The following is a 144,179-nucleotide window of genomic DNA, read 5'->3' on the forward strand; positions in this document are numbered from 1 at the left end:
TCGCATTTAGGAAGCCCCTATGGGGCCATAACAGCAAAAGAAAACACATGGCATAGTATTTTGGAAACTACATCCCTCATGGCACGTAACAAGGGGTATAGTGAGCCTTACCACATCACAACTTTTCAGTAAAGTAGGATATGTACGGTACAGACCAAAAGTTTGGACGCACCTTCTCATTCAAAGAGTTTACTTTATTTTCATGACTATGAATATTGTAGATTCCCACTGAAGGCATCAAAACTATGAATTAACACATGTGGATTTATATACATAACAAAAAAGTGTGAAACAACTGAAAATATGTCATATTCTAGGTGAAAAGTGTCCCCAAGTGCAGTCACAAAAACCATCAAGAGCTACAAAGAAACTGGCTCACATGTGGACCGCCCGAGGAAAGGAAGACCAAGAGTCACCTCTGCTGCGGAGGATAAGTTCATACGAGTCACCAGCCTCAGAAATCGCAGGTTAACAGCAGCTCAGATTAGAGACCAGGTCAATGCCACATAGAGTTCTAGCAGCAGACACATCTCTAGAACAACTGTTAAGAGGAGACTGTGTGAACCAGGCCTTAATGGTAGAATATCTGCTAGGAAACCACTGCTAAGGACAGGCAACAAGCAGAAGAGACTTGTTTGGGCTAAAGAACACAAGGAATGGACATTAGACCAGTGGAAATCTGTGCCTTGGTCTGATGAGTCCAAATTTGAGATCTTTGGTTCCAACCACCGTGTCTTTATGCGATGCAGAAAAGGTGAACGTATGGACTCTACATGCTTGGTTCCCACAGTGAAGCATATGGAAGAGGAGGTGTGATGGTGTGGGGGTGCTTTGCTGGTGACACTTTTGGGGATTTATTCAAAATTGAAGGCAGACTGAACCAGCATGGCTACCACAGCATCTTGCAGTGACATTCTATTTTTCCGGTTTGCGTTTAGTTGGATTATTTTTCAAAAGGACAATGACCCCAAACATACCTCCAGGCTGTGTAAGGGCTATTTGACCAAGAAGGAGAGTGATGGGGTGCTGTGACAGATGACCTGGCCTCCACAGTCACAAGACCTGAACCCAATGAAGGCAAACTTTTTTGAATTTTTTTTTCACAAAAATGCATTTTTTTCACCAAATTAACCATTTTTACAAGATTTTATAGGAGAAAATGTCCCCCGAAAGTTGTAAGTATGAAAATACCCCATGTGTGGACGTAAAGTGCTTTGTGAGCGCACTAGAATGCTCAGAAGAGAAGAAGCCACATTTGGCTTTTTGAAAGGAAATGTAGCTAAAAAAAGTTTTGCTAAAAAAAAAACACATGACATACAATTTTGGGAACTACACCCCTCAAGGCATACAAGTGATACAAGGGGTACAGTGAGCCTTAACACCCCACAGGTGTTTGACAACTTTTCATTAATGTCGGATGTGTACATGCAGATTTTTTTCCCAAATTTGCAATTTTTACAAGAGGTAATAGAAGAAAATGCCCCCCAAAATTTGTAACCCCATTTCTTCTGAGTATGGAAATACCCCATGTGTGGGTGTAAAGTGCTCTGCGGGTGCATTACAATGCTCAGAAGAGAAGGAGCCACATTTTGCTTTTGGAAAGCAAATTTAGCGGAAAAAGTTTTTGGGGGGCATGTCACATTTAGGAAGCCCCTATGGTGCCAAATCAGCGGAAAAAAACACATGGCACACTATTTGGGAAACAACAACCCTCAAGAAATGTAACAAGGGGTAAAGTGAGCCTTTACACTCCACAGTTGTCTTACAAATTTCCGCAAAATTTGGACGTGAAAATGAAAAATGTGATTTTCACAAAAATTCTGGTGTTACCCCAAATTATTCATTTTCACAAGGGGTAATAGGAGAAAAAGCCTCCTAAAATGTGTAACCCCATTTCTTCTGAGTATGGAAATACCCCATATGTGGATGTAAAGTCCTCTGCTGGAAAACTACAATGCTCAGAAGAGAAGGAGCGCCATTGGGCTTTTGGAGAAAGAATTTGGTTGGAATGGAAGTCGGGGGCCATGTGCGTTTATAACACCCCCCCCTCCCTGTGGTGCCAGAACAGTGGACCCCCCCCCCCCCCACATGTGACCCTATTTCGGAAACTACACCATTCACAGAATGTAATAAGGGGTGCAATGATTTCAGCAGGCATCTCGGTCTGGTCCCCACCCAGCGAGCAGTGGGGACCGGAATTATAGAAGTTACAAGAAGTTACACATCTGTGAGAGCCAGAAACCTTGCTTGTTTGTAGATGACCAAATACTTATTTTCCACCATAATTTGCAAATAAATTCTTTAACCCCTTAAGGACCTGGGGTTCCGTTTTTGCATTTTCATTTTTTCCTCTTTACCTTTAAAAAATCATAACTTTTTAAATTTTTCACCTAAAAATCCATATGATGGCTTATTTTTTGTGCCACCAATTCTAATTCAAATTTTTATTTACACAATTTTTTTTATGGGAAAGGGAGGTGATTCAAACTTTTAATAGGGGAGGGGGTTAAATGATCTTTAGTCACTTTTTTTCCACTTTTTTTGCAGTGTTATAGCTCCCATAGGGACCTATAACACTGCACACACTGATCTTTTACATTGATCACTGGTTTCTCATTAGAAACCAGTGATCGATGATTCTGCCGCTTCACTGCTCATGCCTGGATTTCAGGTACTGAGCAGTATTCGGCGATCAGACAGCGAGGAGGCAGGTAGGGATCCTCCAGCTGTCATGTAAGCTGTTCGGGATGCCGCGATTTCGCCGGACAGTTCCTAAAATGGACAGCAGAGGTCAGCAGAAAGCACTGTGGTCATGACATCAGAGGAAATGTATTTCTTTTTTGGATTTCTCTTTAGTATACAGCCCCTAAAAAGTACTGGAAGGATTAAGATTTTTTAATAGAAGTCATTTACAAATCTGCTTAACTTTCTGGCAAAAGTTGATTTAAAAAAAAAAAAAAGTTTTCCACAGGAGTACCTCTTCAAAGGCACTAAGTCATAATAGACCACAGGCCAAATACATTATAGTCTCCAAACAAAGAGGCCAAATGTGGTAAAAAAGTAACAAATCTTTATTGGTCAAATGCTAAAAACATACACAATATTTAATAGTGCATAAAATCAGAATACACATACAAAAGAATTGGGGTGAATATATCATGGATTAAGTAAAGCGCACAAATACAACAAGGTTAGTGCAAATGTGGAAATAGGTCACTAGTAGGTGAAGCAAACCATATGGCAGCATAATGCAAAATATTGGGGCAGACATATAAAGGCTGAAATGAAAGAACAAAGTAAAAATGAACAAGTCAGGCCTTGCCCCCTCACATCTGATACCTCACCTCACCCCAAATGCATTTTCGCTATCTGCTTTCTCAGGGGGCGTCAATGTACTTACATGTCACAATGGGATGAATTGTATATCAGGTGACTGCTCAGAGACTGTCTGTAAAAACTGACAGTAAATATCCCCCCGATGATCTGGTCTCCATTCTGCACATATCTGGCATTGTATAAAGTCTGTTTCTTCTGCATAAAACATTGTGGACTGGAGCTTACATGCCGGCACTGAGCTGGTGAAATAATATAGAGACATAATATTGTAATAAATAGAGATTCACCGATCATTCCTGAATTATAAAGTGTTGGGTTCAATTATCTTCAATGGAAAGATGCAGCACAGATCATAACTCAGCCCAAGTGTAGCTGATGTTATGTGAAGTGTTCAGCCTTGAGCAGTCTTATATAGTCTGAGCAGTGAAAGGGAGACAGGTTTATCTATAAATTCTCTTAGTTCATTTACTTTTTTATTTCCAAATTTAACAAAAATAAATAGAAAATAATAATAGTAGTTGCTAACATTTCCTTATACAACATGCAAGTTTATTATAATTTTTATCTGTTCAGATACTTATTTATATTTTATCATTTTTTTGCCAATAAGGGTGGTTCATGCCCTGAGAGGTACACAGATTAACCCCTTAAGGACACAGCCCATTTTCACCTCTAGGACGCAGCCCTTTTTTGCACATCTGACCACTGTCACTTTAAACATTAATAACTCTGGAATGCTTTTACTTATCAATCTGATTCCGAGAATGTTTTTTCGTGACATATTCTACTTTAACATAGTGGTAAATTTTTGTGGTAACTTGCATCCTTTCTTGGTGAAAAATCCACAAATTTGATGAAAAAATTGAAAATTTTGCATTTTTCTAACTTTGAAGCTCTCTGCTTGTAAGGAAAATGGATATTCCAAATATATATTTTTTGGATTCACATATACAATATGTCCACTATATGTTTGCATCATAAAATTTACATGTTTTTACTATTGGAAGACATCAGAGGGCTTCAAAGTTCAGCAGCAATTTTACAATTTTTCACAACATTTTCAAACTCGCTATTTTTCATGGACCAGTTCAGGTTTGAAGTGGATTTGAAGGGTCTTCATATTAGAAATACCCCATAAATGACCCCATTATAAAAACTACACCCCTCAAAGTATTCAAAATGTCATTCAGTAAGTGTTTTAACCCTTTAGATGTTTCACAGGAAAAGCAGCAAAGTGAAGGAGAAAATTCAAAATCTTCATTTTTTACACTTGCATGTTCTTGTAGACCCAATTTTTGAATTTTTACAAGGGGCAAAAGGATAAAATTTATACTTGAATTTGTAGCCCAATTTCTCTCGAGTAAGCACATACCTCATATGTCTATGTTAATTGTTCGGCGGGCGCAGTAGAGGGCTCAGAAGCGAAGGAGCGACAAGGGGATTTTGGAGAGTACGTTTTTCTGAAATGGTTTTTGGAGGGCATGTTGCATTTAGGAAGCCTCTATCGTGCCAAAACAGCAACAAAAAAAACACATGGCATACCATTTTGGAAACTAGACCCCTTGAGGAACGTAACATGGAATTAAGTGAGCCTTAATACCCCACAGGTGTTTCATGACTTTTGCATATGTAAAAAAAATAATAATAATTTTCACTAAAATGTGTGTTTCCCCCCAAATTTCACATTTTTGCAAGGGTAAATAGCAGAATATACCCCCCAAAATTTGTAACCCCATCTCTTCTGAGTATAAGGGGTACCCCATAAGTTGACCTGAAGTGCACTACGGACGAACTACAATGCTCAGAAGAGAAGGAGTCATATTTGGCTTTTTGAGAGCAAAAATGGTGCCAGGACAGCAAAAAAAAAATACATGGCATACCATTTTGGAAACTAGACCCCTTGAGGAACGTAACAAGGGATAAAGTGAACCTTAATACCCCACAGGTGTTTCACGACTTTTGCATATGTAAAAAAAAAATATTTTTTTTTACCAAAAATGCTTGGTTTAGCAAAAATTTTACATTTTTAAAAAAGGTAATAGCAGAAAATACCCCCCAAAATTTGAAGCCCAAATTCTCCCGATTCAGAAAACACCCAATATGGGGATGAAAAGTGCTCTGCTGGCGCACTACAGGTCTCAGAAGAGAAGGAGTCACATTTGGCTTTTTGGAAGCAAATTTTGCTCTGGGGGCATGCCGCATTTAGGAAGTCCCTATGGTGCCAGGACAGAAAAAAAAAGCACATGGCATACCATTTTGGAAACTAGACCCCTTGGGGAACGTAACAAGGGGTAAAGTGAACCTTAATACCCCACAGGTGTTTCACGACTTTTGCATTTGTAAAAAAAAAATTTTTTTTTTTACACTAAAATGCTTGTTTTCCCCCAAATTTTACATTTTTACAAGGGATAATAGCAGAAAATACCCCCAAAAATTTGTAACCCCATCTCTTTTGAGTATGGAAATACCCCATAAGTGGACGTGAAGTGCACTGGGGGCGAACTACAATGCTCAGAAGAGAAGGAGCATCATTGAGCTTTTGGAGAGAGAATTTGGCCATGTGTATTTCCAAAGCCCCCCGTGGTGCCAGAACAGTGGACCCCCCCACATGTGACCCCATTTTTAAAACTACACCCCTCACGGAAGGTAATAAGGGGTGCAGGGAGAATTTACACCCCACTGGCATTTGACGGTTCTTTGGAACAATGGGCTGTGCAAATTAAAAATTTTATTTTTCATTTTCACAGACCCCTGTTTCAAAAATCTGTCAGACACCTGTGGGGCGTAAATGCTCACTGTACCCCTTATTACATTCCGTGAGGGGTGTAGTTTCTAAAATGGGGTCACATGTGGGTATTTATTGTTTGGCACTTATGTCAGAACCGCTGTAAAATCAGCCACCCCTGTGCAAATCACCAATTTAGACCTCAAATTTACATGGTGCGCTCTCACTCCTGAGCCTTGTTGTGCGTCCCCAGAACACTTTGCGCCCATATATGGGGTATCTCCGTACTCAGGAGAAATTGCGTTACAAAATTTGGAGGCTTTTTTTCTTTTACCGCTTGTGAAATTTTAAAGTATGGGGAAACACCAGTATGTTAGTGTACAAAAATGTTTTTTTTTACACTAACATGCTGGTGTAGACCCCAACTTCACCTTTTCATAAGGAGTAAAAGGAGAAAAAGCCCCCCAAAATTTGTTAGGCAATTTCTCCCGAGTACGGCGATACCCCATATGTGGCCCTAAACTGTTGCCTTGAAATATGACAGGGCTCCAAAGTGAGAGCGCCATGCGCATTTGAGGCCTGAATTAGGGATTTGCATAGGGGTGGACATAGGGGTATTCTACACCAGTGATTCCCAAACAGGGTGCCTCCAGCTGTTGCTAAACTCCCAGCATGCTTGGACAGTCAATGGCTGTCCGGAAATGCTGAGAGTTTTTGTTTTGCAACAGCTGGAGGCTCCGTTTTGGAAACACAGCTGTAGGATACGTTTTTCATTTTTATTGGGGGGGAAGGGGGGTGGTAGGGGGGGGCAGTGTACGTGTGTATATGTAGTGTTTTACTCTTTATTTTATGCTAGTGTAGTGTAGTGTTTTTAGGTTACATTCACACTGACGGCAGATTACACTGAGTCTCCCGCTAGGAGTTTGAGCTGCGGCTGCAGCTCAAACTTGAAGCAGGGAACTCACTGTAATCCGCCGCCAGTGTGAATGTAACCTGTACATTGACATGGGAGGGGGGGGGGGGCAAAACTACAACTCCCAGCATGCACTGACAGAACGTGCATGCTGGGAGTTGTAGTTTTGCAACAGCTGGAGGCACACTGGTTGGAAAATACTGAGTTAGGTAATAGAACCTATTACCTAACTCGGTATTTCCCAACCAGTGTGCCTCCAGCTGTTGCAGAACTACAACTCTCAGCATGTACTGATTCCCAAAGGGAATGCTGGGAGATGTAGTTATGCAACAGCTGGAGGCACGCAAGTACAACTCCCTGCATGCCGAGACAGCCATTTGCTGTTCCTGAATGCTGGGAGTTGTAGTTTTGCAAGATTTAGAGGGGTTCAGTATGGAGATCACTGACAGTGGTCTCTAAACTGTGGCCCTCCAGATGTTGCTAAACTACAAATCTCAGCATGCTAAGACAGCAAACTGCTGTCTGGGCATGCTGGGAGTTGTAGTTTTGTAACATCTGGAGGGCTACAGTTTAGAGACCACTGTCAGTGATCTCTAGCCTGAACCCCTCTAAATCTTGCAAAACTACAACTCCCAGCATGCCAACACAGCAAACAGCTGTCAAGGCATGGTGGGAGTTGTAGTTTTGCAACATCTAGAGGGCCACAAATTAGAGACCACTCTCCAAACTGTCGCCCTGCAGATGTTGCTAGGCAACAGACTCCCGGACACGCGGCGCCATACTCACCTCCACCGCCGCCATGATCACAGCCTCCACCGGGTAAGTGACCGCCGCTGCCGCCGCCGCTACTACACGGTTCCCCCCGCTGTGCCCGGACACCGATGGGTGGGCATAGCGGGGGGGAACCGAACTTTAACCCCCCGCCCCCAGTCTGCCATTGGTCGGTCGCTCGGCCGATCAATAGCAGGGATAGGAGGGGTGGCAACCCTGCCACCTCACTCCAATCTCTTCAAGGGGGATCGAGGGTGTCTTGGACACCCTCGATCCCCCTTATTTTATCACGGAGCCGCCGTTGGTGGGCAGGGGGATAGCGCTCCCCCTGCAAACACCATAGATGCCGTGATCAGAACTGACCACGGCATCTATGGGGTTAATGCTGCCGAGACCGGCGCGATCGCGGCCCCGGCAGCTGCGGTGGGACTCCGGCTGTGATTGACAGCTGAGTCCCACCCGCGATCTCCTGTGCTGCCCGCGGCAGAGCAGGAGATCGCTTGGACGTATGCATACGTCCATTTGCGCGAACGTGTAGTTCGCCTGGACGTATGCATACGTCCAATAAATCAACTGGTGCCAGAAAGTTAAACTGATTTGTAAATTATTTCTATTAAAAAATCTCAATCTTTCCAGTACTTTTTAGGGTCTGTATACTACAGAGGAAATGCTTTTCATTTTGGAACACAGAGCTCTCTGCTGACATCACAAGCACAGTGCTCTCTGCTGACATCATGACTAGAGATGAGTGAACTTTTCACAAATCTGATTCGGCCGATTCGCCGAAATTTCCGGAAAAGTTTGTTTCAATCCGAATTTTTCCGCGGCAAATCTATATTAAAAAAGGCTATTTCTAGCCTACATACAGCCTCTATAGGGGTATAGAACACTTTGCTGTGTTCTAAAACGCATATGGAGTGTGCTTGGGTAGTGAAATAATACTGTTATTCAGAATAACATGCAGATTACCGGCATCACTTTTAGAATCATTGCCGCACAGCAGCACAATGACAGAGCCTGGTGGTGGCATCAGTGTCAGGAGACCATATAGTTACTGAATGACATAGCATGGAGGTGTTGGCAGCATAAGGAGACTATATAGTGACTGAATGACACAGTGTGGAGGGGTTGGCAGCATGAGGAGACCATATAGTGGCTGAATGGCACAGTGTGGAGGTGTTGGCAGCATGAGGACACCATATAGTGGCTGAATGACACAGCGTGGAGGTGTTGGCAGCATGAGGACACCATATAGTGGCTAAATGACACAGTGTGGAGGTGTTGGCAGCATGAGGACACCATATAGTGGCTGAATGACACAGCATGGAGGGGTTGGCAGCATGAGGACACCATATAGTGGCTAAATGACACAGCGTGTAGGAGTTGGCAGCATGAGGACACCATATAGTGGCTGAATGGCACACCGTGGAAGTGTTGGCAGCATGAGGAGACCATATAGTGGCTGAATGATACAGCGTGGAGGTGTTGGCAGCATGAGGAGACAGTATAGTGGCTGAATGACACAGCATGGACATGTTGTCAGCATGATGAGACCATATAGTGGCTGAATGATACAGTGTGGAGGTGTTGGCAGCATGAGGACACCATATAGTGGCTGAATGACACAGTGTGGACATGTTGGCAGCATGAAGAGACCTTATAGTAGCTGAATGACACAGCGTGGATGTGTTGGCAGCATTAGGAGACCATATAGTGGCTGAATGGCACAGCGTGGAGGTGTTGGCAGCATGAGGGCATCATATAGCGGCTGAATTGCACAGCGTGGAGGTGTTGGCAGCATGAGGACACCATATAGTGGCTGAATGACACAGTGTGGACATGTTGGCAGCATGAGGAGACCATATAGTGGCTGAATGACACAGCGTGGAGGTGTTGGCAGCATGAGGAGACCATATAGTGGCTGAATGGCACAGCATGGAGGTGTTGGCAGCATGAGGATACATATAGTGGCTGAATGACACAGTGTGGATATGTTGGCAGCATGAGGAGACCATATAGTGGCTGAATGACAATGCGTGGAAATGTTGGCAGCATGAGGAGACCATATAGTGGCTGAATGGCACACCGTGGAGGTGTTGGCAGCATGATGAGACCATATAGTGTCTGAATGGAACAGCGCGGAGGTGTTGGCAGCATGAGGACACAACATAGTGGCTGAATGACACAGTGTGGACATGTTGGCAGCATGAGGAGACCATATACTGGCTAAATTATAGAGCTTGGATGAGGCTGAAGCATGAGGAGACCATATAGTGGCTGAATGACACAGCTTGGAGGTGTTGGCAGCATGAGGAGAACATACATTGGCTTAATGACACAGCGTGGAGGTGTTGGCAGCATGAGGAGACCATATAGTGGATGAATGGCACAGCCCGGAGTTGCAAGCAGCTTGAGTAGGCAGTAGGCCTTCACAATCCCTAAGATTAAAAGACGAATTAAGCAATTTAAACCGAAGATTTTGGATAGCGGGTGCTACCTATGAGAAAATTAAAAAATTCCCAGACCCAGGACCCACAGCGGCATCAGTAAACCATATATTGCCTAAATGACACAGCCTGAAGTTGGCTAATGCACGAGTACACAGCAGGGCTTCCCAATCCCTCCCAAAAACACCACAATTTTAGAAATTTTTGAAAAAGATTTTGGATAGCGGGTGCTACCTATGAGAAAATTTTAAATTCCCAGACCCAGACCCCACAGCGGCATCATTAAACCATATACTGCCTGAATTACACAGCCTGGAGTTGGCTGATGCACAAGTATACAGCAGGGCTTCACAATCCCACCAAAAAAGCACAAAAAAAATTTGAATTTTTTAAAAAAGATTTTGGATAGCGGGAGCTACCTAGGAGAAAATTTGAAATTCCCAGACCCAGGCCCCACAGCGGCATCAATAAACCATATATTGCCTGAATGACACAGCCTGGAGTTGGCTGATGCACGAGTACATAGCAGGGCTTCATGATCCCCCCCCAAAAAAAAACACAACAATTTTAGAAATGTTTGAAAAAGATTTTGGATAGCGGGTGCTACCTAGGAGAAAATTAGAAATTTCCAAACCCAGGCCCCACAGCGGCATTAGTAAACCATATGTTGCCTGAATGAGACAGCCTGGAGTTGGCTGATGCACGAGTCCACAGCAGGGCTTCACAATCCCACCAAAAAAAAAACAACAATTGTAGAAATTTATGAAGAAGACTTTTGGATAGCGGGAGCTACCTAGGAGAAAATTTGAAATTCCCAGACCAAGGCCCCACAGCGGCATCAGTAAACCATATATTGCCTGAATGACACAGCCTGGAGTTGGCTGATGCATGAGTACACAACAGGGCTTCACAATCCCTAAGAAAAAACACCACAATTTTTGTAGAAGATTTTGGAAAGCGGGTGCAGTAAACCATATTTTGCCTGGATGACACAGCCTGGAGTTGGCTGATGCATGAGTACGCACGAAGCTTCACAATCTATGTATATAAAACTCAAAGTGTGTGTGTGTGTGTATGTATGTATGTATGTTCCACAAAAACGTCCAAACGGCTAAATATATTAACATGAAACTTGGCACACATGTTACTTATATGTCAACAACAAACATAGATTAGGATAGGTGATTTACCCTTACTCACCCCCATTTGCCAGGGGCGGGGTTTATGTTTAATGTCCCATACAAGTCAATGGGAAATATATGTTACTTCATAACTTCCAAACGGCTGGAGATATTTTTAGAATACTTGGTCACATGTTACTTATATGTCCACTTAAATTGTAGGATAGTTAATTTAACCCTTAACTACCCCCATTTGTGAGGGTCGGGGTTTTTGTTTAAAGTCCCATGCAAATCAATGGGAAATGTATGTTCCCAAATAACTTCCGTACGGCTGGAGATATTTCAATACCTGGTACATTTATTACAGGTCAGGATATGAGGACGGGATGGGAGGTCGGGATTGGAGGTCGAGATAAGGGGTCGGGATAGGAGGACGGGATATGAGGACGAGATATGAGGTCTGGATAGGAGGTCGGGATAGAAGGTCGGGATAGGAGGTCGAGATATGAGGACAGGAAAGGAGGTCGGGATAGGAAGTCGAGATAGGAAGTCGAGATAGGAGGACGGGAAAGGAGGACGGAAAAGAAGGTCGAGATAGGAGGTCGAGATAGAAGGTCGAGATTGGAGGTCGGGATAGGAGGTTGGGATAGGAGGTCGGATAGGAGGACGGGATAGGAGGACATTATATGAGGATGGGATAGGAGGTCGAGATAGGAGGACGGGATAGCAGTTCGGGATATGGGGTTGGGATATGACAATATATGAGGACTGGATGTGAAATTAAAAGCTTCCTCCTTTGTTTATTTTCCTCCCCAACAAGGATTAGGAAGGAAAAACCGGGCAACGCCGGGAACTCAGCTAGTCCCTAATAAAAAAGACAAACATTTTTGACCAAAAATTTTGACGAAAATTAAGAACAGCGGGTGCTAGCTATATATTACCTGAATGACACAGCTTGGAGTTGGCTGCAGCATGAGGAGACTATTGAAATGTCACATTTTTTTTATTTGAAATTTAAATCAAAATTTGTGTACAAAGCACCCACAGGTCTCATGTGGCCGTGAGATGTAGGCGCAACGTCTCCATAGTTCTGATGGGCCATTTTTTGTTTTTGTAGATTTGTTTAAGAACAAGCGCATATCCAAGAGTGCAGAAGACTCTATAATGCAAGACAGTGGACCACCAAAAGACATTCTTGTCCAAAATAATTTTTTTCTGAAATAAAGAAGCAGAGTTCATCCCTCTCCATATCATTTTTTAAATTTTTTTTTTTAAATCCCACACAACAAGCGTTCAATGGTGTAATGGTTATTATTCTTGAAAATTAAAGTTTATTACTGTGAAAATTATCAGAAAATTTTAAAAACAAACACTACCCAAGAGTGTTTAATAACCCCATACATTGCACCATAAATGTTGAAATTTAAATTAAGCATGTATGTATGTATTTCAAAAATCCTAAAATTAAAGGCCCAATCCCAGAAGCATCATGAAGTCAAGTAGTTCCTGAAAGACACAGGAGCAGTCAGGAGTAGGCATCAGCAGTACCCAAGAGGCTTTCATAACCCTACATTGCACGATCAATCACGAGATCGAGCAATAACAGGTGTGTTATGCCGCCAGATGTCCGAGGCTGCACGCGCGCTGCACTGAACGTACCAGCGTGTGTCTTTCCTTCACCGACAGGTGCAAGTAACCCGCTGAACCCCGTTCGTGATAGGGATCAGGGATTGCAATTATTTGCCAGGAAAGAAGAATCCCAACTAAGTCCGGGTCATAAGCTCGGGTTCATTAAGTCCCTGCCCTTTGTACACACCGCATGTCTCTACTACCGATTGGATGGTTTAGTGAGGTCCTCGGATCGGCCCCGGCGGGGTAGGAGAAGGCCCTGGCAAAGCACCAAGAATTTAAAGATCATTGTTGATATTTGCATCAAGCATGTATTAGCTACTGCTAAACTTCCAAAAATTAAAGCCCCAAGGCCAGAAGTATCAGTGAGGCAAGAAGTTCCTGAAAGACACAGGATGAGTCAGGAGCAAGCATTCGCTGTACCCAAGAGGGTTTCATAACCCCTTACATTTAAAGATCAATGTTGAAATTTGCATTAAGCATGTATTTAGCTACTGCTAAACATCCAAAAATTAAAGGCCCAAGGCCCGAGGCATCAGGGAGGCAAGTAGTTCCTGAAAGACACATAATGAGTCAGGAGCAGTCATTCTCAGTACCCAAGAGGGTTTCATAACCCCTTACATTTAAAGATTAATGTTGAAATTTGCATTAAGCATATATTTAGCTACTGCTAAACAACCAAAAATTAAAGGCCCAAGGCCAGAAGCGTCATTGAGGCAAGTAGTTCCTGAAAGACACAGGATGAGCCAGGAGCAGGCAATCGCAGTACCCAAGAGAGTTTCATAACCCCTTACAATTAAAGATTAATGTTGAAATTTGCATTAAGCATGTATTTAGCTACTGCTAAACATGCAAAAGTTAAAGGCCCAAGGCCTGAGGCATCAGGGAGGCAAGTAGTTCCTGAAAGACACAGAATGAGTCAGGAACAGTCATTTGCAGTATGCAAGAGGGTTTCATTACACCTTACATTTAAAGATCAATGTTGACATTTGCATTAAGCATATATTTAGCTACTGCTAAACAACCCAAAATTTAAGGCCCAAGGCCAGAAGCGTCAGTGAGGCAAGTAGTTCCTGAAAGACACAGGATGAGTCAGGAGCAGGCATGTGCAGTACCCAAGAGGGTTTCATAACCCCTTAAAATTAAAGATCAATGTTGAAATTTGCATTAAGCATGTATTTAGCTACTGCTAAACATGCAAAAGTTAAAGGCCCAAGGCCTGAGTCATCAGGGAGGCAAGTAGTTCCTGAAAGACACAGAATGAGTCAGGAGCAGTCATTTGCAGTATGCAAGAGGGTTTCATTACACCTTACATTTAAAGATCAATGTTGACATTTGCATTGAGCATATATTTAGCGGGTGCTAAACAACCAAAAATTAAAGGCCCAAGGCCAGAAGCGTCAGTGAGTCAAGTAGTTCCTGAAAGACACAGGATGAGTCAGGAGCAGGCATTTGCAGTACCCAAGAGGGTTTCATAACCCATTTACAATTAAAGATCAATGTTGAAATTTGCATTAAGCATATATTTAGCTACTGCTAAACTTCCACAAATTAAAGGCCCAAGGCCAGAAGAGTCAGTGAGGCAAGTAGTTCCTGAAAGAAACAGGATGAGCCAGGAGCAGGCAATCGCAGTACCAAAGAGGGTTTCATAACCCTAATTGATAACGCAAGAGGGTTTCATAACCAACCATAATTGGGAAGTGTTGGGTTAGCAGCATGATCAATCTACTCTGAGGCATCTGGCATTGGTGGCTGGAAATCCTGGCTGATCCATCCCTGATTCATCTTGACAAACTCTCCACATTTTAAGTGGACAGACGAGTTCGCCTGGCAGGACAGCTTCTCCAGGGAAACTCTGCTAGTTGGGGCCATAAATCAAGTTTGGCTGCCCAGAAGTCCAGCAGATCTGCAATGGTTGTTGGCATAGTCATGTCAAGGTATGCCACCACCTGCTTGTTCAGGTCCTGCTCCATGTCTACCTGCTGCTGATGAGTTGCTTCACTATAGAATTACGTCGATCATGGTGTAATCCAGGTGACTTACAAAAAATGTGGCTTCCTCAAAGGGCCTCAGCAAATGGCAGGTGTCACGTATGAGCTGCCACTTTTTCACATTGAAGTTACACAGGGGAGTACTCCAATCTGCTTGGATCATCAAGAAATCGGTGATGGCTTTTCTTTGTTCGTATAGTCTGTCCAACATATGGAGGGTGGAATTCCAACATGTGGCAACGTCACAAATAAGACTATGTTGTGGGATACCGTTCTGACGTTGAAGCTCAAGTAAGGTGTGCTTGGCGGTGTATGAGTGGCTGAAGTGCATGCACAGTTTCCCTGCCATTTTCAGGTTGTTTTGCAAATGGGGTGAAGACTTGAAGAAGTGCTTGACAACCAGATTCAACATGTGTGCCATGCAGGGCACATGTTTCACATTTCCTTGTCGCAGCGCGGACACAATGTTCTTCCCATTGTCGGTCACCATGGTTCCCATTTCCAGATTTCGTGGAGTAAGCCATACTCGGATTTCTTTACGAATGAATTTTAGCAGTTTCTCCCCTGTGTGACTCCGTTCACCAAGGCAAACCATGTGAAGAACAGCTTGACACCACCGTGCCCTACTCACATGGTACGATGAAGGGCCACCGAGATTGGGACATGTAGTGGAGGCCGAGGACAGTGTGGAGGATGAGGAGGCGGCGTCGCACACTGTAACAGGACCAACTGCCTGAGAGCGAAAGCGTGGAGGAGGAAGCGGTGTGACCTGTCCAAGTTGCTGTTGTGGCTGTGCAGGAACCACATTTACCTAGTGGTCCGTAAAAAACAAGTATTGTCCCTGCCTGTAGTTACAGCTCCACACGTTGGCGCTGCCGTGCACTTTTGAACAGGCTCAAGGACTGGCCCACTTTCTCTTGTACAAACTTATGCAGGGCTGGTACTGACTGCTTCGCAAAGAAATGACGGCTTGGGACTCTCCACCTCGGCTGGGCACAAGCCATCAATTCTCTGAAAGGTGCAGAGTCCCCCTCTTGAAAAGGGAGGGACTGCAACACCAGCAACTTGGACAGGAGCACATTCAACTTCTGTGTCGTTGGATGAGTGGGCGCATATCGCTCCGGGTCCCACTGCCTCCCCGGAGCGCTCACGGCGTGCCTCTGTCTGCAGCGCTCCGGTCGGCATTGCTGACCACGAGCGCTGCTCTCGGGTCCCCGGAGGGGACACGATCCGAGGCACGGCTCGTGCCCGCCCTCGGATCGCACCCCGTCTCACTCACCTCTCGCCCCCGTCTGCTTCCTCCCAGCACACGCGGCCCCGCTCCCTAGGGCGCGCACCCAACGACTTGCTTAAATTTAAAGGGCCAGTGCACCACTAATTGGTGCCTGGCCCAATCACTTCCTATCACTCCCTAACCTATAAAAACCCACTTCCCCTTCCTCTCCTTGCCGGATCTTGTTGCCTTGTGCCCTGAGAAAGCGTTATAGTGTGTCCCAAGCTTGTGTACCTTGACCTTCTGCTGTTGCCCCTGACTACGAACCTCGCTGCCTGCCCTGACCTTCTGCTACATCTGACCTCGCCTCTGTCTAGTCCTTGTGTACCACGCCAGTCTCAGCTGCCAGAGAGGTCGAGTCGCTACTGTGGAGCACGACCTGGTAGTTACTGCCGCAGCAAGTCCATCCTGCTTTGCGGCGGGCTCTGGTGAACACCAGTAACTGCTTAGAACCGATTCCCCAGTACGGCCCGCGTCATCGCCTCTCTGGTACAAAGGATCCACCTCCAGTGTTTTCACCAGCCGCTAGTCCGGACCCTGACAGTTATCTCTTGGACATGGCTTCGCCGATGGATTGATGGCGGAATGGCTGACTAAAAGCAGGAGAAGCAGGAGCGACAGAAGGAGGGTTTGACACACAGCTTCATTCGGCTGAGGTGGTGGAGCCTTGGCTGGATGAAGGAGGGAGCGGATGGCCACTGGGTGATGCAGCAGGCTGGACCACTACATCGGAACCACGGTTCTCCCAGGCCGCTTTATGGTAGGGAAGCATGTGTTGACGCAGGGCCGAGGTGCCAACCTTGGGACCCTGGCCACACTTCACCATTTGCCGACAGATCTTGCATGTGGCTACGTGAACCTCCTCTGGATGCCTGATGAAAAACTTCCACACCGCCGAGTAGCTGATTTTCCTACCTGCAGTCCGCACTAATTAATTGCTACTGATGCCATCTCCAGGAACCCCTTTTCTACTACCTCCCGGAAAAGTAGGCTGCCGCAAAGCAGGTGGTCTCCCCGGGCACGTTTGGCTCCAGAATTTCCACTCCTGCCACCACGCTGACTGCCAACCGTGCTACCGCCTTGCTGCCTCAAGGGCATCCTGCAACTCTCTTCTCCTGATGATGATTAAGCCCCTTCTGCACCCGGCTCCAAATTGCGATCAGCTTCATCATCATCAAACTGATGACCTCCTCAGGTTCCCCTACAGTGTCTGCTTCAGGACCCTGAACCCTTGCAACACCGCCTCCCACGTCACTCTCCGCATCACTACTTGGCCGCCTAGCGGAGCGAGCGGCGCATGTCTCCTCCCCTTCTTGGCTGGCCAGTAGCTGCTGACTGTCCTCTGTTAGATCGTTCTCAGTAAATAGTGGCGCTGAACCCAGAGCATAAGATACTTCTCTAGGAGAGGGAACAGCAGAGGACAAAGGCAATGGGAGGAGAGGGACTGCTCCCGGGCCATGCCAACTGAGGGTTGTGTCTGAGGAACCCACCAACTGTTGACTGGGGTGTCAGATGTGATGATGAGGATGAGCGTGTTAACCAATCGACAGGTAGATGAAGCAGGCAGAGGACCTCGTGGTGGCAGAGCACTAACACCGTGCGGCCATCTTCTTCGGCATCACGCCACGCCCCCCCTTGCAAAAATATGTTTTTAAAGCATACTGTAGCCCATTTTTCTGCCCTCATAAGTGCATACCACATACCTACATCTAAGTATTGTACTATTTTGTACCTGTTAATCTGTCAAGGGCCTAGATACTGTGAAATTCCAAGCAAAAGTAATCACCGGCTGGTGTTTTACTCCAATAGGTTTTTTAAGCGAACTGTAGCGCATTTTTCTGCCCTCTTTGTTCCACATCAAATGGTCTGCTGGTTACACTAGTTTGTGGATGGTATAATACATACCCAGCAGTCCATTCCAAATAGACTGTGAGAGGGTAAAATTTTGGGTTTAGTACACAGTGACTATGTGCTACAGCACTGTTGTGTACTGCTGGTGTTGTGCAAAATTACGTTTTTAAGCACACTGTAGCACATGTTTCTGCCATCATAAGCGCATACCACATAGCTACATCTAAGTGGTGTACTATTTTTTTTACCTGTTAGTCTGTTAAGGACCTAGATACTGTGAAAGTCCAGGCAAAAGAAATCGCCGGCTGGTGTTTTACTCCAATACGTTTTTTTAAGCATACTGTAGCACATTTTTCTGCCTTTTTTGTTCTACAACAAATGGTCTGCTGGTTATACTAGTCTGTAGAGGGTAAAATACATACCCAGCAGTCCATTCCTAATAATCTGTGAGTGCGTGCTATTTTGGGTTTAGTACATAGTGATTGTGCGCTGCAGCACTTGTGTACTGCTGGTGTTGTGCATAAATACTTTTTTTAAGCGTACTGTGAAAGTCCAGGCAAAAATAATCACTGACTGATGTTGTACTCAAATATTTTTTTTAAGCGAACTGTAGCGCATTTTTCTGCCCTCATAAGTGCATGCCACATGCCGACATCTAAGTAGTGTACTATTTTGTACCTGTTAATCCATCAAGGGCTTAGATACTGTGAATGAACAGCCAAAAGTACACACCCGCTGCTGCTCTAGACAAACACTGTTTTAAGCGTGGTGAAGCGTATTGTACTCCCCTCATATACGCACTAAGTATGTCAAGCAGAGAAGTGCAAGGACATGCACAGAGGAGTGGCAGAGGCCTAAATTCATTAAACACAGGCAGAGGTCGCAGCAGACTAGGGGAAAATGATCGCAGGAGTCGTAGCAAGAGGCCTGAGCTCCCAGTATCAGTTAGGGGTCGTGTCTCAACCAGCAACCCATCTGCCGACATCGATTGGTTAACACAGTAAACCACTTCCTCACAAGTGACATCTGATTCCCCAGTCAACAGTCGGTGGGTTCCTCAGAAACAACAATCAGTTGGCATGGCCCGGGACCAGTCCCTGTCCTCCCATTGCCTCTGTCCTATGCTGTTCCCTCCCCTAAAGAAGTATCTTATGCTGTGGGTTCAGCTCCACTATTCAGTGAGAACGATCTAATAGAGGACAAGCAGCAGCTACTGCCCAGCCAAGAAGGGGAGGAGACATCAGCCACTTCTTATGCTAGGTGGGCAAGTAGTGATGAGGAGGCGGTGTTGCCAGCGTTAAGGGTCTTGAAGTAGACACTGTTGAGGAACCTGAGAATGATATCAGTGACGTGCAGACACTTGTTGATGATGATGCCGATCGCAATTGGGAGCCGGGTGCAGAAGGGGCATCATCATCAGCAGGAGAAGAGGGTTGCAGGTTGCCCGTGAGGCAGCAGCTGAGCCAGCAAGGTGGTAGCATGTTTGGCCCTCAGCATAGTGTCAGAAGTGGAAATTCTTGAGCCAAATGTGCCAAAGGTAGACCACCAGCTTTGCGGCAGCATACCTTACCAGGTGGTAGTGGAACAGGGGTTCCTTGAGACGGCAGCAGTAGCAATCAATTAGTGCGGACTGTTGATGGGAAAATCAGCTACTTTGCGGTGTGGCAGTTTTTCATCAAGCATCCGGAGGAGGTTAACATAACCACATGCAATATGTGCCGGCAGAAGGGGAAGCGAGGCCAGGGTCCCAATGTTGGCAGCACGGCCCTGGGTCAACATATGCTGTGCCACCATGGGAGAAATGGTGGAAATGGAGAACTGTGGCTCCGATGTAGTGAACCAGCCTGCTGCATCAAACAGTGGTATGCCGCTCCCTGTTTCAGCCTGCCAAGGCTCCACCCCCTCAGCCTAAGGGAGCTGTGTGTCATACCCTCCTTCTGTCGCTCCAGATGCTCCTGCTCCTACTGCTTTTAGTGAGTCATTCCGCCAACAATCCATCTGTGAAGCCATGTCCAAGACACAACAGTATGTGCCCACTCATCCAACGGGGCAGAAGCTGAATGTGCTCCTGTCCAAGTTGCTGAAGTTGCAGTCCCTCCCTTTTCAAGTGGTAGACTCTGCACCTTTCGGAGATCTGATATCTTGTGCCTAGCTGAGGTGGAGAGTTCCAAGCCGTCATTTCTTTGCAAAGAATGCAGTACCAGCCCTGCAAAATTTTGTGTAAGAGAAGGTGGGCCAGTCCTTGAGCCTGTCGGTGTGTAATAAAAGTGCACGGCAGCGCCGAGGAGCTGTAACTATGGTCAGGGACGATACAAGTCTTTTATGACTCACGGGGTGAATGTGGCTTCTGCACAGCCACAACACCAACTTGGACAGGTCACGCCGCTTCCTCCTCCACGCTCTCAGCCCGTTGGTCCTGTGACAGTGTTGACTCCGCCTCCTCTTCCTCCACCATGTCCTCATCCTCCACTGCCCAGTAAAGTCTCAGTACCCCTTCAGCATAGCATGTGAGCAGGACACGGCGGTGTCACGCTGCTCTTCACATGGTCAGCCTTGACAGGGGAGGAACTCCTAAAAGTCATTAGTAAAGAAATCGGAGTATGTCTTTATCCACGAAAACTGTAAATGGGAACCATGGTGACCGACAACGGGAAGAACATCTTGTATGCGCTGCGACTGGGAAGGCTGAGCCATGCACCCTGCATGGCCCACGTGTTCAGTCTTGTTGTAAAGCAGTTCTTGAAGTGTTCCCCCCATTTGCAAGACATCCTTACAATGGGAAGGAAACTTTGCATGCACTTCAGCCACTCGTACTCCGCAAAGCACACCCTCCTTGAGCTGCAACGTCAGAACTGTATCATCCAACATAGTCTGATTTGTGACGTTGCCACATGTTGGAATTCTACCCTCCATATGTTTGTCCGGAAAGCTATCACCGATTTCTTGATATCAGATAGGTGTACTCCCCTGAGTAACTGCAATGTCAACCAGTGGCAGCTCATACGTGACACCTGCCGTTTGCTCAGGCTGTTTGAGGAAGCCACATTATTAGTAAGTCACCAGGATTACGGGATGAGTGATGTCATTCCACTGCTTCATTTCTTACAACACGTGTTGGAAACGATGGCTGGTCAGGGTACTGGAGATGTGACGCCTACATCTCACGGCCGCATGAGTCCTGTGGGGACTGAACTGGAAGAAGAGGAGGGGCACAGTGGAGCACAGTTCAGGTTTTGCCAAATGGGCCATTTTTCTAGTCATCTGACAGGAGAGGAGGATCAGGAGCAGCCAGAGGAGCTAGAGGGTTATGAGGAAGGTGAGACAGGACCCAGACACACCGTGGCAGTATGCAGTGGAGATGGAGGCAGGTAGTCCCTCTGAGTTACTTGCACAAATGGGATGATGCATGCTCACTTGCTTGCGTAGAGACAGCCAAATTGTCACCATTCAGCAGAGGGATGAGTACTGGATCTCCACCTTATTAGACCCTCACTACCGCCACAAAATAGATGCCTTTTTTACAACCACCGAGAGGGAGGACAAACTGACCTACTACAGAGGCATCCTATGTAGTCAGTTGGCCAATGTCTATCAGCGCCATCTTCCATCCTCTCGAGGATCTGAATCAGGGGGCCCCCTGTGCTCACCTTCCACTGCCATGGCTGCTGGGGAGGGGTGGGGTGGCAGGAGCAGTACCAATTCCATCATTAGTGGCCTGAGTCTACAGTCTCTGAGGAGTACCTTTCTTAACCCTCATAGTGAAGCAACTCATCAGCAGCAGGTAGACCTGGAGCAGGATCTGAACCAGCAGGTGTTGGCATACCTTGACAAGCCCATGCCAGCACACCTTGAAGATCCGCTGGACTTCTGGGCAGTCAAACTTGTGGATTTGTGGCCGCAACTAGCAGAGTTTGCCCTGGAAAAGCTTTCTTGCCCGGCCAGAAGTGTGCCATCAAAGCGGGTGTTTAGTGCGGTGGGGGCCATAGTTACGCCAAGGAGAACTCGTCTGTCCACGAAAAACGTGGAGATGAAAAATTGTGGAGATGAATCAGGCATGGATCAGGCAGGATTTCCACCAACCAATGCCTGATGCATCAGAGTAGATTGACCATGGCCACATCAATACTTCACAAATATGGGTAGTGCCAAAAAGATTTAAAGAGCTGCTCCCCAGTTACAAACATTCCTCCGCATCAGACCTTTTATCACCAACTTTTGTCACCTGGTACTGGCAGGGGCCATTTTTGAATTTGCAATATTTTGCGAATATATTGACGATTATTCGTCCTATGTTCACGAAATTCGCATATTCGCTATGTTCATTAACTTTTTTTTCCATGCAAAATTAGCATGAAAAATTTGCATAAAAATTAGCATGTAAAAAAACAAAAACAAATATTTGCCTTTACAAATATAAAGCACTATATTCTAAATATTAACAAAACCTCGAAGTGCCGATATTCACAATAAAAATTTGCATTACGAATATTCATGCTCAACACTATTGCCACCCACCACATCACTCTATCACCAGGTGACTTTCACGACTCCTGATGCTGCTGCCACCTCAGCCACTATATGGTCTCCTCATGCTTCAGCCACCTCCACGCTGTGCCATTCAGACACTATATGGTCTTTTCATGCTTCAGCCACCTCCAGGCTGTGCCATTCAGCCACTGTGGGATCTCCTCATGCTTCAGTCAACTCCAGGCTGTGCCATTCAACCACTATATGGTATCCTCATGCTTCAGCCAACTCTAGGCTGTGCCATTCAGCCACTATATGGTCTCCTCATGCTGCCAAAAACTCCAGGCTGTGCCATTCAGCCTCCACATGGTCTCTTCATGCTTCAGCCAACTCCAGGCTGTGCCATTCAGTCACTATATCATCTCCTCATTCTTTGGCCAACTCCAGGCAGTGCCATTCAGCCACTTTATGGTATTGTCATGCTCCAGCCAACTCAAGGCTGGTCTTATCATGCATCAGCCAAGTCCGGGCTGTGCTATTAAGCTACTCTATGGTAACCTCTTGCTTCAGCCAACTCCATGCTGTGCTGTTCAGCCACTCTATGGTCTCCTCATGCTGCCACAAACTCCAGGCTGTGCCATTCAGCCTCTACATCGTCTCCTCATGCTTCAGCCAACTCCAGGCTATGCCATTCAGCCACTATATGGTATAGTCATGCTCCAGCCAACTCAAGGCTGTGCCATTCAGCCACAAAATGGTATCCTCGTGCTTCAGCTAACTCCAGGCTGTGCCATTCAGCCACTATATGGTCTCCTCATGCTGCAACAAACTCCAGGCTGTGCCATTCAGCCACTATATGGTCTCTCCTCATTATTCAGCCACCTCCAGGCTGTGCCATTTAGACACTATATGGTCTCCTCATGCTTCCACAAACTCTTGGCTGTTCCTTTCAGCCACTATATGGTCTCCTCATGCTGCCACAAACTCCAGGCTGTGCCATTCAGCCACTATATGGTCTCTCCTCATGCTTCAGCCACCTCCAGGCTGTGCCATTCAACCACTATATGGTCTCCTCATGCTTCAGCCACCTCCAGGCTGTGCCATTCAGACACTATATGGTCTCCTTGTGCGGCCACAAACTCCAGACTGTGCCATTTAGCCACTATATTATCTCCACATGCTTCAGCCACCTCTAGGCTGTGCCATTCAGACATTTTATGGTGTCCTCGTGGTTCAGCCAACTCCAGGCTGTGCCATTCAGCCACTACATCATCTCCTCATGCTTCAGCCAACTCCAGGTTGTGCAATTCAGCCACTATATGGTATCTTCATGCTGCAGCCAACTCAAGGCTGTGTCATTCCGCCACAATATGGTATCCTCGTGCTTCAGCTAACTCCAGGCTGTGCCATTCAGCCACTATATCATCTCCTCATGCTTCAGCCAACTCCAGGCTGTGCCATTCAGCCACTTTATGGTATTGTCATGCTCCAGCCAACTCAAGGCTGTGCAATTCAACCACAATATGGTCTCCTCATGCTTCAGCCAAGTCCGGCTGTGCCATTGAGCCACTGTATGGTCTCCTCATGCTGCCACAAACTCCAGGCTGTGCCATTCAGCCTCTACATCATTGTCATATGCTTCAGCCAACTCAAGGCTGTGCCATTCAGCCACTATATCATCTCCTCATGCTTCAGCCAACTCCAGGCTGTGCCATTCAGCCACTATATCATCTCCTCATGTTTCAGCCAACTCCAGGCTGTGCCATTCAGCCACTATATGATATCGCCATGCTCCACACAATTCAAGGCTGTGCCATTCAGCCACAATATGGTATCCTCGTGCTTCAGCTAACTCCAGGCTGTGCCATTAGGCCACTATATGGTCTCCTCATGCTGTCACAAACTCCAGACTGTGCCATTCACCCACTATATGGTCTCTCCTCATGCTTCAGCCACCTCGAGGCTGTGCCATTTAGACACTATATGGTCTCCTCATGCTGCCACAAACTCTTGGCTGTTCCATTCAGCCACTATATGGTCTCCTCATGCTGCCACAAACTCAAGGCTGTTCCATTCAGCCACTACATGGTCTCTCCTCATGATTCAGCCACCTCCAGGCTGTGCCATTCAACCACTATATGGTCTCTTCATGCTTCAGCCACCTCCAGGCTGTGCCATTCAAACACTATATGGTCTCCTCATGCTGCCACAAACTCCAGACTGTGCCATTTAGCCACTATATGATCTCCTCATGCTTCAGGCACCTCTAGGCTGTGCCATTCAGACACTATATGGTCTCCTCATGCTGCCACAAACTCCAGGCTGTGCCATTCAGACACTACATGGTCTCTCCTCATGCTTCAGCCACCTCCTGGCTGTGCCATTCATCCACCATATGGTCTACTCATGCTTCAGCCATCTCCATGATGTGCCATTCAGCCACTACATTGTCTCCTCATATTGATGCCACCTCCAGACTCTGTCATTGTGCCGCCATGTGACATGTGACTCCTTATTACACTTGGGCCTTTGTAACCACATGTCGGGGCCTGGGACACTAAAACTTGGGAGTGTTAGGTAACATTTCAATTTCAAAATCTTAAATTGCAATTTCAAAATCTTAAATTCCAATTTTAACATCTTAAATTTCAAAATCTTAAATTTTTATTTAAAAAAATCGATGTAATCTTTTCCAGTTTGAGGCACTATGGTCGTCGACATCATATAGTAGCTGTGGAATTACCACAGGAATCCAATTAAACAGGTTGGAGCGATCACATTGAACCATTACTGATTAAATGAATGATTTGCAGTTCCACAAAAGAGTAAGATAGTGGGAGGGGGGGGGGGCGGTGAGAGCCACGGGCTGGAACAGGTGGTAGCTCGCCTTGCAGTGAACCGCCAGATTGATGCTCACCAGAATGGGTACTCAAAAAATGTAAATAAATTCAAATAAAATAAAATAAAAATTACATAAAAAATCTATATACTCTCTTTAATTTTGACGTCATATGGTATTCCTGCTGCCACTTTCAGATGCTCTGTGCCAGTGATTCTAATAGTGATGCCTGTAATCTGCATTTCATACTGAATAGCAGTATTATTTAACTAACACAGCACACTCCCTATGTGTGTTAGAACAAAGCAAACTGTTCTACACCCCTATAGAGGCTCTCTGTAGGCCAGAAATTGCCTTTTTTCAATACAGATTTGCCACAAATAAATGTGACCCAAAACTTTTTTGGGGGGTAAATTCGGCGAATCTGATTAATCGCATTTTTCAAAAGTTCGCTCATCTCTAGTTGACACCAATTCACACCATGCAGATTTGATGCAGTTTATTCGTGCATCTCTCTCTATATTCCCGCTATACGTCTAGGGTATTAAACATTTATATATTTACATTTGTGTTCTTATATATTGCCCTGTGACTTTTGAAATGACACCTTATTTATGTTTATAAAATATGAATGATTTTAACTTACTGTGTATTAAGAGTATGTAAAGAGTTAAACTGACCGGGTTCCACAGATGTTTGGAATCAAGCCAGCTTCCTCTCCCCATATAGGGTTCTGATTTTTAGTTCATTGTTGTATGACTAAGGTCTGGTGAACAGACCAAAACGAGTCACCTTTCTCCTGTCCTGTGTGTTGGATTAATTATATTTCAGTAAATCTGGAAATTCATAAGAGAAGCTGATGTGCTGGAAATTCTTGTTTACAGTTTGTTGGATGCATCCACACCTTTCTTTGCATTGGCCGGACGTGGAGGTGAGCTGGCTGACCGCACCTGCTGCACATTCAATTGATATTAATATAGCCATAACAAATGCACTGAGAGGACCAAATGTTAGCAATGTCTTTGCCATCAAGGCCTTCTCTGTATCAGTGCCAAGTGTAACACTCACGTTTCTGAAGACAGGAACCCCGGTGGATGTGGATCCGCTGGACTTGTGTGGCAGATGACTCGGACCATACCAGGGAGCGGAGTCTAAGGTGCCACTGGTTTACACCAGAGCCCACCGCAAAGCGTGATGGACTTGATGCTGCAGGCGGCACCCTGATCACTACCCCTGGCACAGCTCGACCACACAGGAGGCTGAGGAGATGCGAGGCACAGGAGGGATAAGGCAACTCATAGTCTGGATAGCAGAAGGTCAGGGCAGGCGGCACAGTAACGTAGTCAAAGCGAAGCAGGAGTTCAGTAGGCAGGCGGCAGAGGAGCAAGGTTAAGTCACAAGAGCAAGAGATCTGATATACGGCAAGGGAATACAGAGGAACACTTTCTCAAAGGCAAAAGGCAACAAAGATCCAGCAGGGAACTGAGGACGGTGGAGGAATTTGTAAATGAGCCACACTTATGAGCGTACTGAGTACACTTATGAGCGTACTGGACCTTTAAATCTTAAAGCTCTGGCACGTGCGTGCCCTAGGGATTGGAACACAAGCGCAGGAGCAGAGAGGCAGAGGCAAGAGAAACACCCGGAGAGTGACGGACTGGGGCTCGCATGCGGGAGCATCCCGTGATGCGAGTCCCAGCCCCGTCGGCAGTAGAATGTAAGGGGACCATGTGCTCATGGCCAGCGTGTGTGGCCGGAGCGCATAATGAAAAACAAAGGACTAATGTGACTATTGCATTAAGAAATCTTGAGGTGTTGTTTTTCCCCTATCTAGTGAATATGACTCCTGTTTATTGTAAGCAATCAAAGTGAAAAGGCCATTTATCCTACAAGCAAGAAAAATATCTAGGATTTTTTTTTCTTTTTTAATAAACCTGCAGTAGACGACATGCATAAATTGACAGAGTGTTTTTTTAACTTTCTAAATTTTCAGTTCTTTGGTATTAATTTGAGAAGCCATACATTATAGAGATGTCTACAAAAACATATTTCCATGCACAGTGAATTATAGTGCTGCATTTATTTTCCTAGAAAAACATATTTTTGTATTTAACTCTGGTCTCACCAGTATTATAAAACATTTAGGGAAGAATATGCAGCCCAAAATACCAACACTTGAAGATATTATAGCAAATATTTCTACAAGAACTGTATTCTTCCCAGTAACACTCATATAGGAGGGGATAAAAGCCACCCAGACACTGCAGACAACCAGCATGCTGAACGTGATGTTTTTAGCTTCATTAAAACGATCTGGTAAATTTCTGGCCAAGAAAGCAACAATGAAGCTAATAGCTGCAAGTAGTCCCATATATCCCAGGAGTATGGAGAAGGCCAGCATGGACCCTTCATTACACTGGAATATTATCTTTTCTTTATATAAGTGAATGTTCTTTTCTGGGAATGGAGGAGATGTAGATAACCAAATGATACTTATTAGGACTTGAAGAAATGAACAGAAGAAGACAACACAGTTTGTAATTTTCACACCTATAAATTTCCTCCAGGAACTTCCAGGTTTGGTGGCTTTGAAGGCCATGTAGACCATGATGGTTTTAGCCAGAATAGAAGAGATAGCTACTGAGAAGATGATCCCGAATGAAGTCTGACGGAGCATACAGGTGACATGTGTAGGGCGACCCAGGAACAAAAATACACAGAGGAAACTCAACATGATGGAAACCAAGAGAATGAAGCTCAGGGTTTGGTTATTTGCTCTGACCACCGGAGTGTCTCTAAATAGAATGAAGATGCCCAAGATTGTAGATGTTTTCAAAAAACAAAATAATGAAATAATGGAGACTAGCAATACTATGGTGTCATTTTTGTAAGAGAGAAATTCAATAGGTTTCAGTACACACTCAGTCACGTTGTTTGGCCATTGATCTTCAGGACATTTTAGACATGATACACTGTCTACAAAAAAAACAAACAGAGAGCCAGACATGACAAATTTGTTTCCAAAAGTTGTATAAATCACTTTTTTTTAACATACCTAAAAGATGTCCAATATTCACACTATTTCCATAAGGCTAGGTTTCTACACAGGTTTTTTTCTTGTGTTTTTTGGAATACTGCCACTGCAGTTTTTGAGTCAAAGTCAGAAGTGGATTCAAACAGAATGGATAAAGCAAGGGCTTACACTTCTCCTTCCTCATGAGTCCACATCTAACTTTGTTATTTTTTTTTAGTAAACCTAGCTTAAAGGGGTTCTCTGGTGGAAAACACATTCTTTTTTTTGTCAACTGGTGCCAGAAAGATAAACAGATTTGTAAATGACTTCTATTAAAAAAACTTTTCCCTTCCTGTACCTTTTAGCAGCTGTATGCTACTGAGGAAATTCTGTTCTTTTGAATTTCCTTTTTGTCTTGTCCACAGTGCTCTCTATTGACACCTGTTGTCTGTATCAGGAACTGTCCAGAGCAGCATTGGTTTGCTATGGGGATTTTCTCCTGCTCTGGGCAGTTCCTGATATGGACATCAGGTGTCAGCAGAGAGCACTATGGACATTCCTCTGTAGCATACAACTGCTAAAAAAGTACAGGAAAGGTAGAGGTTTTGTTATAGAAATAATTTACAAATCTGTTTAGCTTTCTGGCACCAGTTAATGAAAAAAAAATGTTTTTTTCACCGGAGTACCCCTTTAAGTGCAATTTTTTTTTACTGATGAACCAGGAGAAGGTATTGCTGACAACAATAATGAAGTTTTGACAAATTTCCTCAAAATGACAGTAGAAAAAAAAACATATTAGATTTTTTGTTACCTGTTTCATTAGATATTTCTCCCTCTGAGCATGGTAAACATTTAAAGCAGCATTTATGTATTCCCGGCTTTAATATTCTTTTGTAACCTGGAGGACATGATTCAGAGCACGTAGACACTGGGATCTGTAACAAGTATTCAGAAATAGAAAATTTGGAAGCATAATTATACAATGCTCAAAAAAATAAAGGGAACACTTAAACAACACAATGTAACTCCAAGTCAATCACACTTATGTGAAATCACACTGTCCACTGTTGGCAAATAGAACAGACAACAGGTGGAAATTATAGGCAATTAGCATGATACCCACAATAAAGGAGTGGTTCTGTGGGTGGTGATCACAGACCACTTCTCAGTTCCCATGCTTCCTGGCCGATGTTTTGGGCACTTTTGAATGCTGGCAGTTTTTTCACTCTAGTGATAGCATGAGACAGAGTCTACAACCCACACAAGTGGCTCGGATAGTGCAGCTCATCCAGGATGGCACATCAATGCAAGTTGTGGCAAGAAGGCTTGCTGTGTCTGTCAGATTAGTGTCCAGAGCATGGAGGTACCAGGCCAGTACATCAGTAGACGTGGGCGAGGCCATAGTAGAGCAACAACCCAGCAGCAAGACTGCTACCTCCGCCTTTTGGCAAGGATAAGCACGAGGAGCACTGCCAGAGCCCTGCAAAATGACCTCCAGCAGGCCACAAATGTGCATGTGTCCTCTCAAACAGTCAGAAACAGAATCAATGAGAGTGGCATGAGGGCCCGACGTCCACAGGTGGGGGTTGTGCTAACAGCCCAATACAAGTCAATGCTAGACCTCATGTGGCTGGAGTGTGTCAGCAGTTCCTGCAAGAGGAAAGCATTGATGCTATGGACTGGCCCGCCCAATTCCGAGACCTCAATCTGATGGAGCACATATGGGACATCATGTCTCGCTCTATCCACTAACGCCATGTTTCACTACAGACTGTCCAGGAGTTGGCGGATGCTTTAGTCCAGGTCTGGAAGGACATCCCTCAGGAGACCATCTGCCACCTCATCAGGAGCATGCCCAGGCATTGTAGGGAGGTCATACGGGCACGTGGAGGCCACACACACTACTGAGCCTCATTTTGACTTGTTTTAAGGATATTACATCAAAGTTGGATCAGCCTGTAGTGTGGTTTTCCACTGTGATTTTGAGTGTGACTCCATATCCAGACCTCCATGGGTTGATAAATTTGATTTCCATTGAAAATGTTTGTGTGATTTTGTTGTCAGCACATTCATCTATGTAAAGACAAAAGGATTTCATACGATTAGCTAATTCATTCAGATCTAGGATGTGTTATCTTAGTGTTCCCTTTATTTTTTGAGCAGTGTATGTTTGAAAGATTTTAATAAAAATCCTTCAACTGATAGACCTTTTTTTAGGCAAAGATGTCAGCACTGTTTAATAATGCATGCCCCAGTGGCTGGGAGACATAAAACTAATGCACAGAGGTGTACTTCAGCATGGTTGGATCCTCCGATTAGAAGAATGGTGTATAGTGGTCCATTCTGTACTGTGAGTGAAAATGGACATTACATACCAAACTTGGGGCGTCGGACAGTGTCTACAATAATCGTAACAGGCATTTAAATGACATTGGGCTGTACTCACACCTCTCCTCCTCCACAGTCTGATCAGTGAAAATGCCACATTTCTAAGTAGTTGTGCACCAATGTCAATGCCATTTGAACATAGTAAAGAAAGACAGACAGGTGGCACTCAACAGGCAGGTGTATTTATTGCAGTCTCTTAGACAGGGCACAGGTCAAAGACGGGGGAGTTGTGTTGGAGGACGGGGATTATGCCGGATAAGCCCTGTCCTCCACCGCAACTCCCCCGACTGTGACCTGTACCCTGTCTAAGAGACCTCAATAAATACACCTGCCTGGTGAGTGCCTCCTGTCTGTCTTTCTTTACTACATTAGAATTGCATGCTTGTGCTGGGCTGAGCGCCTCTGTTGCAGGCTTCTGTGAGTAAGTATCTGTGCTTCCTTGTGCTGCGCTTCACACTTAATCTCGTATGTGCCGGCTTTCTTCTCCTCTACTGTGTCAATGCCATTTGATTCTTCAAACATTTGTATGCATGCCAGCATAGTGCAGCTCAGTTCCTATATTCAGTTGCCCATCCACACCCTGCTTTTGAAGCAAAAAAGTGTGTAAAAAAGTGTTCTTGATCTGGTATAGTTTTTTATGTTACATTATGCTTCTATGGGGATATTTAGTGTATATCAAATCCATCGTCTGTATGGAGCCCCGGCACTCCGACAGAATGGCGCGTCACGACCCCTGCCCGAAATGTGGACCGCCTCGCCCTTTCCATATGTCCCTATGGGAGAGCCATTTGGCAATCTTTGGCTCTCCCATAGAGATATATGGAGGGGGTGTGGTGGCCCCCGCTTTGGGTCGAGGTTGTGACCCACCATTCTGACTCCATACAGATAATCGCGGGAGGCCACATCGGTCGGACCCCCCGTGATCTAAAACGTATCCCCTTTCCTGCAAATAGGGGATAGGTGTTTCTGTAATGTCGGGAATGTAGGGAATGAGACTTCTCCTTTAAACAACCTGGTTTCTGGTTTGTGTTTATTGGACACTTTCTCCATTGGTCGGGGTTACTTTTCTTTGCTTGTTAGATACTCCATCTGGTACTTATAATATTACTCCTGTTCGTGATTCCTGGCTATTACTGACTGTTTCTGCCTTGTCCTTTAAAAACCAGTCCTGGAAGTAGCATTTTTATGCTTTGTCTTAATTTGTGAATATCCCTTACTAGAGATGAGTGAACTTTTGAAAAGTTTGGATTAGTAGGTTTTTCCAAACTTGGGCAAAGGGTTGGTTCAATCTGAACCTGAACTTCCCCAAAAAGTCATATATAAAGTCTAGGGGGGAGATTTATCATTGCTTTTAGAACATTTTTTTTTTTTGTCAATGTTTAGGTGCAGTTCAGGCACAAGCAGCAAATTTTACAATTTTTATGCGTCTTTTAACCTTTTAAGGACGCCAGGCGTATGCATAAGCCCTGCATCCCAAGTCCTTAAGGACATGGGGCGTATGCATACGCCCGTGGGATTTCTGGTCCCCGCCGCTAGCCTGTTGGGGACCGGACCGGGATGTCTTCTGAAATCATTCAGCAGGCATCCCGGCACATAGCCGAGGGGGGTCCTGAGACCCCCCCCATGTTGGTAATAGCAGAAAATCGCATGTCAATTCAGACATACGACTTTCTGCTATTCCGGGCTGATCGGGTCTCTGGTGACCCGATCACCCGGAAAATAAGAATGATCGGAGCTGTCAGTGACAGCCCTGATCATCATGAGGGTAGGGACTGATTCTGACCAATGGCAGGGCAGGACAGTGGGTTGCCATGGTAACCCCCCATTCTGCCCAACCCTGGATGTCGAGGGGAACGTAGGGACAAGATGGAGGCCAGTACCTGGAGGAGAAGATGCGTGGGGACCCCCATTCGTCGCTGGAGACTGCAGAGATCCTGGCTCAGGTAGGGAAACGACAGTGGGGGAGGGGGGGAATGAAAGTGAAAGTAAAGTGATCTTTACTGTGGCAACCACTAGGAAGGCCAAACTGCAACTCCCAGCATGCCAAGACAGCCAAAGGCTTTATGGGCATGCTGGGAGTTGTAGTTTTGCAACATCTGGAGGGTCACAGTTTGGAGACCACTGTTACAGTGGTGCCCACACGGTAGCCCTCCAGATGTTGCCAAACTACAACTCTCAGCATGCCTAGACTGCTCATGCATGCTGGGAGTTGTAGTTCTGTAACATCTGTCCCTTCAGATTTTGCAATTTTCATGACATTTTTGAAAATTGCTGCTCTACTTTGAAGCCCTCAAATTTTTTCAAAAAGCAAAAATATGTCCATTTTATGATGCCAACATAAAGTGGACATATTGTATTTGTGAATGAAAATAAAATTTATTTGGAATATCCATTTTCCTTACAAGTAGAGAGCTTCAAAGTTAGAAAAATGCAACATTTCCAAAATTTTCATGACATTTGGGGACTTTTCATCAAAAAAGGATGCAAGTAACGCTGAAAATTTACCACCAAAATAAAGTAGAATATGTCACGAAAAAACTATCTCAGAATCAGAATATTCGGTAAAAGCGTTTTCGAGTTATTAATTCGTAAAGCGACGGTGGTCAGAATTGCGAATAAGGGCTCAGTCCTTAAGGTGAAAAAGGGCTGTGTCCTTAAGGGGTTAATAGAGACAGTTTCACTCTTTTGGCCTACCTGTAGAACTTTTTGACCATGCAGTGGTCACGTATTTATCATTTGCGACTTTCGTCAAAAGTCACTATTTTGTGCGCAAAGCTACTTTTTTTAGGCACAAACTACATCCCCTACCAGTAGGCGTGAGAATCACTTCTACCTACTGCAACTCAACCTTTAACCTCTTGTGGATGACAGCATCCCACTCCCCTTCTATGACACGTGCTCAGGAGCTGAACATGGGTCATAGCTGGGTGGTCCTGGCGGCTATCTGTCACCAGGACCCATCTCTTATGCCAGACATCACCGATTGCGGTTATGCCTGTCTTTAACCACTTAGACACCGCAATCAAATTTGATTGTAACGTCTAAGATGCAGGTAAAAATGTCCCGGCAGTTCTGTGAAAGTAAGTAAAAACACCTAACCTGCTAAATTCAGGACCCGGAAAAGTGTCTTCTTCCCTCCCTCACAAGTGTCTAGAAAAAGTAAATGTGGTCAAGCTTTTCCACCACAGCAGAGCTGCGCAAAATTCATCATCCTGCTGCACCTTCTTGATAAATAAGATGCATGCTAGTCTAACCCACCACCCAAATAAACATGGGAAAATAGCTCTACCGTAGACATTCTTTGATCAATCTGGGCCTAAGAGTGTATTTACAAACCTTAACCCCTTAAGGACCGGAGGTTTTTCCGTTTTTGCATTTTCGTTTTTTGCTCCTTGCCTTTAAAAAATCATAACTCTTTCAAATTTACACCTAAAAATCCATATGATGGCTTATTTTTTGCGCCACCAATTCTACTTTGTAATGACGTCAGTCATTTTGCCCAAAAATCTATGGTGAAGCGGGAAAAAAAATCATTGTGCGACAAAATTGAAAAAAAAACGCTGTTTTGTAACTTTTGGGGGCTTCCGTTTCTACGTAGTACATTTTTCGGTAAAAATGACACCTGATATGTATTCTGTAGGTCCATACGATTAAAATGATACCCTACTTATATAGGTTTGATTTTGTCGGACTTCTGTAAAAAATCATAACTACATGCAGGAAAATTAATACGTTTAAAATTGTCATCTTCTGACCCCTATAACTTTTTTATTTTTCCGTGTATGGGGCGGTATGAGGGCTCATTTTTTGCGCCGTGATCTGAAGTTTTTAACGGTACCATTTTTGCATTGATAGGACTTATTGATCACTTTTTATTCATTTTTAAATGATATAAAAAGTGACCAAAAATTCACTATTTTGGACTTTGGAATTTTTTTGCGCGCACGCCATTGACCGAGCGGTTTAATTAATGATATATTTTTATAATTCGGACATTTCCGCACGCGGTGATACCACATATGTTTATTTTAATTTTTATTTACACTGTTTTTTTTTTTTATTGGAAAAGGGGGGTGATTCAAACTTTTAATAGGGGAGGAGTTAAATGATCTTTATTCACTTTTTTTTTTCACTTTTTTTGTGCAGTGTTATAGGTCCCATAGGGACCTATAACACTGCACACACTGATCTTCTATGTTGATCACTGGTTTCTCATAAGAAACCAGTGATCAGCGATTCTGCCGCATGACTGCTCATGCCTGGATCTCAGGCACTGAGCAGTCATTCGGCGATCGGACAGTGAGGAGGCAGGAAGGGGCCCTCCCGCTGTCCTGTCAGCTGTTCGGGATGCCGCGATTAGCCGCGGCTATCCCGAACAGCCCGACTGAGCTAGCCGGGAACTTTCACTTTCACTTTTAGCCGCGCGGCTCAGCTTTGAGCGCGCGGCTAAAGGGTTAATAGCGCGCGGCGCCGCGATCGGCGCTGCGCGCTATTAGAGGCGGGTCCCGGCTTCACTATGACGCCGGGCCCGCCATGATATGACGCGGGGTTACTGTGTAACCCCGCGTTATATCAGAAGAGCAGGACCAAGGACGTACCGGTACGTCCTTGGTCCTTAAGGGGTTAAAAGGAGTCAAAAAATAAGGGAATCATTTTTTTGTTAGTATTTTTCTGTGAAGAGTTCTTCTAATATCTTACCTGCTGTGGGGTAGGGACTATACCACAGTCCCTATCCAGTTCAAGCCTTATAAGGAGGGAAGGCTTTGTCTTCTGCACAGAGGTCTCCCTAGCTTTGGAGCCAGGTCACTTGTGATATTGCTGAGAGCCCTATGGCTACACCACTGCTTTAAAGGGGTACTCCGCTGCTAAGACATCTTATTCCCTATCCAAAGGATAGTGGATAAGATGCCTGATTGCTGTGGTCCCGCTGCTGGGGACCCCCGTGATCTTGCATGCAGCACCTCGTTACCATCAGTCCCCGGAGCATGTTCGCTCCGGGTCTGATGACTGACGATCACGTGGCCGGAGCATTGTGACATCACGGCTCTGCGCCCGGCGGGACCCCCACGATCAGACATCTTATCCCCTATTCTTTGGATAGGGGATAAGATGTCTTATTGCCAGAGTACCCCTTTAAACCTTTCACTTTTAACCCGGGCTTTTTCCGTTTTTTCATTTTCAATTTTTCCTCCTTAATTTTAAAAAATCATAACTCTTTCAAATTTTCACCTAAAATTATATATGATGGCTTATTTTTTGCGTCACTAATTCTACATTGTAATGACATTAGTCATTTTACCCAAAAATTTATGGTGAAACGGGAAAAAAAATCTATGTGGGACAAAATTTATGAAAAAACACTATTTTGTAAGTTTTGGGGGGCTTCCGTTTTTACGCAGTACATTTTTCGGCAAAAATGATACCTTATCTTTATTCTGTAGGTCCATATGGTTAAAATGATACCCTACTTGTATAGGTTTGATTTTGTATCACTTCAGAAAAAAATCCTGAACAGGAAAATTTATACGTTTAAAATGGTCATCTTCTGACCCCTATAACTTTTTTATTTTTCTGTGTTCAGGGCACTATGAGGGCTCATCTTTTGCACCATGATCAGAAGTTTTTAGCGGTACCCTTTTTGTTTTGATCACTTTTTATTCACTTTTTTGTGGTATAAAAAGTGATCAAAAATGCGCTATTTTGGAATTTGGAATTTTTTGGGGCGTACGCCATTGAACGTGCGGTTTAAAAAGTGGTATATTTTTATAATTCGGACATTTCCGCACGCGGCGATACCACATATGTTTATTTTTATTTACACTGTGTTTTTTTTATTCTTGGAAATGCCGTGTGACCCCGCGTTATATATCGCAGGAACGGGACCCAGGATGTACTCATACGTCCTGGGTCCTTAAGAGGTTAAAGGGGTACTCCGGTGGAAAACATTTTTTTTTTAAGTCACCTCATGCCAGAAAGTTAAACAGATTTGTAAATTACTTCAGCCTGACATTGAGAACATGCTGGGAGTTGTAGTTTTACAACAGCTGGAGAGTCATAGCTGTGCGCTGCTTTGCACATCCAATTCTTCAGAAGAGATGTTGCGAATTGTTTGCCTGCGAACAGTTCCCGGCGAATTTCGCATGTTCGTGTTCGCATCGCCGGGCGAACATATGTGAAGTTCGATCTGCCCCTATACTTTAACATTGCAGTAAACTTTGACCCTGTGAGTCAGAGTCAGCAGACACATTACAGCAAATCAGCATCAGTCCCTCCCTTCCAGACTCTCCTACCTCTTGCACGGACGCCATTTTAGCCTCATTCAGAATGCTACAGGCTTAGGAAGTGGAGGGTTAGAGAAGCTGCTCATGCTGTATAGGGAAAGTGATAGCTAGGTTGCTGCTAGGTGGTGTATTCAGGGCCCAATTTACTTCTAAAGCACTAGTGTAACATCTGCTTTAAGGACAGCACCCAAAAAAGCCCTTTTTAATGCAGAAAGATATCAGTCCTGGTTGGGAGGGAACCACTGGTTAAAAGGGGTATTCCAGAATCAAACTTAAGTTCCTTCAAGCGACTAACTACTACAGTATTCAAAGGGCTGAAAGATATCAGTCTGTTAGTCTTGCAACAGCTGGAGGCACCCTGGTTGGGAGGGAACTGCTGGTTAAAAGGGGTACTCCATAATCAAACGTAAGTTCCTTCAAGCAATTAACTACTACAGTATTCAAAGGGCTGAAAGATATCAGTCTGTGTGTTTTGCAACAGCTGTAGGCACCCTGGTTGGGGACCACTGCTTAAAAGGGGAACTCCGCTGGCAAGCTTTTTTTCTTTAAAGCAACTAATTACTACAGTATTCAAAGGGCTGAAACATATCAGTCCGTTAGTCTTGCAACAGCTGGAGGCACCCTGGTTGGGGACCACTGCATAAAAGGGGAACTCCGCTGGCAAGTTTTTTTGCTCATTGTCACACTAGTGCAAATCACATTAGGTGTGACAGTTGTGCAAATTTTAAAAAATTACCTTTTTTAGCTGTTAAATAAAATCAGCCATCACTGTTAGTTCCCGTCACAGTTGCCATTTTTCTTGCCTGCAGGGCAAATTGTGCCACCCTAGTGCAAATCACATTAGGTGTGACAGTTGTGCAAATTTAAAAAAAAAACAACCTTTTTTTGCTGTTAAATAAAATCAGTCGTCACTGTTAGTTCACGTCGCAGTTCCCATTTTTCCTGCCTGCAGGGCAAATTGTGTCACCCTAGTGCAAATCACATTAGGTGTGACAGTTGTGCAAATAAAAAAAAAAATCCTTTTTTGGCTGTTAAATAAAATCAGTCGTCACTGTTAGTTAACGTCACAGTTGCAATTTTTCTTGCCTGCAGGACAAATTGTGTCACCCTAGTGCAAATCACATTAGGTGTGACAGTTGTACAAATTTAAAAAAAAATCCTTTTTTGGCTGTTAAATAAAATCAGCCGTCACTGTTAGTTCAGGTCACAGTTGCCATTTTTCCTGCCTGCAGGGCAAATTGTGTAACCCTAGTGCAAATCACATTAGGTGTGACATTTGTGCAAATTAAAAAAAAAAATTTTTTGGCTGTTAACCCCTTGGGGACGGAGCCCATTATGACCCTAAGGACGGGAGCATTTTTTGCAAATCTGACCACTGTCAATTTAAGCATTAATAACTCTGGGATGCTTTTACTTATAAATTTGATTCCGAGATTGTTTTTTCATGACATATTCTACTTTATGTTAGTGGTAAATTTTCGGCGATACTTGCATCCTTTCTTGGTGAAAAATTTGAAAATTTCATGAAAAATTAGAAAATTTAGCATTTTTCGAACTTTGAAGCTCTCTGCTTATAAGGCATATGGATATTCCAAATAAATTATATATTGATTCACATATACAATATGTCTACTTTATGTTTGCATCATAAAATTGATGAGTTTTTACTTTTGGAAGACACCAGAGGGCTTCAAAGTTCAGCAACAATTTTCCAATTTTTCGCAAAATTTTCAAAATCGGAATTTTTCAGGGACCAGTTCAGGTTTGATGTGGATTTGAAGGGTCTTCTGGTTAGAAATACCCGATAAATGACCCCATTATAAAAACTGCACCCCTCAAAGTGTTCAAAATTACATTCAGTAAGGGTGTTAACCCTTTAGGTGTTTCACAGGAACAGCAGCAAAGTGAAGGAGAAAATTCAAAATCTTCATTTTTTACACTGGCATGTTCTTGTAGACCCAGTTTTTGAATTTTTACAAGGGGTAAAAGGAAAAAAATCCTCTGAAAATTTGTAACCCAATTTCTCTCGAGTAAGAAAATACCTCATATGTGTATGTCAAGTGTTCGGCGGGCGCAGTAGAGGGCTCAAAAGCGAAGGAGCAACAATGGGATTTAGGAGAGTGAGTTTTTCTGAAATGGTTTTTGCGGGGCATGTCGCATTTAGGAAGCCCTTATGGTGCCAGGACAGCAAAAAAAACCACATCGCACACTATTATGGAAACGACACCCCTCAAGGAACGTAACAAGGGGTACAGTGAGCATTTACACCCCACTGGTGTTTGACAGATCTTTGGAACAGTGGGCTGTGCAAACAAAAAAATTTAATTTTTCATTTTCACGTACCACTGTCCCAAAAATCTGTCAGACCCCTGTGGGGCGTAAATGCTCACTGTACCCCTTATTATATTCCGTGAGGGGTGTAGTTTCCAAATGGGGTGTTTACCCAACATGTGGGTATTTATTTTTTTGCATTTATGTCAGAACCGCTGTAAAATCAGCCACCCCTGTGCAAATCACCAATTTCGGCCTCAAATGTACATGGTGCACTCTCACTCCTGAGCCTTGTTGTGCGCCCGCAGAGCATTTTACATCCACATATGGGGTATTTCCGTACTCAGGAAAAATTGCGTTACAAATTTTGGGGGTCTTTTTTTCCTTTTACCTCTTGTGAAAATAAAAAGTAAAGGGCAACACCAGCATGTTAGTGTAAAAAAATTTTTTTTTTACACTAACAGGCTGGTGTAGACCCCAACTTTTCCTTTTCATAAGGGGTAAAAGGAGAAAAAGCCCCCCAAAATTTGTAACGCAATTTCTCCTGAGTACGGAAATACCCCATATGTGGCCCTAAACTGTTTCCTTGAAATACGACAGGGCTCCAAAGTGAGAGCGCCATGCGCATTTGAGGACTAAATTAGGGATTGCATAGGGGTGGACATAGGGGTATTCTATGCCAGTGATTCCCAAACAGGGTGTCTCCAGCTGTTGCTAAACTCCCAGCATGCCTGGACAATCAGTGGCTGTCCGGAAATGCTGGGAGTTGTAGTTTTGCAACAGCTGGAGGCTCCATTTTGGAAACACTGCTGTACAATACGTTTTTAATTTTTATTGGGGGGGACAGTGTAAGGGGGTGTATATGTAGTGTTTTACCCTTTATTATGTGGTAGTGTAGTGTAGTGTTTTTAGGGTACATTCACACTGGCGGGTTACGGTGAGTTTCCCTCTAGGAATTTGCGCCGTGGCGAAAAATTTGCCGCAGCTCATACTTGAAGCAGGAAACTTGCTGTAAACCTCCAGCTGTTTCAAAACTACAACTCCCAGCATGCACGGTCTGTCAGTACATGCTGGGAGTTGTAGTTTTGCAACAGCTGGAGGCACACTGGTTGGAAAACCTTCAGTTAGGTTCTGTTACCTAACTCAGTATTTTCCAACCAGTGAGCCTCCAGCTGTTGCAAAACTACAATTCCCAGCATGTCTGATCACAGAAGGGCATGCTGGGAGATGTAGTTATGCAACAGCTGGAGGTACGCAACTACAACTCCCAGCATGCCCAGACAGCTGTTTTCTGTCTGGGCATGCTAGAATTTGTAGTTTTGCAACATCTGGAGTGCTACAATTTAGAGACCACTGAACAGTGATCTCCAAACTGTGGACCTCCAGATGTTGCAAAACTACAACTCCCAGCATGCCCAGACAGCAAACAGCTGTGTGGGCATGCTAGGAGTAGTAGTTTTGCAAGATCTAGAGGGCAGTATAGAGATCACTGTGCAGTGGTCTCTAAACTGCAGACCTCCAGCTGTTGCAAAACTACAAATTCCAGCATGCCCACACAGCAAACAGCTGTCTGGGCATGCTGGGAGTTGTAGTTTTGCAACATCTGGAGGGCTACAGTCTAGAGACCACTATAGTGGTCTCAGACTGTAGCCCTCTAGATGTTGCTAGGCAACTACTCACCGGCTTCCGTCGCATCCGGGAGCCGTCCTCTTCTGCCGCACGCCGCCGCAGATCTCCGTCGCCGACCGCCGATCCCCGTCGCTCCGCTGCCTCCGGAGGGGTAAGTGGACTCCGGCGCCGCTCCTCTTCGGTTTCCCCGTTCTGCCCCGCCTATTGTGGGAGGGCAGGACGGGGAAAACGAAAGTAAACCCCTCCGCCCCAGATCTGCTATTGGTGGTCGCGTCTAGACCACCAATAGCAGAGATAGAAGGGGTGGCAACTCTGCCACCTTACTCCTATTGCTTTAGGAGGATCGTGGGTGTCTTAGACACCCGCGATCCCCCTTCTATTCCGGGTCACCGGGTCACCATAGACCCGTAATGACCCGGAATCGGCGCAAATCGCAAGTGTGAATTCACTTGCGATTTGCGCCGATCCCCGACATGGGGGGTCTAATGACCCCCCTGGGCATTTGCACGGGGTGCCTGCTGATAGATATCAGCAGTCACCCCGGCCCGGTCCCCGCCCGGCGCGCGGCGGGGGCCGAAATTCCCATGGGCGTATGGATACGCCCTTCGTCCTTAAGTACCAGGACGCAAGAGTGTATGCATACGCCCTTCGTCCCCAACAGGTTAAATAAAATCAGTCGTCACTGTTAGTTCAGGTCACAGTTGCCATTTTTCCTGCCTGCAGGGCAAATTGTGTCACCCTAGTGCAAATCACATTAGGCGTGAGAGTTGTGCAAATTAAAAAAAATTACCTTTTTTGGCTGTTAAATAAAATCAGTTGTCACTGTTAGTTCAGGTCACAGTTGCCATATTTCCTGCCTGCAGGGCAAATTGTGTCACCCTAGTGCAAATCACATTAGGCGTGAGAGTTGTGCAAATTTAAAGAAAAATACTTTTTTTGGCTGTTAAATAAAATCAGCCGTCACTGTTAGTTCACATCACAGTTGCCATTTTTATTGCCTGCAGGGCAAATTGTGTCACCCTAGTGCAAATCACATTAGGTGTGACAGTTATGCAAATTAAAAAAAAAATACCTTTTTTGGCTGTTAAATAAAATTAGTCGTCACTGTTAGGTCACATCACAGTTGCCATTTTCCTGCCTGCAGGGCAAATTGTGTCACCCTAGTGCAAATCACATTAGGTGTGACAGTTATGCAAATTAAAAAAAAACTTTAGGTGTGAGAGTTGTGCAAATTTAAAAAAAGACCTTTTTGGCTGTTAAATAAAATCAGTCGTCACTGTTAGTTCATGTCACAGTTGCCATTTTTCTTGCCTGCAGGGCAAATTGTGTCACCCTTGTGCAAATCACATTAGGTGTGTCACGATGCCGGCTGGCAGGAGGTGGATCCTCTGTGCCAGAGAGGGATTGGCGTGGACCGTGCTAGTGGACCGGTTCTAAGTCACTACTGGTTTTCACCAGAGCCCGCCGCAAAGCGGGATGGTCTTGCTGCGGCGGTAGTGACCAGGTCGTATCCACTAGCAACGGCTCAACCTCTCTGGCTGCTGAAGATAGGCGCGGTACAAGGGAGTAGACAGAAGCAAGGTCGGACGTAGCAGAAGGTCGTGGGCAGGCGGCAAGGTTCGTAGTCAGGGTGGATAGCAGAAGTTCTGGTACACAGGCTTAGGACACACAAAACGCTTTCACTGGCACAAGGCAACAAGATCCGGCAAGGAAGTGCATGGGAGGAGATTAGATATAGCCAGGGAGCAGGTGGAAGCCAATTAAGCTAATTGGGCCAGGCACCAATCATTGGTGCACTGGCCCTTTAAGTCTCAGGGAGCTGGCGCGCACGCGCCCTAGAGAGCGGAGCCGCGCGCGCCAGCACATGACAGCAGGGGACGGGAACGGGTTAATTGACCTGGGATGCGATTCGCGAGCGGGCGCGTCCCGCTGTGCGAATCGCATCCCCGACGGCCATGACAGTGCAGCGCTCCCGGTCAGCGGGACCGACCGGGGCGCTGCGGAGAGAGAGACGCCGTACGCGCTCCGGGGAGGAGCGGGGACCCGCAGCGCTAGGCGTAACAGTACCCCCCCCCTTAGGTCTCCCCTTCTCTTTGTCCGGTAACTGCCTCCCCTGGGATGAGGACACCGGGAAAGGATGGAGGGATTCCTCAACGGCAGGCAGTACAGCAGGAGTGGGAATGGGGAGGGAGGGCAGAGGGCGAGACCTGGCACGGGGCAGTGTGACACCAGGACGAGGGCCATGAGGAGGCACCGAGGCTTGCCTGACTGGACTGGGAGGGGGGGAGAGGCACTTCTTAAGGCGAGCAGAGTCCATAACGACCTTAGGGAGACCGGATACAGGAGGAACCACAGGGTCACGGCAGGGAGTACTGGGAACCGGTTTAAGGCAGTCCTTGAAGCAAGAGGTACCCCAGCTCTTGATCTCCCCTGTGGACCAATCCAGGGTTGGGGAATGGTGTTGAAGCCAGGGTAGTCCAAGGAGAATTTCAGAAGTGCAATTGGAGAGGACCAAAAACTCAATTTTCTCATGATGAGGTCCGATGCACATTAGGAGGGGCTTCGTGCGGAAACGCACGGTGCAATCCAACCTGGCTCCGTTGACCGCGGAAATGTGGAGTGGCTTGACAAGACGGGTCACCGGGATGCGGAATTTATTCACCAAGGACTCCCAAATAAAATTCCCAGAGGCACCAGAGTCCAGGCAGGCCACGGCTGAGAGGGAAGAGCTGGCTGAAGAAGAAATCCGTACAGGCACCGTGAGACGTGGAGAAGCCGACTTAGCATCAAGAGACGCCACACCCACGAGAGCTGGGTGCGAGCGTGCGTTTCCCAGACGTGGAGGACGGATGGGGCAATCCACCAAAAAATGTTCGGTACTGGCACAGTACAGACAAAGATTCTCTTCCTTACGGCGATTCCTCTCTTCCAGGGTCAGGCGAGACCGATCCACTTGCATGGCCTCCTCGGCGGGAGGCCTAGGCGCAGATTGCAATGGAGACTGTGGGAGAGGTGTCCAGAGATCTAAGTCTTTTTCCTGGCGGAGCTCTTGATGCCTCTCAGAAAAACGCATGTCAATGCGAGTGGCTAGATGAATGAGTTCATGCAGGTTAGCAGGAGTATCTCGTGCGGCCAGAACATCTTTAATGTTGCTGGATAGGCCTTTTTTAAAGGTCGCGCAGAGGGCCTCATTATTCCAGGAAAGTTCAGAAGCAAGAGTACGGAATTGTATGGCGTACTCGCCAACGGAAGAATTACCCTGGACCAGGTTCAGCAGGGCAGTCTCAGCAGAAGAGGCTCGGGCAGGTTCCTCAAAGACACTTCGAATTTCCGAGAAGAAGGAGTGTACAGAGGCAGTGACGGGATCATTGCGGTCCCAGAGCGGTGTGGCCCATGACAGGGCTTTTCCAGACAGAAGGCTGACTACGAAAGCCACCTTAGACCTTTCAGTAGGAAACTGATCCGACATCATCTCCAAGTGCAGGGAACATTGCGAAAGAAAGCCACGGCAAAACTTAGAGTCCCCATTAAATTTGTCCGGCAAGGACAGGCGGAGGCTAGGAGTGGCCACTCGCTGCGGAAGAGGTGCAGGAGCTGGCGGAGGAGATGGTTGCTGCTGCTGTAGCTGAGACTGAATCTGCTGTAGCTGCGACTGGAGTTGCTGTGTCATGGTGGTCAAGTACGACAGCTGGTGATCTTGTTGGGCAATCTGTCGGGCTTGCTGGGCGACCAGTGTGGGGAGGTCGGCGACAACTGGCAGAGGAACTTCAGCGGGATCCATGGCCGGATCTACTGTCACGATGCCGGCTGGCAGGAGGTGGATCCTCTGTGCCAGAGAGGGATTGGCGTGGACCGTGCTAGTGGACCGGTTCTAAGTCACTACTGGTTTTTACCAGAGCCCGCCGCAAAGCGGGATGGTCTTGCTGCGGCGGTAGTGACCAGGTTTTATCCACTAGCAACGGCTCATCCTCTCTGGCTGCTGAAGATAGGCGCGGTACAAGGGAGTAGACATAAGCAAGGTCGGACGTAGCAGAAGGTCGTGGGCAGGCGGCAAGGTTCGTAGTCAGGGTGGATAGCAGAAGTTCTGGTACACAGGCTTAGGACACACAAAACGCTTTCACTGGCACAAGGCAACAAGATCCGGCAAGGAAGTGCATGGGAGGAGATCAGATATAGCCAGGGAGCAGGTGGAAGCCAATTAAGCTAATTGGGCCAGGCACCAATCATTGGTGCACTGGCCCTTTAAGTCTCAGGGAGCTGGCGCGCGCGCGCCCTAGAGAGCGGAGCCGCGCGCGCCAGCACATGACAGCAGGGGACGGGAACGGGTAAGTGACCTGGGATGCGATTCGCGAGCGGGCGCGTCCCGCTGTGCGAATCGCATCCCCGACGGCCATGACAGTGCAGCGCTCCCGGTCAGCGGGACCGACCGGGGCGCTGCGGAGAGAGAGACGCCGTACGCGCTCCGGGGAGGAGCGGGGACCCGGAGCGCTAGGCGTAACAAGGTGTGACACTTGTGCAAATTTAACCAAAAAAATGACAGGCAGAGGAAGGCCCCCCCGCAGGGGCCGTCGTGGTGCTGGGATTCTCTTTAGCCCTAGAATGGCCAGTGTTCAGAGGCCACGTACCCTGAACCCCAGAAGTTCTGAGGACTTAGTTGACTGGCTATCACAAGACACCCAATCTACTACTAAAGCTTCCGCTCGGAACATTGACGCACCGTCCTTCTCCTCCTCTAGCTTAGCTTCGGGCACCTCTCATTCTACCACTTGCCTGCCTTCCGCCACCACCAACACTAGCACCACAGCAGCTTTACTTGATCCGTCAGAGGAGTTATTGATGCACAACCATTACTGGCAGAGGATGTAGTTAACAGGGATATGTCTCAGTCAGGCAGCATTACACACATGGACGTACGGTGTGATGATGATGTTGTACCCGCTGCTGCTTCCTTTCTTGAGGTGGCAAATAGCGGTGAAGGTGTTGATGATGACGATGTGTATGTGGATGCCTAGTGAGTGCCCGCTAGAAGAGAAGAAGAGGGGGAAAGTTCAGATGGGGAGACAGAGAGGAGGGGGAGACGAGTTGGAAGCAGGGGGAGGTCGTCGCAAGGAGCTAGTGGCACAGTCAGACAGCAAGCATTGGCACCCGGGGTCAGCCAGACGGGACGCCAATCAACACATGTTGTTGCCACCACCAGAATGCCGTCATCGCAGAGCTCAGCAGTGTGGCATTTTTTTTGGGTGTCTGCCTCTGACAACAGCGAGGCCATTTGCAACCTGTGCCAGAAGAAACTGAGTCGTGGGAAGTCCAACACCCACCTAGGCACAACTGCTTTACGAAGGCACATGATGTCACATCACAAATGCTTATGGGATCAAAACGTCAGAACAAGCAGCACACAAAGTCAAAGCCGCCATCCTCCTCCTGGTCCAGCATCTTCAGCCAAGTCAACCACTACTGCCCTCCTTGCCTCCTCTCAACCATCGGCCTCTCCGTCTCTCGCCTTGAGCAGTTCCTGCTCATCTGCCCACAGTCAGGTGTCTGTCAAGGAGATGTTTGAGTGCAAGAAGACAATGTCTCAAAGTCACCCCCTAGCCCTGTGTCTGACAGTTGGCTTGTCGGAACTGTTGCCCGCCAGCTTTTACCATACAAGTTGGTGGAGTCTGAGGCCTTTAAAAAATGTATAGCTATTGGGACACGCAGTGGAAGGTACCCGGCCGAAATTTTTTTGCACAAAAGGCAATCGCCAACCTTTACTCCATTGTGCAAAAGGAAATTATGGCATGTCTGGCACACAGTGTAGGGGCAAGGGTGACCATCTGACCACTGATACCTGGTCTGCAAAGCATGGTCATCAGTTATATCACCTGTTGAAGGACCCTCGTCTTAAAAGGATGAAGGAGAACGATCTGTACTGGGTGTCCAAGCTACTAGACCCCCGGTATTAACATAAAGTGCCTGACATGTTACTGCATAACAGCAAGGGGAAAGGATTCAGCAGGTCTAAAATAAATTAAGAAGTATGCTGTACACATGTGTATAAGGGTCATGTCACAGCACAACAGGGATCTAACAGGGGAAAAGGTGAAAGTAATCCTCCTCCTCCCACGAACACGCCGGCAAGGATAGGAAGCTGTATAGACATGCTGTTGTTGGAGGACATGCAGAGCTTTTTAAGTCCTACGCATCGCCACAGCCCTTCGGGTCCACCCTCAGAGAACGACTTGACCGACAGGTAGCAGACTACCTGGCCTTAACCGCAGATATCGACACTCTGAGGAGCGATGAACCCCTTGACTACTGGGTGTGCCAGCTTGACCTGTGGCCTGAGCTATCCCAATTTGCGCTCGAACTTCTGGCCTGTCCCGCTTCAAGTGTCCTGTCAGAAAGGACCTTCAGTGCAGCAGGAGGTATTGTCACTGAGAAGAGGAGTCGCCTTGGTCAAAAAAGTCTGGATTACCTCATCTTTCTTAAGATGAATGAGGGATGGATCCCGAAGGGACTCACACTGGGCGATACATTTGACTGAACAAGGCCTGATCAGATGAGCTGCCTTGGTGTAAAAATGGTCCACACACTGCTGTATTTGAAGTCTGAATGCCGGATGACTTGCGTGACTTATTTGCCACCAACTAAGGTTCAAGCCGCAATGTTTTAGGGCACTTTTTGCCTGGCAAAACAAACAGAAATTTTTCATGCCGCTGCTACAATACCAAATTTTCCAGCCAGGTGTACATGCCTAATTTTTCTGGCCTCTGCTGCTGCACTTGTTATAGTGCAGCAATTTTTATGGCCGCTGCTACAGCTGCGACAATACCAAATTTTCCTGCCAGGTGTACATGCCTAATTTTTCTGGCCTCTGCTGCTGCACTTGTTATGGTGCTGCAAATTTTCTGGCTGCTGCTGCTACAGCTGCGGCTGAGACAATACCCAATTTTTCATCCATGTGTACATGGCTAATTTTTCTGGCCTCTGCTGCTGCACTTGTTATGGTGCTGCAATTTTTATGGCCGCTGCTACAGCTGCGACAATACCAAATTTTCCAGCCAGGTGTACATGCCTAATTTTTCTGACCTCTGCTACTGCACTTTTTCTGGTGCTGCAATTTTTCTGGCTGCTGCTACAGATGCAGCTGCGACAATACCCAATTTTCCTGCCAGGTGTACATGCCTAATTTTTCTGGCCTCTGCTGCTGCAATTGTTATGGTGCTGCGATTTTTATGGCCGCTGCTACAGAAGCGGCTGCAACAATACCAAGTTTTTCAGGCATGTGTACATGCCTAATTTTTCAGGTACTCTCTGCTGACATCTCTGTCCATTTTTGCAACTGTGGATATTAGATGTATGCTAAGGGTAGCATGGTGGCTCAGAGGTTAGTACTGCTGCCTTGCAGTGCTGGGGCCTTGTTCAAATCCCGCTATGTGCTGCCTAAAGGGGGGCTCTAACTATGTGCTGCCTAATATGGGGAATCTTATGTGCTGCCTAAAGGGGAGCTCTAACTAAGTGCTGCCTAACATGGGGGAATCTATGAGCTGCCTAAAGGGGGAATCTAACTATGTGATGCCTAAAGGAGGGATCTAACTATGTTCTGCCTAAAGGGAGGCTCTAACTATGTGCTGCCTAACATGGGGGAATCTATGTGCTGCCTAAAGGGGGAATCTAACTATGTGATGCCTAAAGGAGGGATCTAACTATGTTCTGCCTAAAGGGAGGCTCTAACTATGTGCTGCCTAATATGGGGGAATCTATGTGCTGTCTAAAGGGGGGAATCTAACTATGTGATGCCTAAAGGGGGCTCTAAGTGGTGCCTAAAGGGAGCTAAAGCACGTTATTCCAAACCGTTTAGGAATAATAGGGGATTTATGCCCTTTATGGATTAAAACCAGACTCTGCATCAACTATGTAATTTTCCATATGAGTTTTGCCATGGATCCCCCTCCGGCACGCCACAGTCCAGGTGTTAGACCCCTTTAAAACAACTTTTAAACTACTATTGTGGCCAGAAAGAGTCCCTGTGGGTTGTAAAATTTGCCTGCCCATTGAAGTCAATGGCAACATCACTATTCTTCAGTGATCTCTTGAGATCTTCTCCTTTGGCTTCTACTACTATACAACTCCTCTTATGGACCCTCTTATGGACCAACACATGTAGGTTGTTCTGTATGTGTTAGTCTATACGTGCCCAGTGTGCAGCAAAACCAAGTAAGTACATTACCTTTTCTAGTCTTACCATTCATGATAAGAGGATGACCGTACTAGTGCCTAGTGACTTTAATGACGAGGCTTGGCCTAAAATACAGATAGGTCGTAGAATGCCCAAAATGCCATTCTGATGCATCTCTTCACTGTTTGTAGTCTCTAGCTCTCTAAAATACATGGTTTGGACTCTCTCAGCTACAGGAATGAGGTGGTTTTAGCTCTATCAGCTACTGTCATTCCTATAAGAATTCTCATTGGTAGTAGCTAATATCCTGTGGGTTCTGGGTCTCCGTTTCCATGAATTACCAGGGGGATTCTTGAGCCAAGCTGCTCCTCATCTTCTCACACTTGCCACCCACTTCTACTAACCAAAGACTGGTCTAAACCAGATTTTCTCCCTCAGGCCTTGAGGAAGCTGGGTTGAGCAAAGGTCTGACCACTTTTTAGGGGTTTCTACCATACATATATAAGTTTTAGTATTTAGTTACATTTCTATCTGATTGCTGTACTATCACAGAAATGCATTGAAGGTAAATAGAGTGTAAATATCATCTAGTGCTAACCTAAGGAAAGCATGTAATCAGAGGGCATCATTTAGGGGTAACTTATCTGACAACCATAAGGCACCACAATAAGGTGAACTGTCAGTATTGGCATTCTAACTAGTCTATATGCACATTCCACAAGACCTGCCAAAGTTAAAGGGGTACTCCAGTGGGAAACTTTTTTATTTTTATTTTTTTATGAACTGGTGCCAGAAAGCTAAACAGATTTGTAAATTACTTCTATTAAAAAATATTTACCCTTTCAGTACTTATTAGCAGCTGTAAATTCTATTCTTTTTGAAAAAAAAAAATTCTTGTCCACAGTGCTCTCTGCTGACACCTCTGTCCGTGTCAGGAGCTGTCCAGTGTAGCATAAGTTTGCTATTGGGATTTTCTCCTGTTCTGGAAAGTTCCAGATATGGGCATCAGGTGCCAGCAGAGAGTACTGTGTACAAGACAAAAAAGACATTCAAAAAGAATAGAATTCCCTCTGTAGCATACAGCTGCTAAAAAGTACTGGAAGGGTAAAGATTTTTTTAATAGAAATAATTTACAAATCTATTTAACTTTTTGGCACCAGTTGATTAAAAAAAAAATGTTTTCCACCGGAGTACCCCTTTAACCCCTTAGGGACCCAGCCATTTTACACCTTAGGACCCGGCCATTTTTTGCACATCTGACCACTGCCATTTTAAACATTAATAACTCTGTAATGCTTTTAGTTATCATTCTGATTCCGAGATTGTTTTTTCGTGACATATTCTACTTTAACATAGTCGTAAAATTTTGTGTTAACTTGCATCCTTTCTAGGTGAAAAATCCCAAAATTTGATGAAAAATTTGAAAATTTTGCATTTTTCTAACTTTGAAGCTCTCTGCTTGTAAGGAAAATGGATATTCCAAATAAATTTTATTTTTATTCACAAATACAATATGTCCACTTTATGTTTGCATCATAAAATTTACGTATTTTTACTTTTGGAAGACACCAGAGGGCTTCAAAGTTCAGCAGCAATTTTCCAATTTTTCACAAAATTTCCAAACTCACAATTTTTCAGGGACCAGTTCAGGTTTGAAGTGGATTTGAAGGGTCTTCATCTTAGAAACACCCCACAAATGACCCCATTATAAAAACTGCACCCCCAAAGTATTCAAAATGGCCCTTTAGGTGTTTCACAGGAATAGCAGCAAAGTGAAGGAGAAAATTCACAATCTTTATTTTTTACACTCGCATGTTCTTGTAGACCCAATTTTTTAATTTTTACAATGGGTAAGAGGATAAAATTTATAAGTATATTTGTAGCCCAATTTCCCTCGAGTAAGCACATACCTCATAAGTCTATGTAAATTGTTCGGCGGGCGCAGTAGAGGGCTCAGGAGCGAAGGAGCGACAAGGGGATTTTGGAGAGTATGTTTTTCTGAAATGGTTTTTGGGGGGCATGTTGCATTTAGGAAGCCCCTATGGTGCCAGAACAGCAAAAAAAAAAAAAAAAAAAAACACATGACATACCATTTTGGAAACTAGACCCCTTGAGGAACGTAACAAGGAATAAAGTGAGCCTTAAAACCCCACAGATGTTTCACGACTTTTGCATATGTAAAAAATAAAATAAAATTAATAAAATGTGTGTTTCTCCACAAATTTCACATTTTTTCAAGGGTTAATAGCAGAATATACCCCCAAAATTTGAAACCCCATCTCTTCTGAGTATGGAGGTACCCCATAAGATGACCTGAAGTGCACTATGGGTGAAATACAATGCTCAGAAGAGAAGGAGTCATATTTGTCTTTTTAGAGCAAATTTTGCTCGGGGGGCATGTCACATTTAGGAAGCCCCTATGGTGCCAGGACAGCAAAATAACCCCCTAATGGCATACCATTTTGGAAACTAGACCCCTTGAGGAACGTAACAAGGGGTACAGTGAGCATTTACCCCCCACTGGTGTCTGTCAGATCTTTGGAACAGTGGGCTGTATAAAATTTTTAATTTGCACAGCCCACTGTTCCAAAGATATGTCAGACACCAGTGGGGGTTAAATTCTCACTGCACCTCTCATTACATTCCATGAGGGGTGTAGTTTCCGAAATGGGGTCACATGTGGGGTTTTGTTTTTTTTGCGTTTGTCAAAACTGCTGTAACAATCAGCCACCCCTGTGCAAATCACCTCAAATGTACATGGTGCACTCTCTCTTCTGGGCCTTGTTGTGCGCCCCCAGAGCACTTTGCGCCCACATATGGGGTATCTCCGTAGTCGGGAGAAATTGCATTGCAAATTTTGGGGGGCTTTTTTCACTTTTACCTCTTGTCAAAATGAAAGTATAGGGCAACACAAGCAAATTAGTGTAAAAAAATTATTTTTTTACACTAACGTGCTGGTGTAGACCTCAACTTCACCTTTTCATAAGGGGTGAAAGGAGAAAAAGCCCCCCAAAATTTGTTAAGCAATTTCTCCCGAGTACGGCGATATCCCATATGTTTCCTAAACTGTTGTCTTGAAATGCGACAGGGCTCTGAAGTGAGAGAGCGCCATGCGCATTTGAGGCCTGAATTAGGGATTTGCATAGGGGTGGACATAGGGGTATTCTACGCCAGTGATTCCCAAACAGGGTGCCTCCAGCTGTTGCAAAACTCCCAGCATGCTTGGACAGTCAACGGCTGTCCGGCAATACTGGGAGTTGTTGTTTTGCAACAGCTGGAGGCTACATTTTGGAAACAGTGGCGTACCAGACGTTTTTCATTTTTATTGGGGAGGGGGGCTGTGTAGCGGTATGTGTATATGTAGTGTTTTTTACTTTTTACTTTATTTTGTGGTAGTGTAGTGTAGTGTAGTGTTTTTAGGGTACAGTCACACGGGTGGGGGATTACAGCGAGTTTCCCGCTGCGAGTTTGAGCTGCCGCGCAAAATTTGCTGCATCGCAAACTTGCAGCCTGATACTCACTGTAAGCCCCCTGCCCATGTTAATGTACCCTATACATTCACAAGGGGGGGGGACCTCCAGCTGTTGCAAAAATACAACTCCCAGCATGCACAGTCTATCAGTGCATGCTGGTAGTTATAGTTTTGCAACAGCTGGAGGCACACGGTTTGGGAAACACTGAGTTAGGAAAAAGACAATGTTTCCCAACCAATGTGCCTCCAGTTGTTGCAAAACCACAACTCCCAAACATTCTCAGGCATGCTGGAAGTAGTAGTTCGGAAACATCTTTAGAGCCAGATGTTGCCGAACTACAACTCCCAGCATGCTTGGAGTTGTAGTTTTGCAAGATCTGGAGGACTACAGTTTGCATACCACTAATACACTGGTTCCCAATCTGTGCCCTTCCAGATGTTGCAAAACTACAACTCCCAGTATGCCAAAACTGTCCAGGCATTCTGGGAGTTGTTGTTCTACAACATCTGAAGGGCCAGATGTTACAGAACTACAACTCCCAGCATGCCTGGACAGTAAGGGCATGCTGAGGATGTGCAGTTTTGCAACATCTGGAAGGGCACAGTGGTCTCCAAACTGTGGACCTCCAGATGTTGCAAAACTGCAACTCCAATCATGCCCAGAAGCCAAGGGCTGTCTGGGCATGCTGGGAGTTGTAGTGTAAGGGGACCAGATGGAGCAGTCCAGATCACTTCACGGCGGTCTGGACTTCTGCAAAGGTCCCGCGACGCCGCCGAAGATCAACTCACCTGTCGCCACCGCCGCCGGGATCCGGGTCTTCAGGGATGAAGTAAGTACTGGGGCCGAGCCCCAGCACTCCCCCATCCTCCGGTCCTCCTCTCGTTCTCTCTGGATTTCCAGGGGCTGGGCAGGGCGGGAGGAAGTAACCGCCCCCCCCCCCCCCCCCCCTGCGATTGGTCGGTTAGCTAACCGAGGAATCGCAGGGAATAGGAGGAGGTGGCAGGCTTGACACCTCGCTCCTATACTTCAGCATGGTCCTGGCTGTCTGTGACAACTGGGATCATGCAAAATTACCAGGCAGTCGGGTCCCAGAAACCCGATCAGCCCATTATCGCCGCAGATCGCAGGGGCAATTTCCCTCGTGATTTTCGATGATCGCCGATATAGGGGGCCTACATGGCCCCCCTCGGTGTTTGCCCTGGATGCCCGCTGAAGCATTTCAGCAGGCATCCGCTTCCGATCTCTGCCCGGTACGCGGCAAGGACCGGAAACCGCCAGGACGTCCGGGGACATCTTGGGTCCTTACCCCCTTAAGGACCAGGCCATTTTACACCTTAAGGACCAGAGCGTTTTTTGCAAATCTGACCACTGTCACTTTAAACATTAATAACTCTGGAATGCTTTTAGTTATCATTCTGATTCCGAGATTTTTTTTTCATGACATATTCTACTTTAACTTAGTGGTAAAATTTTATGGTAACTTGCATCCTTTCTTGGTGAAAAGTCCCCACATATGATGAAAAAAATGAAAATTTAACATTTTTCGAACTTTGAAGCTCTCTGCTTGTAACGAAAATGGATATTCAAAATAAAAAAAAAATTTGGTTCACATATACAATATGTCTACTTTATGTTTGCATCATAAAATTTATGAGTTTTTACACCAGAGGGCTTCAAAGTTCAGCAGCAATTTTGAGATTTTTCACAAAATTTTCAAACTCACTATTTTTCAGGGACCAGTTCAGTTTTGAAGTGGATTTGAAGGGTCTTCATATTAGAAATACCCCATAAAAGACCCCATTATAAAAACTACACCCCCAAAGTATTCAAAATGACATTCAGTAAGTGTATTAACCCTTTAGGTGTTTCACAGGAATAGCAGCAAAGTGAAGGAGAGAATTCAAAATCTTCATTTTTTACACTCGCATGTTCTTGTAGACTCAATTTTTGAATTATTGCAAGGGGTATAAAGGAGAAAATTTTTACTTGTATTTGAAACCCAATTTCTCTTGAGTAAGCACATACCTCATATGTCTATGTTAATTGTTTAGCGGGCGCAGTAGAGGGCTCAGAAGGGAAGGAGAGACAAATGGTTTTTGGGGGGCATGTCACCTTTAGGAAGCCCCTATTGCGTCAGGACAGCAAAAAAAAAACACATGGTATACCATTTTGGAAACTAGACCCCATGGGGAACGTAACAAGGGGTAAAGTGAACCTTAATACCTCACAGGTGATTCACGACTTTTGCATATGTAAAAAAAAAAAAAAAACATTTTTTGACCTAAAATGCTTGGTTTCCCAAAAATTTTACATTTTTAAAAAGGGTAATAGCAGAAAATACCCCCCAAAATTTGAAGCCCAATTTCTCCTGATTCAGAAAACACCCCATATGGGGGTGAAAATTGCTCTGCTGGCGCATTATAGGTCTCATAAGAGAAGGAGTCACATCTGGCTTTTTGAAAGCAAATTTTGCTCTGGGGGCATGCCACATTTAGGAAGCCCCTATGGTGCCAGAACAGCAAAAAAAAACACATGGCACAACATTTTGGAAACTAGACCCCTTGGGGAACGTAGCAAGGGGTGAAGTGAACCTTAATACCTCACAGGTGATTCACGACTTTTGCATATGTAAAAAAAAAAAAAAAAAAACTTTTTTTGACCTAAAATGCTTGGTTTCCCAAAAATTTTACATTTTTAAAAAGGGTAATAGCAGAAAATACCCCCCAAAATTTGAAGCCCAATTTCTCCTGATTCAGAAAACACCCGATATGGGGGTGAAAATTGCTCTGCTGGCGCACTATAGGTCTCAGAAGAGAAGGAGTCACATCTGGCTTTTTGAAAGCAAATTTTGCTCTGGGGGCTTGCCTCATTTAGGAAGCCCCTATGGCGCCAGGACAGCAAAAAAAAAACACATGGCATACCATTTTGGAAACTAGACCCCTCGGGGAACGTAACAAGGGGTAATGTGAACCTTTATACCCCACAGGTGTTTCACGACTTTTGCAAATTTTTTTTGTTTTTTTTACCTAAAATGCTTGTTTTCCCAAAAATGTTACATTTTTAAAAAGGGTAATAGCAGAAAATACCCCCCAAAATTTGTAACACAATTTCTCCCGAGTACGGCGATACACCATATGTGACCCTAAACTGTTGCCTTGAAATACGACAGGGCTCCAAAGTGAGAGCGCCATGCGCATTTGAGGCCTAAATTAGGGACTTGCATAGGGGTGGACATAGGGGTATTCTACACCAGTGATTCCCAAACAGGGTGCTTCCAGCTGTTGTAAAACTCCCAGCATGCCTGGACAGTCAGTGGCTATCTGGCAATACTGGGAGTAGTTGTTTTACAACATCTGGAGGCTCCGTTTTGGAAACAGTGGCGTACCAGACGTTTTTCATTTTTATTGGGGAGGGGAGGGGGGCTGTGTAGGGGGGCTGTGTATATGTAGTGTTTTTTACTTTTTATTTTATTGTGTGTTAGTGTAGTGTTTTTAGGGTACAATCACACGGGCGGGGGTTCACAGTAGTTTCTCGCTGGCAGTTTGAGCTGCGGCAGAAAATTTGCTGCAGCTCAAACTTGCAGCAGGATACTTACTGTAAACCTCCTCCCATGTGAGTGTACCCTATACGTTCACATTGGGGGGGGGGGGGGGAGAAACATCCAGCTGTTGCAAAACTACAACTCCCAGCATGTACAGTCTATCAGTGCATGCTGGGAGTTGTAGTTTTGCAACAGCTGGAGGCACACTGGTTGTTTTGCAGTGTTTTGCAACCAGTGTGCCTTCAGCTGTTGAAAAAGCTACAACCCCCAGCATGTACGGACAGTGTAAGGGCATGCTGGGTATTGTAGTTATGCAACAGCTGGAGGCATACTACTTTGGCTGGGGATGCTGGGGATTGTAGTTATGCAACAGCTGGAGGCACACTGGTTTGCTACTTAACTCAGTGTGCCTTCAGCTGTTGCAAAACTACAACTCTCAGCAGTCACCGACAGCCAACGGGCATGCTGGGAGTTGTAGTTATGCAACCAGCACATGCACCACTACAACTCCCAGCATGCACTTTAGCTGATTGTGCAAGCTGGGAGTTGTAGTTATACAACCGCTGAAGGTACACTTTTCCATAGAAAAAATGTGCCTCCAGCTGTTGCAAAACTATAAGTTCCAGCATGCCCAAAAGGGAATGCTGGGAGTTGTGGTGGTCTGCCTCCTGCTGTTGCATAACTACAGCTCCCAGCATGCCCTTTTTGCATGCTGGGAGCTGTTGCTAAGCAACAGCAGGAGGCTGTCACTCACCTCCTGCTGCTGCTCCGCTGCAGGTCAGTCCCTCTCTGCCGCCGTCGCTGCTCCTGGGGCCCTGATCCCAACATTGACGCCGTGGATCAGGGTCCCCAGCTCCCAGGGTGCACGTCCTGCACCCGCTCACGTCCTCCGGAAGAGGGGTGGAGCATGTTGCGGTAGTGACACCCGCAGCAGGTGACTTGATTGGTCAGCCGGTAAACCGGCCAACGAATCAGGGCAGTCGTGAAGTGGCACCAGTGCCACCTCACCCCTGCTGGCTATGGCTGTTCGGGGCCGTCTCTGACGGCCCCGATCAGCCAGTAATTCCGGGTCACCGGGTCACTGGAGACCCGATTGACCCGGAATCGACGAAGATCGCTGGACTGAATTGTCCAGCGATCTGCCACCATTGCCGACATGGGGGGGCATAATGACCCCCCTGTGCGATATGCCGCGATGCCTGCTGAATGATTTCAGCAGCCATCGGGCACCGGCTCCCCTCCGGCTAGCGGCGGGGGGCCGGGAATGGACAGGACGTACTCCTACGTCCTCGGTCCTTAAGGACTCGGAATCGGGGGCGTAGGAGTATGTCCATAGTCCTTAAGTGGTTAAAGCCCAGGGTGCCAGGACGTCCCCTGATGTCCTGGGTCCTTAAGGGGTTAAAGCGTACCTGTCATAGTGCAAAAAAAAAAAGAAAAAAAGTAATATATTACTCAGGACCCAATCCTGATCATGTGCATATCATTTTTATGTGTCTCGGACGTATATATCCAGAGACGTAAGCATTTATCTGCTGGTGAGTTACTTTTTCATTGTGCAGGCTGGAGGGGGCGTGTCTGTCTGTCTCCCTCACAGGAGCAAGCCTGTGCAGTCAGCCAATCAGTACTCTCTACTCGGTAACCCTTTCCTCTCTGGTTTTATGCTGTGTCATGTGTCAGAGGAAGATACTTGGAGCTTGCCTGCAGTAATCAGAAGACATTATGGTGAATTCATCACAGGATAAAATTTATAAATATAAGAATAGATCTTTATAAAATTAGTGCAAGGATTTTTTAGATAAAAGTACAGTTTTTTTATGAATACATGTTCTATCTGTTTTATCTTCTCCTAGTAAAGCTGGATGCTAATCAGCATAGCTGTCACTATGTGTGTCATTCATCTTTCACAGACTCCTGAATGTCTGATCAACTTCTTTGTCATTCAGGAGTCTGAGAAAGCTTTGACTATTTCAGCATGCTGGGAGTTGTAGTTTAGTAACAACTGAAGCTGCAATGTTTGTAAATAACTGTGTTAGAGCAGTGTTGCCTCCAGCTGTTTTAAAACTACAGCTCTCAGCATGTCCACACATCCTTTATCTGTAGTTTTGCATACACAATCTCCTATACTGGATACCGGTATGCTTTACGGCCGGTATCCAGTATGCTGTAAAATTTAGACTAGTCTGTCTGGCTAAAAGACAGGCGGCCCCTAGTGGTGGCTATTTTGAACTTGAATTTCAGGTGAAAATTGAAAAAAAATTAACAGGTGTATATTGTGAAATGTCATATTATAATGAGTCCTGCAATATATGAAAAGTTTTTAGCAATTACAGTGCCTCTTTAAGGTCTTTCCAATTCTTACACTTGACTATTTTTTTTAATTCACCTAACACATCAACTTCAATAAGTGACTGTGCCCATACTGTGAAATATCTCATGACAATGACACAATCCATGTGTTGAGATTTTTGCCACTATCAGTGGTGTTAATGCTATGATGCATCAATCTACAACATATCTCAGGTCATCTTTGAAATACAAATCATAATGAATATCCATTACTCATTTATAAAAGACTAGCTGAGTACCTGGCGTTGCCCGGTTTTTCCTTACTAATCCTAATTGGGGAGGAAAATCAACAAAGGAGGAAGCTTTTAACGTCATATCCTGTCCTCATATATTGTTCTCATATCCCATCCCCATATCCCATCCTCATATCCCGTCATCATATCTCAACCTCATATCCTGACCTCCTATCCCGACCACCTATCCTGTCTTTCTATCTCAACCTCATATCCTGTCCTCATTTCCCTTCCTCGTATCCTGACCTCCTATCCCGACCTCATATCCCGACCTCCTATTCCGTCATTTTTCCCAAAAATCTACGGTGAAACGGAAAAAAAAATCATTGTGCGACAAAATTGGAAAAAAAAAACGCTGTTTTGTAACTTTTGGGGGCTTCCATTTCTATGTAGTACATTTGTCGGTAAAAATGACATCTTATCTTTATTCTGTAGGTCCATATGATTAAAATGATACCCTACTTCTATAGGTTTGATTTGTCGTACTTCTGGGAAAAATCATAACTACATGCAGGAAAATTAATACATTTCAAATTGTCATCTTCTGACCCCTATAACTTTTTTATTTTTCCGTGTATGGGGCGGTGTGAGGGCTAATTTTTTGCGCCATGATCTGAAGTTTTTAACGGTAGCATATTTGCATTGATAGGACTTATTGATACAAAAAGTGATCAAAAATGCACTATTTTGGAATTTGGAATTTTTTTGCGCACACGCCATTGACCGAGCGGTTTAATTAATGATATATTTTTATAATTCGGACTTTTCCGCACGTGGTGATACTATATATGTTTATTTTTATTTTTATTTACACTGTGTTTTTTTTTATGGGAAAAGGGGGTGATTCAAACTTTTAATAGGGGAGGGGTTAAATGATATTCATTCACTTTTTTTTTTCCACTTTTTTTTTGCAGTGTTATAGCTCCCATAGGGACCTATAACACTGCACACACTGATCTTTATCATTGATCACTGCTTTCTCATAGGAAACCAGTGATTGATGATTCTGCCGCATGACTGCTCATGCCTGGATCTCAGGCACTGAGCAGTCATTCGGCGATCGGACAGCGTGGAGGCAGGTAGGGGCCCTCCCGCTGTCCTGTAAGCTGTTCGGGATGCCGCGATTTCGCCGTGGCTATCCCGAACAGCCCACTGAGTTAACCGGCAGCTTTCACTTTCGCTTTTAGCCGTGCTGGCTCAGCTCTGAGTGCGCGGCGCCGCGATCGGCACTGCGCGCTATTAGCGGCGGGTTCTGGCTTCACTATGACGCCGGGCCCGCCGTGATATGATGCAGGGTTACCGTGTAACCCTGCGTTACATCACCTGAGCAGGACCAAGGACGTACCTGTACGTCCTTGGTGGTTAAGGGGTTAAAGGGGTACTCCACCCCTAGACATCTTATCCCCTATCCAAAGGATAGGGGATAAGATGTCTGATCGCAGGGGTCCCGCCGCTGGGAACCCCCGCAATATAGCATGCAGCACCCACCTGTATCCACTTCCGGCAGCGCTGGAGGTTCTGGCTCCCGACCACGTGAACAGAAGATCGTGACGTCACGACTCCACCCCTGTGCGCCTCGCCCTGCCCCCTCAATGCAAGTCTATGGCAGGGGGCATGACAGCTGTCAAGCCCCCTCCCATAGGCTTGCATTGAGGGGGCGGGGCCGTAATCTCACAATGCTCCGGCCCCTTCATCGACAGTAATCAGGCCCGGAGCGAATACGCTCGGGGACTGATTTTAACGGGGTGCGGCGTGCAAGATCACATGGGTCCCCAGCGGTGGGAGCCCCGTGATCAGGCATCTTATCCCCTATCCTTTGGATAGGGGATAAGATCTCTAAGCACTGGAGTACCCCTTTAATTCCCTACAATTTATTTTCCACGGTATTTGCTAAAGTTTCCCTACATTTTCCACTTTCTCTACATTTAGCTTTTTTTACACATGCTCTGATCTGTGGGGTTTTCCTCAGCTGAAATCCACCACATTTTCTGTGGAAGCCTTAGTAAATATGTTGTGTTTTTGTGAAAATGTCAGGAACACGCCCCTTTTTGGAGATAACGGCCCTTTTCTGGTGGTCACACCCCTTTTTCGGGTTTTCTTAGCAAAATGGAGAGTTAGTCGGGGTTTTTTCAATTCTGGCGCAAATTCTGGTGCAAAATCTGGTGCAAAACTGAATTTCTCACGCAATGCAACAGAATCTGGCGCACAACCCGACAAAACATGTTGGGTTTGCAATAGTAAATGAGCGCCAGTGAGTTTTATATATATAAATGAAAAAATAATTACATCAGAAATTTTCCAAACTATTTTGTTATTATTTAACACCAGCTGATTCCCTTCCTGAGCTGATGCATTGAAATGTCCAACAACTCTTGCGATGATTACTCCATTTTTGATGCTTTCATAATTAAGGAGGGCATAGAATGAGGACAATTCTCTTTTCTCATTAAAATGAACGTCTTCTCCAAGAGGATCTCTGAAATGAATTCTTCTTAGGTGCTAGAAGATGAACAACACATTACTTGGCATTAACGAACAGTAACTGAAAATAATTTTCTGAATATGATATTAAAAAAGAAACCAATATAAATATATATATATATATATATATATATATATATATATATATAATTTATGTATATATGTATGTCTATATATATATATATATATATATATATATATATATATATATACCTATTTATCGGCGTATAACACACACACTTTTTAGGCTAAAATTTTTAGCCTAAAGTCTACCTGCGTGTTATACGCCGATAAGCCTCTGCAGTTCAATGATTTAAAGCGGGCGCTTTAAATCAATGAACTGCAGCGGCTTTGCAGGTGCAGAGACCTGCCGTCACTGCCGACTTCTCTGCCCCTGCCTGTCCTGGGGTCTAGAGCCCTGCTGCCGGCCCTTCTCTCCCCCTGGCTATCGGTGCCGCTGCCCGTTCTCTCCCCCTGGCTATCGGTGCCGCTGCCCCATTGCCGGTGCCAATAGCCTGGGGAAGAGAAGCAGTGCCGGCAATGGGGCAGCGGCTCCAACAGACACGGGGAGAGAAGGGGCAGCGGCACCCATTGCTGGCACCGCTGCCCCGTTGCCTCCCCCATCCCCAGTTGTATATAATGACCTGTTGCCGGGGTCGGGTCCGCGCTGCTTCAGGCCTCCGGTGTGCGTCCCCTGCATCGTTGCTATGCGCTGCGAGACAAAATGACGTCACTCGTCATTGCGCCGTGCAGTGCATAGCAACGACGCAGGGGACGCACACTGGAGGCCTGAAGCAGCGCGGACCCGATGCCGGCAACAGGTAATTATACAATCCGGGGATGTAGGAGGCAACGGGGCACCGGCGCCGACATTGGGTGCCGCTGCCCCTTCTCTTCCCCTGTCTATCGGCGCCGCTGCCCCATTGCCGGCGCCGCTTCTCTCCCCCTGGCTATCGGCGCCGGCAATGGGGCACCAATAGTCAGGGGGAGAGAACGGGCAGCGGCGCAGATAGCCAGCGGGAGAGAAGCGGCGGCAGCAGGGCTCTAGACCCCAGGAAAGGCAGGGGGAGAGAAGTGGGCAGCGATGGCCTCTCTACCCCTGCCTTTCCTGGGGGCTTCTGCGGGTTCAGAAACAGTGTATCGGGGTATACGCATGCACACACACGCACCCTCATTTTACCAAGGATGTTTGCGTAAAAAACTTTTTTTACCCAAATATCCTTGGTAAAATGAGGGTGCATGTTATAGGCTGGTGCGTGGTATACCCCGATAAATAAGGAATATGCTGAATTGAGGGGAGACTTGCATTGAGGGGGTGGGCCTTGACGTCATGAGGGGGCGAAGCTATGACATCATGAGCTCCCGGCGTTGGCTCCTTCTGAACAGTTTGTTCCAAACGCTGAGCAGCTGAGCCTTTAACTCTGGGTCTGTCCTCCACCACAGCCAAAAAGACATTCTTTCAGTTCACTAAACTTCTTCATGCAAACTGGCTTCTTATCAGGTTTATTTACACAGGTTGCAGAATACAAAATAAAAACACAGTAAACAAAATAAAAACCTTGGCTGTCTAGACACTGACTATACAATACAGTACCTATCTGCCAACTGGTGGGTCAATCTCTGCCAGTTTAAAACACATACTGTATGTTCCTGCAACCTTACTCACTATTCACACTTTGCAGTATGTACTCACATGGCCCATCCAACTGTCCCTTGCACTGGAAAAAGAGTATTTCACTTCTGTTGCCACACTTGTCACCCTCCATACTGTAAACTGCATACTGCAAGGAGTGTGTGCTTCTCCCTCACAGCTAGCCCAGCTAAAAAAAAGCACCCTTTCCCTGTCTCAGTGTCACATATTCCTCCTAAGACCACCTTCCACTCATCTTCAAAAGGCAGTGTTCAACTGCCTTTCCTTTTCCTTGAAGAAGACTTTCCAGGAGGCTTTGGGAAACTTGGGTCACTTCTTTAGCCACAACATACTTCACCCTTTCATTGGCACATTCTCCTCTCATTCTTACCTTAAAGGGGTACTCCGGTGGAAAACGTTTTTTTTTTTTTTTTTTTTTTTTTTTTTAAACCGGTGCCAGAAAGTTAAACAGATTTGTAAATTACTGATAAGAAGAGGAAAGATGCACTCACTACATCGAATTGCAGATAAAGCGTCTTGAATCGTAGCGGTATGGTTACACGCGAGACCCTAGCAGCCAGTGCGGGAGATAGTGTGCACGACACTGTAGTCGTCTCAGGTGTGACAGTTGTTTCCCCCGCGCATGCGGGCTTCGTCAGACCCCACCTGTCAGTGACGTCGGCCCTGGTAAATACCCTAGAGCGAGGATGTCACGGGTCAGGTGTTACAGGTAATCAAGTGATCTAAAATATATAGATTAAAACCAGTTACAGGCAATGCAAAATTGTTCATTCATAGGAAAATACCTAGATATATCTTATAATTGAGCCCTGGATTCCCCTGTGCCTCAGTTTTGAGTATCCGTAGAGCATCTTTGCTGAGTAGGGCTTTTTTTCTATTTATCCCCTCTTGTGCGGGAATTCTCTCAATACCAAGAAATTTGAATGCACTTGGATTATTGTTGTGGGCATCTTTCATGTATTGCCCGTGGAGAACCTTTCCCAGATTTTAGGGAGTATATATGTTCACGAAAACGGGTATGCATTGGGCGTGTAGTACTGCCTACGTAAAAAGGCCTGCAGTCACAGACCAAGGCATACACTACAAAGTTGGTTCTGCAACACATGAAATCTTTAGCCTTTATTTTGGTGCCTCCTGATTTAAAGTATGTTCCACTACTAAGTTATGGGCACCAATTGCAATTGCCGCATTTATGGTTGCCCTTAAGGATTGCATCTTGTAGCCAATCCCATCTCTTTTCACTAGAATATTTGCTTCTCGTGAGTGAATCTCCCAGGTTAGGCACCCGTTTAAAGGCTATGATAGGTTTGTCCATGCTATACTTTGCTAGTATGGGATCTTTTGGGGAAATGTACACTAAAAACTAGCGACAAACAATTGGAATTTCTAGATGTAATGGTAGTCCAGGAGTCCAGGATGGAAATTTACAGACAGAGGGTTATAGAAAACCGAAAGCCAGGAATTCCATTTTACACCACGCAAGTTATCACCCTGCACACACTAAGATAGCAGTCCCATACGGACAGTATCTTAGACTGCGCAGAATTAACAGTACCATTCAATCATTTGACGAGCAGGCTAAAGATCTCACCCGACGCCTAATCGTCAGAGGATATCCACGTAAAATTGTAGACACTGCTTACAACAAAGCTGGAAAACAAGACAGAAACACACTACTAAATAAACATAAAACTGTGAAAAACACAAATAATCATATAATATGGTATTCTGCTTTACCTTTAAAGAGGTACTCCGGTGAAAACCTTTTTTCTTTTAAATCAACTGGTGGCAGAAAGTTGAACATATTTGTAAATTACTTCTATTAAAAAATCTTAATCCTTCCAGTACTTATTAGCTGCTAAATGCTACAGAGGAAATTCCTTTCTTTTTGGAACACTGATGACAACACGTGGACAATGCTCTCTGCTGACATCTCTGTCCATTTTAGCAACCATGCATAGCGGATGTATGTTAAGGGCAGCATGGTGGCTCAGTGGTTAGCACTGCTGCCTTGCAGTGCTGGGGCCTTGGGTTCAAATCCCACTAAGGACAACAATAAATACAGTGTTATTATTATTATAATAACGTCAGCAGAGATAACTGTGCTTGTGATGTCATCAGAGAGCATTCCAAAAAGAAAAGAATTTCCTTTGTAGTATTCAGCAGCTAATAAGTACAGAAAGGATTAAACATTTTTAATAGAAGTAATTTACAAACATGTTTAACTTTCTGCCACCAGTTGATTTAAAAGAAAAAAGGTTTTCACTGGCGTACCCCTTTAAGTACAGCCATATAGCCAATACAATAAGACAAGTCATCTATAAAAATTGGTGCCTAATACAAAAAGATCCCATACTAGCCAAGTATAGCATGGACAAACCTATCATAGCCTTTAAACGGGTGCCTAACCTGGGAGATTCACTCAAGAGAAGCAAATATTCTAGTAAAAAGAGATGGGATTGGCTACAAGATGCAATCCCTAAGGGCAACCATAAATGCGGCAATTTCAATTGGTGCCCATAGCTTAGTAGTGGAACATACTTTAAATTAGGAGGCACCAAAATAAAGGCTAAAGATTTCATGTGTTGCAGAATCAACTTTGTAGTGTATGCCTTGGTCTGTGACTGCAGGCGTTTTTACGTAGGCAGTACTACACGCCCGATGCATACCTGTTTTCGTGAACATATATACTCCCTAAAATCTGGGAAAGGTTCTCCACGGGTAACACATGAAAGATGCACACAGCAATAATCTGAGCACATTAAAATTTCTTGGTATTGAGAGAATACCCGCACAAGAGGGGATAAATAGAAAAAAAGCCCTACTCAGCAAAGATGCTCTACGGATACTCAAAACTGAGGCACAGGGGAACCCAGGGCTCAATGATAAGATAGATCTAGGTATTTTCCTATGAATGAACAATTTTGCATAGCCTGTAACTGGTTTTAATCTATATTTTAGATCACTTGATTACCTGTAACACCTGACCCGTGACATCCTCGCTCTAGGGTATTTACCAGGGCCAACGTCACTGACAGGTGGGGTCTGAAGAAGCCCACATCCGCGGGTGAAACAACTGTCACACCACTACGAATAAAGAAGTTTTCTCTGCAATTGGATGTGGTGGGTGCATCTTTCCTCTTCTTATCAGTTATTTGCACTGCGTTATGAGCACTATAAGATAGCACCATCACCAACTAAAGTTCAGCAATCACTGTGATTTAGTGATCCACCCACGGCCTCTGAAAATATTCAGCATATATATCACTGGCAGTGCTCTGCATTGCTGTGCCTGTCCTACATCTTCTGAAGATTTGTAAATTACGTCTATTAAAAAATCTTTACTCTTCCTGCTCTTCAGCAGCTGTATGCTACAGAGGGAATTATGTTCTTTTTTAATTTCATTTTTGGTCTTGTCCACAATGCTCTCTACTGACACCTGATGTCCATATCAGGAACTGTCCAGAGAAGGAGAAAATTCCCATAGCAAACCTATGCTGCTCTGGACAGTTCCTGAAACTGACAGAGGTGTCAGCAGAGAGCAATTCCTGTGAACACAGCAGTCCAGAACCGTTCAGTGTGAGCAGCGAGCGGGTGTGTCCCTTTGTGTGCTCCTCAAGACTTCCAGAAGCAGAAAGCAGCAGGTGTTACATCAGTCTTTCCCAGGAGCATGGCAGGCTCCTTGGGAGAGCCTCCCTGCATGGAGTCTCGGGCCTCCACTCCTCGTTCTTCAAGAGATCTGGTGGAAAGAAGGCGAGGAGGAAAAGTATTGAGTTGTGGGCTGAGAGTGGGCCCAAAGAGTCCAGCGCGACCTACTGCTCTCGCATGGCCGTGAGGTTTGCAGAGTACGACAAGGAGCTGAGGATGGCCAGAGAGGATCTATGGGTATCTTAGAATCTGTCAAATACAGGGTCCAAAAAGAACCATCCAGAATTAAAGAAAAGGATATCGGCGCTGAAAAGCGAAATTGTGAAGTTAAAGGTGAGGAGGGCAGAAATTATTGAAGGGAGCAGTCTCTTCCTGGAGAAGCTGATCAACGAGGATCGGTTTGCCGCCACGAAATGCCCAGGTAAGGTGGAGGTGGATGATGGGGAGAGAAGAGGCGGTGAAGAAAGTGAGGATGGTGGTGATGAGGAAAAGGAGGAAGAGAGGGTGGAGGAAGACACTGTACCTGTGGCTGCTCCCTGTGACACCCAGACCACCCAGGACAGCTATATTGAACTGGCCCAGGTGGCTCTTCCTTCAAGTGAGAGCGAGGAGGATGATGATGTGGAGAGCGAGGCTGGGGGATTGCTGAGGGCGATAGTCATGCAGGAGTCCCCAGCCCATCTCCAGAATTTCACCTTTGGTGATGATCTCTGTGAAAATGTGGCAGTTAAGAGGAAAAAGCAAAAGACACAAGAATCAGTGAAGTACATGTTTGTTCCTTTCCAGCAGTCGGGGCCAGCTGCAAAGCTGGTTCAGGCTGCTGGGCCCCCCAGACTGCCAGACCCTGTTTCTGTGGTGGAACGGAGCCAGCATGGGGGGTACAGCATGGCATCAGTAAAGGCTGTGGGTGCAATAGATGTGAAGCCCACCCATCCTTCTGGTAGGGAGGGGCAGGATGGGCTCATGGTGGGCAGTGGTGAGGTTAGTTATTCTGCCTGTTACGCCTAGCGCTCCGGGTCCCCGCTCCTCCCCGGAGCGCTCACGGCGTCCTTCTCCCTGCAGCTCCCCGGTCAGCGCTGACCGGGAGCGCTGCTCTGCCATGGCCGTTGGGGATGCGATTCGCACAGCGGGACGCGCCCGCTCGCGAATCGCATCCCAGGTCACTTACCCGTTCCCGTCTCCTGCAGTCATGTGCTGGCGCGCGCGGCTCCGCTCTCTAGGGCGCGCGCGCGCCAGCTCCCTGAGACTTAAAGGGCCAGTGCACCAATGATTGGTGCCTGGCCCAATTAGCTTAATTGGTTCCCACCTGTTCCCTGGCTATATCTAGTCTCCTCCCTTGCACTCCCTCGCCGGATCTTGTTGCCTTAGTGCCAGTGAAAGCGTTCCTTGTGTGTTCCTTGCCTGTGTTTCCAGACCTTCTGCCGTTGCCCCTGACTACGATCCTTGCTGCCTGCCCCGACCTTCTGCTACGTCCGACCTTGCTTCTGCCTACTCCCTTGTACCGCGCCTATCTTCAGCAGCCAGAGAGGTGAGCCGTTGCTAGTGGATACGACCTGGTCACTACCGCCGCAGCAAGACCATCCCGCTTTGCGGCGGGCTCTGGTGAAAACCAGTAGTGGCTTAGAACCGGTCCACTAGCACGGTCCACGCCAATCCCTCTCTGGCACAGAGGATCCACTACCTGCCAGCCGGCATCGTGACACTGCCATGTGCTCGGGGGGTAGTTCCCCGAGTGCTGTGAGCATTACCGAAACTGCTGGGCACTCCCCTGTGAGGGGGGTGGAGTGTCCGGGTGCCGATGGCAGAGAGCATCGGATGTGTGCGCTCGGGGGGCGGTCCTCCAAGTTTAGTGTGTTCTGCGGGCACTGCGGGACACTCCTCGGTGAGGAAGGGGGGGGGGGTGAGGGCTCCAGAATCGTCTGCAGAGCTCGTACAGTCATGGAAAGCAGGTGCTGGCATTGTGGAAGCTGGGGTGCACCTTTTGGGGCAGCCCCTGACTCAGGGAGTAACCACAGCCATGGAGGTGAAGCCATCGGCGTCAACCCCAGAAGCAGCTAAGACTGCAAAAAAGACTGTATTGAAGCCAGCTGTACTACAAGTCCCAGCCAGCCCAGAAACTATTAGTATGGACAAGAGTGCAGGATGTGAGATTGATGGGTGTGGTAGTGTTGTGGATGAGAGGAGTGTAGGTGGGAGTGTCAGTGGAGTGAATGTTGGTTGGAGTGGCAGTGGTATGAATGGGAAGTCTAGTATGGATGGAAATAAAGATGATGAGAGTAGTGATGTGAATGGTGTTTTTGGTGGTTCTGAGCATGGTTCTGGGTCTGGGTCTGGTCCGGCTGCCCCCCCCCCGGGCGGTGACTGCTCCCAAGAGCTATGCCAATGTCACTGCTGGGGGTTCAGGGGGTCCCTGTCTCTGTCCGGCTCTGGGGGCCACTTGCAACAGCGCCTCCTGGAGGATCTATGCAGGGGCGACAGGTCGATCCAGGTAGAGGGAAGGGGTGAGGTCGACCTGTCTTTCTGGATAGAGAGGCATGGTTTGGAGGCTTTCCGAGAGGGAGGTGGTCTGGTCCCTCACGACAATCGGGCAGGACAATAACCGCAGAAATGTGGTCCGTCTGATTTGGAGGGGCGAAGATACGTGCCCACCTCACGCTAAAGTGGTTGAGCTCCTCCTTCAGATGGAATTCAGGGCGAAATTACGAATCATCCCTCTCTGCTTCCAGCTTGTGTGGTCTAAAGAAGGCTCTAATACTACTGTGTGAGACCGCCGGGCGAATATTTGCATATGCGAATATTAGTGAATATTGATCCCTCCCTTCTGCTGCTTCTATCAAGTTACACTGGTATACTTGCTATAAAGTTCATAAATTTTCACATATGCGAATTTACGCATATGCAAATTTACACATATGTGAAAAAAACGAGAATATTACGAATATGCTAATTTAGTGAATATATGACGAATATTTGTCCATATATTTGCAAAATATCGCAAATTTGAATATGGCCTATTCCGCTCAACACTATTCTCAATACGGACAGGAAGCTTCTGGCTAAGATACTGTTTAATCGGATGGTGAAGTTTGCACCCCGGCTCATTTCGGAGGCCCAGGACTGCACTGTTCCAGGCCGAAGCACCTTAAGTGCTGTCCTTAGTGTCAGGGAGGCAGTTGAGCGGAGTAGTGCGGGTTTCTGGAAGGGGTACTTGCTGTCCTTGGATCAGGCCAAAGCATTTGATCGGGTGAACCATGAGTACCTCTGGTCCGTCCTCCTGAGATATGACTTACCGAGTACTTTTGTTAATTGGCTTAAGATCTTTCATGCAGGGGCAGAGAGTTTCCACTGTTGAACAGGTGGTCTGGCCACTCTTTTGGAGTGGGGTCCGTAGTCCGTCAGGGTTGTCCTTTGAGCCCGCTGTTATATGTGTTCGCGATCGATCCCTTCCTTAGGCGGGTGAGTCGCGGACCATTGGCGGGAGTTGGGATGAGTCTGGCGGAGCCGGAGGCCATCCAGAGGGTAGTAGCGTACGCTGACCTTCCTGAAAGCTAACATCGCGCAAACTTCTGGAAAGAGAGGGCTCCTCCGTGGATACTCTCCTGCAGGGAATGGTTTTGGCATTTCTTCCAGGAATGGGAGAGAGGAGGGCGAGTGAAGGACCTCCTTACGCCCCATGGAGATATTCAGCTTACGCTACCCCGACTCTGAAGGCGATACGTCGATGGGGTCTGAGATTGTGGGAGATCAGAACCCAGTCAAGGCAGTTCCTTGACAAACGGGTTCTGTTGACTCCCTTCCAGAAGCCTCTGGCGCTCAGGGACTGCCAGGTCGGGATCTGAGGGTGGGGTTGTACCTTTTAAACATGAAAAGGATCCCACAGAAGTTTTGGGACTTGGCCTGGTGTTGCTTTCAGGGGAAGCTATATGTAAGGCACAACCTGAAGTACAGGAACTCTGATGACCGGGGATGTCCCCGTGAAGAGTGCGGGGACACACTGGAAAGCATGGGCCACTTCCTGCTTCATTGGCCCTTTTAATATAGGGTTCTACAACCGGGTGGGCGCTTCCATCGGCTGGAGTCAACTTGCCAGCCTTACCTACACGGAGTGGGCTTATGAGGCATTTAGGAACTTGGGTGGCCGAGACCGGGGCACTTTATTCTTAGTTAGCTTAGTGGTTAGGTACTACACGTGGAACGCACGGTGGAGGTCTGTAGGAATATCACCGGTGACCTCGGTAAGATCAGGTCTTTGGAGTATGGCAGTGTTGGTACCAGTAGGGCTTCTCTCCTTTGGAGAGGGTTTTCTTTTGATGTGTACTAGATCTTTTGGGTAGAGTACCTTTATTTTGGATAGGGGAAGTGTTATAGGGATAGAGATAGGGTGAGAGTAGGGTTAGTTTTAATGGAGAGATAGAATTAGGGAGAATTGTAGGGGGAGTTAGGAAAAGAGTTTAAAATGTTTTTGATGTATCATGTCTGCCATCCTTCTTCCTGGTGGTGGGCTAATGCATGCACACGCTAGCTTTTTATTTTGTTTTAAGCTGATATGGCATGAAGGGCTTACAGGCAACCAAACTTGGGCCTAAAGTGGGTTGTGGTTCAGTGTGTGTAAGTTAGTATGTATAAGTGTGTGTATAAGTTGGTTGGGTAGAGTGCTAGGTGGGAGGGTGTATTTATGGGTGATGGTGTGTTTTTGTGTTTTTGGGGGACCTGACATGGGTTAGTTAAGGACAGGACTCTGTAAACTGTAGCGGAACGGTATGGACTCTGACCCATGTGCAGGAGGGGTGGTGGAGGTGAGGGCACATTTCTAGTGTAGAGATTTTCCTAGGGTTTTTTGTTGATTTTGTAGGTTTCTGTAAATAGGGTGCACATATTCATGTTTATATACTATATTTTATTTATTTCTATTGATGTGATTTTGTATCTATATGGTTTTGTATCTATATTGTTTTATATTATCTCATATTATAGTCATGGCAGTCGGACCAGTTGTTGTGTTGATATGTGTTTTTGTTTATTTATTTTTATTTGTTATTACTATTATTTTATATAATTTTTTTATTATTATTATTTTTTCCTTTGTTTTGTTTCCTGAGTATGGATGGTTTTGAGTTACAGCCGGGTAGTGCTAATTTTATATCAAAATAAAGGGATTATAAACGTACTAATTTGGTTAAAAAGTTTGTGATTTTTTTTAAGCGCAACAATAATAGAAAAGTACGTAATAATGGGCATCATTTTAATTGTATTGACCCTCAGAATTAGGAACACACGTCATTTTTACCATAAATTGTACGGCGTGAAAACGAAACCTTCCAAAATGAGCAAAATTGCGTTTTTCGTTTTAATTTCCCCACAAAAATAGTGTTTTTTGGTTGCGCCATACATTTTATGATATAATGAGTTATGTCATTACAAAGGACAAGGTCGCGTAAAAAACAAGCCCTCATACTAGTCTGTGGATGAAAATATAAAAGAGTTATGATTTTTAGAAGGCGAGGAGGAAAAAATTAAAACGTAAAAATTAGATTGTCTGAGTCCTTAAGGCCAAAATGGGCTGAGTCCTTAAGGGGTTAATCAACCACCAATTACAAGGCTTTTGGCCATCTTTGCTGCATCCTATGAAGAAGGTTCAAACACCATCACTCACTTCCATCACCAAGTCCTTCATCTTCTTGAGACAGACTCTACTCCAAGTCTTGTGCCTACGGACTTTCTTCTGGCATTTTCTGGGATAAACCCAGACCTCTCAGGGACATTAACCCTCACAGGCTCATCTGTAGGCTAAGAGTTCTTGACTTCTTCAGACCTTTTTTCACCCACACTTTCAGTTGTGCCATGGTCTTTACCTGCTGTGTAAAGAGTTTCTGGTTTATCCTCTGCTTTAGAGAAATTCTCTGTCTCAGCATCTTTGCTTTTAAACTTTATGTTCTCTTCAGCTTCAGAGGACTTCTTGCATGGTTTCTCCTCTGTCTGAGCTTCAGAGAACATCTCCTACTTTCTGTCATCAAGACTGACTGAGTCGATGTTACAGATGACTCATATCTATAGCAATTCTTTCTTCTTGCTGCTGGACCCTGGGACACTCTTTTGTCCTTTGACAGATACTTTTGTTTTCCCTTTTTTTAAGGGGTTTGGCCCCTTGGGCCCAAGGGAAGCTCCCAGATAGTCTCTCGCTGTCTTTCTGCTCACTCCCAATCTACTCTTTCACTCCGCCACTGGCTTTCTGCTGTTTGACAGAAATGACTAGGATTCTGGGACCTTCAACAACGTCTGGCTTTGGCTGTACACAAAGAGTTAAATTACTCTAGTTGGGCTGGAGCGGCTTTGGAGCTTACCTGTGTCGTCTGGGTGTGGTTCTCAGCTCTGCTACCTATATCCCTGATCACCTTCCTATTTAACCCCTTAAGGATCAAGGATATACCGATACGTCCTTGGTCCTGCTCCCGTGATATAACGCAGGGTTACACGGTAACCCCGCATCATATCACGGCGGGCCCAGCGTCATAGTGAAGCCGGGACCCGCCGCTAATAGCGCGCAGCGACGATCGCGGCGCCGCGCGCTATTAACCCTTTAGGCGCGCGCTCAGAGCTGAGCCCCGCGACTAAAAGTGAAAGTAAAATCTGCCGGCTAGCTCAGTGGGCTGTTCGGGATAGCCGCGGCAAAATAGCGGCATCCCGAACAGAACAGCGGGAGGGTCCCTACCTGCCTCCTCGCTGTCCGATCGCCGAATGACTGCTCAGTGCCTGAGATCCAGGCATGAGCAGTTAAGCGGCAGAATCATCGATCACTGGTTTCCTATGAGAAACCAGTGATCAATGATAAAGATCAGTGTGTGCAGTGTTATAGGTCCCTATGGGAGCTATAACACTGAAAAAAAAAGTGAAAAAAAAAGTGAATAAAGATCATTTAACACCTCCCCTATTAAAAGCTTGAATCACCCCCCTTTTCCCATAAAAAAAAAAGAGTGTAAATAAAAATAAAAATAAACATATATGGTATCACCGCGTGCATAAATTTCCGAAATATATAAATACATCGTAAATTAAACCGCTCAGTCAATGGCGTACGCGCAAAAAAAATCCAAAGTCCAAAATAGTGCTTTTTTGGTCACATTTTATATAATTTAAAAATGAATATCAATTCATCAATAAGTCCTATCAATGCAAAAATAGTACCGTTAAAAACTTCAGATCACGGCGCAATAAATTAGCCCCCCTACCGCCCTGTACACAGAAAAATAAAAAAGTTATAGGGGTCAGAAGATGACAATTTTAAACATATTAATTTTCCTGCATGTAGTTTTTTTTCCAGATGTACAACAAAATCAAACCTATATAAGTAGGGTATTATTTTAATCGTATGGACCTACAGAATAAGGATAAGGTGTCATTTTTACTGAAAAATGTACTATGTAGAAACGGAAGCCCCCATAATTTACAAAACGGCGTTTTTTTTTCAATTTTGTCGCACAATTATTATTTTTTCCATTTCACCGTAGATTTTTGGGCAAAATGACTGAAGTCATTAGAAAGTAGAATTGGTGGCGCAAAAAATAAGCAATCATATGGATTTTTAGGTGCAAAATTGAAAGAGATATGATTTTTTAAAGGCAACGAGCAAAAAACGAAAATGCAAAAAAGGAAAAAACCCCGGTCCTTAAGGGGTTAAGCTAGGAGCAGTGATCAGTTCAATTTCTACAAAAGGTTATACCTAAGCTGAGACCTTCTGCTTACTGTACGCCTGCTTGTTTATTGATCTTTGGCTTTCCCTTGACTCTTCTTTTTCTCTTCGTTCCTGTACTCCACTATCTCCTGGTACTGACCCCGACTAGATTGACATTGATTTGACTATGTGTGTGTCTTAGTGTATCTTTGTTAGTTTGTGTGGCTCCAGCTGTTTCCTGACTCCTACTGTTTTTCCATTTTATTATTTTGACAACGCTGCTCAGCACTTAGCAGGGAGGGTTTGTCACAGTGGTTGTCGATCCATCACTTAGGGCTGATAGGCAATAGGTAGGGACAGTGGCTGTGGGTGAGTTAGGGCTTCACTGTTCCTTGCTCATATGTGACATTGACCTTCCTCATTGCGATCTATCTCTGGTCCAGATGTCACACCTCTGCCATACAGGACTTTATCCATGAAGGTAGTCATAGCATCCGGCTCCACATGTACTCCATTTAGTACTTCTGCACTTTCTTTAGCTTTTGCCACTCTTCTTTTTCTGCTCTGAGGAGGCAAACTAGATCTGCCCCACTTTGGGCTCTGCATCCTCCGCAGCTTTCGGTCACTGACAATTCCTCCACGTAACAGTGAAATTCTAACCCCACCTTGGGCTCATGATCAGCTGGTGGATGGAACCTCCGCTCTGGCTCCTGCTCCATTTCTGGCTTTGCAGAAGACCCTCTTTCAGACACAGGCTCACTTGTTTCTCAAGTTCCTATATCTTCCTATACTTTACTCACAATCTGTTCTTCAGCTCTCTCTTCACTTTCCATTTTCCCACTGTCAAATTTCTCATATGACTGGCAGATCCGTATCTGACCTATGTCCTCTGATTACAGACACTATGCGTCCAAAGTCTCTGTTTCCCTTTCTGCAGGTACCCCAACAATACCCTCTGCTGGAGAACTCTCAAACAATGTAGTGTAAGTTGGGTGTTGTGGGCCTATCAGGTATACCCTCTCTACTCACACGACTGCCTCTCCACAATTGCTGAAAATATGGAAAACCAATACCAAGCACTACATCATACTCCAAAGTGGGATCTATCGCAACCTTGTGACTCAAAGTACCATAGGGAGTTGAAAACCAAGCATTAACAGTTTTGTACCCCCAAATTTCTTTTGGCATATATTCTGTAACAGGGTCTGGCCATCTGCAAATTACCCTCACCCTGCACACTATATGCCATGAATCTAACAAGACAACCACCTTTTTACCATCCACTATCAGCTGTGAGAAGGTGAAAGGGATTATAGTGAACGGTCGAAATGTGTCACCGAGGTTCCTGGCCTCGGTGAAGTGAGAGTCGGTAATTTTTCCAGTGTCCATGCTGCATGTTGCAGACTGACAATGTAGCTGTAGTATAGCTGCAAAGCTAATCCGGGACAGGTCTTACTGGGAATGGTCAAGTGTTGGTTGGGGGCCATTCCCCACAATCCAGGCCGCCTTTTGTTAGCCTTAACCTCTTAAAGGGTACCTCTCATCAAAAAAACTTTTGATATATTATAGATTAATGTATGCAGAATAACTTTACAATTGCATGTTATTAAAAAATATGCTTCTTTCTTTTTAATTTTCCAATTTGAAGAAATGACCACTAGGGGTCTCCCTACCAATCCTGGCAGCAAGCATTTCAGACTCATGCTGGAGTCCTAAACACTACGAGCTGCCAGTCTGCTTTGTTCACAAAGGAGAACACTCAGAGCTGCCAGCCTGCTTTGTTCACAGCCTGTTTGGCTGTGAACAAAGCAGGCTGGCAGCTCTGAGTGTTTATGACTCCAGCATGAGTCAGAAATGCTTGCTGACAGGACTGATCGGGAAAAATACAATAGAAAGAAGCATATTTTTCATTAACATGCTATTGGAAAGTTATTCAACATTCATTAATCTAAAATATATCAAAAGTTTATTTGATGAGAGGTACCCTTTAAGGACCCAGCCATTTTACACCATAGGACCCGGCCATTTTTTTTAACATCTGACCACTGTCACTTCAAACATTAATAACTCTGGAATGCTTTTAGTTATCATTCTGATTCTGAGATTGTTTTTTCGTGACATATTCTTCTTTAACATAGTGGTAACATTTTGTGGTAACTTGCATCCTTTCTTGGTGATAAATCCTCAAATTTGATGAAATATTTAAAAATTTAGCATTTTTCTAACTTTGAAGCTCTCTGCTTGTAAGGAAAATGGATATTCCAAATAATTTTTTTTATTCACATATACAATATGTCCACTTTATGTTTACATCATAAAATTGATGTGTTTTTACTTTTGGAAGACACCAGAGGGCTTCAAAATTTAGCTGCAATTTTCCAATTTTTCACAAAATTTCCAAACTTACTATTTTTCAGGGACCAGTTCAGGTTTGAAGTGGATTTGAAGGGTCTTCATCTTAGAAATACCCCACAAATGACCCCATTATAAAAACTGCACCCCCCAAAGTATTCAAAATGACATTCAGTCAGCGTTTTAACCCTTTAGGTGTTTCACAGGAATAGCAGCAAAGTGAAGGAGAAAATTCACAATCTTCATTTTTTACACTAGCATGTTCTTGTAGATTCATTTTTTGAATTTTTACAAGGGGTAAAAGGAGAAAATGCATACTTATATTTGTAGTTCAATTTCTCTCGAGTAAGCACATACCACATATGTCTATGTAAATTGTTCGGCGGGCGCAGTAGAGGGCTCAGAAGCGAAGGAGCGACAAGGGGATTTTGGAGAGTACGTTTTTCTGAAATAGTTTTTTGGGGGCATGTTGCATTTAGGAAGCCCCTATGGTGCCAGAACAGCAAAAAAAAAATGGCATACCACTTTGGAAACTAGACCCCTTGAGGAACGTAACAAGGAATAAAATGAGCCTTAATACCCCACAGGTGTTTGTCGACTTTTGCATATGTAAAAAAAAAAAAAATCACTAAAATGTGTGTTTCCCCCCCAAATTTCACATTTTTGCAAGGGTTATTAGCAGAAAATACCCCCCAAAATTTGTAACTGCATCTCTTCTGAGTATGGAGGTACCCCATAAGTTGATCTGAAGTGCACTACGGGCGAAATACAATGCTCAGAAGAGGAGGAGTCAGATTTGGCTTTTTGAGAGCAAATTTTGCTCAGGGCATGTCGTATTTAGGAAGCCCCTATGGTGTCAGGACAGCAAAAAAAAAAAAACACATGGCATACCATTTTGGAAACTAGACCCCTTGAGGAACGTAATAAGGAATAAAGTGAGCCTTAATACCCCTCAGTGGTTTCACGACTTTTGCATATGTTAAAAAAAAAATCACTAAAATGTGTGATTCCCCCCCAAATTTCACACTTTTGCAAGGGTTAATAGCAGAAAATACCCCCGAAATTTGTAACCCCATCTCTTCTGGGTATGGAGGTACCCCATAAGTTGACCTGAAGTGCACTACAGGCAAACTACAATGCTCAGAAGAGAAGGAGTCATATTTGGCTTTTTGAGGGCAAATTTTGCTCGGGGGGCATGTCGCATTTAGGAAGCCCCTATGGTGCCAGGACAGCAAAATAACCCCCTAATGGTATACCATTTTGGAAACTAGATCCCTTGAGAAACGTAACAAGGGGTACAGTGAGCATTTACCCCCCCACTGGTGTCTGTCAGATCTTTGGAACAGTGGGCTGTACAAAATTTTTACTTTGCACAACCCACTGTTACAAAGATCTGTCAGACACCAGCGGGGTGTAAATTCTCACTGCACCCCTCATTACATTCTGTGAGGGGTGTAGTTTCCGAAATGGGGTCACATGTGGGGTTTTGTTTTTTGCGTTTGTCAAAACCGCTGTAACAATCAGCCACCCTTGTGCAAATCACCTCAAATGTACATGGTGCACTCTCCCTTCTGGGCCTTGTTGTGCGCCCCCAGAGCACTTTGCGCACACATATGGGGTATCTCAGTAGTCAGGAGAAATTGCATTACATATTTGGGGGGGCTTTTTTCCCCTTTTACCTCTTGTCAAAATGAAAAGTATAGGGCAACACCAGTATGTTAGTGTAAATTTTTTTTTTTTTTACACTAACATGCTGGTGTAGACCCCAACTTCACATTTCATAAGGGGTGAAAGGAGAAAAAGACCAACAAAATTTGTTAGGCAATTTCTCCCGAGTACGGCGCTACCCCATATGTGGCCCTAAACTGTTGCCTTGAAATACGACAGGGCTCCGAAGTGAGAGAGTGCCATGTGCATTTGAGGCCTGAATTAGGGATTTTCATAGGGGTGGACATAGGGGTATTCTACGCCAGTGATTCCCAAACAGGGTGTCTCCAGTTGTTGCAAAACTCCCAGCATGCTTGGACAGTCAACGGCTGTCTGGCAATACTGGGAGTTGTTGTTTTGCAACAGCTGGAGGCTCCATTTTGGAAACAGTGGCACACCAGACGTTTTTCATTTTTATTGGGATGGGGAGGGGGGCTGTGTAGGGGTATGTGTATATGTAGTGTTTTTTACTTTTTATTTTATTTTGTGTTAGTGTAGTGTAGTGTAGTGTTTTTAGGGTACATTCACATGGGCGGGGGATTACAGCGAGTTTCCCGCCGCGAGTTTGAGCTGCCGCGCAAAATTTGCTGCATCGCAAACTTGCAGCCTGATACTCACTGTAAGCCCCCTGCCCATGTGAATGTACCCTGTACATTCTCAGGGGGGGGCCTCCAGCTGTTGCAAAACTACAACTCCCAGCGTGCACAGTCTATCAGTGCATACTGGTAGTTATAGTTTTGCTACAGCTGGAGGCACACAGGTTGGGAAACACTGAGTTAGGAAACAGGCAATGTTTCCCAACCAGTGTGCCTCCAGTTGTTGCAAAACCACTACTCCCAAATATTCTCAGGCATGCTGGAAGTAGTAGTTCGGCAACATCTTTAGAGCCAGATGTTGCCGAACTACAACTCCCAGCATGCTTGGAGTTGTAGTTTTGCAACATCTGGAGGACTACAGTTTGCAGACCACTAATACAGTGGTTCCCAATCTGTGCCCTTCCAGATGTTGCAAAACTACAACTCCCAGTATGCCAGAACTGTCCAGGCATGCTGGGAGTTGTAGTTCTGCAACATCTGAAGGGCCAGATGTTACAGAATTAAAACTTCCAGCATGCCTGGACAGTAAGGGCATGCTGAAGATGTGTAGTTTTGCCACATCTGGAAGGGCACAGTGGTCCCAAAACTGTGGACCTCCAGATGTTGCAAAACTGCAACTCCCAGCATGCCTGGACACCAAGGGCTGTTTGGGCATGCTTGGAGTTGTAGTGTAAGGGGACTGGATGGAACAGTCCAGATTGCTTTACAACGGTCTGGACTGTTGCAAAGGTCCCGCGCCGCCGCCAAAGATCCACTCACCTGTCGCCACCGCCGCCGTCTCCGCCGCCGGGATTAGGGTCTTCAGGGATGAGGTAAGTACCGGGGCCAGGCCCCAGCACTCCCCCGTCCCCCGCCGCGTTCTCCCGTCTTCCTCCCGTTCTCTCCGGACTTCCAGGGGCCGGGCAGGGCAGGAGGAAGTAACCGCCCCCCCTGCGATTGGTCGGTTAGCTAACCAAGGAATCGCAGGGGATAGGAGGAGGTGGCAGGCTTGACACCTCGCTCCTGTACTTCAGCATGGTCCTGGCTGTTTGTGACAACCGGGATCATGCAAAATTACCGGGCGGTCGGGTCCCAGAGACCCGATCAAACTGGTAACGCCGCAGATCACAGGGGCGATTTCCCTTGTGATTTGCGATGATCGCCGACATGGGGGGCAGACATGGCCCACCTCGGCGGTTGCCCTGGATGCCTGCTGAAGCATTTCAGCAGGCATCCGCTTCCGATCTCTGCCCGACGTACCAGTACGTCCTGGGTCCTTAAAGCCCAGGGTGCCAGGACGTTCTAGTACATCCTGGGTCCTTAAGGGGTTAAAGGCAGCTTGCTTCACCAGCTGGGAGAGCATTTTCTAGTTGCAGCTCACACTGCCAGAGAGAGCTGAGTGTAAAGATCTTCCCTGTGATTTTGGAAGCTGGTGAGCAGACTACCTGGAGGCTTGGAAAAGACTTGCTTGATGCCGCATGGCATGGACTCAGGTGTGAACAAACACTGAAGGAATACAGGTGGACTGTTGTTACTTTTTCCTTTGTTCTGCATTTAAAGACTGTTTGCTGTTTGCCAAGTATGAATAAAACACTTTGATGTGAAAAGTCTGGTTTCCGTGCCTCTATAATGCAACCGCACCTGTCTGCGAGAGCGAGTCATCACAATTGGTGGAGGATGCGGGCAACGCATTGAGGTTAGCGATTGAGTTGCAGCACGCTGTTGTTAAGAGCCAAGCCTGGGATAACCCCTCGGAGTTGTTGCTAGGGGCAACAATCCTGCCGACCAGTGAATGAACGGCGGGAGTGTTTTCTCCAGTGATTCAATGCGAAGCTATGTTCCAGTGACCGCAGTGTTGCCAAAATGGAGGCTGTTATAAAAGCACTCATGGAGGCCAACTTGCAACAGCGGGAGACCAATAGGCTCCAGCAGGAGTCCACCAAGCAGCAACAGGAGTTCAACAGGCAACAGTAGGAGTCCACCAAGCAACAGCAGGAGACTAACCAGCTACTGTTGCAGCATATAATGGCGCTACAAGCCGCAGTGATGACCCGAACCCCCCCTGACGCCCGGAAAGCGGTTCGGATGTCGATGCCCAAGATGACCCCCTTAAATGATGTCGAAACCTACCTGGCGGTCTTTGAAAAGATGTCCGTGAGGGAGAAGTTACCCCGGGACCAGTGGGCTGAGGTCATCGCTCTGTTCCTATCGTCTTGATCCCAGCAAGCGTACTTCCACTTGTCCGACAACCAGGCTGCCGACTATGACGTTGTCAAGGGTGAGATCCTGGCTACCCCAGTTTGGGGGTAAATGTGTGGGTCCGGGCCCAGCGGGTCCGCCAGTGAGAGTATAAGCCGGCCTGAGCCTGCTAGACCGCAATACTATGACCTGTTGCAACGCCTACAAAAAAGGCTGCAGCAGGAGGTGTTGAGTCCCACTGTCATGCTGGACCGTCTCCTCGCCGACATGTTCTGGAGGGCTCTGCCTTATTCCCTGGGTTGGCCAGGCATCCCCTAGGAATGCACTGGGGATAGTAGACCTGGTGGAATGGTACGAGGCCACCAGAAAACTACGGAAGGGGGCTTTTAAACTCAGGGGTCCCCCCCTTGCCCAGGCAATTGGGAAGCCCTAAAGTTCCCTGGGAGGTGTTCCATAAAGACCCCGCCCCGTTGCTGTGTTGGGGGTGTCAGGAGCCAGGACATGTTAGGGCCAATTGTCCCCACTAGGGAGATCCCATGGACATTAACTTTTCCCAAGGCCCCTCCATGTATGCCCAAAGACTGTGTGCCACGGGTATCCCCAAAATGATGGACTATGGTCACCTCTGTCAGGTGAGGTGGGAGATCCTGTGGTGTAGTACTGTTGGATTCTGGCAGCATGGTTACTTTAGTGAGGTCTGACCTGGTGCCGCCCACTGAGTGTACGGACCGTAAAGCTGGGGTCCTGTGTATTCACAGAGACTTAAAGGAATATCACACCCCTTTAGTGACTTTGTCCACAGTGATCGGCAGGTGGACTCATGAGGTGGCCGTTGCCACAAAACTACCGTATGAGCTCATAATTGGGAGAGACTTTCCAGGGTTCGTATCTATGTGGCCCCAGGCAAGAATTCCCTAGACCTGCGAGGCAGGGTTATACCCAATAGACTGCCCCTATTGATGGGGTGACCCCAGAACCTTGGGAACCCAAGTCAGAAGCACCAGCAGTGGGGGTGACCACCACTATGGTGGAAGATGAGGTGTCGTCTCCACTGAGCATTATGGTAAGAGATGTGGAGGAACTGCCATCAGGGTCAGAGTTGGCAGACCACAATATTTTTGGAGAAAATGTTGGTACCTCACAGCACCAGGGCACCACAACAATAGGGAGCCAAGACTGTATACCCCGTTTTGTGGTCCACCAGGGGATGCTGTATCAGGTAAACCCGGTTCGGGGTGAGAATGTGGAACAATTGGTGGTGCTAAAGCATATCGGAGGCTGGTGTTAGAGTTAGCCCATCAACATGTTCTAGGGGGGCACCTGGGCCAGCAGAAGACGCAGGACCGAATTTTGCAGCGCTTTTACTGGCCCAGTGTGTATAAAGAGGGCAAAAGTTATTGTGAGTCTTGCCCAACATTCCAAATAACTAGCCCCCAGCCACATTACCATAGTCCCCTGGTCCCCCTCCAGATTATCAAGGTCCCTTTTGAACGGATCGCTATGGATCTGGTAGGCCCATTGCTGAAATCCGCTGGGGGCACCAACACATCCTAGTAGTCCTGGACTATGTTACTCGGTATCCCGAGGCGCTATCTCTGCGACTTACCTTGGCCAAACTCATAGCTAATGAGCTAATGGAGAAGTTTTCCCGAGTGGGCTTACCTAAAGGTGTTGAATGACCAGGGCACCCCGTTTATGTCAAAAGTATTGAAAGAGCTCAGTAGATTACTGCAGGTAAAACAGCTACGGACCTCTATGTACCACTCGCAGACTGACGGCCTGCTAGAAAGGTTTAACCAAAAATGGAAGGTGGTGGCTAGAGATGGAAAGAATTGGGATCTTTTGCTGCCCTATCTTATGTTCGCAGTACAAGAAGTGCCCCAAGCCTCTACTGGGTTCTCGCCCTTTGAACTGCTGTATGGCACACAGCTCACATGAGCATTCATCTACAGCTTCTGAGCTGGCAGTAGCACACATTACTTGATCAGAATTATACAGTTTTTCACAAAAATATTATCACATTGCATAGATTAAAAAGTCCCAGAACAGTTATTGGCATCATGACACAGTTAATATGGAAAAAAAAATAATTCTATGAAATCTAGTCCACCATTACGTTTTTCAGACTCCCTTGCTTCTACCATCTAATTATTCCTCGGCGCAGTCACACTCTTCTTATGCACAGTCTTATCATTTTTTGGCTCCCATAACCCCTGGAATGTCTTACCACAATCTTTCCCAATCCGGTCAGTTAACCCCTTAAGGACGTGGGGTTTTACCGTTTTTGCATTTTTGTTTCTTCCTCCTTACCTTTAAAAAATTATAACTCTTTCAATTTTGCACCTAAAAATCATATGATGGCTTGTTGTTTTGTGCCACCAATTCTACTTTGTAATTACATCAGTCATTTTACCCAAACATCTACTGCAAAACAGAAAAAATAATCATTGTGAGACACAATTGAAAAAAAAAAAACATCATTTTGTAATTTTGGGGGCTTCCTTTTCTACATAGTAAATTTTTTGGTAAAAATTACACCTTTTCTTTATTCTGTAGGTCCATATGATTAAAATGATATCCTACTTATGTAGGTTTGATTTTGTTGTACTTCTGGAAAAAATCAAAACTACATGCAGGAAAATTTATATGTTTAAAATTGTCATCTTCTGACCCCCTTTTTTTTTTTTTCGCATATGGGGCGGTATGAGGGCTCATTTCTTGCTCTGTGATCTGAAGTTTTTAGCGGTATCATTTTTGCATTGCTAGGACTTATTGACTTTTTATTCATTTTTTCATGATATAAAAAGTGACCAAAAATGCACTATTTTGGACTTTGGAATTTTTTGCGCTTACGCTTAACTGTGCGGTTTAATTAACAATATTTTTTTAGAATTCAGACATTTCCGCATGCGGCGATACCACATATGTTTATTTTTATTTACACAGTTTTTTTTTTTTTTTTAATGGGAAAAGGGGGGTGATTCACACTTTTATCAGGGGAGGGGTTAAATGATCTTTATTCACTTTTTTTCACTTTTCTTTTGCAGTGTTATAGCTCCCATAGCTCCCATAAGAAACCACTAATCGATGATTCTGCCGCTTGACTGCTCATGCCTCGATCTCAGGCACTGAGCAGTCATTCGGCGATCGGACACCAGGAGGCAAGGTAGGAGACCCTCCTCGTGTCTTACAGCTGTTCGGGATGCCGCTGTGGCGATTCCAAACAGCTCCCTGAGCTAACAGGCATGGTTTTACTTTCACTTTAGATGCGGCGTTCAACTTTGAATGCTGCTTCTAAAGGGTCAATAGCTAACAGCACCGCGATCAGTGCTGCACGCTTTTAGCCACGGGTACCGGCCGTTGTTGTTGGCCCCGCGTTATAGAACTGGAGCGGACTCATCACATACCGGTACGTCATGGGTCCTTAAAGGGTTAAGGGCTAGCTCTGGGTGTCTCTCACCAGCTTTTCTGCTGCAAAATACCTTTCCACTTGACCCCCAAGCAAGTCTGCAACTACTCTCCATAGCTTTCCCACTACTGTATTCTCAGGGCTCTGGCAGCTTGGGTAACAGCTTAACGATCCAGGATCACCACTTTAACTTTATCTTAGTCCCTTGTAATCTTTGGCTCCAGTTTACAGTGAACTTTTTCCGCTTTTCAAGAAATACAAACACCAAGTTTCCCCCATGTGGCTTGGGCCCTGCCTGCCGCACAGCAGTTTGTTCAAACTTTTCAAAGGTTGTTTCCACAACGTCCTCTGATGCCATCCTATGCAAATTGCTCCATTCTGTAAAACTTCCTCTGCAATGTCTGGTGGTAAGCATTCACAGTCTCTACCAATGCCATCAAATTGGTTCCATCAGGCAGTCTGTTTCTCTGACAGCCTCTACCTGGTTGGCACTTGCACTTGCACTCAGTAGCTCTTTGGTAGAGCTCTTGGGTAGCTTTCTCCTGAGCTGCAACGGTTTGCTGGAAAGCATTCACCACATTATCCATCTTGAAACACTTCAAACATGGTGCATTCTTATGCCCTGAAACACTGCACAGATTTTTCTGCTATAGCGACAGCCACTAATTGTCCACTCTGTTGCTTCCAGCAACAACTTCACTGCTTCATCAGGGTTAGTTGCTCCAAGCAACAATGCCACCTTAACTTGATGCCCGCATCCTCCCCCAATTGTGAGATTAACTGAAATTAGCTCTGGGATCACCAGAGTTTTCACTTTACTAAAGGATGTCCACACCAACTTCTTCATGCAAACTGACTCCTTGCCAAGTTTAGTTACACAGGTTACAGGATACAAAAATAAATAAATAAAGGAAACAAAATAAAAGCCTAGGCCGTTTAGCAACTGAATACACAATACAGTCCCTATCTGTCAAATGGGGGGCCAATCCCTGCCAGTTAAAAACACATATGTTCCTGAAACCTTACTCACTGTTCACACTATGAGGTATGTACTCCTCAGCTGTCCCTTTCACTGGGGAAATAGTCCTTCACTCGTATTGCCACACTCGTCACCCTCCACACTGTATGGGTCCCTTTCAGCCCCCCCCCCCCCCCCCCCCCCGCTGTGTGTCTCTTGCAAGGACCCTGTGTCTCTCCCTCACAGCCACCCTGCTGTCTTCTGAGGAGAGTACAGTCTACGCTTCATGGTCTTGCTAAATCAGCTACCTCCCTGCTAATCAGTAACCAGGTGAGTGATTTTGCTAACTCCATAAATATTTACTTTTTTATTTGTTTATATAATATAATGAGTAGGATCTAGTTTTGACCTAAGGGTTAATATTCCTGTCTTTGGCATGAACATTTTGCATTGCTGTGATGACAGACTGGCCTATCATCGGGCTTGAAGGAAGAGCCAATCACATCTGATCTTAGCATCCACGCCCTCCACAGATACACATAAATACCCAGTCAGGTCATATGTCAAGTTGCTTGTGTTTAGTTTTTCAGCACTAGTTCTTGTATACTCCTTGCTTGTTTATTCTGGTGTATTTTGACCTCAGCTTGTGACAATAACATTCTCTGCTTATTATTTGCTGCTATCTCTGTTTGGACGCAGCTTGTTTGACTACTCTCTATCTTTTGGTTTGTTAATCCAGTTTTTTTTTTTTTTTTTTGCACTCTTCCCATTAACCCTTAATGGGAAGGGTACAATGTCCGGCTTCCTTGATGTCTGTAATGTGTTGCTTATTATTTTGAAACTTTTTATGCCCTTCACTTACTAATAACAGGAACCACAGTTCAGTTGAGGATATCTCGTTTAGGGTGGAGGAATATAGCAGGAAGCAAGCAGGAATATAGGCTATGGATGAGCTGCAATTTTCCTTGCCTAACCTGCAGCACTATTCTTTTCAGTAAAGTTCCAAAGACATAGAAGACACCAGTTGGACTCTACTAAAGTCAATAGGGTGCTTCAGGCGCAGTTTGAGTCCATCAAGAAAGTGAACTGTTTTAAAGAGTGCTCTGTTAACAATTATTATTTTTTATAATTTAGCACTGGACTGTATGTATACCTTCCATATCTCCTTTACCTTTTTAATGAGTACTTGAATTTCTTTGTATTTGTCTTTTGTATTTCTAAGCATATGTAATTGCATCTCATGTAGAGAATGGGCCATGGCATAGACAGATTTATACACTAGATAAGTGACTCCAAAACTCTCAGTATAATAAAGATTTGTTTTAAGGTCACCTAATTTTATAGTTCTGTTGCATTTGTGAAGTTCATGGAATTGCAGAAGGTTATTCATATTTGCATCTGAGGTTAAGCAATGAAAAGAATATGCTAAGATATATTCCACTAATATGTCATGTGGACGATTTATTGTGCTGATATCTTCCAGGAATCTTTTCAAATCTGGAATCTTTTTAAAAGCGGGTGCAAATATCAAACTTCCGTGAAATGATGGTTTTCTGTTTTTGGGCATTAATATGTGAGAATTCCATCCTGCTGGTACAATGAATGTCTTCTCTTGAGCCTTGTTGAATTTGAATTCAATAAAATATCCAATCCAAACTGAAAATTTTCCACATATTACAATGACTTGAGAAGTTGATTTGTTAAGGAGCCATAAGTTTTTATTAAAATCTTCACTTTCTTCCCATATATCATATATTTTAATAATATACTCAATGCAGATATCATAACTAGCCGCCATTGTCTTCAGCTCCTGGCTCTGCTTCTCACCGACATCATCATCAGATGTGATAACACCGACCCACGTCCAGTTATAATGTCTGATTAATTGAACCATTGCCAAGAGTTGGGTTGAGTAACCGGGAAGTGCTTGGAAGAAGGACGGGAAGAGTTTGAAATTGCTTAAAATAGGATCCACTGTACCATAACTGATCTGAATAATACAATAATCATTTAGAGCTATAATTAATAAAACTAGGCATGTTCTACTGCATCATAAACATTGTAGTGTATAATACAAATACTATTTGCCTATTGAAATAAGCAAACTTTTCAAAATTCAGTTCAGAAGGTAAAGCCATGCTAGATAACCAGGAGTTTAATTTTGAACAGTTTTTAAAAGGGTACTCCGCCCCCAAAGGATCATGGATAAGATGTCTGATCGTGGGGGTCTGGCCACTGCGACCCCCCACGATCTTCGTGCTGACACCCCATAGTTCTGAACATTCATGTTCAGAATGCTGGGTTTGGGTGGCTGTGGTCGTGAGGTCATGCCAAAGATGTCTAGGGGTGCAGTATCCCTTTAAGGTCAGTTAATGTCAAAAGTATGGCAACATATGGTAAGCCATGTTAAATAACAGCTTGTTTTAAAACACTTCAGATTTTGTATGCAAAGTATGAAATAGGGTCCACACGTGTGCATGACACAGCAGACATGATGGGGAGTTGGACGTTACTTGTATTTGCTTTTGGGTCTCTTATTGGACACCTTTCTGTGTCTCCCACTCAATCGCCACGGTCTATATTTATGGAGGAAGATAATGTCCACAAGCACCTGCCTCAAACTGGTGACCGATGAAAGTCAGACACGCACTGAACATATGCAGCTTTTATTCAATGCTACAGACACAGCTACGGAATTTGGTCCGGACATAAAGATTCAAATGGAGGAATTGGAACTTGATTTGACTTGTGAGTAAAAAATTTGGTGGGATGTTTAAACCCCCAAAAAATATGTGGAATACAACATGGTTCCACGTGGACTAAGAATTAAAAAAGTTCACCACCACGATCTTCTCCAATCAATTCAAAGCAGATTGGGAAAATCTTCTAACGGAGTCCTCTATCAAGTTTATGAATTTAATCATTGCTTATGAGGAACATGCACTACTTGAGGCAAGCGGCAACATCACGAAACTACAGTTGTCTCTTGCACAATAGAAGACTCATCCTTCATTTATTTAATATGATGTAAAAATTTAAGAAAACCATGCCAAGTTGGAAGCCACAATTAGAGATGAGGGAATCGAAGCTGACAAATCCGACTTCCCTACGATTTTCATGAAATATTTGATTTGCAATGAATGTGAATATCACTGCCATTCTATAGCATGAATCACTTAATTAAACTCCATTTAGTGCGGTCCAGGCTCCAGGGCACCTAAAATGGCAGATCCACATATGAGGTCATGGGGGCAAGGAACTCTGGGAAGGCTAGTAGGCGGGATGACTCTGAATCACATGCAGGATGCATCCTATCAGCAGCCAGTCAGCCCTGTGATGTCACAGCCTTACTTAATTGGCAGCCATATTCAAGCCAGTCACTTCATTCATTACTCTGAAGAGAGATAGGACGGACAGCCCATGTGTGTGTGTGTTACACAGAAAAGCTTTTTCCAGCAGCGTTTCACCTCCTAGTCACATCAGCATTCTGGTGGACAGAGAGCAGTGCTTTCTCCACTGAAAAGGATTTTAAACTGCAGCCATTAACCTCACAGCCACATTCTACAGCATTGTATTACAGAGAGGGGCAGAGAGCTGTATGTTGCCTCACACATTTCAACAAGCTGTCTCAACTTCATAAACCTTAGCAGAGGAGTCAGGAATAAATTTTCGGCGCAATTATGTGTTTTTGTGACACAACAAATCATCTGCTGGTTATACTAGTCTGTAGATGGTATAAAACCCAGCAGTCCATTCCTAATAGTTTTTGACAGAGTGCAATTTTGGGTTTAGTACACAGCTTTTGTGTGCTCCAGCACTGTTGTGTACTGCTGGTGTTGTGCAAAAATATGTTTTTTTTAAGCGTACTGCCTTCATAAGTGCATATCACATTCCTACATCTAAGTAGTGTACTATTTTCTAGCTGTTAATCTGTCAAGGGCCTAGATACTGAGAAAGGCCAAGCAAAAGTAATCACCGGCTAGTGTTGTACACAAATACTTTTTAAGCATACTGTAGCACATTTTTATGCCCTCATAAGTGCATACCCCATGCCTACAGCTAAGTGGTGTACTATTTTGTACCTGTTAATCTGTCAAGGGCCTAGATAATGTGAAAGTCCAGGCAAAAGTAATAACTGGCTGGTGTTTTACTCCAATACATTTTTTAAGCGTAATGTAGCACATTTTATGCCCTTATAAGTGCATACCACATAACTACATCTAAGTGGGGTACTATTTTGTCCTTGTTAATCTGTCAAGAGCCTAGATACTGTAAAAGTTCAGGCAAAAGTAGTTACCGGCTGGTGTTTTACTCCAATACGTTTTTTTTAAGTGTACTGCAGCACATTTTTCTGCCCTCATAAGTGCATACCACATACCTACATCTAAGTGGTGTATTATTTTGTACATGTTAATCTGTCAGGGGCCTAGTTACTGAGAAAGGTGAGGCAAAGTAATCACCAGCTAGTGTTGTACTCAAATACTTTTTAAGCATACTGTAGCACATTTTTATGCCCTCATAAGTGCATACCCCATGCATACATCTAAGTAGTGTACTATTTTGTACTTGTTAATCTGTCAAGGGCCTAGATACTGTGAAAGTCCATCCAAAAGAAATAACTGGCTGGAGTTTTACTCCAACACATTTTTTAAGCGTAATGTAGCACATTTTATGCCCTTATAAGTGCATAACACATAACTATATCTAAGTGGGTACTATTTTGTACCTGTTAATCTGTCAAGGGCCTAGATACTGTAAAAGTTCAGGCAAAAGTAATCATCGGCTGGTGTTTTACTCCAAGACATTTTTTTAAGCGTACCGTAGCGCATTTTTCTTCCCTTATAAGTGCATACCACATACATACATCTAAGTAGTGTACTATTTTGTACCTGTTTATCTGTCAGGGCCTAGATACTGTCAAAGGACAGTCAAAAGTACACACCTGCTGCTGTTCTAGACAAATAAAGATTTCAGCATAGTGAAGCGTATTGTACTCCCCTCATATACGCACTAAGTATGTCAGGCAGAGAAGTGACAGGACGTGTACAGAGGAGTGGCAGAGGCCTAAATTCATTAGGCAGAGGTCACAGCAGACTAGGGGCAAGTGGCAGAAGGAGTCACAGCGAGAGGCCTGAGCTCCCGGTATCAGTTAGCGGTTGTGTCTTGACCAGCAACCCATCTGCAGTCATCAATTGTTTAACACGGTCATCCACATCATCAAAAGGGACATCTGATAATCCCAGTCAACAGTTGGTGGGTTCCTTAGACACAACCCTCAGTTAGCATGACCCTTGAGCAGTCCCTGTCCTCCCATTGCCTCTGTCCTATGCTGTTCCCTTCCCAAAAAAGTATCTTATGCTGTGGGTTCAGCTCCACTATTCAGTGAGGACAATCTAATAGAGGACAGTCAGCAGCTATTGCCCAGCCAAGAAGTGGAGAAGACATTAGCCGTTTCCTCCGCTAGGTGGGCAAGTAGTGATGAGGAGCGTGACGAGGGAGGTGGTGTTGCCAGCGGTCAGGGTCCTGAAGCAGACACTGTTGAGGAACCTGAGGAGGAAATCATTGACGTGCAGACAAAACTAGATCATAATGAAGCTGATCGCAATTGGGAGAAGGGTGCAGAAGGGGCATCATCATCGTCAGCAGAAGAGGGTTGAAGGTGGCCCATGAGGCAGCAACTGAGCCAGCAAGGTGGTAGCATGGTTGGCAGTCATCAGAGTGGCATAAGTTGAAATTCTGGAGACAAACATGCCCGGGGGAGACCACCTGCTTTGTGGCAGCCTACCTTCCCGGGAGGTAGTGGAACAGTGGTTCCTTGAGACGGCGGCAGTAGCAGTCAATTAGTGCGGAGTGTTGGTGGAAAAATCAGCTACTCGGTGGTGTGGCAGTTTTTCATCAAGAATCCGGAGGAGGTTAACATACCCACATGCAAGATATGACGGGAGAAGGTGAAGCGTGGCCAGGGTCCCAATGTTGGCACCACGGCCCTACATCAACATATGCTTTGCCACCATAAAGCAGCCTGGGAGAACCGTGGCTCCAATGTAGTGGTCCAGCCTGCTGCATCACCCAGTGGCACACTGCTCCCTCTTTCAGCAAGCAAAGGCTCCACCACCTCAGCCGAAGAGATCTGTGTGTCATACCCTCCTTCTGGTGCTCCAGATGCTCCTGCTCCTCTTACTTTTAGTCAGTCATTCCACCAACAATCCATCGACAAAGCCATGTCCAAGAGACAACAGTATGCGCCCACTCATCCAACAGCGCAGAAGCTAAATGTGCTCATGTCTAAGTTGCTGGTGCTGCAATCCCCCCCTTGAACTCCCTGGGTGGACTCTGCACCTTTCAGAGAACTGATGGCTCGTGTCGAGCCGAGGTGGAGAGTTCCAAGCCGTCATTTCTTTGTGAAGAAGGCAGTACCAGCCCTGTACAGTTTTGTGGAAGAGAGGGTGGGCAGTCCTTGACCCTGTCAGTGTGTACCAAAGTGCATGGCAGCACTGACGTCTGAAGCTTTAACTATGGTCAAGGACAATACATGTCCTTTACGGCTCATTGGGTGAATGTGGTTCCTGACAGCCACAACAGCCACAACACCAACTTGGACGGGTCACGCAGCTTCCTCCTCCATGCTCTCAGGCCGTTGGTCCTGTGACAGTGTGCCACTCCATCTACTCATAATCCACCATGTCCTCAGCCTCCACTTACCAGACAAGTCTCAGTTCCCCTTCAGCTTACCATATGTGAAGGGCACGGAGGTGTCACGCTGTTCTTTCCATGGTTTGCCTTGGCGAACGTAGTCACAGAGGGGAGGATCTGCTAAAAGTCTAAAAGCTGTCCTGCCCAGCCAGTAGTGTGCCATCAGAGCGGGTGTTTAGTACGGCAGGGGCCATAGTCACCCTAAGGAGAACTCGTCTGTCCAAAAAAATGTGGAGAGACTGTCCTTTGTGAAGATTAATCAGGTATGCATCAGCCAGGATTTCCAACTACCAATGCCTGATGCATCAGAGTAGATTGACCATGGTGCTACACCAACACTTCACAAATATGGATAGTGCCAAGCAGATTTAAGGCACTGCTCCCCAGTTACAAACATTCATCCGCATCAGACCTTTTTTTCAACCACCTTCGTCACCGGGTACTGGTATTGCCAGACAGAGGACCCAGATACACCGTGGCAGTATGCAGTGGAGATGGAGGCAGGGATTCTTTCCGAGTCACTTGCACAAATGGCATGATGCATGATCACTTGCTTGCATAGTGACTGCCGAATTGTCACCATTCTGCAGCGGGAAGACTTCTGGCTCTCCACCTTATTGGACCCTTGCTACCGACACAAAATAGGGGCCTTTTTTACACCCACTGAGAGGGAGGATAAACTCACCTACTACATAGGCATCCTATGTACTCAGTTGGCCGGCACCATCATCCATCCTCTTGCAGGTCTGAATCGGGGGGCCCCCTGTGCTCACCTTCCACTGCCATGGCTGCTAGGGAGGCATGGGGTGGCAGGAGCAGTACCAGCTCCATCAGCAGCAGCCTGAGTCTACAGTTTCTGATGAGTACCTGTCTTCACCTGCATAGTGAAGCAACTCATCATCAGCAGGTACACCTGGAGCAGGACCTGAACCAGCAGGGGGTGGCATACCTTGACATGCCCATGCCAACACACCTTGAAGATCCGCTGGACTTCTGAGCAGCCAAACTTGATTTGTGGCCTCAACTAGCAGAGTTTGTCCTGGAAAAGCTGTCCTGCCCATCCAATAGTTTGCAATTTGAGCTGGTGTTTAGTGCAGCGGGGGCCATAGTCACCCCAAGGAGAACTCGTTTGTCCACGAAAAATGTGGAGAGACTGTCCTTTGTGAATATGAATCAGGCATGGATCAGCCAGGATTTCCACCCACCAATAACTGATGCATCAGAGTAGATTGACCATAGTGCCACACAAACACTTCACAAACATGGATAGTGCAAAACAGATTTAAGGCACTGCTCCCCAGTTACAAACATTCCTCCACATTAGACCTTTTTTCACCCACCTTCATCACCAGGTAGTGGTATCGCCTCACACCGCACCACTCTATCACCTGGTCACTTTCAGGACTCCTAATGCAGCTGCTGCCACCTCCAGGCTGTGCCATTCAGCCACTATATGGTCCCTTCAAGCTTCACCACCTCCAGGCTGTGCCATTTAGACACTATAGGGTCTCCTCATGCTTCAGCCACCACCAGGCTGTGCCATTCAGACACTATATGGTCTCCTCATGCTGCCACAAACTCCAGGCTGTGCCATTCAGCCATTATATGGTCTCCTCGTGCTGCCACAAACTCCAGGCTGTTCCATTCAGACACTATATGGTCTCCTCGTGCTTCAGCCCCCTCCAGGCTGTGCCATTCAGACACTATATGTTCTCCTCATGCTTCAGCCAACTCCAGAGTGTGCCATACAGCCACTATATGGTCTCCTCATGCTTCAGCTACCTCCAGGCTGTGTCATTCAGACACCATATGGTCTCCTCATGCTTTACCACCTCCAAGCTGTGCCATTTAGCCACCATATGGTCTCCTCATGCTTCAGCAACCTCCAGGCTGTGGCATTCAGACACTATATGGTCTCCTCATGCTGCCACAAACTCCAGGCTGTGCAAATCAGCATCTCCATGGTAGCCTCATGCTGCCACAAACTCCAGGTGGTCATTCAGCCACTATATGGTCTCCTCATACTGATGCCACCTCCAGGCTCTGTCATTGTTACGCCATGTGACATGTGACTCCTTGTTAGATTTGGTCCTTTGTAACCAATGCCACCTCTAGACTCTGTCATTGTGCCGCCATGTGACTCCTTTTTAGATTGGGTTTTGTGGTCATACAGTATTAATTCAAAGTAAACACCAGGACATTAAACTTGGAAATCTAATATATATGATACATTTAAATTTAAAAAATCGATGTAATCTTTTCTAGACTGAGGCCCTATGGTCGTCTACGTCATATTATCTGTGGACATTAAAACTCGGGAGTGTAATCTTACCTTTCAATTTTAAAATCTTCAAATTCAAAATTCATTTTTTAATCTTAGGGATTGTGAAGCCCTATTGTCTACTCATGCTGCCGCCAGCTCCAGGCTATGCCATTCTGCCACTTTATGGTTCACTGATGCTGCTGGGCCTTGGACATTACCTAAAAATATTTTATGGTAGCAGTAGCTATCATAAATCTTCAATTTCAATTTTAAAATTCATCTTTTAATCTTAGGGATTGTGAAGCCCTATTGTCTACTCATGCTTCCGCCAGCTCCACGCTGTGTCAATGTGCCATCATATGGTCTCCTTATGCTGTTGGCACCTTAAATTAAACTTTCAAAATGTTAATATATCTAAACTCTTCCAAATTTCAAAAATATCTTTAATCTTCTCTATTATGAGGTCCTATGGTCTTGTCAGGTTGTTGACACTTCCAGACTGGGTCGTTCTGCCACTATATGGTCTCCTCGTGCTTCCTCCAATTCCAGTCTGTGTCATTCTGCCAGATTATTGTCTTCTCATGCTGCTGCCACCTCTAGGCTCTGTCATTGTGCCGCCATGTGACTCCTTTTTAGATTGGGTTTTGTGGTCATACAGTATTAGTTCAAAGTAATCACCAGGACATTAAACTTGCGAATCTAAGATAAATAATAAATTTAAATTTTAAATATCGATGTAATCTTTTCTTGACTGAGGCCCTATGGTCGTCTACGTCATATTATCTGTGGAATTATCCAAAGAATCCAATGGAACAGCTTGGAGCGATAACAATGAACCATAACTGATTAAATGAAACATTTGCACTTTTATAGTCAGGGGGGCGCTTAGAGGCAGGGCCTGGAAAAGGTGGTATCTAGCTTGGCGGAGGACCGCCAACTCGATGCTCACCAGAATGGGTACTCAAAAAATGTTAATAAATTCTAATTAAATTAAATTAAAATTACATAAAAAATCTATTCTCTTCAATTTTGACACCATATGGTTTCCCTACTGCCACATCGATGCTCTGTAGCAGTGATTCTAATAGCAATGCCTGTAATCTGCATGTCATACTGAATAACAGTAATATTTCACTAACACAGCACACTCCCTATGCATGCTAGGACAAGGCAAAGTGCTCTTCACCCCTATTGAGGCTCTCTGTAGGCTATAAATAGCCATTTTTAATAGCAATTTGCCGCAAATAAATTTCGTCTGAAACAAATTTTTCTCGCAATATTCGGCGAATTGGTCGAATTAAATTTTTCGCTCAGTTCGCTCATCTCTAGCCACAATCACTGAAGTGAAACAATCACAATTTCTGAGAGATTTACAAGACTATAAAATCAAATCAGTCTACCACTGGCCTCAAGTGAACATCCGTTTCACCCCTTGATCTATCTTGAAAATGGGTCATGGATGCAGAAACAAAAAATCTGTTACCAAGGACTCTAAAGTGAGTTTTACCTTAACCGATGTAGAGTCAGACGATTCTGCTACAGAAACTAGAGAACCATCAGTCGTGTCAGGTACAGGTGCTCCGGCAGCTTCCTCCCCCCCCCCCCCCCCCCCCCCCATACTTACATTATCTGGAACAGTGAGCACCAAAGCGTCATCAAAAAATGCAGAGTGGGGAGGAAATTCAGGACGTCCCAAGTGTGAAACAATACAGAGGAGGAGATGGTGAGAACTGTCCCTGTGTCCCCTTAAGGACTCAGCCCATTTTGGCCTTAAGGACTCAGACAATTAAATTTTTACGTTTTCGTTTTTTCCTCCTCGCCTTCTAAAAATCATAACTCTTTAATATTTTCATCGCCAGACTAGTATGAGGGCTTGTTTTTTGCATGATCAGTTGTCCTTTGTAATGACATCACTCAGTATATCATAAAATGTATGGCACAACCAAAAAACACTATTTTTGTGGGGAAATGAAAAAGAAAAACACAATTTTGCAAATTTTGGAAGGTTTCATTTTCACGTTGTACAATTTACGGTAAAAATGACGTGTGTTCTTTATTCTGAGGGTCAATACGATTAAAATGATACCCATTATTACATACTTTTATATTATTGTTGTGCTTAAAAAAAATCACAAACCTTTTAACCAAATTAGTACGTTCATAATCCCTTTATTTTGATTACCTATAACTTTTTTATTTTTCCGTATACGCGGCAAAATGAGGGCTCATTTTTTGAGATATGATCTTTATTTTGTTTGATACCACATTTGCATATAAAAAACTTTTAATAAATTTTTTATATATTTTTTTTATAAAATGTATTAAAAAAGTAGTAATTTTGGACTTTTTTTTTTTACGTTCACGCCGTTCACCGTATGGGATCATTAACATTTTATTTTAATAGTTCGGACATTTACGCACGCGGCAATACCAAATATGTCTATTAAATTTATTTTTTACGCTTTTTGGGGGTAAAATAGGAAAACACGGACATTTTACTTTTTCTTGGGGGAGGGGATTTTTCACTTTTTTTTTAACTTTTACTTTTACTTTTTTTTACATTTTTTTTACACTTGAATAGTCCCCATAGGGGACTATTCATAACAATAGCATGATTGCTAATACTGATCTGTTCTATGTATAGGACATAGAACAGATCAGTGTTATCGGTCATCTTCTGCTCTGGTCTGCTCGATCTCAGACCAGAGCAGAACACGCCGGTAGCCGGAAGGAGGAAGGTGAGGGGACCTCTGTGCGGCGTTCTGAATGATCGTCCTGCGTCCTTAAGGGGTTAAATTGTCCGCCAAACTCCACTCTTCTGCTGAACTGTCTGTGATATGCTGACGACTGACGTTCTCCCCTACGTGTAGATTTGATCTGTTTAAAACATTATTGGACGTTAATTAATTTGTAAGGAATGTCACCATAAGGAAGCATTTCTTGGAAATGAATGGGGGGGGGGATGAAAATGCTGGGACTGTACCTAATGATGCACGGGACATAGAATGTAGTAATGTTGATACTGATATAAATGAATTGCATGAAACTAGTGATGTTGTCCCTGACATTCATTGCATACAGAATATTGCTGCTGATGAAGAGAGGGCACCCTGCGGTTTTCCTTTATGGACCTCAGGACGCTCTCTGAACTCCAGCAATTGCAAAATAGTACAGCAGTATCTGATATACCTGAGTTCCATACCGCCAATACAGCATTTTACCCCATTATGTCCAGAACCCTAGTTCTTGATTGCTCCCAGGAGGCAGTCAAACGGGAACTGGTCAGGCAGAAACAATTTATCATATATTGAGAGGCAGGCATTAATGAGTCTGGAGAAAGCAGACAATATTATCGTCTTTCAGGCAGACGAGGGTCTGTATCAGAATAAGAAATAGCTATGCTATTCGGTGAGAGCACATACCACATCTATTGTTTAGACCTCTACTGCAGAATCTTGTGGACCTTGGGGTGGAAAATGGTTATTTAAGCTTGAAAAAATGTGATTACATTATGATTCAATATCCAACAATTGCTATTTTCCATTCCCTCTCCAAGGTCCACAAGAATATTTTTCCACTCCCCATGAGACCTATTGTAGCGGGCATCTCATCATTAGATGAGTATTTGGGTGCTTGGGTAGATAATATACTTCAACCCCTTATTGGTGAGATGCCTGGCTATATCAAGGACACAACTCATGTTCTGGCCATGTGTAAACATATTACATGGCAGGAAGGCTTCACTTGGGTGATGAGATACGTTACATCATTGTACTCTGTCATCCCTCATTCGAAAGCCAAGGTAGCTCGGGAATGGTTTCTCCGCACGTACTCTCGTTGATCCGATGGTCTGCAGGAATACATAATATTATCGGTGGAATACTCTTTAACCCATAATTTTTTTATGTTTGATGGCGGTTTTTTTCTTGCAGACCACTGGAGCATCTATGGGGGCAAAGTTTTCCCCCTCTCTTACCAACATTTCCATGTGTTGATGGGAGAGGGAGACACTCTTTGCCCCCCACTAACTCCTTTGCCACCAGTATTCAGTGGTATGGCCGCTACATCGACGACCTCATATTCATATGGGGGTCAGATGTAGCAGCCATACCAGATTTTGCTCGTTACCTAAATATTAACGAGCTTAAAGGGGTAAAGCATTTTTTTTTAATTGTGATGTGGTAACTGGTGCCAGAAAGTTAAACAGACTTGTAAATTACTTCTAGGAATTTGCCGGTGGGGGAGATGATTTGAAGCTAGAAACAAGGAACGTGATACCCTTTTATTTTTTTGGAGGCAAAAGCAAAAAAGCTGGTCTCCACAATGGTCAGCCTATTGTATTTTCAACTCAGTTCAGCGAGGATTATAATGCTGTGGGGAAACTAGTACAAAATACCTTGCTATGATCAGCGGAGATCCTGCATATGCGAGAGTTTTTTCAAAAAAGGTTTGTGTGTGTATCTAGGAGAACAACTACCATTGCTACTAGAGTATCTCCCAGCTTGTTTTCTAGTAGCAATCGCAGTAAACCCACTTGGCTTTCATATGTTGGGTCTTTTAAGTGTGGACACACAAGGTGCACATGTTGCACAGTGAGGAGTAATAGTACAGAGTTTGTTACCACAGCCAATGGTGAGAAATTCAAAAATAAGCAGTATATTAACTGTAATACTACTTATGAAGTACTTGATTATGTGCCTGGGAGTGTAACGTTCAATATGTGAAATGTACTACAAATTTGATGATATCTGTCCGATAAACATCTGTCCGATATCCCACATTTTAACTCCTGGCACATGTCTATGATCAGCAAAATTGTACAGACCACCACCATGGCAGTTTTCAAAGCTTATCCCTAAGGGGGGGGGGGGGGGGGGGGGGGAGATCATAGCCAGAAATTACTCGACCGTGAGGTATTTTAGATCTTGAAACTCGGTACCCGTTATCCAAGGGGTATGACCAGAATGCAAGATGTGATTTTGCATTATTAATTTTGGAATATGAGCTGTAGTTATAGGTACATATATGTATGCTGTATTCTATTGCCTTTTGTTCATCCCGGAATCTAATTGTGTAGAACATTTTCCCTTATACATGACATTACATCTTTTTATTAATCTCAGATTAGAGGTTTATTGATTGTAGGTGTCCTAAATAATGTATAACCCAAAATTGTCCCTAATAATCTATTGGGTTTGGGCTAAGTGACTTCAAGATTGCATCACATTTGTTAGGAGTTGTATATATCTCTACTACATATATGTATGTATACATGTACATCATAACTCTAAGTAGGGGTTAACTGTGTATTGTGATAACTCACTCTTGCAGACAGGTGCGGCTGCAGTATAGAGGCATGGAAACATGACTTTTAAAATCAAAGTTCTGTGTTTTATTCACACTTGGCAAACAGCAAACAGTCTTTAAATGCAAATTGTCTTTAAATACTACCAGAAGAGGAATGCATTATGTTCAAAGCGTGGCAATTACAATCCTCAGTTTTAATACGGTTTACATAACATGATGTGGTGTACATTATGCATTATTTCTGCTAGCCTTATTATGTTTCTTTTGCCTTGAATACCGTATGATACTGATTTTAGAAATTATGACAGATGTTCTTACTGTTATTGGTTGTGAGAATTGTTATGTATTAATGTGGTATATTTAGATTTTTTGTAAGCATGTCTGTTTATATGTCAGCTCCGGACTGTGTAGGTAGAGATGGACCAACTAGGACAGGTGTTTTCACCTGGTGTGGGTGGAGACTTTCCCCCTATATAGTCTGGATGGATCTCTGGTGGATTCAGTATGATTAAGGCGGATAAGTCCGCTGAAACGCGTCACTCTTTGTCGGAACTATTCCATGCTGATGTCTATGTGAAGTCTCAATAAAGATTAAGGCTCTCATTTACTAAAGGCTTCCCAACTGTTTCAGCCGCAGCTACGCATAGAATGCCTGCTGCCACAGGGGGATCGCAGGGGGTCCCAGTGGCGGGCCCCCTGCGATCAGAAACCTTATCCCCTATCCTTTCGATAGGGGATAAGATATTTTTGCCCGGAATACCCCTTTAAATATTTTTTTTCATTGTTTTACAGTTGTACATAAGGATTTTTAGAATATGCAATGCATTTTAAACATTAAGATATGCCTTTAATTGTATATTTATATATATATATATATATATATATATATATATATATATATATATATAATTTTGTGTGGGAGGGGTCCATAAAAATGTTTTTGTTCTATTTTATTGCCTAATTCCTGTTAGATCTTGTGTTTTGATTGTTTGGTTCAGCAGATGCCATTGATGATTTGTATCCCATACCCATGTTTTTTTCTTTTAACTTGGAGTATGTTACATAGTTTCATAGTTACATAGTTAGTATGGTTGAAAAAAGACATACGTCCATCAAGTCCAACCAGGGAATTGAAGGGAAGGGTGTAAGGGGATAAGGGATGTAGTTTTATAATTCTGCATAAGCATTAATGTTATTTTGTTCCAGGAATGTATCTAACCCTGTTTTAAAGCTGTTAATTGTTCCTGCTGTGACCAGTTCCTGAGGTAGACCGTTCCATAAATTCACAGTCCTCACAGTAAAGAAGGCGTGTCGCCCCTTTAGACTAAACCTTTTCTTCTCCAGACGGAGGGAGTGCCCCCTCGTCCTTTGGGGGGGGGGTTTAACCTGGAACAGTTTTTCTCCATATTTTTTGTATGGGCCATTTATATACTTATATACGTTTATCATATCCCCCTTAAACGTCTCTTCTCAAGACTAAACAATTGTAACTCCTTTAATCGCTTCTCATCGCTAAGATGTTCCATGCCCCATATTAGTTTTGTCGCGCGTCTGCACCCTTTCCAACTCCGCAGTGTCCCTTTTATGAACAGGCGACCAAAACTGAACAGCATATTCCAGGTGAGGCCGTACCAATGCTTTATAAAGGGGGAGTATTATGTCCCTGTCCCTTGAGTCCATGCCTCTTTTGATGCATGACAATATCCTGCCGGCTTTGGAAGCAGCAGCCTTACATTGCATGCTATTCTGTAGTCTGTGATCTACAAGTACACCCAGTTCCTTCTCTACCAGTGACTATGCCAGTTTAATCCCCCCTAAGACATACGACGCATGCAGGTTATTAGTACCCAGATGCATAACTTTACATTTATCCACATTGAACCTCATTTGCCAAGTGGATGCCCAGACACTTAGTCTATCCAAGTCATCTTGTAACTTATGCACATCCTCTATAGACTGTACCGTGCTACAAAGCTTGATGTCATCTGCAAATGTGCGACACATTTTCCCATGCGACACAGAAAAAAACAAGCAACAAAAAATGAACCGACACATGTGACATATTAATAAATCATCTCCCAGAAAAAGAGGAGTGAAATCTAAAACACTCCAGAAAGAACATTCAAATTTTAGTAAACTTTTTACTGCATGCCGCTGTGATAGACCTTCTCCGTTTCTTCATAAGTCAAGACGGGTGGTCCACATGTGTCCGTGACACAGCAGAAGTGGTGGTGAGCTGGACTTTACTTGTATTTGCCTATGAAATAGGGCAGGCTTACTTGATACAGTATATAATAAAACCAACACCTCCTACTTCCGCATGAAGAAGAATTTGCCAAAATACTGGGACTGCTAACTGGTTTTGATCCACTATTCCTATCCCTGCTATATAAATCCCTCATGAATGACATTAATCACCCGACCTCACATTCTCTTTTTGATCACTGGAAAGAGGTAATCCAAGGTAATGAGGTTACCACAAAACTCGTAATTGGTTTACACCATGGGAATTATGGAGGCATATGCACACCAAACTATTGCATAGGGCTGGTTATGCTTTCATCTTCTCTTACACGGAAGCACCCTCTCATTAGACATAGCGAAAGCAGATTTGATCCAGTGTTTGTGGCATTGTCCTAAGTTACAGCCATACTGGAAACAGGTTCATGTCATTTTGGTCCGGGTATGGAAAAGAAATATACAGTTGCGAGAGTTACATATTTTATTACGTACCTGTTAATGATGCCTCTGACTCTGCGACAATTGCATCTTAAGGTATACACATGACATTTGTTGATGACAGTGAAATGTATGTTACGTAAATGGTTGGTCCCAGAGGTTCCGACCAAAACTAGACATGCACATACATTTTATTACTTATCCTTTCCTTATTGTGAGTTTCTGCAGTTGTACTTTACAGCAGTATCCCTAAATCTAGAGCTAAATCTAGAGGCTTTAGATATCTTCTCACTGGGTTAAAGCTCTTTAGGTTACAGTTGCTTATAAAAGTCAAAGGAGAAGAGGTGTGTGTGTGTGTGTGTGTATATGGAGGGGGGGGGGGGACCTGTCTAGAAAGAGAAAGAGCCACAGAGAGACACACTCAGACTACCATCTTGTAAGTGTTGTATCTTGTACCAGTGCTTAATTCATATCTGCAATGTTAAGGATTGTTCTATAATGTCCTCCATGTTGCTGAAGCTTCTGAGGTTTTGATATGCAGATAAAGGGAGCAAGATCCACTTGTGTGCAGTGTATGGATACATCAAATAAGTTAGTCTACACTTGCTCATGTGAAAACTCATATATGGATGGAGCCTGCAGAGAGGGAAAATTGGTGAAAAGTTTCCATCTAATAAAATAGCCATAAATAGCACTATTCCTCAAGAGCAAACGCAACATAGTGCAAAACAATTGGTAGCGGCCATTAAAAGTTTATTATTTCTTTTTGTCCTATTCAATTTGTTGTATAAATAGATAAATGTTTCTCTAACAATAGTCATAAACAATGTATTTTTTATTTTTTAAGGGAATTTATAAAGTTTTAGAAAATGTAATCATCTTCGAGGCTCAAGACAGATTTGTTACTATTTGGGTCAAGTGTATTAAAAAAGCAACTGGTTTGCCATGTTTGCCGGTCTGAAATGCGACATGAATGGCAGCCTTTTACTCTTCAGTATTTTAACCACAGTTCTAAATTTCAAAACCTCTGAACTTTTTTGATAACCTGCCCATTCCTCTTAAGACTTATAAGCACCGTACCTTTATACCTCTTTGAAGGTAGACGCACAAAGGCAGAGATAAGGTTTCCAATTTGTCATAGTCACAGAACAATGTCTCTTAAGCCTCCCTGTGAAAAGGATTTAAATAAAGTCCTGTATTACAAAGTCGGAAGAAAAAAAGAAAAAAAAAAAACATTTCCATCAGATTTTGGTGTAATTGATTAAGGGGATTTTTTTTTCTTTCCCCTTCTTATTCTTTGATGAAAGACATTTATTTCAATCCAAGCCCTGCTTACAAATGGTACCGATCAGTTTAATCTCACAGTAGAAAAATTTAATTGATTGTCATAGAAAAAAAAGTTGGAAGATTGACAGATCAAAGAAAATGCATCATTGTTTGAAAGTCCTTTGAAATATTAGTCTTTTTTTTTTTTCATTACAGGAAACATTTTATAAAAAGAAAAGAAAACTGTATTAACCACTTGCTGCCACATGATGAAAATGTGTTATTTTGGGAGCTATAGTACAGTGATAGTGGGGGCATAATAATGGTGGGGTCCTAGTTATGACTGCGAGCATCCCCATCGCAATGGTCGGGATCAGAAAAATTTTAATTTCTAAAAAAAATGCCAGGTTCATTTCTTACCCCAGTATGATGTCGCAATGAGATAGTGGTATCACATGGGTGAGATATCTGTTCATAAAGGTTGTTCTCTCTTGTGCCCCTAAAGGGATTTAATTGGTGTCTGCTGTTTGTCACTATAATGTTTTTGATACATTTGTATTATTATGTTGTGATGTCAGGAAAGCTGCATGGAGCAGGGTTAGGTCCTATTTTATATAAAGTATAGCCGTATGCCCATTCCTGCCTTAAATGCAGGATTACCTGTTGTCTATCCCTGTCTTACATGAAGCATAGCCTCAAGCTTATCCCTATCTTATATGAAGGATGGCTTAATGTCTATCCCAATCTTATATGAAGCATCTCATTATACCTATCCCTATCTTATATGAAGAATAACCATATACCTATCCCTTTCTTATATGAAGAATAACCTTATACCTATCCCTATCTTATATGAAGGATAGCCTTATACCTATCTCTATCTTATATGAATGATAGCTTTATGTCTATCCCTATCTTATATGAATGATATCCTTATGCAAATCCCTATCTTATATAAAGGATATCCTTATGCCAATCCCCATCTTATATGAAGGATAGCCTTATGCCTATCCCTATCTTATATAAAGCATAATTGGAATGCAAAAGTGGGACAGACCTCAAGGTATATAAGGAATATATGTAGGTATATGTTAGAGTGGACAAGCTAGTAAGGTAAATATAGCCAGTTTATTAGTATGTAAAATAAAATAAAATACAGTTAGAAGTATGTCCAAGCAGGGCCCTTGCTATGGACTAAATACTATTTTGTACATAAAAATATATAGATAAAAATGCTTAAAATTAGGTTCAGGGTATAGGTTGTGGAATCATCAATACAGCCACCCGCAGATAGTTACCGCAGATATATAGTGAGACCCCAATTTCCATTTTCTACTTATATAGAGGATATCCTTATGCAGATCCCTATCTTATATGAAGGATAGTCTTATGCCTATCCCATGCATGCTTAAACTCCTTCAGTGTCTTTGCAGCTACCACTTCTGCAGGAAGGCTGTTCCATGCATCCACTGCTCTCTCAGTAAAGTAATACTTCCTGATAGACATGCATGAAGTGGGCATGGCATGACGTCAAGACCACTGCCGCCAGAACCCAACATTAATTCAAAACGCCGGGTGCTGCATGGAGATTGTGGGGTCCAAGAAACAGGACCCCCACAATCAGACACCTTATCCCCTATTCTTCAGATAGGGGATAAGATATCTAGCGGCAGAGTACCCTTTTAGGACCGATGCAGCACAAGGCTAAGTACAGGCTCTTACTACCTCTGCACTCCTATTCTTGACTACTCACTAGACTCTACTGAATACTCTACTAACTAAAAGATACACCGCGTTATAGTTCGGGTGAACAGGAGACAGATGTGGGGTCTTGGGCTGTTATATCTACTTGCAGTCTGGAGCCCTAATCCCCTGAATGTCCCCCTCTTCCAGCGCTGACTTGCGCCTTGAGGCGGGCCGCCGGTTGGATTTAAATATTCATAAGCGCCAGTCACATAAGCGCTCAGTAGGCACGAGTGCTCACTTGACCAGCGCTTATGAATATTTAAATCCAGCCGGTGTGCCCTCCTCAAAGCGCAAGTCAGCACTGGAAGAGGGGGATCTTCAGGGGATGGGGGCTCCGGAATGAATGTAGGAATAGCAGTCCGAGACCCCACATCGGTCTCCTATTCACCCGCACTATAACCCATGTTACCTGGGTTATAGTGCGGGTGAACGGGTGACCATTTTCTTTCACTGAACTTTTCTACTGAATGCATGCTCCTGACTATGTTCCATTCTTCAATAGGTGAAAAGGAATTGGTAGTTAACCAGGGCCTTGCCCCTTCCTAGAACTTTCCGAATAATCTATTACCCTGTATGCTTTGCCATTACATATTTTTACCATTATCGGTAACAAATAGTGCAACATTAACCCCTTAAGGACCCAGCCAATTTTCACTGTAGGACCCGGCCATTTTTTGCACATCTGACCACTGTCAATTTAAACATTAATTACTCTGGGAGGCTTTTACCTTTCATTCTGATGCTGAGATTGTTTTTTCGGGACATATTCTACTTTATGTTAGTGGTAAAATTTTGTCAAAACTTTCTTGGTGAAAAATTCCAAAATTTGATGAAAAAATTGAAAATTTTGCATTTTTTTTTACTTTGAAGCTCTCTGCTTATAAGGAAAATTAATATTCCAAATAAATTACATATTGATTCACATATACAACATGTCTACTTTATGATTGCATCATGAAGTTGACATGTTTTTACTTTTGGAAGACATCAGAGGGCTTCAAATTATAGCAGCAATTTTCAAATTTTTCACAAAATTTTCAAAATTTAAATTTTTCAGGGACCAGTTCTGTTTGAAGTGGATTTGAAGGGCCTTCTTATTAGACATACAAATGACCCCATTATAAAACTGCACCCCTCAAAGTATTCAAAATGACATTCAAAAGGTTTGTTAACCCTATAAGTGTTTCACAGCAATAGCAGCAAATTGATGGAGAAAATTCAAAATCTTCATTTTTTACAGTGTCATGTTCTTGTAGACCCAGTTTTTGAATTTTTACAAGGGATAAAAGGAGAGAAATCTTCCTAAAATGTGTAACCTAATTTCTCTCGAGTAAGGAAACACCTCATATGTGTATGTCAGGTGTTCGGCGGGTTCACTAGAGGGCTCAGAAAAGAAGGAGCGACAATGGGATTTTGGAGAGTGAGTTTTTCTGAAATGGTTTTTGTGGGGCATGTCGCATTTAGGAAGCCCCTATGGAACCAGAACAGCAAAAAAAAAACCTCATGGCATATATTTTGGAAACTTAGCCCCCTCAAGGCACGTAACAAGGGGTCCAGTGAGCCTTAACACCCCACAGGTGTTTGACGACTTTTCGTTAAAGTTGGATGTGTAAATGATTTTTAGTTTTTTTTCACTAAAATGCAAGTTTTCCCCCAAATTTTAAATTTTTACAAGGGATAATAGGACGAAATGCCCCCAAAAATTTGTAACCCCATCTCTTTTGAGTATGGAAATACTCCATGTGTGGACATCAAGTGCTCTGCTGGCGCACTACAATGCTCAGAAGAGAAGGAGTCACATTTGGCTTTTGAAAAGCGAATTTTGCTGAAATGGTTTTTGGAGGGCATGTCGCATTTACCAAGACCCTATGGTGCCAGGACAGCAAAAAAAAAACACATGGCATACTATTTTGGAAACTACATCCCTCAAGGAACGCAACAAGGGTTACAGTGAGCCTTAACACCTCACAGGTGTTTGACGACTTTTTGTAAAAGTCCGATTTGTAAATGAAAAAAAATATATATTTTTCACTAAAATGCTGGTTTTCTCCCAAATGTAACATTTTTACAAGGGGTAATAAGAGAAAATTACCCCCAAAAATTGTAACCCCATCTCTTCTGAGTATGGAAATACCCAATGTGTGGACGTCAAGTGCTCTGCTGGCGCACTACAATGCTCAGAAGAGGAGGAGTGCCATTGAGCTTTTGGAGACAGAATTTGTTCGGAATAGAAGTCGGGGGCCATGTGTGTTTATAAAGCCCTCCGTGGTGCCCGAACAGTGGAACCCCCCCACATGTGACCCCATTTTGGAAACTGCACCCCTTACAGAATTTAATAAGGGGTGCAGTGAGTATTTACACCCCACTGGCGTTTGACAGATCTTTTGAACAGTGGGCTGTGCAAATGAAAAATTACATTTTTCATTTTCACTGACCACTGTTCCAAAACTCAAACACCTGTGGGGCGTAAATGCTCCCTATACCCCTTACTATATTACATGAGGGGTGTAGTTTCCAAAATGGGGTCACATGTGGGGGGGTCCATTGTTCTGGCTCTATGGGGGCTTTGTAAACACACGTGGCCTTCAATTCCGGACAAATTTTCTTTTCAAAATCCCAATGGTGCACCTTCTCTTCTGAGCATTGTAGTTCGCCAGCAGAGCACTTTACATCCACATATGGGGTATGTTCTTACTCAGAAGAAATGGGGTTACAAATTTTGGGGGGCTTTTTTCCTATTTTTCCTTGTGAAAATGAAACATTTTGGGTAACATTTTTTTTTTTCATTTTTCCATCCAACTTTGAAGAATTTTCATTAAACACTTGTGGGGTGTTAAGGCGCACTATACCCCTTGTTACATTCCGTGAGGGGTGCAGTTGCCAAAATGGGGTTACATGTGGGTATTTCTTTTTTTGCGTTTATGGCAGAACCGCTGTAAAATCAGCCACCCCTGTGCAAATTGCCAGTTTAGGCTTCAAATGTACATAGTGCGCGCTCACTCCTGAGCCTTGTTGTGTGCACGCAGAGCATTTTACGCCTACATCTGGGGTATTTCAGTACTCAGGAGAAATCGCATTACAAATTTTGGGGGTCTTTTTTTCCTTTTAACACTTGTGAAAATAAAAAGTATGGGGCAACACCAGTATGTTGGTGTAATTTTTTTAATTTTTTTTACAGTAACAAGCTGGTGTAGCCCCCAACTTTTCCTTTTCATAAGGGATAAAAGGAGAAAAAAAGCCCCCCAAAATTTGTAATGCAATTTCTCCCGAGTACGGAAATACCCTATATGTGGCCCTAAACTGTTTCCTTGAAATACGACAGGGCTCCGAAGTGAGAGAGTGCCATGCGCATTTGCCGTACAATATGTTTACATTTTTATTGGGGGGACAGTGTAAGGGGGTGTATATGTTGTGTTTTACCCTTTATTATGTGTTATTGTAGTGTAGTGTTTTTCAGGCACATTCGCACTTGCATGTTAAGGTGAATTTCCCGCTAGGAGTTTGAGCTGCGGCGAAAAATTTGCCGCAGCCCAAACTTGAAGCAGGAAACTTACTGTAAACCTGCCCGTGTGAATGTACCCTGTATGTTCACATGGGGGGGGGGGGGGCAAACCTCCAGCTTTTTCAAAACTACAACTCTCAGCATGTACTGACAGACCGTGCATGCTGGGAGTTGTACTTTTACAACAGCTGGAGGCACACTGGTTGGAAAACCTTCAGTTAGGTTCTGTTACCTAACTCAGTACAGTGACCCCCCGACCTACAATGGCCCCGACATATGATCAAATCGACATACGATGGCCTCTCAGAGGCCATCGCATGTCAATGTCAGCATCGACATGCAATGCTTTTTTATGTCGGGGCCATCACATGTGGTGTGGTAAGTCTTACTTACCCCTCCACGATGCTTCAGGGTGCCCTCCAGGTCCAGCGCTGGTCTTCCGGTGTCTTCTCGGCCCTCTCTGATGGACGTCATCCAATAGGAATGGCGTACGCAGCGGCATAATGACATCGCTACGCAGGCCCAGTAAGGCTTTGCGGAAGACAGCAGAGGGCCGGAGAAGACAGCGGAGGACCGGAGAAGACCAGGAGAGCCCAGCGGAGGCCCGGGGTCACCATCGCGAGTGGCGGGGACACCATCGCGAGTGGCGGGGACAGGTGAGTACAGCTTCCTATACTTTACATTGCACGAATCCCTCAACACACAATGGATTCGACAAACGATGGCTCGTTTGGAACGAATTACAATCGTATGTTGAGGGACCACTGTATTTTCCAACCAGTATGCTTCCAGCTGTTGCAAAACTACAACTCCCAGCATGTACTGAACAGCGAAGGGCATGCTGAGAGATGTAGTTATGCAACTGCTAGAGGTACGTAAATACAACTCCCAGCATGCCGAGACAGCGGTTTGCTGTTTGGGCATGCTGGGATTTGCAGTTTTGCAACATCTGGAGGGCCAAGGTGATCTCCAAACTGTGGTCCTCCAGCTGTTGCAAAACTACAAATCCCAGCATGCCCAGACAGCAAACAGCTGTTTGGACATACTAGGAGTTGTAGTTTTGCAAGATCTGGAGGGCTACAGTTTAGGGACCACTATATAGTGGTCTCTAACTGTAGCCCTCCAGCTGTTGCAAGACTACATATTCCAGCATGCCCAAACAGAAAACAGCTGTCTGGGCATGCTGGGAGTTGCAGTTTTGCAACATCTGGAGGGCTACAGTTAGAGACCACTATATAGTGGTCTCAAACTGTACCCTCCAGATGTTGCTAGGCAACTCACCGGCTTCCATCGGATCCAGCCCCACGACATCGTCGCCGCCAATCTCCGTTGTCCGCTGCCTCCGACGCCCGCCCGGATTGGTAAGTGACCTTCGGCACCCGGTCCCCGTCGTTTCGCCGTCCTGCCCCGCCTATTGTGGGTGGGCAGGACGGGGAAAACGAAAGTTAACCCCCCGCCCCCGTTCTGCTATTGGCGGTCGCGTCTAGACCACCAATAGAAGGGATAGGAGGGGTGGGACCCCTGCCACCTCACTCCTATCCCTTCAGGGGGATCGTGGGTGTCTTAGGCAACCGCGATCCCCCTTATATTCCAGGTCACCATATAACCGTAATGACCCGGAATCGCACAAATCCCAAGTGTGAATTCGCTTGCAATTTTCCGTGATCGCTGACATGGGGGGGGTCTGATGACCCCCCTGGACGTTTGCACGGGATGCCTGCTGAATAAATTCAGCAGGCATACCGGTCTGATCCCCGCCCGGCGGGCGGCGAGGGCCGGAATTCTCTATGACGTACACGTACGTCATGGGTCCTTAAGTACCAGGGTGTTATGACGTACGCGTACGTCAAGGGTCCTTAAGGGGTTAATAGAGTGCAATAACAGGATAATTGAGGATGTACATGTAAAGGAAAACTGTAGTGTAGCCTTCACACGGTCAGTGGCATAAGCATAAAAAAATACCAAAGTAAAAAATTGCTCTTACATTCCTGTATACATAAAAACAAAAAAGTTAGAGGGGAGTAAAGAGGACAGTTTTAAGCATGCTAATTTTTGCAGAAAAGGTTATGATTTTTTAAAAGTAATAAAACAAAACAAAGCCCATATAAATTGGGTATTGTTTAATTTATATGGACCAACAATTAAAAAAAATAATAATAATTTTTACTGAAAACTGTAGAAACAGAAACCCCCAGAAGTGACAAAAAGGAGTTTTTTTTTTTTTAATTTAGTCCCACAAATAATTGTTTTATCTGAAATTTCAAATTTGATCAAATGAGTGATGTCATTACAAAGTACAATTGGTGATGCGAAAAATAAGTCCTCATAAGGGTCTGAAGGTAAAATATTTAAAGCATAATGGGTCCCACCATTTACACAAATTATCTCTTTACTGTGGGTTATTGAAAATAAAAATTACCCCCAAGTGGCACCACAAGTGCCCCTTTCAAATTCTTCAGTACCTCTTTCATCAAAACACTCCTAAATCATGTAATTTGGAATTAATTTCATGGCAGATATTGGAACAATCTTGGAACCATCTTAATATATCTTATATAACTATTGTAATTCTAAAAGCCATAAATAGAATAACATTTTCCATTAAATTGCTGTAGTAATATGTCTCACCTGTGAGTATCCAAATATGCCTAATATTTGTGCTAAGTTTAAAGATATATCTGGATTCATATCACCGATAACACCGACCAAGTTTTCCAACTTCTCACAATTGTAATTAGGAATAATGTCTCCAAAACCAGAGAGAATCTTCAGAACATGGTCTATAGCGTTATTCACATTGTTACATGAGTCATACACATGGTATCCCAGGGTCATATTTGGTAAAATATCTGGATTCCTGTTAATCTCTTCAATAGCAAAAATAAAAGCCATGAGATATCTGTAGAAACGAGGCATAGGCCTGCAGAAAGTAAAAATAGAGGCTTTAAGGGCAAAATGAGTATGTCACATCCATAGGAACATCTAATTGTCATAGCACTTGGCTGACTTTATCAGAATCACATTGCTCCGTTAAACCGTGTCTCAATATTGCCAGCTAGACATCGAAGCCACCAGTGATTGACCGAACGGCCACTCTCCTGGGTAGACACCAAAATAGGGACTCACTGCGCCGCGGTGACCGACACTTTCATAACGGTGGCAGTAGGGGTAGGTAGGGTAACTATGTGTTTTTTTCTATTATCCCTGCTTGAGCTCCATTCACAATAAAAATTATTCATCTGCATACCCTACTGGTATAGAGACTGTATTGCTCTTTATTATACAGTCACACAGTATTCCTCTGCTGTATTATGGTTCCATGTGGATAGATATGTTCCACCGTCCAAATATTGCTCTTTTTGTGTGTTATTTTATTGAATATATTTTTTTCAATAATACAAATTGAAAAAAAAAAAAAACATGTGCAATAGCATAATACAAGGGAAAGAGACGAGCACAAAAAAATTCTCAGCACAAAAATAATAAAGTAATTCATAAACAAACATATCGAGTTTCTATGGCATATCATGACACAGTATGTATAGATCCAGAGGGCACAATACACAACCTCATAAAGTTATGGTAAGATCAGGAATAGGACTGAGCGAATCAAATCTGACAAATCCGAATATCGCCACGATTCAATTGCACGAATCACTTAATTAAACTCCATTTAGTGTGGTCCAGGCTCCAGGGCATCTAAAATGGTGAATCCACATGTGAGAACATGAGGCAAGGAATGCTGGGAAGGCGGGTAGGCGGGATGAACCTAAATTACATGCAGCCTATCAGCAGCCAGTCACCCCTGTGATGTCACAGCCCTATATAGTCAGCAGCCATCTTGCAGCCAGCCATTCCAGAATTGTATTTCAAAGAGAGTGTTTCATTGCAGAGACAGATAGAGCAGTGTGTGTGTAACAGAGAAAATCAGCTTTACAGCAGCGATTCAGCACAAGCCAAAGTCACTGCAGAAAAGCACTGACAGGGAAGGGAGAGAGAGAAAGTACACTTTTGGGTGTAATACACAGCGACTCTACTGCTGCAGTGGGGTCTACAGCAACTCTAAAGCTTATAGGGGCCAGTTAGGCTGAGCACTAAAAGCCATTGTCACCTGCTATCAGTGCATAATAATACTGTACTGGGCTCTACTACACAGTGATTCTGTACTGCTGCAGTTGGGTGTACAACAACTCTAAAGCTAACAGGGACCAGTTAGGGTGAGCATGAAAAGCCATAGTCACCTGATTACAGTGCCTAATACAGATTGCGTAGTGGAGCTTATTGTCCTCTCATAAATGTAACCTGTGCTTACATAGGTGGTGTACGTTTTTTTTTCCCTGTAAAACTAATTTGGGCCTAGTTACTGTGAAAGGCCAGCCAAAGCTACACACTTGTTTCTGTAGCCTAATACAGTTTTAAGCAGAGCATATTGTCCACCTCTCATAAGTGTAACCTGTACGTACACCTACGTGGTGTACGTTTTTTCTGCTGAAAAACTAATTTGGACCTAGTTACTGTGAAAGGCCAGCCAAAGCTACACACTTGTTTTTGTAGTCTTATATAGTTTGTAGTGGAGCACATAGTCCTCCTCTCACATGTTTAAACTGTACGTACACCTACATGGTGTCCGTCATATAATTTCCTGTTAAACTAATTTGAGCCTAGTTACTGTGAAAAGCCAGCCAAAGCTACACACTTGTTTTTGTAGCCTTATACAGTTTTAAGCGGAGCGTATTGTTCTCTTCTCATAAGTGTAAACTATGCGTACACCCTAGAAGATTTGCATGTGGCAGCAGGAGTCGCAGAAAGAGGTATGAGTTCCTGGTGTCAGCTAGCAGTCGTGTCTTGACCAGCAACCAAGCAGCCGTGATTGATTGGTTCACTCAGTCATCCACTTCATCCCAAGTGACATCCCAAGTAGTGTTGCTCACGAATATTCGCAATGAGAATTTTATTCGTGAATATAGCACAATATATTCGTAATTACGAATATATTGGTTTTAATTATTTTTTATTTTTTTCACAGTACACATCACAGTGATCATCCCTCTCTGCTTCCAGCTTGTGTGGTGTAAAGAAGGCTCTAATACTACTGTGTGAGACTGATGTGCGAATTTTCACATATGCGCAAATTTGCATATGCTAGTTTTCGCATATGCGAATTTTCGCTTATGTTAATTTTGAATATGCAAATTTTCGCACAAGTTAATTTTCGCATACGCGAATTTTCACATATGCGAAAATAAAACGAGAATATTACAAATATTCAAATATTCGCGAATATATGACGAATATTCGTCCATATATTCGCAAATATTCGCGAATTCGAATATGGCCTATGCCGCTCAACACTAATCCCAAGGTCATCTGGCGCAGCACCCCATCACTCTCCTTTGACCAAGAAGGAGAGTGATGGGGTGCTGAGCTAGATGACCTGGCCTCCACAGTTACCAGACCTGAACCCAATGAAAACAAAAGTGCCAAAAAGTGTCAACAAGTGCTAAGCATCTCTGGGAACTCCTTCAAAACTGTTTGTGACATTTCAGTTGACTACCTCTTGAAGCTCATCAAGAGAATTCCAAGAGTGTGCAAAGCAGTAACCAAAGCAAAAGGTGGCTAGAACCTAGAATATGACATATTTTCAGTTGTCTCACACTTTTTTGTTATGTCTATAATTCCACATGTGTTGCTTCATAGTTTTAATGCCTTCAGTGTGAATCTACAATTTTCATAGTCATGAAAATAAAGAAAACTCTTTGAATGAGAAGGTGTGTCTAAACTTTTGGTCTGTACTGTAAATGAAAAACATTTTTTTTTACAAAAATGCAGTTTTTTCATCAAATTAACTATTTTTACAAGATTTAATAAGAGAAAATGTCCCCCAAAAGTTGTAACCCCATTTCTTCTGAGTATGTAAATACCCCATGTTTGGACATAAAGTGCTTTGTGAGCTCACTAGAATGCTCAGAAGAGAAGGAGCCACATTTGGCTTTTTGAAAGGAAATTTTGCTAAAAAAAATGCACATAACAAGGGGTACAGTGAGCCTTAACACCCCACAGGTGTTTGACAACTTTACATTAATTTTTTTTTTCACTAAAATTCAGATTTTTTCCCACATTTGCAATTTTTACAAGAGGTAATAGAAGAAAATGCCCCCCAAAATTTGTAACCCCATTTCTTCTGAGTAAGAACATACCCCATATGTGGATGTAAAGTGCTCTGCTGGCCAACTACAATGCTCAGAAGAGAAGGAGCCACATTTTGCTTTTGGAAAGCAAATTTAGCGGAAAAAGTTTTTGGGGGACATGTCGCATTTAGGAAGCCCCTATGGTACCAAATCAGCGAAAAAAAGCCCCACATGGCACTATTTGGGAAACAACAACCCTCAAGAAATGTAACAAGGGGTAAAGTGAGCATTTACATCCCACAGTTGTTTGACAAATTTCCGCTAAATTTGGATGTGAAAATGAAAATTTTTATTTTTTTCACAAAAATTCTGGTGTTACCCCAAATTATTCATTTTAACAAGGGGTAATAGGAGAAAAAGCCTCCTAAAAGGTGTAACCCCATTTCTTCAGAGTATGGAAATACCCCATATGTGGATGTAATGTGCTCTGCTGGCAAACTACAATGCTGAGAAGAGAAGGAGCGCCATTGGGCTTTTGGAGAAAGAAATTGGTTGGAATGGAAATAGGGGGCCATGTGCGTTTATACCCTACCCCCCCCCCCCCCGCCCGTGGTGTCAGAACAGTGGACCCCCCCCACATGTGACCCTATTTCGGAAATTACACCCCTAACGGAATGTAATAAGGGGTGCAGTGAGCATTTAAACCCCACTGGCTTTTGACAGATCTTTAGAACAGTGGGTTGTGCAAATGAAAAATTACACTTTTCATTTTTACGGATGACTGTTCAAAAAATCTGTCAGACACCTGGGGGGTGTAAATGAATTGATCCGCGATTTGTGGTGATCACCAACATGGGGGGGTCTCAGGACATCCCTATTTTCCGGCGATCGGGTCATAACACACCCAATCAGCCCGGAATCGCTGCAAATCACCGATCTGAATTGATCTTTGATTTGTGGCAATCGTCGACATGGGGGGGGGGTTCTCACGGGTTTGCACGGGGTGCCTGCTGAATGATTTCAGCAGGCATCTCGGTCTGGTCCCCACCCGGCGAGCAGCGGGGACCGGAATTTAAGAAGTTACAAGTAGTCACACATCTGTGAGAGCCAGAAATCTTGCTTATTTGTAGGTGACCAAATACTTATTTTCCAACATAATTTGCAAATAAATTCTTTAAAAATCAGACAATGTGATTTCATAGATTTTTTTTCTCATTCTGTCTCTCATAGTTGAGGTACACCTATGATGAAAATTACAGGTCTCTCATCTTTTTAAGTGGAAGAACATGCAAAATTGGTGGCTGACTGAATACTTTTTTGCCCCACTTTATATGCAGTAAAGATGGAAGCCTTCACAGCTCGTTCCCAAACAAGGAAATTTAGATATTCAAAACCTCCCTTTTTTGAGTTGAGCTAAAGAGCACATTATTGCAATACATAATTTTTTTTTGTCTAATTTACAGAAGAACCCTGAGAATATGAAGGTGCAGCAGAGGCCTCACAAATCTCTATGAAAGCCGTACAACCTAATGCTAGGCTAATACATTTAAAGGAAAACTGTCACATATCCACATGTACTGGTGGAAATACCGGTGGATAGTGCGGGAGACGCTGATTAAAACGAGCCCTACCTTGGTCTGATCCGCGACGCCGTTCGCCCGCAATTGTAGTTTTAATCTCCGTGTATATCCGGCTGTAAATGGCAAAGGTGGTGCTTCTGTGGGCTAACTGACACTGACGTCAGCGCCGCTCATGAATATTCATCCTTCCTGTTTTCCCTCTCTTCGCCTATCCTAACCAGAGGGAGGGATGAATATTCATGAGCGGCGCTGACGTCAGTGTCAGTTAGCCCGCAGAAGCACCGCCTTTGCCATTTACAGCCGGATATACACAGAGATTAAAACTACAATTTCGGGCGAACGGCGGCGCAAATCAGACCAAGGTAGGGCTCGTTTTAATCAGCGTCTCCCGCACTTTCCACCAGTACATGTGGATAGTGTGGGAGAAAATATCTGACAGTTTTCCTTCAAAATAAAAATGTTCATGACAGATCTGCCTGATCTCAATGTGCGATGATTTGTAGCATTCTTTATCACTATCAAGTTGATAGTAATAACAATGATAGTATCAACATAGGAGGAGATTTATCAAAACCTGTGTAGAGGAAACGTTGCTGAATGTCCCATAGCAACCAATCAGATCGCTTCTTTCATTTTTAAAAAGGCCTCTGAAAAGTGAAAGAAGCGATCTGATTGGTTGCTATGGGCAACTGGTCAACTTTTCCTCTGGACAGGTTTTGCTAAATCTCCCCCATAATCTTTACCTAAGAAATATATTGTAACGCCGAGCGCTCCGGGCCCCGCATCCCCTCCGGAGCGCCCGCGGCGTTACTTCCCTGCTTGCAGTGCCCCGGTCAGCGAGTCTGACCGGAGTGCTGCTCTGTGTCCCTCGGCAGGGATGCGATCCCCGTGGTGGGACGTGCCCACCCACGGGTCGCATCCCCTGTCACTCACCTGCACCGTCCTTCTGCTCAGTCCCGGCGCGCGCGGCCCCGCTCTCTAGGGCGCGCGCGAGTCGGGTCTTTCAGATTTAAAGGGTCAGTGCACCATTAATTGGTGCCTGGCCCAATTAGTTCCTTACACTCCCTACACTATATAAACCCACTTCCCCTTCCTGTCCCTGCCGGATCTTGTTGCCTTGTGCCCTGAGAGAGCGTTTCTGTGTGTTCCATTGCCTGTGTATCCAGACCCTTGCTGTTGCCCCTGGCTACGAACCATTGCTGCCTGCCCAGACCTTCTGCTACGTCCGACCTTGCTCTTGCCTTGTCCTTGTATACCGCGCCTGTCTAAGCTGTCAGTGAGGTTGAGTCGCTATCGGGTGGAACGACCTGGGGGTTACCTGCCGTTGCAAGTCCATCCCGCTTTGCGGCGGGCTCTGGTGAAAACCAGTAACCCCAGATTCCGTTCCCCTGGTACTGCCCACGCCATCACCTCACTGACACAGAGCATCCACCACCTGTGTCCTCTCCGCATACCAGTCCGAATCCTGACATATATTTTAAATAGTGGACGGAGTTATACAATGTACTTACATTATAAACAAAACACACTTAAAGGGGTGCTCCCGTGGAAAACTTTATTTTTATTTTTTTTAAATCAACTGGTGCCAGAAAGTTAAACAGATTTGTAAATCTCTTCTATTAAAAAAATCTTAAACCTTCCAGTACTTTTTAGGGGCTGTATACTAAAGATAAATCCCAAAAATTTCCTCTGATGTCATGACCACAGTGCTCTCTGCTGACCTCTGCTGTCCATTTTAGGAACTGTCCAGAGCAGGATAAAATCCACATAGCAAACATATGCTGCTCTTGACAAGAGGAAATGCATTTCTTTTTTGGATTACTCTTTAGTATACAGCCCCTAAAAAGTACTGGAAGGTTTAAGATTTTTTAATAGAAGTGATTTACAAATCTGTTTAACTTTCTGGCACCAGTTGATAAAAAAAAAAGTTTTCCACGGGAGTACCGCTTTAACCCCTTAAGGACCAGGCCATTTTACACCTTAAGGACCAGTGTCACTTTAAACATTAATAACTCTGGAATGCTTTTAGTTATCATTCTGATTCCGAGATTGTTTTTTCGGGACATATTCTACTTTAACGTAGTGGTAAAATTTTATAATAACTTGCATCCTTTATTGGTGAAAAATCCCCAAATTTGATGAAAAAAATGAAAATGTTGCATTTTTGTAACTTTGAAGCTCTCTGCTTGTAAGGAAAATGGATATTCAAAATACATTTTTTTTGGGGTTCACATATACAATATGTCTACTTTATGTTTACATCATAAAATGTATGAGTTTTTACTTTTGGAAGACACCAGAGGGCTTCAAAGTTTAGCAGCAATTTTGAAATTTTTCACAAAATTTTCAAACTCACTATTTTTAAGGGACCAGTTCAGGTTTGAAGTGGATTTGAAGGGTCTTCATATTAGAAATACCCCATTATAAAAACTACACCCCCAAAGTATTCAAAATGACATTCCATAAGTGTATTAACCCTTTAGGTGTTTCACAGGAATAGCAGCAAAGTGAAGGAGAAAATTCAAAATCTTCATTTTTTACACTCGCATGTTCTTGTAGACCCAATTTTTTTCTTTTTGCAAGGGGTAAAAAGGAGAAAATTTTTACTTGTATTTGAAACCCAATTTTTCTTGAGTAAGGACATACCTCATATGTCTATGTTAATTGTTCAGCGGGCGCAGTAGAGGGCTCAGAAGGGAAGGAGCGACAAATGGTTTTTGGGGGGCATGCCACCTTTAGGAAGCCCCTATGGTGCCAGGACAGCAAAAAAAAACACATGGCATACCATTTTGGAAACTAGACCCCTCGGGGAACGTAACAAGGAGTAAAGTGAACCTTAATATCCCACAGGTAATTCATGTAAAAAAAAAATATGTTTTTACCTAAAATGCTTTGTTTTCCAAAAATTTTACATTTTAAAAACGGTAATAGCAGAAAATACGCCCCAAAATTTGAAGCCTGATTTCTACCGATTCAGAAAACACCCCATATGGGGGAGAAAATTGCTCTGCTGGCGCACTACAGGTCTCAGAAGAGAAGGAGTCACATTTGGCTTTTTGAAAGCAAATTTTGCTCTGGGGGCATGCCGCATTTAGGAAGCCCCTATGGTGCCAGAACAGCAAAAAAAAAAACACATGGCATACCATTTTGGTAACTAGACCCCTCGGGGAACGTAACAAGGGGTAATGTGAACCTTAATACCCTACAGGTGTTTCACGACTTTTGCATATGTAAAAAAAAAATTTTTTTTACCTAAAATGCTTGGTTTCCCAAAATATTTACATTTTAAAAAAGGGTAATAGCAGAAAATACCCCCCAAAATTTGTAACACAATTTCTCCCGAGTGCGGCGATACCCCATATGTGACCCAAAACTGTTGCCTCGAAATACGACAGGGCTCCAAAGTGAGAGCCCCATGCGCATTTGAGGCCTAAATTAGGGACTTGCATAGGGGTGGATATAGGGGTATTCTACGCCAGTGATTCCCAAACAGGTTGCCTCCAGCTGTTGTAAAACTCCCAGCATGCCTGGACAGTCAGTGGCTATCTGGCAATACTGGGAGTAGTTGTTTTGCAACAGCTGGAGGCTCCATTTTGGAAACAGTGGCGTACCAGACGTTTTTAATTTTTATTGGGGAGGGGGGCTGTGTAGGGGTATGTGTATATGTAGTGTTTTTTACTTTTTATTTAATTTTTTGTTAGTGTAGTGTTTTTAGGGTACAGTCACACAGGCGGGGGTTCACAGTAGTTTCTCGCTGGCAGTTTGATCTGTGGCAGAATATTTGCCGCAGCTCAAACTTGCAGCCGGATACTTACTGTAAACCTCCGCCCATGTGGGGGGGGGGGGGGGGACAACGACAACATCCAGCTGTTGCAAAACTACAACTCTCAGCATGTACGGTCTATCAGTGCATGCTGGGAGTTGTAGTTTTGCAACCGCTGGAGGCTCCGTTTTGGAAACAGTGACATACCAGACGTTTTTTACTTTTATTGGGGAGGGGGGCTATGTAGGGGTATGTGTGTATGTAGTGTTTTTTACTTTTTATTTTATTGTACGTTAGTGTAGTGTAGTGTTTTTAGGGTACAGTCGCACGGGCGGGGGTTCACAGTAGTTTCTCGCTGGCAGATTGAGCTGCGGCAGAAAATTTGGCGTGAGGACGACGAATCAGGGCGATCGTGAGGTGGCACCAGTGCCACCTCACCCCTGCTGGCAATGGCTGTTCGGCCCTGATCAGCCAGTAATTCCGGGTCACCGGGTCACTGGAGACCCGATTGACCTGGAATCCGCCGCAGATCGCTGGACTGAATTGTTGGACATAATGACCCCCCTGGGCGATATGCCGGGATGCCTGCTGAATGATTTCAGCAGGCATCCGGCACCGGCTCCGCTCCAGCTAGCGGCTGGGGCTGGAAATGCGCAAGACGTATCCATACGTCCTGTTTCCTTAAGGATTTGGAAACGGGGGCGTATGGATACGCCCTGTGTCCTTAAGGGGTTAAAGGCACTAAGTCATAATAGACCACAGGCCAAATACATTATAGTCACCAAATAAAGAGGCCAAATGTGGTATAAAAATAACAAATCTTTATTGGTCAAATGCTAAAAACATACACAATATTTAATAGTACAGAAAATCAGAATACACATACAAAAGAATTGAGGTGAATATATCATGGATTAAGTAAAGCGCACAAATACAACGAGGTAAGTGCATATGCGGAAATAGGTCACTAAGGGTGTGCAAACACTAGTAGGTGAAGCAAACCATATGGCAGCATAATGCAAAATATTGGGGCAGACATATAAAGGCTGAAAGGAAAGAACAAAGTTAAAATGAACAAGTCAGGCCATGCACCCTCACATCTGATACCTCACCTCACCCCGAACGCGTTTTCGCTATCTGCTTTCTCAGGGGGCGTCAATGTACTTACATGTCACAATTGGATGAATTGTATAAAAGGTGACTGCTCATCAGAGACTGTTTGTAAAAACTGACAGTAAACATCCCCCCGATGATTAGGTCTCCATCCTGCACATATCTGGCATTGAATAAAGTCTGTTTCTTCTGCATAAAACATTGTGGACTGGAGCTTACATGCCGGCACTGAGCTGGTGAAATAATACAGAGACATAATATTATAATAAAGAGAAATTCACCGATCATTCCTGATTTATAAAGTGTTGGGTTCAATTATCTTCAATGGAAAGATGCAGCACAGATCATAACTCAGCCCCAGTGTACCTGATGTTATGTGAAGTGTTCAGCCTTGAGCAGTCTTATATAGTCTGAGCAGTGGAAGGGAGACAAGCTTATCTATAAATTCTCTTAGTTCCTTCACTTTTTTATTTCCAAATTTAACAAAAATAAATAAAAAATAATAATAGTAGTTGCTAACATTTCTTTATACAACATGCAAGTTTATTATAGTTTTATCTGTTCAGACACTTATTTATATTTTTTACTTTTACTTTTTTTTTTTTAAATCAACTGGTGCCAGAAAGTTGAACAGATTTGTAAATAAATTCTATTAAAAAATCTCACTTTCCAGTACTTTTTAGGGTCTGTATACTATAGAGGAAATGGTTTTCTTTTTGGAACACAGAGCTCTCTGCTGACATCACAAGCACAGTGCTCTCTGCTGACATCATGACTAGAGTTGAGCGAACTTTTCAAAAATTAGATTCGGCCGATTCGCAGTATTTTCCGAAAAAGTTTGTTTCGATACAAATTTTTTTGCTGCAAATCTATATTAAAAAAGGCTATTTCTAGCCTACATACAGCCTCTATAGGGGTATAGAACACTTTGCTGTGTTCTAAAACGCATATGGAGTGTGCTGGGGTAGTGAAATAATACTGTTATTCAGAATAACATGCAGATTACCGGCATCGCTTTTAGAATCACTGCCGCACAGCAGCACAATGACAGAGCCTGGTGGTGTTATCAGTGTCAGGAGACCATAAAGTGACTGAATGACATAGTGTGGAGGTGTTGGCAGCATGAGGAGACCATATAGTGGCTGAATGGCACAGCTTGGAGGTGTTGGCAGCATGAGGACACTAGATAGTGGCTGAATGACACAGCTTGGATGAGGCTGAAGCATGAGGACACCATATAGTGGCTGAATGGCACAGTGTGGAGGTGTTGGCAGCATGAGGACACCATATAGTGGCTGAATGACACATCGGGGAGGTGTTGGCAGCATGAGGACACCATAAAGTGGATGAATGACACAGCGTGGAAGTGTTGGCAGCAGGAGGAGACCATATAGTGGCTGAATGACAGTGTGGACATGTTGGCAGCATGAGGAGAACATATAGTGGCTGAATGACACAGTGTGGAGGTGTTGGCCGCATGAGGACACTTGATAGTGGCTGAATGACACAGCTTGGATGAGGCTGAAGCATGAGGACACCATATAGTGGCTGAATGGCACAGTGTAGAGGGGTTGGCAGCATGAGGACAACATATAGTGGCTGAATGACACATCAGGGAGGTGTTGGCAGCATTAGGACACCATATAGTGGCTGAATGACACAGCGTGGAAGTGTTGGCAGCAGGAGGAGACCATATAGTGGCTGAATGACAGTGTGGACATGTTGGCAGCATGAGGAGACCATATAGTAGCTGAATGACACAGTGTGGAGGTGTTGGCAGCTTGAGGAGACCATATAGTGGCTGAATGGCACAGCGTGGAGGTGTTGGCAGCACAAGGAGACCATATAGTGGCTGAATGACACAGCATGGATATGTTGTCAGCATGAGGAGACCATAAAGTGGCTGAATGGCACAGCGTGAAGGTGTTGGCAGCACGAGGAGACCATATAGTGGCTGAATGACACAGCATGGACATGTTGTCAGCATGAGGACACCATATAGTGGCTGAATGACACAGCGTGGACATGTTGGTAGCATGAGGAGACCATATAGTGGCTGAATGACACAGCGTGGAGGTGTTGGCAGCATGAGGAGACCGTATAGTTGCTGAATGGCACAGCGTGGAGGTGTTGGCAGCATGAGGACACCATATAGTGGCTAAATGACACAGTGTGGACATGTTGGCAGCATGAGGAGACCATATAGTAGCTGAAAGACACAGCGTGGATGTGTTGGCAGCATGAGGAGACCATATAGTGGCTGAATGGCACTGCGTGGAGGTGTTGGCAGCATGAGGATACCATATAGCGGCTGAATGGCACAGTGTGGAGGGGTTGGCAGCATTAGGACACCATATAGTGGCTGAATGACAGTGTGGACATGTTGGCAGCATGAAGAGACCATATAGTGGCTGAATGGCACAGCATGGAGGTGTTGGCAGCATGAGGACACCATATAGTGGCTGAATGACACAGTGTGGACATGTTGGCCGCATGAGGAGACCATATAGTAGGTGAATGACACAGCGTGGAGGTGTTGGCAGCATGAGGACACCATATAGCGGCTGAATGGCACAGCGTGGAGTGGTTGGCAGCATTAGGAAACCGTATAGTGGCTGAATGACAGTGTGGACATGTTGGCAGCATGAGGAGACCATATAGTGGCTGAATGACACAGCGTGGAGGTGTTGGCAGCACAAGGAGACCATATAGTGGCTGAATGACACAGCATGGATATGTTGTCAGCATGAGGATACCATATAGCGGCTGAATGGCACAGTGTGGAGGGGTTGGCAGCATTAGGACACCATATAGTGGCTGAATGACAGTGTGGACATGTTGGCAGCATGAAGAGACCATATAGTGGCTGAATGGCACAGCATGGAGGTGTTGGCAGCATGAGGACACCATATAGTGGCTGAATGACACAGTGTGGACATGTTGGCCGCATGAGGAGACCATATAGTAGGTGAATGACACAGCGTGGAGGTGTTGGCAGCATGAGGACACCATATAGCGGCTGAATGGCACAGCGTGGAGTGGTTGGCAGCATTAGGAAACCGTATAGTGGCTGAATGACAGTGTGGACATGTTGGCAGCATGAGGAGACCATATAGTGGCTGAATGACACAGCGTGGAGGTGTTGGCAGCACAAGGAGACCATATAGTGGCTGAATGACACAGCATGGATATGTTGTCAGCATGAGGAGACCATAAAGTGGCTGAATGGCACAGCGTGAAGGTGTTGGCAGCACGAGGAGACCATATAGTGGCTGAATGACACAGCATGGACATGTTGTCAGCATGAGGACACCATATAGTGGCTGAATGACACAGCGTGGACATGTTGGTAGCATGAGGAGACCATATAGTGGCTGAATGACACAGCGTGGAGGTGTTGGCAGCATGAGGAGACCGTATAGTTGCTGAATGGCACAGCGTGGAGGTGTTGGCAGCATGAGGACACCATATAGTGGCTAAATGACACAGTGTGGACATGTTGGCAGCATGAGGAGACCATATAGTAGCTGAAAGACACAGCGTGGATGTGTTGGCAGCATGAGGAGACCATATAGTGGCTGAATGGCACTGCGTGGAGGTGTTGGCAGCATGAGGATACCATATAGCGGCTGAATGGCACAGTGTGGAGGGGTTGGCAGCATTAGGACACCATATAGTGGCTGAATGACAGTGTGGACATGTTGGCAGCATGAAGAGACCATATAGTGGCTGAATGGCACAGCATGGAGGTGTTGGCAGCATGAGGACACCATATAGTGGCTGAATGACACAGTGTGGACATGTTGGCCGCATGAGGAGACCATATAGTAGGTGAATGACACAGCGTGGAGGTGTTGGCAGCATGAGGACACCATATAGCGGCTGAATGGCACAGCGTGGAGTGGTTGGCAGCATTAGGAAACCGTATAGTGGCTGAATGACAGTGTGGACATGTTGGCAGCATGAGGAGACCATATAGTGGCTGAATGACACAGCGTGAAGGTGTTGGCAGCATGAGGAGACCATATAGTGACTGAATGGCACAGCGTGGAGGTGTTGGCAGCATGAGGACACTATATAGTGGCTGAATGACAGAGTGTGGACATGTTGGAAGCATGAGGAGACCATATAGTGGCTGAATGAAACAGCGTGGAGGTGTTGGCAGCATGAGGAGACCATATGGTTGCTGAATGTTACAGCGTGGAGGTGTTGGCAATATGAGGACACAATATAGTGGCTGAATGACACAGTGTGGACATGTTGGCAGCATGAGGAGATCATATACTGGCTGAATAACAGAGCTTGGATGAGGCTGAAGCATGAGGAGACCATATAGTGGCTGAATGACACAGCTTGGAGGTGTTGGCAGCATGAGGACACCATATAGTGGCTGAATGACACAGTGTGGACATGTTGGCAGCATGAGGAGACCATATAGTGGCTGAATGACACAGCGTGGAGGTGTTGGCAACATGAGGACACAATATAGTGGATGAATGACACAGCCCAGAGTTGCCAGCAGCTTGAGTAGGCAGTAGGCCTTCACAATCCCAAAGATTAAAAGATGAATTAAGAAATTTAAACTGAAGATTTTGGATAGTGGGTGCTACCTATGAGAAAATTAGAATTTCCCAGACCCAGGCCCAGCAGCGGCAACAGTAAACCATATATTGTCTGAATGACACAGGCTGTAGTTGGCTGATGCATGAGTACACACTAGGGCTTCACAATCCCTAAGAAAAAATACAACAATTGTAGAAATTTTTGAAGAACATTTTGGATAGCGGGTGCTACCTATGAGAAAGTTAGAAATTCCCAGACCCAGGCCCCACAGCGGCATCAGTAAACCATATATTGCCTGAATGACACAGCCTGAAGTTGGCTGATGCACGAGTACACAGCAGGGCTTCACAATCCCCCCAAAAAACACAACAATTTTAGAAATTTTTGAAAAAGATTTTGGATAGCGGGTGCTACCTAGGAGAAAATTAGAAATTCCCAGGCCCCACAGCGGCATCAGTAAACCATACATTGCCTGAATGACAGCCTGGAGTTGGCTGATGCACAAGTATACAGCAGGGCTTCACAATCCCCCCAAAAAAACATTTTTTTTTTTTTTTTTTAAGATTATGGATAGCGGTTGCTACCTAGGAGAAAATGTGAAATTCCCAGACCCAGGCCCCACAGCGGCATTAGTAAACCATATATTGCCTGAATGACGCAGCCTGGAGTTGGCTGATGCACGAGTACATAGCAGGGCTTCACAATCCCCCCCAAAAAACACAACAATTTTTGAAATGTTTGAAAAAGATTTTGGATAGCGGGTGCTACCTAGGAGAAAATTTGAAATTCCCAGACCCAGGCCCCACAGCGGCATCAGTAAACCATATATTGCCTGAATGAGACAGCCTGCAGTTGGCTGATGCACGAGTACACACTAGGGCTTCACAATCCCACTAAATAAACACAACAATTGTAGAAATTTATGAAGAGGACTTTTGGATAGCGGGTTCTACCTAGGAGAAAATGTGAAATTCCCAGACCCAGGCCCCACAGCGGCATCAGTAAACCATATATTGCCTGAATGAGAAAGCCTGCAGTTGGCTGATGCACGAGTACACAGCAGGGCTTCACAATCCCACTAAAAAAACACAACAATTGTAGAAATTTATGAAGAGGACTTTTGGATAGCGGGTGCTACCTAGGAGAAAATGTGAAATTACCAGACCCAGGCCCCACAGCAGCATCAGTAAACCATATATTGCCTGAATGACACAGCCTGGAGTTGGCTGATGCATGAGTACACACCAGGGCTTCACAATCCCTAAGAAAAAACACCACAATTTTTGTAGAAGGTTTTGGATAGCGGGTGCAGTAAACCATATATTGCCTTGAATGACACAGCCTGGAGTTGGCTGATGCATGAGTACGCACCAAAGCTTCACAATCTATATATATATATATATATATATATATATATATATATATATATATAAATCAACGTGTGTGTGTATGTATGTGTGTGTATGTATGTATGTGTGTATGTTCCAGCATCACGTCCAAACGGCTAATGATATTAACATGAAACAAGTTACTTATATGTCAACAACAAACATAGGATAGGTGATTTAACCCTTACTCACCCACATTTGCCAGGGGCGGGGTTTATGTTTAAAGTCCCATACAAGTCAATGGGAAAAATATATGTTACTGCATAACTTCCAAACGGCTGGAGATATTTCGATAATACTTGGTCACATGTTACTTATATGTCCACTTGAAATATAGGATAGTTAATTTAACCCTTAACTACCCCCATTTGTGAGGCTCAGGATTTTTGTTTAAAGTCCCATACAAATCAATGGGAAATGTATGTTCCCACATAACTTCCGTACGGGTGGAGATATTTCAATACTTGGTACACATATTACGGGTCGGGATATGAGGACGGGATGGGAGGTCGAGATTGGAGGTCGAGATAGGCGGTCGGGATAGGAGGACGGGATATGAGGACGGGATATGAGGACGAGATATGAGGTCTGGATAGGAGGTCGGGATAGGAGGTCGGGATAGGAGGTCGGGATAGGAGGTTGAGATATGAGGACGGGAAAGGAGGTCGGGATAGGAGGTCGAGATAGGAAGTGGAGATAGGAGAACGGGAATGGAGGTCGAAAAAGGAGGTCGAGATAGGAAGTCAAGATAGAAGGTCGAGATTGGAGGACGGGATAGGAGGTCAGGATAGAAGGACGGGATAGGAGGATGGGATAGGAGGATGGGATAGGAGGACAGGATAGGAGGACGGTTTAGGAGGATGGTATAGGAGGTCAGGATAGGAGGTCGAGATTGGAGGACGGGATAGGAGGTCAGGATAGAAGGACGGGATAGGAGGATGGGATAGGAGGATGGGATAGGAGGTCAGGATAGGAGGTCGAGATTGGAGGACGGGATAGGAGGTCAGGATAGAAGGACGGGATAGGAGGACGGTTTAGGAGGATGGTATAGGAGGTCAGGATAGGAGGTCGAGATAGGAGGACGGGATAGGAGTTCGGGATATGGGCTTGGGATATGACAACAATATAAGAGGATTGGATATGAAGTCAAAAGCTTCTTCCTTTGTTTATTTTCCTCCCCAACAAGGATTAGGAAGGAAAAACCGGGCAACGCCGGGAACTCAGCTAGTCCCTAATAAAAAAAAAAAAACATTTTTGACAAAAAATTTTGACCAAAATTAAAAACCGCGGGTGCTACCTATATATTACCTGAATGACGCAGCCTGGAGTTGGCTGCAGCATGAGGAGACTATTGAAATGTCAGATTTTTTAAATTTTAATTTTAATTAAAATTTGTGTCCCAGACCCCGCCGTGTGGGTACAAAGCACCCACAGGGCTCATGTGGCCGTGAGATGTAGGTGCAACATCTCCATAGTTCTGATGGGCCATTTTTTGTTTTTGTACCTTTGTTTAAGAACAAGCACATATCCAAGAGTCCAGAAGCTCTATAATGCAGGACGGTGGACCACCAAAAGACATTCTTCTCTAAAATAAGTTTTTCTGACATAAAGAAGCAGAGTTCATCCCTCTCCATATCTTTTTTGAAAATTTTTATAAAAAAATCACACAAAACAAGCGTTCAATGGTGTAATGGTTATTATTCTTGAAAATTAAAGTTTATTACTGTGAAAATTATCAGAAAATTTGAAAAAAAACACTACCCAAGAGTGTTTAATAGCCCCATACATTGCACCATAAATGTTGAAATTTAAATTAAGCATGCATGTATGTATTTCAAAAATCCTAAAATTAAAGTCCCAAGCCCAGAAGCATCATGATGTCAAGTAGTTCCTGAAAGACACAGGAGCAGTCAGGAGTAGGCATCAGCAGTACCCAAGAGGCTTTCATAACCCCTTACATTGCATCGAGATCGAGCAATAACAGGTGTGTTATGCCCTCAGATGTCCGGGGCTGCACGCGCGTTGCACTGAACACACCAGCGTGTGTCTATCCTTCACTGACGGTGCGGGTAACCCGCTGAACCCCGTTCGTGATAGGGATCAGGGATTGCAATTATTTGCCAGGAAAGAAGAATCCCAACTAAGTCCGGGTCATAAGCTAGGGTTCATTAAGTCCCTGCCCTTTGTACACACCGCATGTCTCTACTACCGATTGGATGGTTTAGTGAGGTCCTCGGATCGGCCCTGGTGGGGTAGGAGAAAGCCCTGGCAAAGCACCAAGAATTTAAAGATCACTGTTGAAATTTGCATTAAGCATGTATTAGCTACTGCTAAACTTCCAAAAATTTAAGGCCCAAGGCCAGAAGCATCAGTGAGGCAAGAAGTTCCTGAAAGACACAGGATGAGTCAGGAGCAAGCATTCGCTGCACCCAAGAGGGTTTCATAACCCCTTACATTTAAAGATCAATGTTGAAATTTGCATTAAGCATGTATTTAGCTACTGCTAATCATCCAAAAATTAAAGGCCCAAGGCCCGAGGCATCAGGGAGGCAAGTAGTTCCTGAAAGAAACATAATGAGTCAGGAGCAGTCATTCACAGTACCCAAGAGGGTTTCATAACCCCTTACATTTAAAGATCAATGTTGAAATTTGCATTAAGCATGTATTTAGCTACTGCTAAACATGCAAAAATTAAAGGCCCAAGGCCCGAAGCATCAGGGAGGCAAGTAGCTCCTGAAAGACACAGAATGAGTCAGGAGCAGTCATTTGCAGTACGCAAGAGGGTTTCATTACACCTTACATTTAAAGATCAATGTTGACATTTGCATTAAGCATATATTTAGCTACTGCTAAACAACCAAAAATTTAAGGCCCAAGGCCAGAAGCGTCAGTGAGGCAAGTAGTTCCTGAAAGACAGAGGATGAGTCAAGAACAGGCATTCGCAGTACCCAAGAGGGTTTCATAACCCCTTACAATTAAAGATCAATGTAGACATTTGCATTAAGCATGTATTTAACTACTGCTAAACTTCCAAAAATTAAAGGCCCAAGGCCAGAAGCATCAGTGAGGCAAGTAGTTCCTGAAAGAAACAGGATGAGCCAGGAGCAGGCAATCGCAATACCAGAGAGGGTTTCATAACCCCAATTGATAACCCAAGAGGGTTTCATAACCAACCATAATTGGGAAGTGTTGGTGTAGCAGCATGATCAATCTACTCTGAGGCATCTGGCATTGGTTGCTGGAAATCCTGGCTGATCCATCCCTGATTCATCTTGACAAACGTCAGTCTCTCCACATTTTAAGTGGACAGACGTGTTCGCCTGGCAGGACAGCTTCTCCAGGGCAAATTCTGCTAGTTGGGGCCATAAATCAAGTTTGGCTGCCCAGAAGTCCAGCGGATCTTCAATGGTTGTTGGCATGGTCATGTCAAGGTATGCCACCACCTGCTGGTTCAGGTCCTGCTCCATGTCTACCTGCTGCTGATGAGTTGCTTCACTATGGAATTACGTCGTTAATGGCATAATCCAGGCAACTTACAAAAAATGTGGCTTCCTCAAAGGGCCTCAGCAAACAGCAGGTGTCATGTATGAGCTGCCACTGGTTCACATTGAAGTTACACAGGGGAGTACTCCTATCTGCTTGGATCATCAAGAAATCGGTGATGGCTTTTCTTTGTTCAAATAGTCTGTCCAACATATGGATGGTGGAATTCCAATGTGTGGCAACGTCACAAATAAGACTATGTTGTGGGATACCGTTCTGACGTTGCAGCTCAAGGAAGGTGTGCTTGGCGGTGCATGAGTGGCTGAAGTTCATGCACAGTTTCCTTGCCATTTTCAGGATGTTTTGCAAATGGGGTGAAGACTTGAGGAAGTGCTTGACAACCAGATTCAACACGTGTGCCATGCAGGGCGCATGTTTCACACTTCCTTGTCGCAGCGCGGACACGATGTTCTTCCCGTTGTCGGTCACCATGGTTCCCATTTCCAGATTTCGTGGAGTAAGCCATACTCGGATTTCTTTACGAATTAACTTTAGCAGTTTCTCCCCTGTGTGACTCCGTTCGCCAAGGCAAACCATGTGAGGAACAGTTTGACAACGCCGTGCCCAACACACATGGTACGATGAAGGGCCACCGAAATTTGGACATGCAGTGGAGGCCGAGGACACGGTGGAGGATGAGGAGGCAGTGTCACACACTGTAACAGGACCAACTGCCAGAGAGCGAGAGCGTGGAGGAGGAAGCTGTTGTGGCTGTGCAGGAACCACATTTACCTAGTGGTCCGTAAAAAACAAGTATTGTCCCTGCCTGTAGTTACAGCTCCACACGTCGGCGCTGCCGTGCACTTTTGAACACATAGACAGGCTCAAGGACTGGCCCACCTTCTCTTGTACAAACTTATGCTGGGCTGGTACTGCCTTCTTCGCAAAGAAATGATGGCTTGGGACTCTCCACCTCGGCTCGGCACAAGCCATAAATTCTCTGAAAGGTGCAGAGTCCACCACTTGAAAAGGGAGGGACTGCAACACCAGGAACTTGGACAGGAGCACATTCAACTTCTGTGTCGTTGGATGAGTGGGTGCCTACTGTTGTCTCTTGGACATGGCTTCGCCGATGGATTGTTGGCAGAATGGCTGACTAAATGCTGGAGAAGCAGGCGAAACAGAAGGAGGGTTTGACACACATCTCCATTCGGCTGAGGTGGTGGAGCCTTCGCTGGATGAACGAGGGAGCGGATGGCCACTGGGTGATGCAGCAGGCTGGACCACTACATCGGAGCCACGGTTCTCCCAGGCCGCTTCATGGTAGCAAAGCATGTGTTGACGCAGGGCCGTGGTGCCAACCTTGGGACCCTGGCCACACTTCACCATCTGCCGACAGATCTTGCATGTGGCTACGTGAACCTCCTCCGGATGCCTGATGAAAAACTTCCACACCGCCGAGTAGCTGATTTTCCCACCTGCAATCCGCACTAATTGACTGCTACTGGTGCCGTCTCCAGGAACCCCTGTTCCACTACCTCCCGGAAAGGTAGGCTGCTGCAAAGCAGGTGGTCACCCCCAGGCACGTTTGGCTCCAGAATTTCCACACCTGCCACCATGCTGACTGCTGACCGTGCTACCGCCTTGCTGCCTCAAGGGCAACCTGCAAATCTCTTCTCCTGATGATGATTAAGCCCCTTCTGCACCCGGCTCCCAATTGCGATCAGCCTCATCATCATCAACAGGTCTGTGCACGTCACTGATGTCCTCCTCAGGTTCCCCTATAGTGTCTGTTTCAGGAAACTGATCCCTTGCAACACCGCTTCCCGCGTCACTCTCCGCATCACTACTTGGCCGCCTAGCAGAGCAAGCGGCACATGTCTTCTCCCCTTCTTGGCTGTCCAGTAGCTGCTGACTGTCCTCTATTAGATCGTTCTCAGTAAATAGTGGAGCTAAACCCACAGCATAAGATACTTTTCTAGGAGAGGGAACAGCAGAGGACAAAGGCAATGGGAGGACAGGGACTCAGGGTTGTGTCTGAGGAACCCACCAACTGTTGACTGGGGGTGTCAGATGTCAGATGAGACTATGTGGTTGAGCGTGTTAACCAATCGACGACGGCAGGTAGATGAAGCAGGCAGAGGACCTTGTGGTGGCAGAGCACTAACACCGTGCGGCCATCTTCTTCAGCGTCACGCCACGCCCCCCGTGCAAAAAATGTTTTTAAAGCATACTGTAGTGCATTTTTCTGCCCTTATAAGTGCATACCACATACCTATATCTAAGTAGTGTACTATTTTGTACCTGTTAATCTGTCAAGGGCCTAGATACTGTGAAATTCCAGGCAAAAGTAAATCACCGGCTGGTGTTTTACTCAAATAGGTTTTTTAAGCCTACTGTAGCGCATTTTTCTGCCCTCTTTGTTCCACAACAAATGGTCTGCTGGTTACACTAGTCTGTAGATGGTATAATATATACCCAGCAGTCCATTCCAAATAGTCTGTGAGAGAGTAAAATTTTGGGTTTAGAACACAGCAACTATGTGCTACAGCACTGTTGTGTACTGCTGGTGTTGTGCAAAATTACATTTTTAAGCCTACCGTAGCACATTTTTCTGCCCTCATAAGCGCATACCACATACCTACATCTAAGTGGTGTACTATTTTTTACCTGTTAGTCTGATAAGGACCTAGATACTGTGAAAGTCCAGGCAAAAGTAACCACCGGCTGGTGTTTTACTCCAATACGTTTTTTAAGCACACTGTAGCTCATTTTTCTGCCTTTTTTGTTCTACAACAAATGGTCTGCTGGTTATACTAGTCTGTAGACGGTAAAATACATACCCAGCAGTTCTTTCCTAATAATTTGTGAGTGCGTGCTATTTTGGGTTTAGTAAATAGTGATTGTGTGCTGCAGCACTTGTGTACTGCTGGTGTTGTGCAAAAATACTTTTTTTTAAGCGTACTGTGAAAGTCCAGGCAAAAATAATCACTGACTGATGTTGTACTCAAATATTTTTTTAAGCGTACTGTAGCGCATTTTTCTGCCCTCATAAGTGCATGCCACATACCCACATCTAAGTAGTGTACTATTTTGTATCTGTTAATCCATCAAGGGCCTAGACACTGTGAATGGACAGCCAAAAGTACACACATTGTGCTGCTCTAGACAAACACTGTTTTAAGCATGGTGAAGTGTATTGTACTCCCCTCATATACGCACTAAGTATGTTAGGCAGAGAAGTACCAGGACATGGACAGAGGAGTGGCAGAGGCCTAAATTCATTAGGCACAGGCAGAGGTCGCAGCAGACTAGGGGCAAATGACCGCAGGAGTTTCAGCAAGAGGCCTGAGCTCCCAGTGTCAGTTAGGGGTCAGTTCTCAACCAGCAACCCATCTGCCATCATCGATTGCTTAACACAGTAAACCACTTCCTCACAAGTGACATCTGATTCCCCAGTCAACAGTCGGTGGGTTCCTCAGACACAACAATCAGTTGGCATGGCCCGGGAGCAGTCCCTGTCCTCCCATTGCCTCTGTCCTATGCTGTTCCCTCCCCTAAAGAAGTATCTTATGCTCTGGGTTCAGCTCCACTATTCAATGAGAACCATCTAATAGAGGACAAGCAGCAGCTACTGCTCAGCCAAGAAGGGGAGGAGACATCCGCCGCTTCTTATGCTAGGCAGGCAAGTAGTGATGAGGAGAGTGATTTGGGAGGTGGTTTTGCCAGTGTTAAGGGTCTTGAAGTAGACACTGTTGAGGAACCTGAGAATGATATCAGTGACGTGCAGACACTTGTTGATGATGATGTTGATCGCAATTGGGAGCCGGGTGCAGAAGGGGCATCATCATCAGCAGAAGAAGAGGGTTGCAGGTTGCCCGTGAGGCAGCAGCTGAGCCAGCAAGGTGGTTGCATGGTTTGCAGACAGCATAGTGTCAGAAGTGGAAATTCTGGAGCCAAACCTGCCCAAGGTAGACCACCAGCTTTGCGGCAGTATACCTTCCCGGGTGGTAGTGGAACAGGGGTTCCATGAGACGGCAGCAGTAGCAATCAATTAATGCGGACTGTTGATGGGAAAATCCGCTACTCGGCGGTGTAGCAGTTTTTCATCAAGCATCCGGAGGAGGTTAACATAATCACATGCAAGATGTGGCGACAGAAGGGTAAGCGAGGCCAGGGTCCCAATGGTCCCAAGCTCCACCCCCTCAGCCTAAGGGAGCTGTGTTTCTTACCCTCCTTCTGTCGCTCCAGATGCTCCTGCTCCTACTGCTTTTAGTCAGTCATTCCGCCAACAATCCATCGGTGAAGCCATGTCCAAGACACAACAGTATGCGCCCACTCATCCAACGGGGCAGAAGCTGAATGTGCTCCTGTCCAAGTTGCTGGTGTTGCAGTCCCTCCCTTTTCAAGTGGTAGACTCTGTACCTTTCGGAGAACTGATATCTTGTGCCGAGCTCAGGTGGAGAGTGCCAAGCCGTCATTTCTTTGCAAAGAAGGCAGTACCAGCCCTGCAAAATTTTGTGGAAGAGAAGGTGGGCCAGTCCTTGAGCCTGTCGGAGTGTACTAAAAGTGCATGGCAGCGCCGAGGAGCTGTAACTATGATCAGGGACAATACATTTCTTTTATGACTCACTGGGTGAATGTAGTTTCTGCACAGCCACAACACCAACTTGGACAGGTCACACCCCTTCCTCCTCCACGATCTCAGCCGTTGGTCCTGTGACAGTGTTGACTCCGCCTCCTCTTCCTCCACCATGTCCTCATCCTCCACTGCCCAGTAAAGTCTCAATGCCCTTTCAGCATAGCATGTATGCAGGACACGGCGGTGTCATGCTGCTCTTCACATGGTCAGCCTTGACAGGGGATAAACTCCTAAAAGTCATTAGTAAAGAAATCGGAATATGGCTTACTCCACGAAAACTGGAAATGGGAACCATGGTGACCGACAACGGGAAGAACATCTTGTATGCGCTGCGACTGGAAAGGCTGAGCCATGCACCTTGCTTGGCACACGTGTTCAGTCTCGTTGTAAAGCAGTTGCTGAAGTGTTCCCCCCATTTGCAAGACATCCTTACAATGGGAAGGAAACTTTGCATGCACTTCAGCCACTTGTACTCCGCAAAGCTCACCCTCCATATGTTTGTCCGACTGTACGAATAGAGAAAAGCTATCACCGATTTCTTGATATCAGATAGGTGTACTCCCCTGAGTAACTGCAATGTCAACCAGTGGCAGCTCATACGTGACACCTGCCGTTTGCTCAGGCTGTTTGAGGAAGCCACATTATTAGTAAGTCGCCAGGATTACGGGATGAGTGATGTCATTCCACTGCTTCATTTCTTACAACACGTGTTGGAAACGATGGCTGGTCAGGGTACTGGAGACGTGGCGCCTACATCTCACGGCCGCATGATTCCTGTGGGGGCTGAACTGGAAGAAGAGGAGGGGCACAGTGGAGCACAGTTCAGGTTTTGCCAAATGGGCCATTTTTCTAGTCATCTGACAGTAGAGGAGGAGCAGGAGCAGCCAGAGGAGCTAGAGGGATATTAGGAATGTGAGACAGAGGACCCAGACACACCGTGGCAGTATGCAGTGGAGATGGAGGCAGGTAGTCCCTCTGAGTTATTTGCACAAATGGGACGATGCATGCTCACTTGCTTGCGTAGAAACAGCCATTTGGCAGAGGGATGAGTACTGGATCTCCACCTTATTAGACCCTCGCTACCGCCACAAAATAGATGCCTTTTTTTACAACCACTGAGAGGGAGGACAAACTGACCTACTACAGAGGCATCCTATGTAGTCAGTTGGCCAATGTCTATCAGCTCCATCTTCCATCCTCTCGCAGGTCTGAATCAGGGGGCCCCCTGTGCTCACCTTCCACTGCCATGGCTGTTGAGGAGGGGTGGGGTGGCAGGAACAGTACCAGCTACATCAGCAGCGGCCTGAGTCTACAGTCACTGAGGAGTACCTTTCTTAACCCTCATAGTGAAGCAACTAATCATCAGCAGGTAGACCTGGAGCAGGATCTGAACCAGCAGGTGTTGGCATACCTTGACATGCCCATGCCAACACACCTTGAAGATCCGCTGGACTTCTGGGAAGTCAAACTTGTTGATTTGTGGCCGCAACTAGCAGAGTTTGCCCTGGAAAAGCTTTCTTGCCCGTCCAGAAGTCTGCCATCAAAGTGGGTGTTTAGTGTGGCGGGGGCCATAGTTACGCCAAGGAGAACTCGTCTGTCCACGAAAAATGTGAAGATGAAAAATTGTGGAGATGAATCAGGCATGGATCAGGCAGGATTTCCACCAACCAATGCCTGATGCATCAGAGTAGATTGACCATGGCCACACCAACACTTCACAAATATGGGTAGTGCCAAAAAGATTTAAAGAGCTGCTCCCCAGTTACAAACATTCCTCCGCTTCAGACCTTTTATCACCCACCTTTGTCACCTGGTATTGGCAGGGGCCATTTTTGAATTTGCAATATTTTGCGAATATATTGACGATTATTCGTCCTATGTTCATGAAATTCGCATATTCGCTATGTTCATTAACTTTTTTTTCCATGCCAAAATTTGCATGAAAATTTTGCATAAACATTTGCATGTAAAAAAAACAAAAACAAATATTCACCATAACAAATATGTAGCAGTATATTCTAAATATTAACAAAACTGCGAAGTGACGATATTCACAATAAAAATTTGCATTACGAATATTCATGCTCAACACTATTGCCACCACCACACCACTTTATCACCGGGTGACTTTCACGACTCCTGATGCTGCTGCCACCTCAGCCACTATATGGTCTCCTCATGCTTCAGCCACCTCCACGCTGTGCCATTCAGACACTATATGGTCTTTTCATGCTTCAGCCACCTCCAGGCTGTGCCATTCAGCCACTGTGGGATCTTCTCATGCTTCAGCCAACTCTAGGCTGTGCCTTTCAGCCACTATATGGTCTCATCATGCTTCAGCCTACTCTATGCTGTGCCATTCAGCCACTATATGGTCTTCTCATGCTGCAAAAAGCTCCAGGCTGTGCCATTCAGCCTCTACATTGTCTCCTCATGCTTCAGCCAACTCCAGGCTGTGCCATTCAGCCACTATATCATCTCCTCATGCTTCAGCCAACTCCAGGCTGTGCCATTCAGCCACTATATGGTATTGTCATGCTCCAGCCAACTCAAGGCTGTGCCTTTCAGCCACAATATGGTCTCCTCATGCGTCAGCCAAGTGTGGGCTGTGCCATTCAGCCACTTTATGGTAACCGTTTGCTTCAGCAAACTCCAGGGTGTGCCATTCAGCCACTCTATGGTCTCCTCATGCTGCCACTAACTCCAGGCTGTGCCTTTCAGCCTCTACATCATCTCCTCATGCTTCAGCCAACTCCAGGCGGTGCCATTCAGCCACTATATCATCTCCTCATGCTTCAGCCAACTCCAGGCGGTGCAATTCAGCCACTATATGGTATTGTCATGCTCCAGCCAACTCAAGGCTGTGCCATTGAGCCACAATATGGTATCCTCGTGCTTCAGCTAACTCCAGGCTGTGCCATTCAGCCACTATATGGTCTCCTCATGCTGCCAAAAACTCCATTCTGTGCCATTCAGCCACTATATGTTCTCACCTCATGCTTCAGCCACCTCCAGGCTGTGCCATTCAACCACTATATGGTCTCCTCATGCTTCAGCCACCTCCAGGCTGTGCCATTCAAACACTATATGGTCTCCTCATGCTGCCACGAACTCCAGGCTGTGCCATTTAGCCACTACATTATCTCCTCATGCTTCAGCCACCTCTAGGCTGTGCCATTCATCCACTATATCATATCCTCATGCTTCAGCCAACTCCAGGCTGTGCCATTCAGCCACTATATGGTATTGTCATGCTACAGCCAACTCAAGGCTGTGCAATTCAGCCACAATATGGTCTCCTCATGCTTAAGCCAAGTCCGGACTGTGCCATTCAGCCACTTTAGGGTAACCTCTTGCTTCAGCCAATTTAGACGCTATATGGTCTCCTCATGCTGCCACAAACTCTTTGCTGTTCCATTCAGCCACTATATGGTTTCTCCTCATGCTTCAGCCACCTCCAGGCTGTGCCATTCAACCACTATATGGTCTCCTCATGCTTCAGCCACCTCCAGGCTGTGCCATTCAAACACTATATGGTCTCCTCATGCTGCCACAAACTCCAGGCTGTGCCATTTAGCCACTATATTATTTCCTCATGCTTCAGCCACCTCTAGGCTGTGCCATTCAGACACTATATGGTGTCCTCATGCTTCAGCCAACTCCAGGCTGTGCGATTCATCCACTATATCATCTCCTCATGCTTCAGCCAATTCCAGACTGTGCCATTCAGCCACTATATGGTATTGTCATGCTCCAGCCAACTCAAGGCTGTGCAATTCAGCCACAAATGGTCTCCTCATGCTTCAGCCAAGTCCGGGCTGTGCCATTCAGCCTCTTGCTTCAGCCAACTCCAGGCTTTGCCATTCAACCACTGTATGGTCTCCTCATGCTGCCACACACTCCAATCTGTGCCATTCAGCCTCTACATCATCGCCTTTTGCTTCAGCCAACTTCAGGCTGTGCCATTCAGCCCCTATATCATCTCCTCATGCTTCAGCCAACTCCAGGCTATGCCATTCAGTCACTATATGGTATCACCATACTCCAGACAACTCCAGGCTGTGCCATTCAGCCACTATATGGTCTCCTCGTGCTGCCATAAACTCCATTCTGTGCCATTCAGCCACTATATGGTCTCACCTCATGCTTCAGCCACATCCAGGCTGTGCCATTCAACCACTATATGGTCTCCTCATGCTTCAGCCACCTTCAGGCTGTGCCATTCAAACACTATATGGTCTCCTCATGCTGCCACAAACTCCAGGCTGTGCCATTTAGCCACTAGATTATCTCCTCATGCTTCAGCCACCTCTAGGCTGTGCCATTCATCCACTGTATCATATCCTCATGCTTCAGCCAACTCCAGGCTGTGCCATTCAGCCACTAAATGGTATTGTCATGCTACAGCCAACTCAAGGCTGTGCAATTCAGGCACAATATGGTCTCCTCATGCTTAAGCCAAGTCCGGACTGTGCCATTCAGCCACTTTAGGGTAACCTCTTGCTTCAGCCAATTTAGACGCTATATGGTCTCCTCATGCTGCCACAAACTCTTGGCTGTTCCATTCAGCCACTATATGGTTTTTCCTCATGCTTCAGCCACCTCCAGGCTGTGCCATTCAGCCACTATATGGTATTGTCATGCTCCAGCCAACTCAAGGCTGTGCAATTCAGCCACAATATGGTCTCCTCATGCTTCAGCCAAGTCCGGGCTGTGCCATTCATCCTCTTGCTTCAGCCAACTCCAGGCTGTGCCATTCAGCCACTGTATGGTCTCCTCATGCTGCCACAAACTCCAGGCTGTGCCATTCAGCCTCTACATCATCGCCTTTTGCTTCAGCCAACTCCAGGCTGTGCCATTCAGCCCCTATATCATCTCCTCATGCTTCAGCCAACTCAAGGCTATGCCATTCAGTCACTATATGGTATCGCCATACTCCAGACAACTCCAGGCTGTGCCATTCAGCCACTATATGGTCTCCTCATGCTGCCAAAAACTCCATTCTGTGCCATTCAGCCACTATATGGTCTCACCTCATGCTTCAGCCACCTCCAGGCTGTGCCATTCAACCACTATATGGTCTCCTCATGCTTCAGCCACCTCCAGGCTGTGCCATTCAAACACTTTATGGTCTCCTCATGCTGCCACAAACTCCAGGCTGTGCCATTTAGCCACTAGATTATCTCCTCATGCTTCAGCCACCTCTAGGCTGTGCCATTCATCCACTGTATCATATCCTCATGCTTCAGCCAACTCCAGGCTGTGCCATTCAGCCACTATATGGTATTTTCATGCTACAGCCAACTCAAGGCTGTGCAATTCAGCCACAATATGGTCTTCTCATGCTTAAGCCAAGTCCGGACTGTGCCATTCAGCCACTTTAGGGCAACCTCTTGCTTCAGCCAATTTAGACGCTATATGGTCTCCTCATGCTGCCACAAACTCTTGGCTGTTCCATTCAGCCACTATATGGTTTCTCCTCATGCTTCAGCCACCTCTAGGCTGTGCCATTCATCCACTGTATCATATCCTCATGCTTCAGCCAACTCCAGGCTGTGCCATTCAGCCACTATATGGTATTGTCATGCTCCAGCCAACTCAAGGCTGTGCAATTCAGCCACAATATGGTCTCCTCATGCTTCAGCCAAGTCCGGGCTGTGCCATTCAGCCTCTTGCTTCAGCCAACTCCAGGCTGTGCCATTCAGCCACTGTATGGTCTCCTCATGCTGCCACAAACTCCAGGCTGTGCCATTCAGCCTCTACATCATCACCTTTTGCTTCAACCAACTCCAGGCTGTGTCATTCAGCCACTATATCATCTCCTCATGCTTCAGCCAACTCCAGGCTGTGCCATTCAGCCCCTATATCATCTCCTCATGCTTCAGCCAACTCCAGGCTATGCCATTCAGTCACTATATGGTATCACCATGCTCCAGACAACTAAAGGCTGTGCCATTCAGCCACAATATGGTATCCTCGTGCTTCAGCTAACTCCAGGCTGTGCCATTTAAAAACTATATGGTCTCCTCATGCTGTCACAAACTCCAGGCTGTGCCATTCAGCCACTATATGGTCTCTCCTCATGCTTCAGCCACCTCCAGGCTGTGCCATTTAGACACTATATGGTCTCCTCATGCTGCCACAAACTCTTGGCTGTTCCATTCAGCCACTATATGGTCTACTCATGCTGCCACAAACTCAAGGCTGTGCCATTCAGCCACTATATGGTCTCTCCTCATGCTTCAGCCACCTCCAGACTGTTTTTATTCAACCACTATATGGTCTCCTCATGCTTCAGCCACCTCCAGGCTGTGCCATTCAAACACTATATGGTCTCCTCATGCTGCCACAAACTCCAGGCTGTGTCATTTAGCCACTATATGATCTCTTCATGCTTCAGCCACCTCTAGGCTGTGCCATTCAACCACTATATGGTCTCTACTCATGCTTCAGCCACCTCCAGGCTGTACCATTCAGCCACTACAATGTCTTCTCATATTGATGCCACCTCCAGACTCTGTCATTGTGCCGCCATGTGACATGTGACTCCTTGTTACATTTGGGCCTTTGTAACCACATGCCGGGGCCTGGAACACTAAAACTTTGGAGTGTTAGGTAAAATTTCAATTTCAAAATCTTAAATTATAATTTCAAAATCTTAAATTTCAATTTTAACATCTTAAATGTCAATTTCAAAATCTTACATTTTTTATTTAAAAAAAATCGATGTAATCTTTTCCAGTTTGAGGCCCTATGGTTGTCGACTTCATATAGTAGCTGTGGAAATACCACAAGAATCCAATTAAACAGATTGGAGCGATCACACTGAACCATTACTGATTAAATGAATGATTTGCAGTTCCACAAAAAAGTAAGACAGTGGGAGGGCGGGGGACGGTGAGAGCCATGGGCTGGAACAGATGGTAGCTCGCCTTGCAGTGAACCGCCAGCGGGATGCTCACCAGAATGGGTACTCAAAAAATGTAAATAAATTCAAATAAAATCAAATAAAAATTACGTAAAAAATCGATAAACTCTCTTAAATTTTTACCTCATATGGTCTTCCTGCTGCCACATTCAGATGCTATGTGCCAGTGATTCTAATAGCGATGCCTGCAATCTGCATTTCATACTGAATAGCAGTATTATTTCACTAACACATCACACTCCCTATGTGTGTTAGAACAAAGCAAACTGTTCTACACCCCCATTGAGGCTCTCTGTAGGCCAGAAATAGCCGTTTTTAATACAGATTCGCCAAAAATAAATTCAACCCAAAACTAATTTTTTGGGAAAATTCGGCGGATCGGATGAATACATTTTTCAAAAGTTCACTCATCTCTAGTTGACACCATTTCACACCATGCAGATTTAGTGCAGTTTATTCCTGCGTCTCTCTCTATATTCCCGCTATACATCTAGGGTATTAAATATTTATATATTTACATATGTGTTCTTATATATTGCCCTGTGACTTATGAAATGACACCTTATTTATGTTTATAAAACATGAATGATTTTAACTTACTGTGTATTAAGAGTATGTAAAGAGTTAAGCTGACCGGGTTCCAGAGATGTTTGGAATCAAGCCAGCTTCCTCTCCCCATATAGGGTTCTGGTTTTTAGTTCATTGTTGTATGACTAAGGTCTGGTGAACAGACCAAAACGAGTCACCTTTCTCCTGTCCTGTGAGTTGGATTAATTATATTGCAGTAAATCTGGAAATTCATAAGAGAAGCTGATGTGCTGGAAATTCTTGTTTACAGTTTGTTGGATGCATCCACACCTTTCCTTGCATTGGCCGGACGTGGAGGTGAGCTAACTGACCGCACCTGCTGCACATTCAATTGATATTAATATAGCCATAACAAATGCACTGAGAGGACCAAATGTTAGCAATGTCTTTGCCATTAAGGCCTTCTCTGTATCAGTGCCAAGTGTAACACTCACGTTTCTGAAGACAGGAACCCCGCTGGATGTGGATCCCCTGGACTTGTGTGGCAGATAATTCGGACCATACCAGGGAGCGGAGTCTAAGGTGCCACTGGTTTTCACCAGAGCCCACCACAAAGCGGGATGGACTTGATGCTGCAGGCGGCATCCAGATCACCACCCCTGGCACAGCTCGACCACACAGTCGGCTGAGGAGATGCAAGGCACAGGCGGGATAAGGCAACTTGTATTATGGATAGCAGAAGATCAGGGCAGGCGGCACAGTAGCGTAGTAAAAGCGAAGCAGGAGTTCAGTAGGCAGATGGCAGAGGAGCAAGGTTAAGTCACAAGAGCAAGAGATCTGATACACGGCAAGGCAATACAGAGGAACACTTTCTTAAAGACAAAAGGCAACAAAGATTCAGCACTGAACTGGGGAGGGTGGAGGAATTTGTAAATGAGCCACAGGTGGATAACACTAATGAGCATACTGGCCCTTTAAATCTTAAAGCTCTGGCACGTGTGTGCCCTAGGGATGGGAACGCAAGCGCAGGAGCAGAGAGGCAGAGGCAGGAGAAACACCCGGAGAGTGACGGACTGGGGCTCGCATGCGGGAGCATCCCGTGATGCGAGTCCCAGCCCCGTCGGAAGCAGAATGTAAGGATGTGTGGCCGGAGTGCATAACGTAAAACAGAGAACTAATGTGACTATTGCATTAAGAAATCTTGAGGTCTTGTTTTTCCCCTAGTGTTTTTCCCATCTAGTGAATATGACTCCTGT

At 44.9% G+C, this 144,179-nt stretch overlaps 1 protein-coding gene across 1 annotated transcript; it reads right to left on the reverse strand.

The window, feature by feature from the left end:
• Nucleotides 1-27,428: 27,428 nt before the first annotated feature.
• LOC130268945 (vomeronasal type-2 receptor 26-like) lies at nt 27,429-72,476 on the reverse strand. Its single transcript, XM_056518108.1, has 5 exons — nt 72,295-72,476; nt 66,486-66,573; nt 60,989-61,201; nt 29,188-29,311; nt 27,429-28,339 (listed from the first exon to the last, which is right to left on the reverse strand). Exons 1-5 carry the CDS (start codon nt 72,474-72,476, stop codon nt 27,429-27,431), a joined length of 1,518 nt encoding a protein of 505 aa, XP_056374083.1.
• Nucleotides 72,477-144,179: the final 71,703 nt, after the last annotated feature.

This window comes from Hyla sarda, chromosome 1, assembly GCF_029499605.1.
Source record: "Hyla sarda isolate aHylSar1 chromosome 1, aHylSar1.hap1, whole genome shotgun sequence".
In the NCBI taxonomy this organism is placed as follows: Eukaryota; Metazoa; Chordata; class Amphibia; order Anura; family Hylidae; genus Hyla; species Hyla sarda.

What these genes read in the sequence shown, in the direction of transcription:
- LOC130268945 (XM_056518108.1), bottom strand. Translation starts at nt 72,476, where the DNA reads ATGTTCTCTGAAGCTCAGACAGAGGAGAAACCATGCAAGAAGTCCTCT. An exon ending in TGCTCCTGGGAAAGACTGAT is followed by an intron (nt 61,202 to 66,485) that starts GTAACACCTGCT and finishes TTCATCTTCTAG; the next exon opens with CACCTAAGAAGAATTCATTT. An exon ending in AGAAATATCTAATGAAACAG is followed by an intron (nt 28,340 to 29,187) that starts GTAACAAAAAAT and finishes TTTTTTTTGTAG; the next exon opens with ACAGTGTATCATGTCTAAAA.